This window comes from Sarcophilus harrisii, chromosome 4, assembly GCF_902635505.1.
Source record: "Sarcophilus harrisii chromosome 4, mSarHar1.11, whole genome shotgun sequence".
Taxonomy (NCBI): domain Eukaryota; kingdom Metazoa; phylum Chordata; class Mammalia; order Dasyuromorphia; family Dasyuridae; genus Sarcophilus; species Sarcophilus harrisii.
The window spans coordinates 94,415,313-94,523,398 of record NC_045429.1 but is presented as its reverse complement, the minus strand read 5'-3'; the positions used below and the strand labels follow the sequence as shown (position 1 = coordinate 94,523,398).

The window sequence follows — 108,086 nt, the reverse complement described above, 5'->3', positions numbered from 1 at the left end:
AATTCCCTACAAATATGTTTCTATACCATAATCTTAAAATTATTCGCTTGCTTACACACTTATTTTTACTTTCAAAGAGATTTCATTTTAGGGGTATAGTTAATAGTCAGATCAATAAGGTGAAATGTCCAGCCCTGGCTCTGCCGTTAGCTAGGTCTGTGTGATTTGGGACAATTATTTTAATCTTTCTCTGTCTTAGTTTCTTCATCTGTAAAGTAGAGAAGACAGACCAGATGATCTCTATAGTCTCTTCCAGCTCTCAATTTATGATTCTAATATCCTTCAAAAAGCCTTTCAGAGAAAGACTTGATGAGTTCCAGAGAATGGGAGCCTTCTTTTAATACAGTCCTAATCTAACCATAGTAACTTGCATATTACTCACAGCTGAATCCCAGAACTATCCTGAAGTTGATTCTCCAAGGGGCACATAGAGCAAAAATCCACTTAGAGAACAGTATGCAGGAAGAAGTCATGGTCTGGAACTTCTACCCAGAATATGCCTTGCTTCTGGTGTTCTTTCTCACAATGACACCTTGAATTATGAATGAATCATAAAAATAGTAACTATGTGAAAGAGAATGACTCTTTAGCAGACAAGTGTGGGTGAACAAGCCTGTAATCCCTACTACCGGGGAGGCTGAGGCTGGTAACTCATTTGAGCTCTAGAGTTCAGAGCTGCATTGGAATAAAGCTAATTTGGTGTCTGAACTGAGGCTAGTACCAATATGGTGAGCCTCCCATATATTTGGGAGTAGGGAGTCACTAGATTGCCTGTGGAAGGATGAATAGGACCACAGGAGAAAGAGATCAGGTTAAAATTTTCATGCTGTGAATCAACATGAATTAGGCTGTGAATAGGAAGATAAGGAGGCAAGAAACAAAATGAAGAATATTGAAAGGAAAAAATGAATACAAGAAAATAAAGAAAGGAAGGAAGAACAACTTAAAGGGTTGGCCCTGTCACTATTCCTATTTTACCATTTAAGACATTGAAGCATTTAGAGTTAAATGACTTGCCCACAGTCACATAGTGAGTAAATGTCTGAGGCAACTTTATCTTTTCTGCAGAGCTCTAAATAATGAGATACCTGGTGGCCTCTTGTGTCACTTATTCACAATGCTCACTCAAAAAGAAACAAACGGCTACAGTGACTGTATTCTTTGTTTCTTCATTTGCATGAAATTAATTTATCGGGACCAAATGAATAGAACATCTGGAGTTTCTGCTGTGACCCTAAAAATGATCCTGTCTACTCTTCTATAGGCATGTTGTTCAATTATGTTTGACTCTGATCCCATCTGGAAGTTTCTTGACAAAGATATTAGAGCAGTTTGCTATTTTCTTCTCCAGCTCATTTTACAGATGAGGAAATTGAGGCAAACATGATGAAGTGAATTGCCCAGGAATACAGAGCTAGAAAGTATCTGAAGCCACATTTGAACTCGGGTCTTCCTGACTGCATGACCGGTGCTCTATCCACTGTGGTCCCCATCTACCCAATCCCTTTATAGGTAGAACTCTTAATAGATTTAGAAGTGGCTGGAATCTTAGAGGTTATTTAGTGCAAGCTTCTTATTTTACAGATGAGACTTTAAATGACTTGCTCAATGTCATACAGAATGGGAATGATAGGATTTGAATCCAGGTTCTTACACTAAATTCAGTGCCCATTGGGCTTCCACTCAACATTGGTCAGCAGTGAGATAGAGGCAGGCCGAGGGAGGTTTTTCCCATTGGACTCCAATCCTGGATCTGTAGTCAGGAAATTGCCAGTTCAAATCTCCCTTCAAACTCTAGCTCCATGACCTCATATGAGTGCCCCCAAAACTCTCCCTCAGCTGTAAAATTGGGACAATAATAGTGCCATTCAGATGGCTGTGATCCACAAGACATGGTCTGCCCTGCAGAATGTTATAGGCCAGTTGTGGAAACAAAATATAAACACATAAAAGATAATTTCCAATGACAAGGCAGGATATGCTTAGTGTCACAGGAGGAGTATACAAAATAAATACTTGAGACAGTCTGGTCAGAGTAGGTACCTTCCTTGAGAGGAAAGAAGAAAAGCTTGTCATGTAGAAATTTGGGGAGTTACTGATGAATCCATTGGTATAATAATTGAGCAGCAGAGGAATTCTACTAATTCCTGTTTAAGCCTTAGCTAGTTTACTTGTGACTGTTACAATCAGAGCTGCTGGGGGGCTACTCTACCCACTCCAAATCAGTGCATTTGCCAAGGCACAAATGGTTCCATTTGTCCTCCTTGGCATAGGAGAGTGTAAACCCCAGTGTTCAGGAGCTGCTCAAGTAAGTTTGCCATTCTGGCAGAACTGGCCAGTTCTTGGGTTGTGGCATCCCATATCAGTACAAAAGGGATGTGGTCTGCTGTCACTGGCTGGCACATGCCATCGCAGTATCCTTTGTTTGAACATTAATAAATTATAACAGAGCATGAGCTGAGCTTCTATTGTTTAGAACCCAATGACGTGTTATATTGCCATTAGGCAGGAGAGACCATTGGGGGTGGCTACAATCCTCTCAGTTGTCAAAAACAGAGACCACACTTATGTCTTCTTGTATTCCTTATAGGATCTAGAATAGTGTCCTAAATATAGTAGTTGTTCAGCAAGTGTTTATTGAAAGAATGAATAAATAATTCATATTTAATAATTCTAAATTCATAAATCATTTTTCCCCCTCTCAACAGACCCATAAAGTAAATATTGCAATGGATAGAGTGATAGAAATAGAGCTAGGAAACCAGTGTCAGACACTTATTAACAGTGTGACTTTGGGCAAGTAATACATGAGGATTATCCATTGAGTATAATTACAGTACCATTAGATTATAAAATCCTTGAAGAAAGGGGTTTCCTTTTGTCTCTTTTTGTATCCCCAGACCTTAGCACAGTGCCCAACGCATGTGGAGTCATAACCCACAGTTTAAGAAGCTTTGTTATAGATGAAGAAACTGAGGTTCAGGGGAGTTAAATGATTTAGCTAGAGTGATGTAGCTTTATAGCTAGGATCTGAATATTAAATCTCTCCTGCCAGTTAATCTTTTTTGTCTTAATATAGGAAGGAAGGAAGAAAGAAAAGAAAGGAAGAAGAGTAAACTCTCATAACAAGTATGCATAGAAAGATGGGAGGCAGGAGATAAAGAGGAAAAAAGAGAAAGAAAAGAGAGGGAAGGAGAAAGGAAGAATAGAAAAGTAAATCCTCATAACAAATAAGCATAGGAAGAAGGAAGGTAGGAAATAAAGACAACAAAAGAAAAAGAAAAGAGAGGGAGGCAGGAAGGGAAGGGGGAAGGAAAGAAGGAAGGAAGGAGAAAAGAATAAACAACAAATATGCACAGAAAGAAGGAAAGAAGTGAGATAAAAGAGAAAGAAAAAAGTTGGAGGGAGAGAGGAAGGAAGGAAGGATAGAAGAATAAATCCTTATAATAAATATGCATGGAAAGAAGGAAGTAGGAGATAAAGAGAAAGAAAAAAGAGGAAGGGAGGGAGAAGGAAGGAAGAAAGGAAGGAAGAAAAGAAAGAAAGAAAAGAGTAAACTCTCAACAAATATGCATAGAAAGAAGGAAGGGAGATAGAGAAAAAGAAAAGAGAGGGAGGGAGGGAAGAAGGTAGGAAGGAAAGAGGGAAGGAAAGGGGAAAAGAATGGAAAGAGGGAAGGAAGAAAGAAAGGAAGGAAGGAGAGAAAGGGCAGAAGGAAAGAAGGAAAGGAGGGGAGGAAGGAAGGGAAGAAAAGAATGATTAGAGAAGTTTCCTCAGAGGAGGTAATATCTTACATCTTACAAAAGATGTAGAGGCAGAACGAACATTCTAGGTGAAAGGAACAATATGAAGGAACAATATGAACAAAAGATGAGCAGTTACCTCAAGGATTCCTCACAAAGACCGAGTTAGATATTTTCAGTCATGCTCAGGGATCCCAGGTGATGAGGAATCTTTAGGGAGGCTGAAGACATTGGGCAGCATGCTGGACCCTAGAGTCCTGAGAAACTTGATGCTGGAGGCAGGTTGCCCTCTGCTGGCTGCTCATTCATCCCTACGGGATCCTAACTTGATATTTTACAACTGGCCACCCTCCTACTTAACCCTACCATTGCCTAATCCTGCAGACTCCTTGCTGCTGGGAACTAGCTAGCGAACTCTGGGGTCTCACAGGCTCATAGAGTTTTAAAACTAGGAAGGTCTTCAGCGATCATCTTGCCTCATTTCCTTTCATTTTTACAGATGAAGAAACTGAGACTGAGAAGAGTGTAAGTGACTTGCCTAAAGTCCCAAGGTAGTAAGTGGGATTTGAGCCCAGTTTGTCTCCACTGGGCTTTTTCATCCAATACGCCTTCGGTTTATTCTGAAACATCTGGGGAGCCAATACTAGGAGGAGGAGACAGGATCTGTGGAAATGGGAGGCAGAAGGAGGGGCTGAGCAAGAGTGAATTGGATCTTGACCCCAGACAGAGATGCAGGCTGGAGGATTATTTCCGGAAGGGCTGGAGTAACTGGTTTTGTGGCACATTCTGGCATTTTGGATGGAGCAGGACAGGGAGGGGATGTGTGAAGGGGCAAGAAGGGGCAAGAGGGAAGGGGGTAATGACGCAGTTTCAATGGGGAAGCAGCAGCAATGCCTCTGGCCAACAGCAGGTGGTGCTAGGGAGTCACTAAGAAGCCTGTTCTTGTCTATAATCCTTTACTACTATTCAGTCAATATTTATTGATTAAGTGCCTGCTATGTGGTGGGCACTTTGTTAAGCACAGGACCACTGAGTTTAGCAAGGTGCTTTACAATTCACATAATATTTCACATGTGCCATCTTTCTGCCTGGGGCAGCCACTGCATTCCATTATACAAATAAAAACACGGTTTCCAGAAAATAGAACTGAATAGTCCAAGATTAGGCCAGAGCCAAACCTAGATTTTTGGTTTGGGAATAGGACTGGTTCCAACATGGAAAAAACTACATGAATAAAATAGTTTTTTTTTTTTTTTAATTCCTGTATCTCAAGGAAATGAGGGGTATCTCACACCAGAGGCAGAAATTTAGTGAGAGAGCTAAAGATTTGAAAAGAGTAAAAGTCAGGGTAGCTAGTGGTGCAGTGGATCCACCAGCTCTAAAGTCAGGAGGACCCGAGTTCAAATCTGATCTCAGATATGTAACACTTTCTAGTTGTGTGATCCTGGGCAAATCACTTAACCCCAATTGCCTCAGGAAAAAAAAAAGGTAAAAGCCGGTATCAGTACAATGATGGCTGGTGGAGGTCATCTCTACAACTGAGCACTGGCCTTGGAATCATTTGACAGAGGTCTGGGCAGGAACTTACTCATAATATAGAGAATTAGACCATATTCCTTCCAAGGTTAAGTCCTGTGTTCCTAAGATCTTTGCTCATTCAATGATCGCTTTCAGCAAAGCCATAACAAGCATTTTCCCTCTTGAACAAGAATTAGGAAAGGTGCCCTCACTTTGGGATATCAGCTCAAGGTGGAGGGGGAAAAGGATACACATCTGTGGGAGTCCCCTCATAGATACAATCCCATTTAGCAAGCATTTATCACATGCTAGTATGGATAGTGGATGGGATGGTGTGATAGTGATTTTGTATTTGAACACTGCTGGATGATAAAGATACAGCACCAAAGTGAAGAATAGTTCCTGCCTTCAAGGAACTCACCAGGTGTATGTATTGGGGTGGGAAGGGGAGCAGTGCGCAACATGGAAGGAGATAAGTAAGTGTAAGATAATTATAGGAAAAACAGAGCACTAATAACTGGGAGATCAAGACATGCTTGCTGGAGGAAGTGACCTGTACTGAATTTTAAAGGAATCTAAGGATGCTAAGAGCTGAAGGAAGGGAAGAGGGAATGAATTCCAGGCATGAGGCACAGTCTATGTAAAGGAAGATTGAATATGAAGGAGGAAGATTGAATACTAAGCATGAAAAACAGCAAATAGGTTAGTTTAGTTAGACTGTGGAGTGTGTAAAGAATAGTAATATGAAACAAATCTGGAAAGATAAGCTGGAGTTCTAACATAAAGAGTTTTAAATACCAAATTGCTGAATTTATATTCTATCCTAAAGGGAATAGGGAGCTAATGAAGATTCTTGAACTGGGGAATGACATAGTATATGGATAAATACAAGGTAATTGGAAAAGAAGGGAGGCTTCATGAAGGGCCTGAAATCTGAGGTGAAAAGTAAGATTTCTAAGAGGCAGAGGTGAAATATATGTATATTCCAATTTGGGAGAAAATTTTATGCAGAAACATAGAGAGAGGCATAGAATATAGGCTCCAGTGCTTTACACAAGCTGAAGAGATTTTATTTTGTCCTGGAGGTAATAGGATATCGGAAGATTTGCAAGCAGGGAAATAACATGGTTGGATATGCTTTAGGAAAATAATTCTGGAAACATGAGAATAGATTGGACAGAGAAGAATCTGGAAACCCAAAATCTTGAAAGGAGGCTGTGGCAATAACCTGGGAAAGAGATAATAGGAGTCTGAAGTAGGGTGGTGGCCCTGTGAGTGGAGAAGAGACAGATAGGAGGTTTGTTGCAGAGGTAGAATCAACCTTGGCGACTGATTGGCTATTGAGGTATGGGGTGAGGAAGAAGGCAGAATCAAGCATGATTCTGAACTCATAAACCTAGGTTACTAAGAGACAATGGTGTCCTCAAAGGAAATAGGGAAGTTTTGGAGAAAGATAGTTTTTGAGAAAACATAACACGTTGAATTTGAGATAGCAATGCACCTCCAATTGCAAAGATCTAACAAGCCATTGGAAATGTGGGACTGGGCTCAAGACAAAGTATTAGAACTTGAAATACCAATCTTCAAAGAGATAATAATGGAATTCATATGAGCTAATGAGATCATGGGGAGAGAGTGTGAGAGAAGTAAGACCCAGGACAGAACTTACAGTTATGGGTGGGACACCGATTAAATGATCCAGTCAAGGAGTCAGACAGGTAAGAGAACCAGGAGAAAGCAGTATCGTGAAATCCGAGGGAGGAGAGAGTTTTCAAGCAGAGGGAGTGGCTAATAATGCCAAGAAAGGGAGAGAGGTCCAGAAAGGTGAGTTCTGAAGAAAGGCTATTGGATTTAGCAGTTGAGACATTCTTGGTAACCTTGGAAAGAGAGGAGTGAGTGGGTGGAGAGGAAGTCGAGGTAAATAGAATCACCAGCTTTTTTCTAGGAGGTTGGTTGTTAAGAGGAGGGTAGCTATAGTAAGATAGCTTCCTACTTAAACTAATTATTCTTGCTAACTAGGTGCTAGTTATGCCAAGGGAGGTCAGTATGATCACTTTGGAGTTAGGATGAGAGTGAGTAGGTCTGGGTAGGGAGGAGTGACAGGCTCTCAGTTAGGCATTCACCTCTTCCCTCTACCATCATTATCCCTGTCCCCAATGCATTCAAAACCCCCAAACCCATCCTTCCCTCTTAAGACAGATGGTGGGTCTTGGATCTGGTCTTGAATAGGGGGTGAGAAAGAACTGGGTCCTTCCTTTGAGGACAGAAGGCAGTAGGATTGGCTATCTGAAAAACAGATGCATACGTCGTCTTACCTCTGTGTGTGTGTGTGTGTGTGTGTGTGTGCGTGTGTTTTAAAATGGGAAGGGGTAGCAGAAGGGTATACAACATCATGGACTAATTCAGTCCCTCCCTCAACCAAATCCATAGGCAGAGGTTCCTCTGCCCAGCTATAGAAACTCTGGATCCTGGAGAGTAAAGAGGTTATATCTCACAGCAGTTCTGCCTCTCTAACCACTCCCTGAACCCACAGGATGCCTCTTGTTTAGCCTGGAGTATCTCTCCTACTGGAAGTCTTTTAATCTTACTGTCTTTATTCAGTCTAAGGACACTTTGGACCAAATTACAGGATTTAAAGATCATAAATCTAGAGCTAAAGGAACCTCAGAGGACGTCATTTTTATGGATGTATAAACACCAGATCAGGAACAGCTAGGTGGCTCAGTGGCTAAGGTGGTATATCTAAAGTCAGGAAAACAAGTTCAAATCTGATCCAAAATACTAGCTGTGTAATATTGAGCAAGTCAACCAACCTCTGTTTGCCTAAATTTGCTGGAGAAGAAAATGGCAAACCACTCCAGCATCTTTGCCTGGAAAACCTCATGGACAGTAAGGCCCATGGAGTCACAAAGAGTTGGACACAACTGTATAATTGAACAATAAACACATTATCAGGGAATTTAGTGTCTGAGTCAATGAAATCCCACAGGAAGTAGCATCAGAGGCCTGACTGGAACTCAATTTTTCTGAATTCTGAGTCTGAGCTTTCCCTGTCCCATGTGGCTTCTCAAGGTGACAGTAGTTGAAGCCTCATTCTCAAGCCTATCACTTGGTAAATAGATCACTGAGATTAGCATCATTCAGCCTCAGATTTGCTTATTAGCTATGTGATCTTGGGCAATTCACTTAATATCTTTTTTGCCTCTGTTTCCCCAACTGTAAAATGGAAATAATAATAGCATTGACCTCAAAGGCTGGCATGAAAATAAAATGAGATAATATTTGTAGAGTACTCAGTTCAGTGTCTGGCACAGAGAAGGCATTATATAAATGTTATTGTTATTGTTATTGGAGGGCAACCCCTATATTATGATTTACCTCTCTCCAGCTATACCCAGGTGCCTCAGCTTGTTTCCAGATGAATTTTGAAAATTATTCCCAACTCTATTCTGTTCTCCAGATGCCTGGTGCAAAGCCCTACCTGCCCCACTCTGGTTACAGATCTACCATTTATTTGGAAACTTCTTCCGTAAGAGCTCCTGTTTTTGAGACTCCCTAATCCTTAGAGGGACTGAGTTGAAATTCTAAACCAGAACAAGAGTAAAGGAGTTAACTAAAGGAGTAGAATAGACCTTAACTATGAGCTATGGAATATATTTCAGACAATACTAAACAGGAAAAAGAGAAATGTGTTAGTATCAAGGTAGATATTTTGGGAACCCAGAAAGCCTCCAGGATGGATGAAGGAAATTACCGGTGGATGAATGCAGGATTACCTGAAATACAGCCAGGAAATGCTTTCTTCGAAGGGAAAGATAGAGAGGGAAGACTCAGAAGCAGTTATAAGGAAGAGATGAAAATGCTGGCAGAATATTAGCACTGGGGTCATCTGAATCTCTTCTTGGCTTAAAAGTCAAAAGTTCCTCCTAGTACCCAAATCAGGCTGGATACAGGAAAAAGAAAAAGTGACTGGATGCCCTGAAAGCTGTGCCAGACTGGACAAGGAGAATAGGTTTATGCTCTTCCATTATACTAATTTTCTTGCTATTTCAACATCTTTTGTTTTTTCTTTAATTTCCCAATTAAGTTCCTTTGAAAAAGTTCAAACCTTACCTTATTCAAATTAAGGAAAAAGGGGATTTGTTCACATCTAAGCCAAGACAGTGATGGGGAGGGACCCAGCATGGTGGTACTGGTATTCCCTGGACCTAGACTGAGCAAGATAGATAAGATCTCAGAGTAGGACTTCAGGCCAGTGCCTCATGGAAGAAAAGACCCTGAGGACCTTAGCATCCCTTTTCATAGTAGTCTGAAATTGGAAACTAAAATGACTGGCTGTCAAATGGCGAATGGCTGAATAAAATTGGGTATATGAATGTAATGGTATATAATTGAGCCATATGAAATGACAAAATGGACAGTTTCAGAAGAAACTGGGAGAATCTTTATGAAGTGATGCAGAGCCATGCAAGCAAAACCAGAACAATTTACACAATGCAACAACATTACAAACAAATAACAATAACTTTGAAAGACTTTAGAAATCTGAAGTTCAATGATAGCCCCACCATCCCAGAAGACTGATGAAACACACCACCCACCACTTATTAGAAAGGTATTAGAAAAGTGATGGACTTAAAATGCAGAATGAGACTTGCATTTTTGGACATAGCAAATATGAAAATTTGTTTCGCTGGACCATGCATATTTGCTACAAAGGTTTACTCTTTCTTCCTCTCTTCCTCCCTCCCTCCCTTCCTCTCTACCTCCTTTCCCTCCCTTCCTTCCTTTCCTTTCTTCCTTCCTCTTCTTCCTTCCTTCCTTTCTCTCCCGTGGATACAGAATTTTAGTAATTATATGTATATGTATAGCACAGAGACTTTTTTTTTGGTAGTATTGGAATGTTTATTATATTGGCATAGCCTAGCCTTGACCATGTTATTTAAGTTATTTTTTATTTCTTAAAGGAACATTTTGTAATTGATCTATATAAGTCTCTTTTGTGCTCTGCTAGGTTGATCCCCAGATACTTTATTTTATTAAAGCTTTTTATTTTCAAAACATATGCAAAGATAATTTTTCAACATTGACCCTTACAAAACCTATGTTCCAAATTTTCCCTTCCTTCCCCTCACTTCCTCCCCTAGATGGCAAGTAATCCAACATATGTTGAACATGTTAAAATATATGTTAAATCTGATATATGTATACATAGTTATACAATAATATTGCTGCATAAGAAAAATCAGCTCAAAAGGGGAAAAATCAGAAAGAAAACAAAAGTCAAGCAAACAAAAACAAAGAGTGAAAATGCTATGTGCACAGATACTTAAAAATTTTTTTTCATTTTAGTTCCAAATTCTTATTCCCCCTCCTACTTTTTAGCTCATTGAGAAGGCAAGAAAAATAAAACCCATTACAAATATGTATATTCATGCAAAACAAATTTCTGTATTAATTATGATCCAAAAAGAAAGAAGAAAGAAAAAAGAAAAAAAGGGGAGAAAGAAAACTGTTTCAATTTGTACTTTAAGTTTATCAGCTCTCTGTCTAGAGGTGGATAGCATGTTTCATCATGAGTCTTTTAGAATTATGGTGGATAATTGTGTTGCTGAGTGTAACTAATTGTGTTGATCAGTTACTAAGTCTTCCACTATCTTTACAACATTTCTGTTGCAGTGTAGATGTGGATTGCTCTTTTGGTTCTGCTTATTTTACTTTGTATCAGTTCATATAAGTCTCCCCAGGTTTTTCTGAAACCATTCCTTTCATAATTTCTCATAGTACAATCTATTACATTCGTATATCTTAACTTGTTCAATCATTCCCCAACTGATTGTCTTTCCCTCAGTTTTCAATGCTTTGTTGCCCCAGAAAGAGCTGCTATAATTATACTTTTCCTTTTTTAAAAACATGATTCAACTGAGGATGGTGCAGTGGAGAGAAAAAGGAGACATTTTTGTAAAAATAAATGAATGAGTGAAGATTTTTAAAGGAAAATTCAAGTTAGGGAATGAGACTCATACAGTTATGATTTCTACTCTCTTCTCTTCTCCCTACCCCCATATTTCCTTATACACCCTCTCACATAGGATACCACCTCCTTTCCTCCTCTGCCTGTTCAAACAGCTGGACATAGTTGTGATGACTGGTAATCAGAGCCAATACTTTTTTTTTTTCTTTTCCTCCACTTTTTTTGTTCTCAAATGTATTCTCCTTGTATCCAATTAAGGGGAGAAAAAGAGAGTCAAAGAATCTGTCCCAAGTCACCCAATAAAGCTGAAGGGGACTAAAAGAACCCCAAGATGGAGCTGTGGAGAGAATCATAGGGTCACAAATGTAAAGGTGAAATGGAATTTTCAGATCATTGAACTTAACCTCTTTCTTCTCATTTTACAGAGAAGGTATTTAAGACCCAGAATTTTGACCAGTGTCAAAAAGCTAGTATCTGAGGAAGGATTCAAAGCCAGGTTTTTTGGATCCCCAACCCAATGCTCTATCTACTGTGCTACATTGCCTTTTGAAAAAGTAAATGGGACTAAAGAGAGTTAATTCTTAGGTACTTAAGTGTAGAGATGAGTTCCTTCTCTGATTAATCCTAAATGTAAAGCAGTATCACACAAAGGTCTTAGAGGATCAATGTTGGTAAGTAAACAGTGTCCCATCGCTCAAAAGTATAGAATGGTAGGAAAGGTTCAGATTCTCAACAAAATCCCTTTTCTCAGTTGAGTACTTGCCTCTCAATTGGACTCCCTCAACTAAGAAAACCACTTAGGACAGTGAATTAATCTTTGTTCAGAGAAAGCCATGAAGAGCTGATGCCCAAGGATTCATGGAAAAAGAGTCCTTAGAGATCAGGAATGGATCTGCACAGGCATTTAGGTAGTTTTCTCATAGCCGGATTATTTCCATTTCCCCCCGTGCATATTATAGAAAGGCATAGAGGACAAATAGCTCTTTATTCTGGTAAACCAACCGATGGTAAACCAACTGGTGCTGAGATTTCTGGACCTTGCCATGAATGGGTCAGTATCCAATGTTTCCAGTGCTCCAGGATGAAGAGATGACATTTCTGCAAATGTAGGAAGGTAATCTATGGGCATAAATGCTGGAATATTGGGATTATTAAAATTTTCATCTATTTCTCTTACCATACTAGGTTAAGAAATTCACATTTTATTTTATTCCAGTTCCCAGCACATACACTCATCAGGTTTAGGCATGCCCTCTGAGTTGTTAGGATCCTTAGAGGTCATTGAATTTAAATTTTATAAAAGTCCTTAAACTTTTTTGTATCATACATCTTTTGGCCAGCCAATGAAAACAATGGATTCTTTCTCAAAATGATGTTTTTTAAATGCATAAATAGAAAGTAAATATAAGTATAAAATGAATAAAATACAAAGGGTTACAAAGGAAACCAATTATGTGGAAATTCTGGTGAGCAAAAATATTCTTTTTTGGTTATTTTTTATTAAAGCTTTTTATTTTTAAAACATATGCAAAATACATAATTTTCACCATTAACCCTTGCAAAATCTTGTGTTCTAATTTTTCTTCCCCTTTCCCCCATGTCCTCCCCCAGATGGCAAGTAATCTAATATATATTACACATGGTAAAAAAAAATACATAAATCCAATATATGCACACATATTTATAGAATTATTTTGCTGCACAAGAAAAATCAACTCAAAAAGGGAAAATGAGAAAGAAAATAAAAGAGTAAAATATTCTTTTTAAAATTGTCAATCTTCTGATTAAGAACCCCTGATTTGGATCCATTGGGCAGCATGAGACACTTAGAAGAAGAGGCCTCTATTTGGAGTCAGAAGAACTGGGCTTGGATCCCAGTTTATTTAACCTCTCTGAAGTTCACTTTCCTCATCTGTAAAGTGAAGAATCTGGATTAGTTGAACTCTAAGAAGCCTTTCAGCTCTAGGTCCTAAATTATTCCCAAATTACAGAAAGGTGAAGGTCCATTCTTGTCTATCCTTCTGGGGTCCTTGACCCCTTGCTAAGGGACACAGGGAAGTTGGGGTCATTTCAGGGCACCCTGGTATAGCTACCTTTCCCCCTGAATCCTTGGTACCCAGGTGCCAGTGTAGCATGAGAAACCCCACAAGCCCTAACCAGACCCACAAAGCAGGCCCCAGCTCCTTCAAGTCCAGGCCCAGCATGTCATAAAGGAGTGGGGGGAGCCTCGCTTTTCTTGTGCTAGACGAAAGGGATCTCTGGTGACTCAGGAAAGTTATTGGTTTGGAAAGTGATTAAAGAGCATCTAGTGGGAGGGGATTTCCACTGAGAGAGCCAGGCCCCAGAGCAAGTCTGGGCGGGTTAGGGCTCAGTCAAGAGAGTCTGTTGCAATCACATCTATAAAACCCAGATCTTTAGAGAGCCCCAAACTTTGATTCCCTTTTCTTTTTTCTTTGCAGAGATCCTAGGAAATCCCAAAGCCACCCCTACCTCCAACAAAGACGGAAGCATCAAAGTGGAGCTGAAAGTGGGCAGGGCAAGAGGAGTTTTAGGTCCAACTCCTCAAATGACTTTTGGCTCATCCCATCTCTCAACCTACTAGACTTGTGATTGAACTAGAGCCTGGAGCAACACTGAGCAGGAAGAGACCTTTAGGCATTCTAGGGTAATTGAAGAAGTCCCTGGCCTTTTAGGATGTGAGGGAGTGGGTTGGGAAGGTCCGTTTCCCATCTCATTTGGGTAAGGAGGAGTCAGTAACCTGGCTTGTCTGACTCAAAGTCCATGAGACACACCAGGAGGTGGGAATAGGGGTATCATTGAAATACAGATTAGTTGGTGGTAGTTTGCCAAGAGACTCCTGTGGGAATGGGAGTCACCAGGTTTAAATGCAATTAACTCACATTTATAGTGCGTTAAGGGTTACAAAACACTTTCCTCACAAGACCCTATGAGGTAGATAGTGCAAATTATATTATCCCCATTTTCCAGATGAGGAAGCAGACTTGAAGAAATGACTTGCTCACAGTCATACAGCTAATAAATGCTAGGATATCCTTTATTTTTTTTTACATATGAGTTTATTACACATGAATTTAATATTTTCTCTTACATGCTATAAATGCCCTTCCAGGGTGACATCATTTGGGACTAGGACCATTCTAGAGAGTTACAAAAACTATAGCTCCTCCCAAGGTTTTCAGTCATAGTTTGGGTGACTACTTTCTAAGGATTTTGTAGAAAAGGTACCTATCCAGGTAGGGAGTGAGATTTCTTTTAGATTTGAGATTCAGTGCTTCTCACTGGTATTTAAAGATGAAGTCCTTCCTAGTGGTGAGCCTATTAAGGAAAGAAGACATTTTTCTATGCTGGTTGCCACTTCCTTCATCTGAACCATTTCCCCCTCTTCTCCCATGCTCTAAACACTGATTGGGGGCTTAGCTGTCCCAGGAAGTCAAGACTCCCCCAGAAGGAAGGGCAAGATCTACACTGTTGTTATTCCTCTCTTGGGGAGGGAACAGTACCTGAACCCCTTAAAATTTTACCTACCTCTCTGGTTTCCCTAGGAGTATATCTCTATACTTGCTGAAAGGACTATCTTCCCCTGACTTTCCCTTCTGACCCCTAAGAAATTAGAGGGAATGTTGGAGCTAATTCTTTTTTATAATCCCTCTAACCAAGCTATAGTTGTTTCAGCTCCACCAGATTCTGGGGCCATTTTGTAGGAGAGTGGGATTGTAAACTAGGGCATTTCTCTTCTAGAGCAAAGGGCAAAACCCAGATCTTAGTCCATACCGGTGGGTCAGATCAACTTTCTACTATGGGTGGGCACCATCAAGTAGGCCAGTTCTGGACAGAGGCCAAGGGACATTCTGTCCACTGTCAAGTCAACAAGTCAAGTAAACAAGTGTTTGCTGAGCATCTGTTCTGTGCCTGGTACTGTGCCAGACAACATTCCCTAAGAAGGTCAACCAGAGCATCCCTGTTCCAGAAGGTAGCCAGAATCTGATTTAGAAGGTAAGAAAGAGCATTAACTAAAAAGATTCACTATTCTCCAGAGTTCATTTACCTTTGGGTCCTCAAATGACCCAAATGAACCCTCCTGGGACTAGAGTTCCCACTGCCCATGCCACAAAGAGATCTAAGGTGAGCCATTCTTCCCTATCAGAGGACTGTGAAACCAGAGACAAGAATTCCTGGGTTTCAAAGACCCTGTGTCTACTTCTGATCTCCTAAGTCACTAGTGCCTTTCTCCTGAAATGATTTTATATTTATTTAAATGAGTATATGTTATATCCGCTAATGGGTGTATGTCCCCTAATGGAATGCAACTTTCTTGAAGGCAGGGATTATTTCATTTTTATCTTGGTAGCACCATAACCTAGTACAATACCTGGCACATACACCATAGTCCCTTAATAAATGCTTGTTGAATGAAATATGTAGTGATGGCACTCTGGGATGGCACTGTAGTGATGGGCACTTTGGGATGGCAAAGACACTCCCCTCTTTGCCATCCCAGTTCCTCAACCTGTTCCCTTTTCTTTCTCAGCCCCTGATCATCCTTCTTTTGACTCTTACTACCCCAGGCCAATATGAACTTTCAATAGTTGAAAAAGAAAGGTAGAATTCTGTCACTCAAGTGGGTAAAAGATGTAGGTGTAGGATCATGAAAATTCACACATATATGATGCTAGAAGGTTGAAGCTGAAGGAGAGCTTAGATTCAGGAGAATGAAAATCTCTTGAGGGCAGGAGCTATTTGATTTTTTTCTTGTATCTTTTGCACCTAAGTGCCTAGTACATAGTAGCACCCTAATACCTGATTTTGTTTGTTCTTATTAGAGTTCATCTCTTCCAGTTCCCCGCTCACCTGCCTCTTTATAGATGAGGAAACTGAGACCCAGAGATTGACACTGACTTTTTCCAAGGTCATAGTTATTGACCAAACTGGGTTGGCACCCACGTCTCCTGATGCATGCTAGTGCCACTTCCTCCTAGTAAGTAAGCGTAGTGACTGAACCAACCTATTTGAAGTAGGAAAGTGGTAGGTATCTTGGCATTCTGAAGATCTCAGTCTGTCCTGGAGGGCATCATACCCTCTGCCAAGTAGGGAGGAGGAAGTATCTGAATTGGATGGACAACCAGATTGAGGAAGGATGCCCTAGATCTTCTGGTCTCTTTCTGCTCTGGCGTTGCCTGCAGGAGAATGGCTCCCCTATCACCAGCAGCCACCAGTTCAGACTAGTTGTTCTTCTAGGGAAGAAATTGTACAATTTCTAAGTGAGGAACTTCACAGGGCAAGTTCAAACATTTAGAGCTGGAAAGAGCCTTAGAGATCATCTTGTCCAATTCTTCCTTTTGCAGATGAGAAAACTGGGATCCAGAGAACTTAAGAGATTTATCCAAGATTGTACAAATAGCAACTGGCAGAGCTAAGATTTGAACCTAAGCCCTTTGGCTCTAACTTCACTCTTTCCATTATTCTATCTCTTCCTCTCCCTCCCACCCAAAGCTACTAAGAGAAGGGAAGAGACTTCAAAAGTTTTGCACAGAGAAAAGATGGTCTCTCACCTCTTTCCCTTTAACCAAGGACCAGCTCAGACAAGAAAAGTACTATGGGTGACACCGTTAGGTTCTGGGGCACAGAGGCCAGAATCATGAGGTGCTCACACTAAGAATCCTTATTACCAACATTATTATATATTATTAATCGTGTAATAATCTATTATTAACATGTGTTGAACAGTGCTAACAGGCCCTTAAGAAACCAATGCCTGGGAGAGGTGAAATTATGTGGAATCAGTAAGGAGGTGGTGACCATGAGTAGACCCTAGGAGATCAAGTTCTCATTCTCAGGCCCCACTCCCAAGATTGACTTCCTTCCTTACATGGAAGGGAGAGGCTTCTGCTACATCCTTGTGCTACATCTTATACTCTAGATCCAGGAGGTAATCCATATCTCTCTTACAATCCTTTCCTAGGAGGGCACCTCATCACCCCACCCTCTCCAAGTCTAGGCCAGCAGGGTGGAGACTGTCAGCTCCCAAGGTCTGAGCTAAGAGATCCTGGGACTAGATTTTAACTCAGAACTGAAAGTGACTGCATAATGTATCCCTCTGGGCAACACAACTACCTCTCTGCTTCCTCTCTCACCCAGCCAGGAAAGAAAGAAGGGCAAAGTGACTTATCTCCTTATCTCCATCCCCTCTCCCAGGCCTGACTGCTTCTCCTGATCCCTAAGCAGGGGGGTCACAGCTGCTTCAGACCCTTGTTTGTGCTTTATTTCTCCTTACCTCCCCCCAACCCCCCAGTCCAAAAGCTTAGCCTGACCCTTGGTTCAAATGAACTCTATTCAGTCTGGCATGGGAAAATCTGAGGAGAATTGGGGAAAGGAGGAAAAAAGGATTCAGCCTAAACCCCACATATGAGCTCTGAAAATGTGAGACTCACTCTGACCTTTCCTCTTGTGCTGGAGCTAAGGGGAACTGGCCAAACTGGCAGAGGGTGAATGAGGAAGGGCTTCTTTGGATGAGGGTGCGTGTGCATTTTCCATACCGGGAAGCATTCTGAGGCTAGTTAGATCTTGCCAGGCCCCTCCAACCCTGCACTCCAAACCGTACCCCTCTCCCCAGTCTTGGAACTCTCCTCCTGACAGCCCCCCCCCCCAATAGCACAGGTCAAGGCTATTAGCCACAGGGTCCGGCCGAGTGGGGGGAGAGGGCGGGAAATGGAGGTGGGGGGTGTTGCCTAAGGAGCTGCAGAAGAGATCGAATAAGACTTGGGCTTTTGGGACAAGCGGTTTCCCCTCTCACTCCTTTCTCCTTCTTCCCACCCCTCCCTTCCCTTACTCTCCCATCCCCCTCCTGCCCCCGCGTCAGTTCCCCGGGCCTGCCAGTTTGTGAATGAGTCCCAGCTGCCGCCCCGCCCCCCCGGCCGTGTCTGGGCCCAGGCCTGGCCCGCGGAGAGGCGGGGCCGAGCCGGCCAGGAATGCACAGCAGGGCAGAGAGGAGGAGAGCCGAGGAACAAGTAAGGGCACATCCCGGGAGCTGCTGCTCAGCGCCCAGACAGAGCCCACGGGGAGGAAGCGGAGACAGGCAGGCCGGGCCGAGCGCGCAGCGGGGCTGCAGAACTCGGGCCCTCGAGCTTCTGGGTGCCGGGGGCCGCAAGATCGGTGCCCGGGGACTGTCACGCGGGGCGAAAAAGGCAGGCGGGGCTGTCGTCCTAAAGGGTGTGAATCGAAGGCTGTAACGTGAGAGCGCGGAGAGATCGGGGACAGATCCGACATAGCGGGCACAGGTCACAGCCGGGCGGGGGGATAGAGCGAGGGGGGGGCTCCGGGGCAGTCAGCGCCGGGGCACGTGTCCTGGTGTACCCGCCGCCTGTTAGACCAGTTTCTGGCTGCGCTCGGCAAGGAGCCGCGGGGGTGTCGGGGAGCCCTTCCCAAGGGGCATGATCAAAGTCTGAGGACCGTGGGGTATCAGGACTCGGAGCCCCGATGACGGCGGCCGCAGCGAAAGTCTTGAAGGAGGGGGTGCTGGAGAAACGCAGCGGGGGGCTGCTGCAGCTCTGGAAACGGAAGCGGTGCGTGCTGACCGAGCGAGGGCTGCAGCTCTTCGAGGTCAAAGGCACCGGCGGGCGGCCCAAAGAGCTCAGCTTCGATCGCATCAAGGCGGTGGAGTGCGTGGAGAGCACCGAGAGGCACATCTACTTCACCCTGGTGACCGAGGACGGCGGGGAGATCGACTTCCGCTGCCCCCTCGAAGACCCGGGCTGGAACGCACAGATCACCCTGGGGCTGGTCAAGTTCAAGAACCAGCAGGCCATCCAGACCGTGCGAGCCCGGCAGAGTCTTGGGCCGGGGACCCTGGTGTCTTAGGCCCAGCTCCCCTCATGATGCTCCGCCTGGATCCCGCAGTCCTTTCAGTCCAGGGAACCATATCAGGTTAGTGACCTGGCTTTGTGGGGGTGGAAAGCCCAATTAGCCCCTCTCCCCTGAAGTGAGGGAAGCTGGCAGAGGACATAGAAATCCTGGCCAGACCAGGGTCCCCGCTCCCACAATAAAGTGGGGAGGGGGACGATGAATCCGATGACAGGGAACCCAGTAATACACGCCTGAACTCCCTCCTTGTTGGCAACCAGCCAAAGGGCAGGGGGCCAAGTCGAGAGAGGGACCGCTATTTTTTGACTGAGGGCACAGGCTAAAAAGGATAAAGGAACCCAGATTGACCTGGAAAATAATCTCCCACCTGCTCCAGACATTGAGGCCTCATTGGCCCATGTGGAAGAAAAATGAGATTTCTTTCCAGTCAGGGTAACCATCTTTAGTCAGAGAAGAGGATTTAAGAATCCCTTGGGCTGGTATAGTTGGTGTGTGTATCCAGCCCATCACGTTAATGCGGGACAGGAGTTCCTACTTCTCCAATTTTTATCAGGTACCCTGCCTGATCTTTCCCCCAGACTATTGTAAGCAGCCACAACCTTGAAAATAAAAGGAAAAGCAGGTAGGATAGTCAGATCAAGGTCCTCACCAATTTGTCAATCCTAAATTAGGGATCTAGGCTAGCTGGAGATTTGATGAGGGATCGGCTGAAACTCCCATGTCTTGTGATCTTATTCATATGTACATTCATAGAATGTCAGACAGAACTAGAATCAAGGAATTAGAAATTAAAGTCATCAACTCCTAGAATATTAGAGCTGAAAAGGTGGGGCATAGGGGGTGCAGTCATTTAGTCCAACTCCTTTATTTTACAGATGCAGAAACTTGGGCCCAGAAAGGGATTTTCTTTGTATCACATTGCTAGCTAGTGGATTTTCCCCTCCTCCAGATTTAGCGATATTTAGGATACAGTGAGGGTTTTCTTCTCTTTTATACATTGTGGTCTAAGCGTTTGATCTCCTAGGGGAGGAAGGGATAGGAAAAGAAGAGATGCAGTGTGAGGGGACAGGATATCAAAATCCAGAAACTCTAGCTTCCAGATCAGGTTTCTTGTTCCTCCAGCTATCTTCAGTAAGAAAGGAAGAGATTGGGGGAATGGGGTTCAGAAACAAAACTTAGATGCTGTAAGATTAAATCCTTTATCTTAAAAATCCAGACCAGCACAGAGTAAGAAATTTTCCTCTCAGGTGCTGTCTACTCCAGAGAGAAGGCATTTGGATGCCTTTCATCTTACCAGGGATTGGTCAGTGGTTAAAGGAGATAGTTTTTCCACTCTTTTCACTGACAAGGGAGAGATCCTCAGGATCAAAGTGACCAAAGGGAACCAAACTAATGCTCTTCAAATAGATAGAGGAGTTTTAGAGGGGCAGGATGGTGTATATTAAGAACATGATGGTTTCAAAGAGTGGTGATAATCATCTTGTAAGCATGTATTGTTTTCTCCTCAGGGTCCCCAGACTCAGCACAGGAAATTTAGTAGGGTTCTGAGAGATACATGGGTCCCCTAAAAGATGGGAAAAGACAAGGTTTGTTTTGGTAGATCTGAGATCGGACAGAGGGTGAGGAAACCGATTCTACAAATCGTCCTAATCAGAGTAAATAAGGACAGTAAGTAGTGGGCCCAGAGTCTAGAGGAGCAGAGGCTGGACATGATAGGGCAGCAGAAGGGCACACCATAGTCCACAAGACAACACCATGATTCATTCTTCATGACATTTCATATTCCCAGGGAAGCAATGATCTGTTGAAGGAGGAGGGGACAGAGGGAGCAAGCTTAGGGGAAACTAACCCTGGATGTTAGGAATAAGACCCAGGAGACTTGAATCCCAGCCCAATGCCCTCTGCCCCAGATACCATACATCTTGGGGGTGGGGTGGGGAAGGAGAGAGGTGAAAGACTTCAGAGTAGAGGAGGAGGAGGCAGCAGCGTGGTATGGTAGAAAGACTTCTGGAGTAGGAGTAAGAAGACATGATTCCAATCCTGATTCTGTCATAAAGACATAGAGGGAATTTGAGCAAAACCTTTCCCTTCTTTGGAGCTCAGTTAATTTGTCTGTGAAATGAAGGAGTTGGACTACATAATCTTTAAGATCTCTTTCAGCTCTAATGAGTCCATAACATTAATTCCCTTCAGTCTCTCTTCAGGGAGACCTCTATGCTTTCCCACACCCCAAAATATTCTATTTAAATCTCAGTTCCTCCTCCTCTCTTTAATAAAGAGAGGGTTAGAGGTCAAGTCAGCTTTGAGAGCCTGAAAAAGTTTGTTCCAAATTAACTCCTCTATGGTTGTCTTAGTTAATATTAAGGATGTCCCTAGTCCCTCAGAAGCAATTTCTTAGCCTTGCTAGGTACTCCTTCTGCCCCCACAAGTCTTTCTGCATTCAGCTGGCCATGGCCCTCTGCTTACTGGTGATGGCCATGGGTTGTTGCTTAACCCTAACTATTGTTCTCCCTCTTCAGCTTCCCAGCCCTTTCAGAAACCGGGGAGCCTGAACTGTCCCTGCTGGTCAGGATGAATGAAGTGGACTCATGTGAATGGGCAGGAGCAGAAGGAAATAGTGTCCATGGGGCTTTGCTTCTCCTGGGGAGGAGAGTGGAATGGCAGGAAGGACTGAGAATGAAGATACTGACCCTGGAGGCCCCAGAAATGTCACTGCCTTTCATATAGACCCATATGACTGAATTGTCTGAGAGCCTTTCACCACTCTCAGAAGAACCTCTATTCCTCACGTGCAATCCCATTCTTGAAAATCAAGAGACTGCCATCAGTCAGTCTGGGCTCCAGCACTCATCCAGTGAAGAAGAGGATGTTCCCTCAACCATGGGCTGGGTACTTCTAGGACTATGTGAAAGAGGCAGGTGGGGCCAGCCTTAGCCTAGTGTGCTGTGAAGAGGAGCCATGGTGACTGTCTCTGAACTCCTGCTTTGGGGGAGCAACCCCAAGGGAATGGAACAGATGGGGCTTAGTTCCCAGTCTTTGGGACTTGTTGCTGCTTAGGTCCTCTTGGGGGACCCTCTGTCTAGGCCCCTTCTCTGTACCCCCATGACCTCATACCTGTTCCCTCCCCGGCTGTGGTGTTAGGGTTCAGGGGTCTTGCCATTACCATTTCATGCCAGTCACAGAATGAAGATGTCCCTGATGAAGGGTAGTGACAACACTATTGACTTGAGTGATTTCTTTGCTCGCCAAACCTATAGTAGAGGATAGGGCTTCTTTCTCCTGGCCCTTCGCTCAGAGATTCTTGTGGTTTTCAAGTTTGGTAAGGAGGTGGGAGATAGTTTCCATTTAGACCATTCTAAACCTCATTCTCTCCCTGCCTTCCGGTGACTACTACAAGATATCACTGATCCTTTAAAAAAAAAAAAAAATGCCCCTCCTACAGAAACTCCACTTGGTGGGTTGGAATCCTAGGAATCTGCTCCGCTTCCTGGATGGAGGATATCTGACCTCCCTTTCCCCTTTATACTCTGCCTTGGAGACCCATTTAAGGGTGGATTGAAAACTAGAGAACAGACACAGGATGGGAGCTATTTATTCTTCCTTCTGTCTCTCTATCCACTCTATGATGTTTGTACCAAGGTTAAAGAAAGATGCCCTGGGCCATGCAGGATTTATATGCCAAATACAGATGCCTATGTATTGGGTACCAATTCCCTTCCACACCTTTTCACTATCCCCACATTCCCCACTTCACTTTTCTTCAAGCAAAACACAATTTTGTCAACACAGGTCTCATCCAGAGTGTCCTAGGTAGAGTAGCAAGATTGGGTACCATAGGACTCCTTGCTCCTGGCACAAATCCTAAAGTAACTAGGACCCATCCCATTAGCTTTTCAGGCAATTAAGGTCCTCTTCAACTTGTCAATCAATCAACACACATTTACTAAGTGAGATTATGCTAAGCCTTTGGGATACAAGTACAAAAATGAGAAGATCTTTGAACTCAAAGAAATGATATTAGATGTTCACTGACTTCCTAAGGTTTCTTATTGTGCCCCACACCCAGCTTGTGCTCCCATTCTTTCCTACCTTGATGTAGCTACCATCTTTTTCATCAAAACTGAACTACCTTCTGTCCCATTCATCATTACCCAATGAGTTCTCTTCTTTCCAAGGTAATAGCTAATTTGACTTCAAAAAAATCCACATTAATGGATACATGTAGCAGAGGGCTGTCCTCCCTCTTTTATTCCTAGGTAGGACTCATCATTTAGTGGGAACTTTTTTTTTTTTTAACAGAAAATCCTTGCTCCTTTAAGGTCTAGCCCAAAGTAATGAAACTCGGGATTTCAGACCAACACTTTGTGGAGTCTTATTATATCACAGCAGATTGGGAATTTCTCCCTCACTTCCAGGTGAAGGCCTGCACTTAGAGGAGGTATGGAGAGGGAGAGCAGTCATAACCTTTACCAAATTGGTATAGTGCTCAGAAAAGGCTTGAAAAAAAATCAGGGCCTCCAAGGATGGCCGGGGAAAGAAGAACATAGTAGACCAATGTGTCTGGATTTGACTTCTACTCCTCCCTCAATAACTAAGGTTTGGACCCCATTCCTTCCTTTATTTGGTCTGGTTGTCTGGTTTTCCCATCAACAAGGGATGCCCTGCCATCCATACCCTCTGAGCACTACGCCATTCTCCCACTCATGGGGTAAGAGTCTCTTTTTCCTAGAGCACTCTGAGAAAGAATGCAGCTTATCAAAGGTCACATAGCCACAGAGCAGGGTCTAGAGCACTGTTACTTTCCCAGCCATGGAATGTCTTTGGGACCATTTGATCCTGATTTGAGAAAGAGCTTTCTTCCAGTGTTAGGAATGTTTTAATGGCTCCCAAATGTTGCTATATTCCTAAGGAAAAACAAAAAAATCCTTCAAACTTTAGGATTCTTCAAATTAGCCAGAAAATGGGTTGGGAGCTCTGTGTGGGGTAGTAGGGTGGGGAAGGGGTGGGGGGATGACAGAAACTCGGCCTTGGTTATGCCACGGGATATACATGAGATGGAAAAACTTTCTCATTTGGCTCTCAGAACACTGTACTGCTGAGAAGGAGGAGCTGCAGTCTCTCTGTGGCCAGGCAAATGAGTCATCTTTGAGTAAACTGGGACAGAATAAGTCCCTGGTGAGCAAGTAAGAACCCTGTGGAGTGTGCAGGCTAAAGAGCTGAGAGCCTGGGGGTGGGGAAATTGGGTGTGGAGGGCATTGAGACAGAGGAGTGATGGCTCACATTTGGATTGGGGAAGAAGGCGGGGTATTTAGGAAGGTAAAGTTTACTTCCTATTCACTTAAAAAAAAAATCGAGTTCCTACCAGAATTGAGATCTGTGTTATGGTGTGGGTATCCAAGTTTGGTAAAGGAAAGTCCCGGTTTCCAGTCAACTAGGAGAGATAAGACAAGAATATAAATAATTGTGAAACTGGCATTTGTACAGTGCTTTAAGGTTTGCAAAGCTCTTTACAGATATTACCTCATTTGATCCTCACAAAAGGTGGTGGTATTATTATCTGTACTTTAAAGCTGAAGAATCTAGAATAAACAGAAGTTAAGTGAATTGCCCATAGCCAATAAATGTCTGAGGTTGGATTTGAACTCCTATCTTCTTGACTCCAGGTCCAGTGTTCTACTCACTGTACCACCCAGTTGCCACCATATTGGGGCACACAATATACTGTTTTTGTACCAGACTTGCGATTTTGCCTTTGAAGGGAACTCCTAGAGAAGAATATGCTCTACAATGAAGATCAACATCTGCTCTGCAGATTCTAATAGTCTGAGTTGTCTGATGTATTCAGAGGTAAATGGCCCAGGGTTACACAAGCAGAAGACAGAACCCAGGTTTTCTTGGCTCTGAGACTAGCTCTGCATCCATCAAGTCACATTACTTCTCATAAGGTATATTCATTGTCTTTACTTGTATACATGTTGTAGTCTCCTAGCAGAATGAAAGCTTCTTAAAGTTGGGGACCCATTCTTGGTCTTTAGGTAGAATTTCAGCAGTAGAGCTGATGATAATTGGCATTTGGGTTGTATTTTAAAGTTTGAGAAGTATTTTATAGCCATTATCTCATTAGGGATTCAGATTCAGAATAGCTCAAATTAGTGAGCTATTAGAGTCAGAGCTGAATTGCTTATTTTACAGATGAGGAAACTGAGAAATTTAGATTTGAACCTAAATGCTCCTGACTCCAAATTCTACAGGGAGTATATATTGGATTGAATGAACTATATGTTCAAAGGCAAGGAGATTAAGAAAATACTGTTGGTATAATCAAGTAGATGAGGTAATGTCCCATTTGAGTAGAATTTAGGATATGTGTGGGGAGATAGTAGAAATATAGTAGGATAGCCAGATGCAGGTTGGAGTTAGATTTTGTAGGTTGAGGACTTTGGACTGTGATAGACAATGAGAAACTACTAAAAGTGTTTAATCAGGAGAAGACATGATTTGTCTTTGAAATGTGCTTTAGAATGTGATATGCTTTAGGATTAGGTTGGGATGTAGAAGAACTGAGAATCAGTTTCCTTGTTATAATAATCCAAGCTGTAGTACACAGAAATTGAATTTGGTTGGGGATGTTAGGAATGAAAAGAAGCAGATGCTAGAGAGACTGCTGAAGTGAAAACTAAATGAATATTTAGGATGAGGAAGAGCCAAAGTTGATCTCAAGATTTTGAATCTTGTATGATTGGGAAGATAGTGGTGCTATTGAGAAAAATATTGAAATCAAAGAGAGGATCTAGAGTGATGTGGAAATCGATGAGTTTGTTGAGGCTTACAATCTGATTCAACAATCATCCACTAGATAGAACTTATATGCCAAATATTGAGCTAGGTTCTGAGAATACAAGGCTACAGAAAAAAAAAATCACTGTCCTCAAAGATCTTACATTCTTCTGATGGAGACCAGGAGTCCATATTTCAATTTTCAGCACTGAATCCTGGTAGATCTGACAGGCAGTTAGAAGTCTAGGTTTGCAGATCCAGAAAAAAAGAGTTCAGGGCTGAAGCTACAAATTTGGAAATCATCTACACAGAGACATAGAGGTAGATGAAAATGCAAGGAGAAAAGGGAAAAGGGTCAAGGACAAAAATTTGGAGACCATCTATAATGACCTGAAGGTAAAAAGGACTCCAGGAACCATTTAGTATGTACTCCCCTATATTTTATAGATAAGGAAATTGAAGCTATGGGAGTTAAATGACTTGTATATCTGATCTTGAGGTTAATGCAGATAGTAAATATAAGAGACTGGATTTGAACCCAGGACCTTCTGAGGGAGAGCAAAGAGGCAGAAGAATCAGATGATGAGTGAGACTAAAACCAGGGGAGGAATTTCAAGAAAGAAGGTGTGGTCAATAATATCTGATCCAAAGGTAGCACAGAAGCCAAGGAACTTGAGCACTGTTGAAAGGGCTCCAGGATTGATGATTGGGAGTTCCTAGCTGACCTCTGAGGGTGAAGTTACAGTGGAGTGATGGGAGAAGAAGTTAGTCTGCAAAGGGTTGAAGAGTAAGTGGTTGTTCTTGTTGTTGAAAAGTTCCAAGATGAAATCACTATGTCAGGATCAAGATTCAACTGGGGCTGATCAGATCAATATGAGCTCGGAAGGTTCTGCCTCAGATTAGGCACAAATAGTCCATATGAACATTGGAGTGGAGATGTCTCTAAATCTGCATATCTCCTGTTTCTTTTGAGTTATTACAAATTTGAGTAAGTGTTAGGGAGGAAATGGAAGTATAGATATACTATTCTTTCAAAAAAAAGTTTGGTGGTGAAGGGACACAGAGAGAAAGTAGAATAATTTAAGAAGGTAGAGTTGAGGAAAGACATTTAGGTTAAGGGAGACTTGAAAAGTCGATAGGTACCTGGCTCCTTTTCTCCACTCCTGCCACAGCCAACTCAATTGCAGTCCTCCTTACCTCTCTCATCTGAGCTATGACAACAGCCTCTTGATTGGTTGGGAACAGCAGCCAAAGCACATGCCTCCGGCACAGGTCTGACCATGCACCCTGTTGCTCACTAAACTCCAATTCTCCCTGATACCTTTAGAATGTATTTGGTTTATAAAGCCCTCTCTGCATCCTACTTTTCCAGGCTCAATATGCATTACTTCTTTTATATACTCTATGGTCCTGCCAAACTGGCCTTCTTGTAGTTCCTTACATATAGCATCCTCTCTCTGTGGCTTCTTTGTCCCCTCTGCTTGGAATACATTCACTCATCCCCTCTCTTAGAGTTCTTGGCTTCCTTGAAAATAAACTCAGGTACCACCTCCTGGGGTACTCAAGATCTTTTTTGATTCCCCAATTCTTGCTAATGCCTTCCCCTCCAAATTACCTTGTATTTAAATTATATATATATATATATATATATATATATATTGTATTAATAGGTATTGTTTCTCAGATAGAATATAAACTCTTGAAGGCCAAAGATTGTTTCCTTTTTATTTGCAACAACACATTTGCACGTGGTAGGTCCTGAATAAATAAATTATTGATTGAATGATTAAAGAAGCTAGTAAAAGGTTAAACACTGAACATATGAAGAGATGTTTGGGATAGCTGCTGGAGAGAAAGGATGGGATGGGATTCAGGGAAAAAAAAGTAGATAAACCTTGGCAAGGAAGAGATATTTCTTCCTCAGATGCCAGATTAATGGATGAAAGGGAAAGTGAAAATATACACAGATTTTTGTGATAGAAAAGAAGAAACTGAGGGAGATTGAATGAGATGATCTCAAACTTGGTAAAGTGTTCTATTAAAAGTGAAGTTGTATGTCTTTCTGTTTGTGTGTGGGTAATTAATGAAATTGAAGACTTGAGAAGAGTGTAAATATTTTGCAACACTGATTACAAGGAGTCAATAAAGGGATGGCTAAGAAGCAATGGAGTCCCCCATTAAGACTGGAACATGGGGATCTTTGGGTATCTTCAACACTATTTTTACTTTCTCCAACAATGTTTGCCAGCTAGGATGTAGGCATGCAAAAAGTGGGTAGTAGGGGTTACAAAGAGTTGAGGATTTTTATATTAGCTCGACCTATCCATGAGCACTTAATATTTTTCCAGTTGATTAGATCTGTTTTTATTTGGGTGGAAAGTGTTTTGCAATTGTGTTCATATAGTTTCTGACTTTGCCTTGGCAGGGAGACTCCCAAATATTTTATATTATAAATTGAGAATTTTTAAAGTAAGAATGGTACAAAGTTAAGGGACAAAGGCATAGGAGATAAAATACTGGGTTTAGGGTTAAGAGGTCCTAGTTTCAAATCTCATTATGCCTGGTACACAGTAAGAATTTAATAAATGTGTGTCTACTGACAAGCAATCTAACCTCTCTCATCCTTATTTTTCTTATCTGTACAATGAAGGGGGAAGATTAAGATGGGATCTAAGGTCCCTTTCAATTCCAGATCTATGATACTGTCTGTGGTCTTGTGACCATGAAGTTCTGTCTGGATAGGGAAAAAAAAACTGTGTGGAGTCGATGGCCTAGAAAAATGGAGGGAGCTCATAGGAAGGATAAAGAGAAGTTTACATAGGAATGACAGAAGATATTAGTAATGGAAGGAAATTTCAGAGTTCATGTTCTTTGAGTTGGAGTCATTTTAAGTGAGGTTGGTAGAATGGCTGAAGAGGAATGCCAATGAAAGTAATTGGAATTGAGAAGAAAGAAAGAAATGGCTAGGGTAATCAGTATAGATGTTAAGTTTCAAAATTGATATCTGAGGATGAGGTAAAGAGAAAAACCGAACCAGTTACAACAGTTAACCAAGTGACAAAAGCCAAAGAGAAAGGGGCAGTGACCAGGAGAGTGCATTGAGGAAAGGGGGAGTGTCCAGGAGGTTTGGAATATCCTAAGCATGAAGAGAAAATGGTATTATCTGATGGTGTAAATGTCAGAGGAGAAGTGGTTGCTGAATGATGATGGAAGCAGCAATAAGGAACAAGTGTGGCAATCCCTCCATCCTGCCCTTGTGAGTCAGGAAAAGGAGACAGAGAAGAAGCTACTTCCACTTGGGGAGGATTTCAAAGGATATTATATCATCAAGGAACTGCCAGGTTTCCTTTGATTCCAGGAAGGAGAAGGGAATATCCAAGAAAGCACAAGAGGATGAAAGGCAATTTATTTACAATAGAATGAGGTCCCATGGAAAGGGTTAAAAGTGGGATGGATAGAGATATCAGGAAATTGGAGAGGAGTGCTAAGCTGAATAGGAATGAAGGTATGGGGAAAAACGTAGAGGAAAAGGGTATGAATCTAGAAAGACACAATATGGCATAATGGTTAGAGAATTAGGCTTGGATTTCAGAATTCAAGGATGGTTAGAGGACTGGGCTCAATTCCTGTTTCTGTCATATACTACCTGTATGAATGTGAGCAAGTCATTTTATTACTTGAGTCCTTAGTTCTCTCCTAAAATAGGATTAAAAATGCCTGTCTCAAAGGGTTGTTGTGGGGCTCAAATGAGGCATGTGAAGCATTTGATAAACACTGAAATGCTACATGTGTATATGTCAGTTATTATTATTACTTCTTGATAACAGTGTTAGTGAACCGTTCACCCTCCCCCAATCTGGAATTCCTTTTGTGTGTTTTTAAATATACTATATTTGTAATTCAGGTTGAAGGCTTGATAAAAGTGGAGACATTTTAAAATTGGGGCTATAAGGAATCAATAAAAGGCTCTGGAAGGCAGCAAAAGCCCAATTGAGACTGCAACTGTAGTGGGCACCTTTAGCTCTGCCTTTTCTTTCTTTAACATTGTTTTACTGGTTCCTCCTGATAAACTTCCCAAGGAAATAACCATTCAGATCAATGATTGTATAATTTTTATCTTTATACTCTTATTCATATTTTTATCTTCATATTCATATTTTTTCTGACATATAGTCAGAACTTATTCATTTATTTATTTATCTACTTATTTATTAATTTATTGATAAACAATAGGCAGAATTTTGTTCATGGAGGAATTTGCAAAATCAGTCCTTTTGGAAGTAATGATTATCTTTGGTGGCCAATATGGAGGCAGCATTCTGTTCTGTAAAGTGACAGATGTCAGTCAGATATAATGTGCCTCAACTGTAGTGAAGAGGAGAGAATGTATACCTCATTGCAAGGTTCAAGGACATTAAAGTTGTTGTTAATGCCTCTGCTGAGTTAATCAATCTTTGCACTAAACGGTAGTGTAGAATGAAGAGAAGTTTAAGTCAAGTGTCTACTATGGGCTAAGTACTGAAGACACAGAGGAAAGCAAAATTATGGTCTCTACTATCAGTTTGTTGGTGGAAAAAAAATTATATATATATATATATATATAAACAGGGTGAATTTGGAGTAATGTCAGAGGAAAGACACTAAGATTAAAAAGAACTGGGAAAGACTTAGAATGTGGCACTTTATCTGGGACTTGTAAGTCATATTTCTTACCTTCAAAGAGTCTAGCTGTGGAGGCAAGACCAACCCACATGGAACAGAGGACAATGAAATGCTGAGTTGTATGATGCTGGCACAAGGTACTAAAATGAGGTTAAGGGAAGGTCTGAGATCAGGGAGATCGATGTGAGTCATGAGGAAGGTGGGACTTGAGTTGGCTTTGAAGGGTGGGTAGATCTGGATAAACAGAGAGAAGAAGAAAGAAAAGGCCTTGGGGGAGTGTGGAGGAGAGTGTAAATAACAGTGTTAAAAATATGGAGGTGTGAGAGACCTCTGAAGGATACAGTATTGGGCTTTCTGCCACATCCCTTTCTAGGAGCTCCAGCTTCTCCTCTTAGGACTTCCACTGAACTATATTCGGTCCTATGACCTTTACTTCTCAACATTTTCTCAACTTTGCTAATCGCTGGATCCCACTGATTCTACATTACCACTATTTGTGTCTCTGCCACTTATCTGGGTGACCATGGAGAAGTTATTTACCTTCTCAATACTTCAGTTTCCTTATCTTTAGGATGATCTCATACGTCTTCGCTCCTAAAGTTCACCAGGTTTAATTCAGTCTTCATGATCTTTAGTAACAACTGTGGCTAGCATTTATGTACTACTTTAAGATTTGCGAAGTACTATGGGTATATTATCTTTAGGCTAGGGTCTCTGGCTCTTTCAGGATCCCAGAACAGCTTCTTCCTACTTAGAACACACCAAACGTGTTTTGGGATTTTCCCACTTGGGCCCTCTGCATGTTGCTCACTCATCTATTCTACCAAATTAATTTCTCTCTAAGCCAATTAAGAAATCGCCTTTTGATTGATGGGTAGGCCATGCTCTAGTTAAGTTGCTGGATAATCACTTAGTTGAGTGTATGTTCCCCTCTCCCTCTAGGCAAAGAAAATGTTCAGGTGGCTCTAGCACACTCCTAGAATTGATGTTCTCTCTGTTTCTCACTTCCTTTTACTGTACCTTTGTACTGTCTGTCTCCTATGATGGAATGTCACATCTCTTCAAGCATGACTTTTTCTGATCTCTCCAATTGCTGTTCTTCCTCCTTAATTACCCAGTATTCATACAGCTTATATTTACTCTTTATAATCTTATATATGTACATTTTATCTTCCCCAATAGAATGTAAGTAATCTCCTTGACTATAGGGATTGTTAGATTTTTTTTTTTTTTTTTTGCTTTTATATCCTTTTATCTCAAATGAGATATCTGTAAATCATTTAGCATAGTTCCTGGCACATAGTGGTTGCTTAATAGATTTTTGTTCACTTCCCTCTCCCCACCAATGCCTAACAGAGTATTTGTGACATAGTGGATCCACTTGTGGATCAACAGTGTTCATATTTTGAGTACTAACAGTTAAGTTCAAATTTATAAACATCTGAAAACCTATGAAATTCTTATTACCATCTGCTGCCTTTTCTACCCCTTGGCTGCTATCAAAGCAGATGTATTAGGAGGGTGACACCAAGAAAAATTTTATCTTTCTTTGTTTCCTGGGCTACCATGAAATAAGCAATCATATACTTTAAGGAACTGACAAGAGAAATGCAGTTTGCTTCTAATTATCTGTGTCAATGGAAGGCTAGCACAATCCAAGCAAACCAAAAATAACAGGTAGTTTTAAAAAAACATTGCCATCTGGGTTTGAAATGAATAGCATGATTGTGGTGATACCAGCTTATTTTTATTAGCTATCAGATTATTCAGGGTATTGGCAGAAAGATCACATTTTCAGAATCACAGGATTTTAGAGCTGAAAGGACCCAACTATTCTTTAAGAGTTGGAAGGGAAGTGACCATTCAGGCTAACCAATATATAATAAAGAAATCCCTACTATAACATTTAACAAATGGTTCCAGAAGTAATCTAGGTGATGAATGAAAGTCAACTAGTATGCAAAATATGTCTTATACTTCTATATGTTCCCAAAAGATGCATGAGAGACCCATATTGATTACTTATTAGAAGACTGATTGATTCACCATTGACAAAATATATTATCAATGATCCAAAGAAGGGCAAGGTGAGAGGCAACTGAGGGGAAAAAACAGTAATGGGGATATAAAAAAGAGGAAAAAAAATTGAGGAAAGGAGGAAAAAGAGGAGGAAGAAAAAAGGAGAGGAAAAGTTGACCAAAGGAATATCAGGAAATAATCTACGAAGAAAGTTCTCAGGAAGAAAAGACTTGATTCTACCTTGAGAACTCCCTCTTGTGTTTATTTCATTTTTTATTTCCTTGGACATCTCTGTCTTTGCTAACTCCAGTGAGTGAGTGGCTCATAGAGCTATTTAGATGGAGTAGTAGTTAGAACTCTGGGTCTAGAATATGAAAGAACCGAATTCAAATATTACTTCAGACACATAGCTGTGTGACCCTGGGCAATTCATTGAACCTCTGGCTCCATCAGTTTCCTCACCAATAAAATGGACACTATAATAGCATCTACCTCCAAGGATTGTTGTGAGGATCAAATGAGATAATATTTGTAAAAGTACTTAGCACAAAGCCTGACATATAATAGGCACTTAACAAATCCTTAATTTCTTCCTTCATAGAATTGAAAGGAACTTCAGAGATGATTTACTTCAACCCTCTTCTGGAAACATGAATGCCCTTTATAAATTCCAAAAGGACTGTCCAATTCTCTTTGAAGCTTCCAATAAAAGGAAATCCACCACTTCCTACAGCAGTCCATTTAACCTTTTGGATAGTAATAGTGGTTAATAATTAGCCATAATGTGCTTTCTATTGTAATCTGTTTCCTATAAATATTCCTCAGACCTCTGATCTGGGCCCTTTTCCATCATTATGCACAAACCCTGGGAGATCTCGTCAGCTATCATGAGTACACACACACACACACACACACACACAAACAAACACACAGAGTTGACTTCCATATCTAGACTTAGTTTCTCTCTTGAGCTCCAGACATGTAGTGCTAATGACCTGCTGTAGAGCTATGGTATAAGTATCTCAAAGTCTTCATTTCCAGAATGGAGTTCATCTTCTCTCCTGAACCTTCCTTTTCTCCATACTTTTCTATTTCTCTTGAGAGGATCTCAGTTCTTTCACTCACCCATTTTTGAAACATTAGCATCATTCTTGACTCTTCCCTTCCTTTCACCCTCATATTCAACCTGTTCAAATCTGTTGATTTTTCATTCAGATTTTTATCTTTTCCATTTCTCCATTTTCTTGTTCACATGGCCAACTGTAGTTGAGATACCTTTGGACTATCCTATTAGTCTCTCATTGGCCTTTGGGCTTCCATTTTCTGTAGAGCAGTGATTTTTTTTCCCTCAAAAAATATGGGCTCTTACATAGAATTAGGAAGAACTGGGTTCGAATCCCATATCTTCTACTTAATTATCTATGTTACTGTGAACAACCTCATGTCCCTGAGTTTCAGTATGAAAAAAGGGGAGATAACAATACTTGTATGTAGTAAAACTACCTATTGATACTTCATAAAGCTAATACATTTTAGGGCTGGAAGTGACCTTAACTTCAACCCTCTCACTTTACAGATGAGAAAATGGAGTCATAGAGTAGTAAAGTGATGTACCCAGGGTCACACAGATATTGTTAAAGGAGAGACTTGAAGTTAGGTCTTCCTGACTCCACAACATCTTATCTATGACACTATCACTGCCTTTCACTTTTGAGATTTCAATTAATTGAGAAGCTTTTATTAAATTTCCTTTCCTCTATATAATCTCCAACTGCTATGTGATCATAAGTAAGTCAGTCAGTCAGACAATTAGTATTTATTAAGTGCCTGCAATGTACCACATTGTAATAAGTGTTAGGGACACAAAAAAAGGTGAAAAGTCATTTCTCTGAGCTTCAGTTTCTTATCTGAAAAATAGGGATAATAATATGTGTAGCATGTACTTATGGCATAGTTATGAGGTCTCATTTGATAAATCTCTCAAATTAGATCATACATTTGAAATGCTTTTCAACCTTTAAAACACTATATAAGTGGTAGTTATTATCATTTGCTGTAACATGGGAATGATAATGTACCAACTTATCTAATATGGCAATTGTGAGGAAAATATAAAGTTTGTAGCATTTCAAAAATATGAACAATTACTAATATTCTTAACAATAATTAGAACAATGCAGTCTAAGGTTGCATTGGCTTCCTTTCTGCCATGCCATAATATTGACTCCTACTGAGTTTTCAGTACAATATAATCATTTTCTACACGATCAGTCAATAAACATTTATTAAATACCTATTTTGTAACCTGTGCTAAGTGTTGAAGATACAAAAATAGGAAAAAAATTAGTTCTGCCCTTAAGTAGTTTATAATCTAACAAAGGAGCTTACCTTTCTATTATTATTATGTACATCTAATGGACAATAATAGTAATAATAGCTAACATGTATAAGGCATTTATATGTGCCAGGCTGTGTGTTAAATGCTTTACAATTATTGTCTCATTTATCTTCACAACAAATCTGAGAAATAGAGGCTACTATTATCCAGTTTTTTAGATGAGGAAACTGAGGCAGACAGATTAAGTGACTTATCTAAAGTTACACAGCTAGTATCTGAAGCTAGATTTGAACTCAGATCTTGCCATTGTTCCATCTACCCATACAATTACAAGAATAATAACCAACCACACCTTCCCAATCCTATAGTTATACAGTTAAAGTTTTGAATTCAAGTGTTTTCAAATTATTGGATTTCCTCTCCCTTCACCCTCCTATTGTTCTACCCTGTTTGGGATCTTTTGGTATCCTGCTTCTATCATCCTTAGCTTTAATTTCTCTCTGTTTTGTGTAATCCACAATTGTTAAACATGTCATCTACTTTTACTACTGAAAAGAAAAATTTTGACTGTCCATGGCTAATGATAGATTCCTGGGGCACTTCATTGGAGACCTCCCTCTAGCTCAGTATTATTGCCTGGCAAAGAGTAAATACTTAATAAATGCTTGCTGATTGATTTTGATCTCTTAATCTCTTCTTGTTGGGCCTAATCATTCATTTAGTTCTGAATGCACCTAATTATGCTGCCTAAGTCATATCTGCCCCTCCCATAAGGACAACATAAGAAGCTTTGTCAAATGCCTTGCCAAAATCCAGGATCACTGTATCTATGACATTATCCTGATTTAGCATAATTCTTTGCACACAATAATTGCTTGATAATTTTTTTTCATCATCCGCCCTCATAGAATAGGTCTTTTCATCCTATTAGAAAAGGAAATGAGATTAGGTTGACATGACCTGGTCTTGATGCACCTATTATGGCTCTGAGAGATCACCCTTAGGAATCATTATTTCCATTTCAAAGTACTCACAAACACTTCCTATAATAACACATTTTAGAAAATTTCTGGGAATAGATATCAAGTTCACCAATCTGTAGCTTGAAGAATTTAGTATTTTATCTTTTTTTTTTTTTTAATTGAAATTACATTAGTCCAGGTACAACAGAGCAGCATCTCTCCCCTTCTCTGGAATTTTTCAAAAATCACACTGTACTCACAGAGATACTTCTCCTTGTCCAGCGGGGTTCAATAGACCCGACTTCCAGTGGGTAGATCTTCCCAAGTCAAGATTTCTGGGGATTGTTTATTAACCTGACCAATATCAACACAATGGGGAGAAGAATATAGGAGCAGAGAGGATGCTGTTCCTTCTTTCTTCCCCAAAAAAATAAAATGCAAATTAGTCCTTCAGCTGGGAAAAAAAGTGTTGTGGCTCCTGAAATATTCTTACAATAGCTACATTTCTTCCCTCTCTTCACTTTCTCCTTCACAAGCTTTGGTCCTACTGATGTCTTCCTCTCTCTCTTTCACCTCAGGTTCTTATAACAGATTCCTTTGTCCATAGCTAAAGATAATTCCACATTCTGGCTGCCCCCATGCCTGGAATGCTCTCCCTCCTATCTCCACCTCCAGGCTTCCCCAGCTTCCTTCAAGTCCCAGCTAAAAAATCCCCCCTTCTACAGGAAGCTTTTCCTCTATCCCCTTTAATTCTAATGCCTTCCCTCTGTTGCTTATTTCCAATCCATTCATTATCCAATTTGTGCACAGTTGACTTGTCTTTCTCATTAGATTGCGAGCTTCTTGAGAGTAGTTTTATCATTTTTATATACCCAGAGTTTAGCAAATGCCTGATACATAGTAAGCTCTTAAATGTTTATTTTTAAAAATTCAAAGCACATCAGAGCTGGAAAAGATCCTAGAAATCATAAGGCTATAGATGAAGATCTTAGAGAGTACCTAGTATAACCCTAGAGACATGGTTTCCTCAGGGTCACACAGAGAACAAGTTGCAGAACCATGATCTGAACTCGGGTTCCCTGGGATTACCATCTAGTCTAATCCTATCCCTTTTCTCTTTTTACAAATGAAGAAATTAAGGCTTTAGAGAGATGAAATTCAAGTTCACACAGCTAATTCAAGGCAGAAGCTGAAGTAGTTGAGAACACAGTATTTTTTTTTCTACTATACTGTATATTCTAATTCTTACCCTGGCCTTGTTCTCACTTCCTGGCAAAAACCAAGCCAAGGTTAACTCAGGATTGTGGTCACCATTATAAGATTAAATTGTACTGTAATTAATCCCATTAATATCAATAGGTCATAATTCTCTAGCATTCTCTTATAAGGAGTTTAAGATAATTTATATATATATATATATATATATATATGGTATATGTATATATATACCTTATATGATATAACTTATCTCATCCATTTTCCCTTATAATGGAGAGAACAAAGACAATTTTCCTCTTCAGAAGCACAAGGCCCAGAGAGCTTGAGTGACTTGCAAATAGTCACATAATCTGTCATAGAGTGAGTCAGGAAGAAAGCTCCAAATTTCCCTATAGTCCAATTCTTTAACCCTGGCTGACTTTTAGTTACAAACAATGTGATCCCAGATGCTACTTGAGATAGCTCAAGTTATTTAAACCAATGTGAAACAATCCTAAAGGGCTACTGGGAGCTGCTAATTGTTACAGACCATATTTAGAAGTAGTTTTTAGATTTCAATTACTTATGCCAAGGGAACCTATTCTCCACTTAACCACAGTGCCCTTTCTCAAACCCTCACTACTAAACTCCCATACACCTGCATTTCTCACAGTCTGGGTGGTCCCCCCCGCCCCCCAACTTAATCCAGCTTGATTTATTCTGTTTCTTCAGCTTCTCCTTCACTCCTTGACTCCTCCTTTTTGGACATTACATAAAACTTAAAATTTTAAACAGTTTTTTCTTTAAAAATTTTGAGTTCCAAATTCTTTCCCTCTCTCCAATTCCTCCCCCACCCACTGAGAAAGCAAACAATTTGATATCAGTTATACAATTGGAATCATGTAAAATATATTTTCATATTGGCCATATTTCCAGAAAAAAAAAGGAAGGAAAAGAAAGTGAGAAAACCATATTTCAATTTGCATTCAGCATTTAGAAGTTCTCTTTCTGGAGAAAGCATTATTTCAACATGAGTCCTTTGAAATTGCCTTAGATCATTGTATTGGTTAGCATGTCTAAGTCTTTCACATTTGATCATCTTTACAACATAAATTGTTGTAAAGATGTTGTAAAATTGTTGAGCCATAATTGAACAAGAATCTCTTCCTAGTATATCCAACTTGGATTGGTCCTTTTTGCATAGTTTGACTTATTAAGAAGTTTTCCCATTTATCCACACCTCTACAATTTCTAGTCATTGTTTTTGGTCATTTATAGTTCTTCCCTCTAAGGTCAGTCAGAACAAACCACATCTCTCTTTCTCATTACATCTTTTTCAAATTTAGAAGCAGTTATGTCAACAGCTCCTTCCCCATCTTTCTAAATCTTTTCTTCAGGCCAAATTTCCATTTCCTTTGGTGGATCTTCCTATGGAAAAGACTACTTGCCAGTATTTTAGTTTGGGAATTTCAGGGTCAAAGAGGTAAGATCTGACTACTCCCAGACAAGGGACTGAACTGATATTCGGACTCACTCTATAGTTATAACAACAACAACAAAATGTCTTAAATCTTTCTGGCTAATGCTTCTTTTGTTTATTTTTCAGTTACTTATACGTTCTTTTTTTTTTTTAAACAAGTTTTCATATGAGTCATGTTGGGAGAAAAAGATCAGAACAAAAGGGTGAACCCATGGGAAAAAAATTGGAAGGGAAAAAAAAAAGATGAAAATAGTGTGCTTCAATCTGCTTTCAGTCTCCATAGTTCTTTCTCTGGATGTGAAAAACATTTTTCATCCAAAGTTTGTTGGAATTTCCTTGGATCACTGAATTGCTGAGAAGATTTAAATCTTCACACAGTTTTGCTGTTGCTGTGTATATTTTCCTGGTTCTGCTCACTTTACTCAACTTCAGTTCATATACATCTTTCCAGGCTTTTCTGAAATCAGCATGTTCATCATTTTTCATAGAACAATATTCCATTACTTTCATATACCACACCATTTTCAGCCATTCCCCAAATGATGGGCATCCATTCACTTTCCAGTTCTTTACCACCACAAACAGAGCTGCTACAAACATTTTTGCACGGGTCTTTTTTCCTCTTTTATGATTTTATTTATTTTTTTTTTGGCACTACAGAATCAAAGGGTATGCATAGTTTTATACCCTTTGGGCATAGTGGCTAACCCTTCTTTAACTACACATCTGGAAACTGCTGGGCCACTTAGGGACTGAAGATCTAGAGGACCCAGCTCCCCAGTGTCATTTTCTCCCAATTCATCTAAAGGAATATAAGCTCCTTTCCAAAAGCCAAGGTGTCAGGTTAAGTGTCAGCCTTGGTCACCGGAAGAAGAGGAGGAGGGGGAGGATGAATTATTTTTAAATTATGATGCATGGCTGTGTGCTGTCGAGCCAAGGAGGAAAGATGTGGGAGGACCCTGTCTCTCTCCTCTTAGTCTCCCAATCACCTGCTGAAGTGTGTAGAGTCAGGAGATCTGTCTGGACCTTGACAAGCTGCTAGCAAAACGTTCCGCCCCCATCCTCCTCCACCCTTGATTGGAATCTATACCAGATTGGTTGCTAGTCACAAGATTCGGTATGCAGTTTCTTTTCTCAATCCCTGGAATCAGGAGCAATACTGGAGAACTCAAAATAGGGCAAGGAGAAGGGGAGGTGGGGAGTAAGACAGGGAGTACTCATTTGTACTAATGCTTTCAGGCACTGAGAACAGTCAACTGGGTTTAAGTCAATGGTTCTGCAACAGAGCAAAGTTAATTGGCTTCCATGTCAGTCTCATTATGAAGATAGTTTAACAAATCAAACGTGAATTAACCCATGAATTTAGTCTCATTAACAGGATGAGTCAACCAACTGCAGAAATATCTTCCCTGCTAGATAGATACATTTCTGATTGGAGAATTGTTTTCAAGTAGCAATTATTAGTACCCATGTGGAACAGCTGAACACGAATGGTACCCTCTGACATATTTATTTAGGTGTGGTTCTCATTTTTATTGAGCAGTTAGGTAGCACAGTGAATACAGCACTGGGCCCCAAATCAGGAAGACTCATCTTTCTGAATTTAAATTTGGCCTGACAATTAATAGCTGGACGACACTGGGCAAGTCACTTCACTCCTGTTGCCTCAGTTTTTTCATCTATAAAATAAGCTGGAGAAGGAAATCAAAAACTACTACATTATCTTTGTCAAAAAAGTCTGAAATGACTAAATAAATTTCTTATTTCCACCCCACTCGATTCTAACTAGATTTTGCTCTTTTTGAGATCAGACATTATCATTTTTCCTTTGAATTCATCACATCCTAGCCCAGTGACCTATGGTACAGGAGAAAGGAACTGAATTTGAAGTAATGAGATCTGCACATAGTAGGAACTTAATAAATATTTGCAAAATGAATAATTGGATGAATGATACTATGGTAGAGTAGAAGGCATTAATTCACACTTAGGAGATCAGAACATAAATCTGACATTTATTGGTGGTGTGATCTTGAGCAAACTACTTAACATCTCTTTGCCCCACTTCCCTCATCTGTAAAGTGGGGATAAAAACACTTGCACTACATGCTTCATATAATTATAAATCTGGAACCAGAAGGGATCTTGGAGATCATTTAGTTCTGCCTCCTTATTTTATAGATTAGGAAACTGAGGGCTGAAATCATTAAGTGACATGCCCAGGGTCACAAAGCTAGTAAACTTCAGAAATGGAATTTGAACTCTAGTCCCTTGATCACATTGCTAATCAACATTCTAATATATTGTACTATCTCTTCCCCAAAGGATTATTGAGAGGAAGGGCTTTGTAAACCTTAAAATCTTTGTAAATCTATAATTGTTACCACTGGCCAGTTCTTCTGAACTGAAGACCTATGTGAATATGCATGTGTGTATAATAAACTGCTGGGGACTAGGAGAGAGAGAAAAGGAAGGAAATAGACATTTATTTCATAATAAATGAAATTTATTTACTATGAACCAGCCACTTTACAAAGCACTTTGTAAATATTATCTCATTTGATCCTTTTAATAATCCTGGGAAGTAGGTACTATTATGCTCCTCCAAGCTGAGGAAACTGAGGCAGATAGAGGTTAAGTGTAAATGTCTGAGGCTGTATTTGACATGAAGTTTTCCTGACTGCAGTCTCCAGGCCTATATTCTCTCCCCTGAATCATCTAGCTGAAGGATCTGCTATTGCTTTTCTTTTTAGTCTACAAAGCATGTAATTTTCTACCAAGAACTATAGGAATCATGTCTTTTTCTTTGTGATCTTTTCTACCATCTGATTAATTGATTAATCCTCTAAGAAATAAGGGAGTCATTGCATGCTATTAGTTCTCTGAATACAACTCTGACATTCTATAATCCCCATAGCTCTTCATTCCACCTTAAAACTCTGCCTTGGGAAGAAAAGTGAAGATAATTTCAGTGATTGGTTGGCATGAGACCTAAGTTCTAGTCAAGACTCAGCCACTTGACCCACTGTGTCACCTTGTCAAGTTGCTCGAACTTTCTGGGCATTTGTAAAACAAAAAGATTGGATTAGATAATCTCAAAGGCACTTTTCAGGTCTGAAGTTCTGTGATTTTGTGACCTTGAATGTGCTTGTTCTAAATCAACATGTTCTGAACTGTGGGAAGAGAGAGAAGAGAAAAAGGAATATAAAGAAGTGATCAGGAGTGCTCAAACCAGCCAATAATTATTTATTTACATGAATAATTATTTGTTAATAATTATTAACCAATCAATATTTATAAAATGTTACTATGTGTCAACCACCATCCTAAGCACTAGGGATACAAATACAAAGTTAGTCCCTTTCCTTCAAAGAACTTAAACTTTAATGTGGAGACATGTAGAGAAATAAGCACATAAGAAGCTATACAGAATAGGATTCCATAGAGTTTGAGAAGACTTATATGAACCAAAACAAAGTGAAGAAAGCAGAACAGAATATTAGGTACAATGATTTCCACAATAAAATGGGAAAACAAACCAAGTAAAACGAACCTGAACGCTCTTTAATTATGTCAGAGCTTCTTCCAGAAATGACCTAAGAAAATTGACTATTATTGCAGAGTGGAGATATTTTAGATATAGAATATTGCATATACTGCTAGACACAGTTAGGATGAATGTTTTTGCTGAACTGTTTCCCCATCCCCAAGGGAGCAAAGGAAGGTTCATCGGGCAAAAAGAAAGAAGAGTTATATCTGATTAAGAATATGTTGTAAAAACAAAAGGCAGCAATAAAAAAAAAAAATACAGCAAATCAGATATTTGCTATAACTGAATCCAACAATACTGCAGGTGTCACGGAGTGGCTAATTGTTCCCTTGTTATAGAACCTTTCACACTTCAAAGATCCAGGATTTCCTTCATGTGGGCACCCCCATACCAGAGCAGACTGCAAAAGGAAGGAGTTTGGAAGTCAGGATCCCCAAGAAGGTCAGACTTCACAAAAGACTTCATTGTGTGATGTTTGCATAAACCAGTTTCTAAGTTGGATGTTCACATCGAGAGGTTCAAAGGAAGCTTGGCTGTTGAGCTCTCAGCTCAGCTCTGTTTGGGTGTATTGAGATGGAAGACCGTGGAGTCAGATGACTTAATATCAAATCCTCACTGTGATATTTCCGAGCTGTAACAATAAGATTTGTATTACCTACCTCAGAGAAGTGTACTTTGTAAACTTCAAAATGCTTTATAAACATTAGTCATTGTTATTATATTAACTTTGGGCAAGTCACGTAATTAAGCCAGAATAATACTAGGTGACCTCTATAGGGTCCCTTTCAGCTCAAGATTTATGATCCTAGGACTTTGCACACTCCTGACCTTGCCTGATTTAGGGGGATATTCTGAGAATAAAGTGGTTTTAAACAATCAAAATTGTTAGAGAGGGAGAAGAGGGGACTTCCTAATAGGGCCTGAAAGAATCCCAAGATTGTCCTCTGTTCTTCAGGAGCAAACTCAATTCCATTTCTTCAGAAGGAAAAACTGAGGCATAGAGGAGAAGGTGGACATGATGGTCAGGGATAAAACCCAGGAGTTTGCATGGCCAAGCCTTCCTGCTTTTTGGGAGCCTGAGAAGGAGGCAGGGGCATCTGACCAGGTTGGGCTCTTCTCCCACCCAGGTTTCCTGGATCCTGCTCAGCCCCCTCCCTGGCTCCTAATTCCCAGCTCCCCCTCCCCACCCTAGGCGCCTGTGTGGGAGGCCCTGGCTGAAGGACAGGGGAATCTGGCTTTGGCAAGAAGGATAAACTTCCCCCGACCCCGGCAGGAGCCTCTCTCTCCCACACAGGGCTCAGCGGCCCCATTGGGTTGCAGGATAACTGTAAATCCACCGCCCACGGAGACAGCTGGGTCCAGGGTGCCTCTGGCAGATTTAACCCTTTCCAGGGCTGCTGACCTGCTTCCGGGCCGGGTCTTCTGGATCTGGGTCTGTTATCTTCAGCACACGTAGAACAACTGTGAGCTAGAAAGGGCCGGGGCCATTCAGTGGGCCAACGGGGTGCTTCTGCCCCAATGCACAATGTTTCCCAAACAGTCTAGAATCCTTGGAAGGAAGCTTGAGTATTGTCTATTGTGGAGCTGCTGGGAAGATGGCCAGGCTCTAGTTAACCCTTTGTGAGTTTGTGGGGAGGATCTTTCTACAGCAAAAAGGTCATTAAGGTCATAAGCCTCCTCCCTCATAACCAGCATCCAAAAGCCCTTTACTCAACACTACACAGGGATGGCTGCTAGCCTGGGAGTATGTCCACAGCGCCAGTGGATAACTAGCTATTTGAGATGTACCGAAAAACTCAGTTACTCTAAGGTATCGTTCCTTCTGGCTTGTCATGAGAGTAACCTTCTCTGAAATTACCATCATGGAAATGACTAAGGGATTAGGTAAAGGAAGTAGAGACAGAGACATTATCTCCAGAAGGCCCCTCTTAAAATTATAGCTTGGCTTTCTCATTTGTTTATTTTATTTATTTAGTGCATTAATGAGTGGAATGCTTTTATACTCTGAGGAAGCATGATTCCATCTGCTACTGTGGGAGGGACAATAAGCTTGGAGTCAAGAGACCTGGTTTTGATTCCTTGTCCTGACAGATGTTAAGTTGTATAACTTACCTCTTGAGACATCAATTCGTCATCTGTAAAATAGACGTAATACTTGCGTCACCTAGTTATTGAAGAGGGGAATTTTAAACCACAATAGAAGTTTGTATTATTATTACTTAATAGATTGCAAACTTCTTGAGGACAAGCAGTCTGATTTTGTTTTTTAACTCCATGTTCCCAGTTCTAATTGGACTGTGTATACTAAGGGCTTAATCACCGTTTGTTGAAGTCAATTGTAATCTTTACCAAGGCAGACTATAATTTAGGAGATAGTTTTCTGGTGGTGTTTCTTTTGGGAAAAAAAACAAAAACATCCCTGGATAGTCGTTGTCTGGGACTGAGCCTTCATGGAATTAACTGTGATTAAGCCATGGACTGACCATCTATCACAGGCTCTTGATAGAAACTTTTCCAACTTGATTAGGCTGGCCAAAATTTGTGCACCATTATCCAAGCTGGGAGAACCCAGAATCAATACTATAGCAGGTTGAGGGATCAAAGGAAGATGGTGAAGGGAGGGATAATTGGAGCAACTGAACTTTCATATGATACTTTGGAAAGTCAGTGTAGAGAGTGACCAAACTGGCATTCTCTGATGTGACCCTCGCCACAACCCTATAAAGCAGGCTGAGCAGGGACTAGTGTCCATGTTTTATAAATGAAGGAATTGAGGTTCGTCATTTGGCCAAGGTTATGCAGCTGATCTTTGATTAGATTTCTTCCCTTAAATAGAGAACAGATGAGTTTGGTGGGGATGAGGTCCAGGGCAAGGACATTCCAGTGAGGAGATGATGACCTAGGCAAGTCCAAGGGTTGGGGAATGGGAAATAGCATAAGGGGTGCAGTTAAGGAGGTAGAACGAAGGCATAGCATTGGGGAATAATGTGTGTGTATCTTTGTGTGTATATGTGTATATGGGAAGTGCCTCAAAGGCCCTGTTTTCTAGGCAATTATCATTCAAAATAATCTCTTAATCAGCAAGCATTTAAAATTTCTTTATTTTTATTCTGAACTTAATAAATGGCAAAATAAAATGGATATTTGCATATACTTAATACAATACAAAGAAGAGGATTGTACATGAAACTGTAGATCTCTTTTAAATAAAGCTTACTTTTCTTTTTTAGTATATAACAAATTCAACCTATATCTTTTGAAGTTGTCTTGTTTATGTTTTTCTTTTCTCTCCATTTTTTTAACCTTCTTTTCCTCCCTCCATTATTCAGTTTTTCTTTCTCTTCTTCCTGTCTTCTTTCCTCCTTTTCTTTCTTTCTCCCTTTTTCCTTCCTTCGTCCTTCCTTTCTTCTTTTTTTGTTTCTTTCTCTTTCTTTTTTCTCTTTCTCTCTCTTTGTTTCTTCCTCTAACCTTTCCTATCACACTGACAAAGCAAAACCTTATGGCAACATCAGTAAGAATTTAAATGACTGCCATGCACACAACACACTACTATTTTCTGGGGCAAAAGACAAAAGTGGAACAATTCATGTTTTCAAACTTACATTGTATCAAGAGAGACATGTACATATATATGCATATACAAAGAAGATCTAAGATAAGTGTTATATATTTTGGGGGAAGGAAAAATGAACACTTTCAGGGGTCAGGAGAAAATTTACGGAGAAGGTGGTGATTGAACTGAGTCTTGAAAGAAACTTGAATTTTTAAGAGGTAAAGGTGAGGCAGAAAGACATGTCAGGTTGGGATTCTATTCCTGGTAATAGACAGTCTCTTTTTCAAGGACCAATATCATTAATTATGAATATGGTAAAACATCTCAGAGATTACATCCCTGGTAGTATAGCCTTCAAGAATCCAAGGGTTCCCAACTGGCTCAAGCATTGAGACATCTTCTACCATCATCAAAGGCCTGAAATTCACCATTCCATCTTCCAATGTACCAGCAAGAGTACTAGACTGGGAGTCACTAAGCTTGGGTTTAAATCCCAGCTCTTCTATTGTTTACTTTCAGTTTCTTCTCATTTCCCAGAGCCTCACTTTTCTAATTTGCAAAATGGGTATGATAACACTTTCCCTCCACAATAACTGGTCATCAGAATCTAATGATAGAGTGTGGATGAAAACTTTTAAAAAATAGCCAAGGACTACAAAAATATAGCAATTATAATTGTCTTTCTTTAAATATAAATACCTAATAGGAGAAGTGACTTATTCATTCACTAATTCATTCTTTATGAAAAGGCTTCTCAAATCCCTTTCCTTCCTAGAACCAGGTGTCTTGGCTGTCAGTTTTCTCATACCCTGGGAAATCACTTTGAAGGAATGATATCAATAAACCTGAGTATGGACAGGGGAGGGTGACCAGGATTGTGAGGGACCTGGAGACCATACCATAAACAGAACTTTTGAAATAAATTGAATTCAATTCAGTTCAACAAATACTTATTAAGCTTTTAAGATGTGCAAGATACCATTCTAGGAAAAACAAATAATAATAATGTTTAGCACTTATAAAGCACTATAATTTTGCAAGGTACTTTACAAATATTATATCTCATTTAATCTTTTCAACATCCCGGGAAGTAGGTGCTATTATTATGTCCATTTTATAGGTGGGGAAACTGAGGAACAGAAAGGGTAAGTGACTTGCTCAGGTTCATACATTTAGTGTATGAAGCTTTTTTGAATTCAGGTCTTTCTGACTCAAAGTCTAGCTCTCTATCTATGGTACCACCTACTTGCCTTAAAAGGAAAACACACACACACACAAAAACCCAAAAACTATTCCTCTCTGCAAAATCTTTAATTCTACTAGGGGATGTAACCTGCACACAAGGCAAATACAAGGTAATATGAGAACCTTATAGTTGGAGAGAAGAACAGGAAAACTCAGAGAAGAGGCAAAGAGGCAAAACCAGGGATAGGAGGAACTTGGGGTGTTTAGGAATGATTTGGAATAAGATGTCTTGGTTGTTGTCCCTAAATATTTGAAAGACTGTTCTCATGGACGAGGGATTGTTTTGTCCTGTTGGGACACAGAGGGAAGAACTAGGCAAAATAGATGGAAATTAAGGAGAATCAGATTTAGCTTTGATGTAAGCAATTTTTTTCAACATATACAGATGTCCAAAATAGGAAAAAAAAAAAAAAAAAGGAATAAATTGCCTCAGCAAATAATGAGATCCCCATCACTGGAATAAGGCTGGGTGACCACGTGTCAAGGATGTAGATAAAATTCATGAATAGAGCTTGAACTAGATGAGATCTCTTCCAACTCTGAGATTCTATTATTCCCCGATGGGGTCACTCTACCACCTCCAGTGATTACTCATTCCAATTTGCCCTTCCTCAGATCAGAAAGTTCTCTTTGATGTCCACTATCTGGCTATCCTGCTGCAACAAAAAGCCAATTTCCTTTCCCCAAATTTTCATAAATCTGAGGCTAGAAGGAAGGGATTGGGATAATGGTTTTATCATTTGATATCCACAGGAATGAGTAAAGTGTCCAAGGCCTGCCTGGTATGAGAATTAACAGGCAAGACAAAATTCTTGTTTCCTGGAACTGATGGAAGAGATGAAAGATTCAAAGAGTCTTAGTGGTTTGCAGAGAATGGAAAAAAGTTCCTGGCAAAGAATTAGGCCAAGAAGATCTGAGAAAAAAGAACAATGCCCAGAGGTACAAACACCTGGTTACTCATTTGAGGTACCTGTCCTGGACACAAGAAAATTGGCTTACAGGACTCAAGACAAGGCACAAGATAATGACAGCACATCCAATTAGAGTCTTAGTTTTGCCAGGTAGCACAAGTTCCCTTTGCTTGGGTCCAGATGTCTTTGGCTGGAATATCAGAGAAAATACTGTGTCCCCTTTTTCCTTTTTGGGATTGTTTCTTTCTTTGCAAATTAGATGATTTCTAGGTCTAACATTCTATGATTCTGTTGGAAAAAAGACACCTCGGAATTTCAGTTGCTCTAGATTAGAAGAGGGAAGTCATCTGGGCTTCCATTATTTGTCTCTCTATACTTGCATGAAGTAAACACTGGCTTCTTCCATTCTGGGTACCTAATCTTTCCTCAGTAGGACCCAGGCAGGGGATAATCTTTCCTACCCACTGAGTAGATAGTAACACAGGCTTCCCTTTTCTCCCAATCAATCCCCAGAGGGAAAACAGCTCCACAGAGACAGACTTCTCCAAGACCACGTCATCTCCCTCTGCTAGACAATGGGCCCTTGTAAACAGCTCTGAGTTCAGATCCTGCCCCACCCTAACTGCTGGAGGTGATCGGAAGTTCAGATTCTGGGAAGCCGGGGCTCAGGGATGCTGTGCCCAGGAGCTGCAGGCACTGTGCTGTACTCCAAATCTTTTGGGGGTTTCTGTGGAACTGAGGCAAAGCTTTGCCGCTTCCAGAGGCCAGAGATAGAGGATGTGTGGGCGAAGGAAATTCAGGGAGACCAATAGGACCAGTGATGTTGAATAGCCTAGCGCAGAAGAGCTTATTAACAGGATCATAGGATTTAAAGCTGGAAAGAATCTTAAGAATAATTGAGCCTAACTTCCTCATTTCATGAATGTAGAAACTGGTGGAGTATGAGGGACAGTGGACAAAAATGTTCTCTCTGGAATTGGAGGACTCGGGGCTTTGGCTGACTTTAGACAAGTCGTTTAACCATTCTGAGGCCAAAATGTCCTTTTCGGTAAAATGAGCAAGTTGAAAATAAGAAGGAAAACAATACCAGAATCCTGATTTTTATGTATGCCTAATCCTGACTTCACACTTTGCTGCCCTGGGCAGAGAAATGGTCGACCAGAAGTATGGAATAAAACAGACATCAAGCTTTTGTGTTGATTTGGTTTTCTTAATAACATTTCTGTTCTTTGGTGGTGGCAGGGGAGGCGGGGAATCCCTGGGAAATGACTGTGATTTTTTTTAAAGTATCAATAAAATATGAAAAGAAAATGAAAAGATTAAATTACATGATTAGATTACTTCCAACTTTAAATGATCCAATGAGATCCATAAAGCTAATGGTAATGATCCTAGAAGAACCCAGGTCTTTTGATTCTTAGTATAGAACTCTTTCCCCTACTGCCTCTACTAGTCACATTCTACCACCTCTGGCCCAGTGTGGAGAGCTGGGAGAATGGCAGTGGATGCCAAAGACTGGTGGCTCACGGAAGGTTGGATGCACATAGAGGATGTGATTTTTGTCCTTTCTCCACAGTGGGAGACTCCTCTCGGATCCTAATGGTTGAATAGCTGGCTTCATAGCTATGGGACTAAGGTGGCCCTCTTAGCTCTTGACCAAGCTCTCTTTCTCCCGAAGCTTTCTAGAGCCCAGAACTAAGAAGAATGCCCAGGGCAGGGAGCTGGGTCAGGGAGGCAGAAGGTCCCAGCTGGACAGACCAAACCCAGCCATCTTTTCCCTGAAATTCCACACACCCTGGGCGTTTGGCAGGAGCCAGGGAATGTGCATCATCTGAACAATTTGTCTTTCATGGGATGTTTGCATCAATTGCCTTATTGTTTCTTTCCTTTGAGACTGATGTGGTTGCTGCTCTGTGGGCTTGCTGAGGCATTGGTGTGTGTGTGTGTGTGTGTGTGTGTGTGTGTGTGTGTGAGAGAGAGAGAGAGAGAGACAGACAGACAGACAGACAGAGACAGAAGGGGGAGGGAGTGAGGGAGTGAGGAAGAGAGAAGAGAGAGGAGAGAGACAGAGGGAGGAAAGGAAGAAGGAAGGAGGGGGGAGGGAGAAAGAGAGAGAGACAGAGACAGAGAGAAGGGAGAGGGAGTGAGAAAGAGAGAAGAGGGAGGAGAGAGAGAGAGGGAGGAAGGGAAGAAGGAGGGAGAGAGAGAGAGAAAGAGAGAGAGAGAGAGAGAGAAGCAGAAAGAGAAGGAGGAGGGAGAGAGAGTGAAAAGAAAAAAGAAGAGAAAGAGAAAGGAAGAGTGAGGGAGAAGAAAGAAGAGATACAGAATCAAAGAAAGGGCAGGGGAAGGGGAGAGAAGGAATGTATATATACATATGTAAGATCAAGAAGGAAAGAAAAGGGAGGGTGGTACTGCCCTCTGGTGGACAACTTTGCCCCTCCACACCCATACTATTTCACAGACTTATCTAGAAGGAACCCAGAGAGTTCTAGTCTAAGTCTCTTTGTTTTTCAGATAACAAAACAAAAAACTGAGATTTCCAGAAATTAACTTGTCTAAGTACATATAGATAGTAAGGTAGAACATCATAACCTGAACCTATATCTTTTGACTCCAAATTGATTCCCATTTTTTTGGTAACAATTTTGCTAAGGCATCAAAGCAAGCAGAGGAAAGAATGAGTAGAGAAAGCTCCTTTGATATCCAGTGCTAAAAATCTGGCCATAATTCCCTAATGTTGTTTCCAAGGCCATAAAGAACGGGAGAGGGATTTTGATATTTTAAAGTAACATTTCTAGCAACTGTTGACCCTTCATGTCTATAATAGGTTACTTCAATTCTCAGCCTTAACCCCCTGAGCCTGGCATCTGGGATACTTGGGTTTCTATTCTTTTAGACAGCTTCCTATGGATTAAAAAACTTTTGCAGGGAGCATTCAGTACTAAAACAACGTAAAGAAAATATAAGATTCTTTCTCTGTAGTTCTGTCTCTCTGTGTCTATCTCTATCTTTTTCTGACTCTCTGTCACTCTGTTTTTGTGTCTCTTTCTCTCTCTGTCTCTTCGTCTCTATCTCTCTGTCTCTGTTGCTCTGTGTATGTCTCTTTCTCTTTGTCTCTCTGTCTCTGCCTCTGTCTCTGTCTCTGTCTCTTTGTTTTTTTGTGTGTGTGTCTCTTTCTCTTTGTCTCATTTTATCTCTCCTTTTCTCTGTCTCCACCTCTTTTGATACTTTATAAATGAGGAACCTGAGTCCCAGAAAAGTTAAGCCTCACACAGGTTGAAAAGATCAGAGGCAGGATTTGAGTCACATCTTTGGATTCCAGAGCCAAGGTTCCTTCTGCTGACATTGGAGGCCTTCTTGAGATATTTAACAGTATGTGGAAATTAATGTAATACTCATGTGGTCTCTCTGTTGTCCTCCTGCTCACTACATTTCTGTGCTGTTTGAATGGGTGATCGTGGGTAATTAATTCAATCATCCATGCTGTAACTCATGAAGTTCGTAACCCATAATCCACCTACAAAATGGAACTAACACTAAGTGTACTATCTCATTAATGGGCAGCTATATGGCATGGTGGATAAAGTGCTAGGCTTGGAGTCAGGAGACCTGTGGCCTCAGACACATACTAGCCATGTGATCCTGGGCAAGTCACGTAACCCTGTTTGCCTCACTTTTCTCATCTATAAAATGAATTAGAGAAGGAAACAGCAGGCCACTTTAGAGTCAGAACCGCCCCCCCCCCCAAAAAAAAGAATTAAAACTGGAAAAAATAACTGAACAATACCTACTTCATATGATTATTGCAAAGAAAATGCTTTGTAAACTTTACATTATAAAATATGAATTATTCTGTACAATTCTTGAACAAATTATTAGATATCTACTGTGTTCCACATACTATGCTAAACCCTAGGCTTACAATGACAAGAATAAAATATCCCTTGTCCTCAAGGGGCTTACATTCTACTAAAATTACTAAAAGAGCAGCTAGCTGGCACAGTGTGTTCAGCACAGGTTCCAGCATCAGGAAGAGCTGACCTTAATTCTAGGCTAGGTACTTTCCTACTCCTAACTGTGCAAATGAACTTTTAACTACAGATACAAGAGGGTATTATAATTTTACTTTGAAATAAAAATCACGTGACCCTGTATAAGTCATTTGCCTTTGTTAGTCTCAGTTGTCTTTTTCTGTTGTTTCTGTCCGTTTCTGTTGTGAGGATAAAATGAAATGAAATTTCTAAGTTGTTTTTCAAACCTTAAAATATTATATAAGGGGTAGCTAGGTGGTACAGTAGATAGAGAACTAGCCCTGAAGTCAGAAGGATCTAAGTTCAAATCTGGTCTCAGATACTTAACGCTTCCTACCTGTGTGACTGTGGTCAAATCGCTTAACCTCAATTGCCTCAGCAAAAACAAACAAATAAACAAACAAACAAATAAAAACAAAACAAAACACTATATAAATGCTAGTTATTATTATATATATTATATGTGCATAGTTGAATTATAATGTGTATTATTATTATTATTATATATGTGATAATATCTAAATCATTCCATATTATTATATATAATTGCATTATAATATGTATTATTGTTATTACTATATATGTGATAATGTCCAGACCATTCCAACCCACAGCATCTTCAGACCACCTAAAATTTCTTCAGTGCTCATCATCTTACAAGTACCTTGAGCACTGGGATTGTTATGGTATTTATCTTTACATCTCTCTGGGGTCTAGAACAGCAGTAGATATTCACATACTTACATACTCCAGTGAATGATTAATCCCCTTATCATGGGCATTTCTTCCAAAGATTTTGATTACAGCCCATCCATGGGCTTATCTCTCTGATGTGACTCTCCTTTAGGTCTCTATGATAAATCCACCAGAGGGGATTCACTAGCTGTGCAGGAAGTTTATGTCAAATTCTCTTGACCTGGAGAGGGTATCAGCAGGGCACATGGTGTGTCTTTCTGTGTTTCTGAGTTCTTGCCACTTCTTTTTTGATCATATGACTCTGATGACATCATTTAGACTGCTTGATAACTGCCAAAGAAATTTTCCTAAAGCCAAAATCCTCCATGTCCCCTCCCTTTTATACCCACACCTTCCCTTTCAATAAACTCTAGTGGTTCTCTATTGCCTGGAGGATCAAACCGAAAATATTCTCTTTGGAGTTCAAAGCATTTGAAACCTGTCCCTTCCTATCTTTCTAGTCATTTTCCAACCTTACTCTCCTTCATACATTCTGTGATCTAGTGACAGATCCTTGCTGTTCCTGGCACAAGACACTCCATTTATCTGATTGAGCATTTTCACTGCCTATCCCCCAAATCTGGAACTCTCTTTCCTCATCTCCACCTCCTGGCTTTGAGTCTCAACTAAAATTCTAGTTTCTTCAAGAAGCCTTTACTAGTTCTTAATCTTTTATTTTTTAATTTAAAGTAAGCTTTTATTGATGTCTTTTGTTGTAATTTAAAAATACTTCAAAGGATCAAGCTATGTTAGAATGCATATGGTGACATTTTTTTTCAAAGTACAAATGATAGTATCTCCTTGTAATTATTTGCATTTAAGACTTCATTTGAATAGTTAGGAGAAAGAAAATATTTATTATCAAATATATTTCCTTGTCAATTGATGTGCCTACTCCTTGTAGTATTAAAAGAACTTCAAAGTTTCCCAAAGTTAATTGAGCCTACTCCTTCAGCTTAATTCTGAGCTCTATTTACTGAGGCTTTTAATAATCTGTTATTTAATTAAATTTGGTGCTAAATGCTAGATTTGCTGGTCGTACCTGTTTGCCTTGTTCAGGTTCAAATTCTAGTCTATGAGCCTTGCTGATGCTGTGGAAATGGAGCCCAGCTATATATCCTCAAGCCACTAGGGGCCATGACAGACTCTTGGGAATCAAGGAATCAGTTAGACTGATCATGGGTGGAGCCGTCACCTCTTCAGCAGAATGTGCTATAAATAACCAGCAGAAAGCTTTTTTTTTTCTCTTCCATACTGGTCATTATTTTTAGTATTCCAAATCACCCTCCCCTTCCTCACTCCCCTACCCCATTATATGCTCTATCTTTCAAGTGGAAGAACTCTGTGCTCCAGGAATATTTGGGTTATCTCTGACAACTCTTTTTTCAGAGAATTGTCTGATAGCTTATCTTGTGTGCTCAGTAGGTCTGAGTGCTTTGTGTTTTCCTGGGGTTTGAGATTGGGATTTCATTCCCAATCAGGAATATCTAATAATGCTTTGAGGGGTGTGTATGTAAAATTCCTTATTGGATCCTATAAGGAAGTTGAAATGGGGATGCAAAAAAGTCAGCCACTATACTATAAACATGGGTAGAAGCTTATACTGACAATTTCACTCTGTAGCCAAATCTTACCATTACTACCTTCCTATCTCTTAAATGTCTTCTCTCCAATCACAGACCTTTATCATCTCTCATTATAACAATCTTTTCAGCCTTCTATTTAGTCTCCTATTCTCCTTCTCTTCTCCCTAATTCATCCTCCACTCAGCTGCCAAAGTGATTTTCCTAAAGCGCAAGTCTGCTCATGTCTCCTCTCCCCTGCTCCTACCTACTCAATAAACTCCCTCATATTTCCAGGATCAAATATAAAATATTTGATATTGTTTAAAGTTTGGTATAAATTATTGGTATTTAAAATTCTTCATGAATTGACCTCTTGTGTTCTTTCTCTTGTATGTTCCATGGTCTTATACACAACACACTGTCTATGCCATTGTACTGACTGTCCACCATATTTAGAATGTTCTTTTCTCACCCCCACATTTTAGAATCCCTGGCTTCTTTTAAGATTGAGCTCTAATCTCACCTTTTTAGGAAGCATGCCCCAGGCTCCTGAGCTATTCCTAATGCCTTCCTTTCTGAGCTTATTTTATTTTATCTTTCCATTTACTCTGTATATTTCTTATATGTGCCTCATTATTTACAATGTTCTTTCCCGAGACTCACATGTGCAAAAATGTTTGTGGCAGCCCTTTTGGTAGTGGCAAGAAACTGAAAACTGAGTGGATGCCCATCAGTTGAGGAATGGCTGAATAAGTTATAGTATATAAATGTTATGGAATATAATTGTTCTATAAGAAACAATCAGCAGGATGATTTCTGAGAGGCCTGGAGAGACTTACATGAACTGATGCTAAATGAAATAAGCAGAACTAGGAGATCATTATACACGGCAACAAGATTACGTGATGATCAATTATGATGGATGTGATTCTTTCTAACAATGAGATGATTGAGACCAGTTCCAATGATCTTGTGATGAAGAGAGCCATCTATACCCAGAGAGAGAACTGTGGGAACTAAGTGTGGATCACAACATAGCATTTTTGTTCTTTTTGTTGTTTGCTTGCATTTTGTTTTCTTTCTCATTTTTTTCTTTTTGATCTGATTTTTCTTGTGCAGCAAGATAATTATACAAATATGCATACACATATTGAATTTGACATATTTTAACATGTTTAACATGTTATTGATTTTGTTTAACATATATTGATCTTGGGCAAATCATAGAACCTCTCTGGGACTCAGCTTCCTCATTTGTAAAATGGCATTTGTGTCATATCTAAGATCCTTTCCAGGAGTAAACCTATATCCCTATGATCTTACAATTCTTTGGTATTCAAAGACTTTCATAATCTTCCTCCTGTTTTCCCATCCTTCCACTTTCCAATTATCCTCCTCCCATTCCTATATACTCTGCAGTGATGCTGAGATGCTTAGACTCTGGCCTCCTGCTTATTCCTCAAATAAGATTCCATTTCCTGATGCCAAGCATTTCCCCTGGCTGTCCTTAATGCTTGGGATGCTTTCCCTCCTCATCTCTGCCTCCTGCTTCCTTCAAGTCTCAGCTTAAATTCAACCTTCTATAGGAAACTTTTTCAGATTCCTCTTAATTCTAATGTCTCTCTCCCTTATTGATTATTTCCAATTTATCTTACTTGTGGCTTTTTTTTTTTTTTAAATATAGTTGTTTGTGTGTTGCTTTCCCCATTAAACTGGGAGCTCCTCTAGGTCAAAGCTTCTTAAATTGTGGTCTGAAACCCCACATGGGTTCCTGTAATAGAATGTGTGGATCATAAAAAACTTGGCAACAGTAAAAGGTATCAAATATTCCACCAAGATTTAATTCTTTTTTTTAATTGTTAAGGCATTTTATTTTCAATCATTTGCATAGAAAATTTTCAACATTCACCTTTGCAAAACCTTGCGTTCTAAATTTTTTCTCTTCCTTCCCCCATCTTCTCCCCCACATGGCAAGTAATTCAATATATATTAATGAGCAATTCTTCTATATATATTTCCACAATTATAATGCTGCACAAGAAATATCAGTTCAAAAAGGGGAAAAAATAAGCAAGAAAACAAAATGTAAGCAAACAACAAAAAAGGTGAAAATACTATGTTGTGGTCCACACTCAGTTCCCCCAGTCCTCTCTCTGGGTATAAATGACTCTCTTCATCATAAGATCATTGGAATTGGCCTGAATCATCTCATTGTTGAGAAGAACATGTCCACAAGAATTAATTCTTTATGTAAAAATAAACAAGTACTTCCATTTCACTATTATATTAATTTGCTTTCGTTTAAAATAATATTATATTTAATTTATATTATTAAATTATATGTATACCAAAGAATTATTTTAAAGTAAATTTGTTTATGATTTATTATCAACACAGATTTGATTTGCATACCTATTTTATATACATTGCATAAAAATTTCTCAGGTGAAAAGGGATCATGAGTAGAAAAAATTTAACAAGTCTTGATCTAGATTAGGGATGATTTTCTGTCTTCCTTTGTAACATCCCCTTCTAACATCAGTGCTTTAGCAAAATGCTTAATAGATCTTTATTGACCCACTGAGTGAACATATATCTATTGGGGAAGGAAGCATAATTCACTTTACAGATAAAGAGACTGATGATCAAAGAAATGGTTTTCTTAGAGCCACACAAAGAACTAGTGGCTCAGTCTAGACTCTGTGGTATAGTTCAAAGAACCCTAAAATTGGAATGTGAAGTTCTGGGTCCAAATCTTGTCTCTGTCCTTATCAGTGCATCTTTGGGCATGTTAGTTCAGCTTGCTAAGACTCCATTTGTAACAAAAAGGGTTGGTCTGCATGGTCTTTAAGGCCCTTGCTGATTCTAAATCTCTGATTCTATGAAGACTCATCATTTCTGGGCCTTTAGGCAAGTCACTCTGGGTCTCAGAATGTAAACTAATCTATAAATTAGGGATCTGAACGGGTTGGTCTTTAATCTTTCTTCTAGCTCTAAATATATGATCTCCTGCTCACAGGTCACAGAAAGTTCTCAGAATTACAATTGATTTCAGTATATGGTAATATCATTGATGATTCCCTAGATATTTTGCCCTCAAGTCCAGTGTTCTTTTCTCTGACTAATCATTTCATTAAAAAAGTGGAAAAATCAGTAGATTTTAAAGATGGAAGTGACTGTAGAGAATCACCTGGTCCATTATAATTTATTAATAAATGAAGAAACTGAGGACAGAGGTACTGAATGACCTACTTTCCAGGATCCAGTACGACTCGTAATATTCTAAGTAGAAGGAACTGTACTATCGTTAGGATGGTATGGTATGGATTTGCTGCTAATTAGCATAAAGAATCTGAAAAATCCCCTAAAACTCCTTTTTCTGAAAATTGGAAAGTGATTACCTTTAAATTTGACTTATTCCTTGCTCTGCATTGCCCTCTAGTGGCAGCTCAAACTTCACCCCCCCCCCCCCCCCCCCCCCCCCCCCCCCATTCCACCACCCTAGTTCCTTTTTTAATCCTTTTAGGGAACCCTGTTGGATATCATCTTCATGTAGCCTCTCAACACATATAAAAGATGTGGCTAGACAATAGTTCTTTAGAATTGGGGGTTTTAGCTCAGTATGAGTCAGCAGTGTGTGCTACAAGCTCCTAAAGTTAATTTATCTTAGGCTGCTTTAGTAAAGGTACTAAGGCTGCTTTAGTAAAGGTACTAGTGTGCATAACAAAGAGATGTGATAGTCCTGCTTCACTCTGCCTTAATCAGATTACATCTGGAGAACTGTGTCCAAGTCTGAGGTTGAGATCAGAGGAATCAAACTTATGGGAGCTCCTGAGTGCATCAGAAATTAGATAAAAATTTAATTGGGAAATATTTAATGAAACAAATATAAATACAATTATTATTTAGTCATTTCTGACTCTTTGTGATCCCATTTGAGATTTTCTTGGCAAAGATACTAGCAAGGATTCTATTTCCTTCTCCAGCCCATTTTATAATAGGGTTGTTACTTGTCCAGGGTCACGCAGCTAGGAAGTGTCTGAGAATGGATTTAAACTCAGGCAGAAGATTCTTCCTGACTTGAGTTCTGGCACTCTATCGACTGTGCTACTTAATTGCCAATATACATAATGTTAAAGTTGTGGTTTTCTAAGTTAATGTGAGATCCATAGGGATCCATTTCTACTGGAGTTTGATGCACTTAACTAGACCAGATCCAGAGGAGGTCTACCAGGATGGGAGAGCATTTGAAAACCATGTTACGTGAAAACTCATGAAAGGAAATTAGGATTTTTAAATTTTAAAATAAGAAAATATGTTGCATGCCTCAGAACTAGGGACCAAGAAATAGACATTAGAGGGAACTAGATCGACTTAATGTTAGGAAAAATTCAGAACTTTTCAAAAGTGCAATGGACTGCTGTGGGAATTATTATGTGCTTTGTGATTAACTAGGTGATAACTTACTAGGGATCTTTTTCTGTTTTTAGATTTGATTGAACTTTGAGATCTCTTCAAACTCTGAATTTCTGTGATTTTATGTGTAAAAAAGGGTGCCCCAAAGAGGTTTTTTTCAAAAGCTAAAAGTCTACAGAGGCAGAAATGTTTCAGCAAAAAGCTTTAGAATCAAAAGAGACATTCCCAGAGCCTTGACTAGGTCAATTCCCAAAGGAGGATGGGAGGTGAAACTGACTGAATTGAAACTATATTGAGGTTGAACAGTTTGTTAGTTATCAATTTCCTTGACCATGTGTGTTCTTTTATGTGTGTCTCCCTGTTATTGTGCTTTAAGCCAGTACTCACAATACTATGAGTGTATTTGTGAGAAAGAACACCCTTGTCTTTGGAGGAAATGCTTTGTAACTATGATTCTTGGTAAGTCATTTGAGTAAATAACTTTTTTTGCTTAAAAATCCCCCCCAACAAATTAATTGGGGCAGCTGGGTGTTTGGTGGATAGAGTGCCAAGCTTGGAGCCAGGAAGATGAGAGTTCAAATCTGCTATCAGCCACTTATTAGCTGTGTGACCCTGGGCAAGTCATTTAATTCTCTCTTTTTTTAAAATTTTATTTTATTTAATAGCCTTTTATTTACAGGTTATATGTATGGGTAACTTTACAGCATTAACAATTGCCAAACCTCTTGTTCCAATTTTTTCCCCTCCTCCCCCCCCCCCCACCCCCTGCCCCAGATGGCAGGATGACCAGTAGATGTTAAATATATTTAAATATAAATTAGATACACAATAAGTATACATGACCAAACTGTTATTTTGCTGTACAAAAAGAATCAGACTCTGAAATATTGTACAATTAGCTTGTGAAGGAAATCAAAAATGCAGGTGGGCATAAATATGGGGATTGGGAATTCAATGTAATGGTTTTTAGTCATCTCCCAGAGTTCTTTCTCTGGGAGTAGCTGGTTCAGTTCATTACTGCTCCATTGGAAATGATTTGGTTGATCTCATTGCTGAGGATGGCCAGGTCCATCAGAACTGGTCATCATATGGTTTGTTGTTGAAGTATATAATGATCTCCTGGTCCTGCTCATTTCACTCAGCATCAGTTCGTGTAAGTCTCTCCAGGCCTTTCTGAAATCATCCTGTTGGTCATTTTACAGAACAATAATATTCCATAATATTCATATACCACAATTTATTCAGCCATTCTCCAATTGATGGGCATCCACTCAGTTTTCAGTTTCTAGCTACTACAAACAGGGCTGCCACAAACATTCGTGCACATACAGGTCCCTTTCCCTTCTTTATGATCTCTTTGGGATATCAGCCCAGTAGTAACACTGCTGGATCAAAGGGTATGCACAGTTTGATAACTTTTTGAGCATAGCTCCAAACTACTCTCCAGAATGGTTGGATTTGTTCACAACTCCACCAACAATGCATCAATGTCCCAGTTTTCCCGCATCCCCTCCAACAATCATCATTATTTTTTCCTGTCATCTTAGGCAATCTGACAGGTGTGTAGTGGTATCTTAGAGTTGTCTTAATTTGCATTTCTCTGATTAATAAGGTCATTGAATTCTCTTGCCTCAATTTCCTCATCTGTAAAGTGAGCTGGAGAAGAACATTCCAAAGTTTTTGCCAAGAAAACTCCAAATGGAATCACAAAGAATTGAACATGTCTGAAAGGACTGAAAAGCAAGAACAATAAAACTAATTGAATCTACCAGCCAATATTTAAGCAGAATAATAGCAGGAGAAACTCATGAACTTGGGAAGATAGCCACCCCAAAACTTTTTAAAATGGTAGCCATTATTTCCTGGGATATTCAACTTGCCAGCCCCAGTGGACCAGCATCTGACTTCAGGTATTGTCACTGACTATTCCTCATGCCTGGAAAACATTCTCCTCATTACGTACTCCTGGCTGCCCTGGTTTTCTTAAGTCTCACCTTCTGCAAATAGCCTTTCATGATTCCCCTTAATGTTAGAGCCTCCAATTTTCCTCTTTAGAACCTGGCATATAACAGGTGCTTATTAAATGCCCCCTGACTGATTATGGTATCAGAACTTATCAAAATTCATAATAATCATAAAAATGTGGGATGGTGGCCAAGCTTGAGGTTGACTATGTGAATGACTGATCCTTTAGGACTCTGGGTAAATTTCCTTTCCTCTCATTCTAGAGTTCTCTCCTGGTTCCACCCACCCAGCTGATAAGGTATCAAAAGGGGCTTCCTGTCTGCCAGCCTTCCTTATCCTGCTCTGATTTTCCCTTGAACTGCATTTCTTTTTCATAGTTGGATAAGCAAGACCAGTTTCTGGTTCAAAGCAAGGACCAGGACAAGTATGATATGCCCCAAAGAATCACAAACTGTTGAAGTTGAAAAGGAGTCTAGAGATCATCCAGGCCTATATGCCTAACCAATCATTTAGCAGAAAAGAAAATGGAAATCAGGAAAATACATAGCAGTGAATTGCCCAAGATCTTGAACTTTATCAAGTCAATAAATATTTTGTAAGTGCCCACTGTGAATCAGGTACAATGCTAAGATCGGGGAATATACAAAAAAAATTCCTTAAAGGGGCAGCTAGATGGCACAGTAGATAGAGTACCAGCCATGAACTCAGGAAGACCTGGGTTCAAATCTAGCCTCAGACACTTAATACTTACTATCTGTGTGACCTTGTGTAAGTCACTTAACTCCAATTGCCTCAGCAAAAAAAAAAAAAAAAGAAAAAAAAATCCTTGACTTCAAGAAGCTTATAGAATAAATAAGATTATTTCTTAGAAGGCCTTTCAAAGTTGTTTTTTTCTTTAATATTGTTATTATGTACATTGTTTTGTCTACTCATTCCACTCTTCATCAACCTATTTTATTGTTCATTTGTTTCAATTGTATCTCCCTCTTCATGACCTCATTTGGGATTTTCTTGGCAAAAATACTGGAACAGTTTGCCATTTCCTTCTCCAGATCAATTTATAACTAAGGCAAGCAGGGTTAAGTGACTTTCCCAGAGTCACACAGCTAGTGTTTGAGATTTTGAACTCAGATCTTCCTGACTCCAGGCCCTATGCTCTATCCGCTGCAATACCTAACTGCCTTGGTTATAAATATAACAAAATATCTCCAGGACTCTTCCATGAGAAGGTACAAGTGGAACCCTTATTTGTTCCAGGAAAATGCCCTGGTTTCCTCAGGAATGGGAGGGAAGGGGAAAGGAAAAAGTAAAAGAAGCAAGAAGAAATCAAACATCTTAGTCAGGGGACAAGGAGAAGATAGAGAATGAGGACTCAGCAGAGGGAAGGGAGCTATCGGGAAGAGAAGATAGATTCCAGCTGGGACTTCAGGCCAAAAGAATGTTAGGGTACATGGGAAGGTGGAGGAAGAAAGAGTCACATGATCAGATACTGAGTTTGAAAGGACCACAGAGGCCATCTAGGGTAATTCTCATTTTACAGATAAGGAAGCAGAAGCCCAGACCTATAAAGTGATTTCCTCAATGTCACATGAATAAATGGCAGAAATGGGATTTTTACCTAATCCACTCACTCCAAAGCCAATAATCTTTCTAGTGTACCAAATAGAATCTCTATTCTGGAGAAAGAAGTAGAATAATGGCAGCCTCTCTCTTGTGAACCTTTTCAGAATCATGCCTTTCTGAGGAGAACATCCAGCCAGGTGGGGGAAAGTTTGTCCTATTATAACTATGAGGAATAGATTTAATCATCTGAGAAAAGGAGTTGAGAAGTGAAAAAGAGTTAGGATAAAGGAGAGAGAGAGTTTCAAGGGGATAGGCTCACTTATGATACAGATAGGAGAGGATGAAATTATTTTAAAAATTTATTTATTTTTGATTAAAGCTTCTGATTTTCAAAATATATGCATAGATAATTTTCAACAGTCACCATTGCAAAACCTTGTGTTCCAAACATTTTTCCCTCCTTTCCTTTCCATCCCTTCCCCTAGATGGCAAGTAATTTGATATATTTTAAATAGTACAATTCTTTTTTTACATATAAAAATCAGATTAAAAAGAGAAAAATGAGAAAGAAAACAAAATGTAAGCAAGCAACAAAAAGGGTGAAATTGTTATGTTGTAAAGCACACTCAGTAACCACAGTCTTCTCTCTGAGTGAAGATGACTCTCTTTATCACAAGACCTTTGGAACTAGCCTGAATCACCTCATTGTTGAAAAGAGCCACATCCATCAGAATTGATCATTGTATAATCTTGCTGTTGCTTTGTACAATGATCTCCTGTTTCTACTCACTTCACTTAGCATCAGTTCATGTAAGTGAGAGGAAAAAATTCTGAGTGGGCTGGATTATCCACTTAGGGCAATATATTTTAGAAAGGTAGCCACAATGCAGAGAACAAACCTCATCCCTGCAACTTATTACCTATGACTTTGGACAAATCATCTAGTTGCTTAGGGCTTCCCTTTCCTCATCTGCAATAATAATAACAACTGCATTTATGTGGTAGTGCTTTTAAAGTTTACAAAGAGATGTACAAATATTATCTCATTTGATCCTCACAACAACTTTGGGAGGTAAGTGCTATTATTATTATCCCCATGTTATAGTTGAGGGAATATGAGAGCAAATTACATAATTGTAGCACAACCAGGTGGCACAGTGGAAAGAGTATCTGGTCTGTGGTCAAGAGATTCATTTTCCTGAGTTTGTCTGGTAAGTTTAGTCACTTGCTAGCTGTATGATCCTGGGCAAGTCACTTAATCCTGTTTGTCTCAGTTACCTCATCTGTAAAATGAGCTAGAGAAGGTAATAGATAATCGTTCCAGTATCTTTGTCAAGAAAATCCCAAAATCATCATCATGAAGAGATGGATATGTTTGAAAACAATTGAATATAAAATGAAGAAATTAAGATAGATAGACAGGGCCACATGACTACTAAGAATTTGGATTTGAATTCAAGTCTTCCTGATGTTAGAGTTAGCACTTTAAACCTCTATCCACTAGGCCACCTTTGCTGACTCTCAAATGAAAGCTTGGAATAAATGGACGTTAAGGTCCCTTTTAGCTCAAAACTGTGATCTTCTAATTTTCCAGCTTGAAATTCTTAATACTTTAACCTTAATACCTCCCCCACCCCATCCAGGACAGAGCTTATTCCCACAGTGCCAGTCTCTGTTGTAGATCATCAGAAAATCTCTTCCATCCTCAAAACAACTTCGGAGTGGGCAGTTGACTAAACCTAACGCGAGGATGGGATAAGAAGAGGGAAATCTTTTCCAGACTTCCTATGAAGTATTTTTTTTGCCTCATGACTCTGGGGTAGGTTATAGGTGAAAAAGAATAAATATAAAAGCAAGAAAAGAAAAAGAAATGGCGTGAGGAGATGACCCCATTTGGAAGGCGGGGGAGCTCAATGGGTTGGGAGAAGGAGTAGGGAGGATCCTATGAGCTCATGAATAGGGTTAGGAAAAGGGGCTAGACAAAGCCTTGCAGGGGAAAGCAGGACTGCTTTGGCTCTCAGCCTTCCACCAGGCAAAGGGCCCCAACACCCTTTGTCTGAGTTGGCATTGTGCACTCTGCTAATATTTCATGGTCCCCAGATTGGGCAGGGGCTGGGGGTGGAGTGAGACGCAGTCATATTTCAGGGGTGACCTCTGAGGGGCTATGTTTAAAAACCAACAAAAGCTCAGCTGTTGTTTCTATGTCTGTCTCCAGTAGCTTTTGTTGGAAGGGAGGAAGTGGGGGAGGGAGTAACATCACCTATTTCAAGGTCAATGAGGAGATGAGGGAAACAATGGTAACTTTCTCCTAGGATAGAAAGATTGCTCATGGTTCCATATTAACCCCAGGAGCTTCATAAAACAGATTGCTTCTCACCTAGCCTTTAGTAGTATTGGCAAAGGATACAGATACATCTCCCTGGGGTCTTAGACTTCTCCACAGCCAGAGAAAAAATTGATCAGGCAATTAATCAGTAAGTATTTATTTAATACTTGCTATGCACTTGGCACTGTGCTGGGCTCTACAAGTACAAAGGATGAAACAATCACTGTTCATAAGGAATTTATGTAAAAATAATCTACAAATAATAATAGCTTGCATTTCTGTAGTACTTTGCAAATATCATCTGGTTGGATCTCACAACAATGCTGTGAAATAGGAATTATTATCCTCAATAAATAGAAGAGGAAACTGCTCAGGGTCATATAGTTAAGTTAGTATCTGATAATGAATTTGAACTTAGCTCTTCCTAACTACAATACGACTGCTTAGTTATCCTATGGGAGAGATAAGTATATATAAAAATATAGAATATATAAATATGAAGTCAATATAACTACATACAAAGTAGTAAAATATGAAATTATCTGGGAAATATGTACAATTAAAACTTCTAATGATGTGAATTTGAATATATATGACCACTTTATGGGATTTATTATTTGTCCTAATCAGTACCAATCTGTCTCTTTGGAGTATTTCTATATTTATTTCCTCATTCTTTCCATCTCTCTTCTCCTGCATTTAATCCTAGCTAACACTTAATAAATTGAAGGGAACTTAGTCTGAGTATATCATATCAGAAATGCTCTTTCCTACACATGAGAATTCTTATAAAATATTTGTGATCAATTAGCTAACATGACAGAAAAGGAAAATGAGGCAATGTGGGAAAATGGGGACATTAATGCACAGTTGCTATAGTTGTGAAATGGTCCAATCCTTCTGGCTATAAAACTGTGCATATTCTTTGACCCACCAATCCCACCACTTGGGAGTCTATATTCCAAAGAAATTAAAGAGAAAGGAAAAGGATCTATATGTACAAAAATATTAACAAGAGCTCTTTTGTGGTGGCAAAGAATTGGAAATTGAGGAAATACCCGTCAACTGGGTAATGACTGAACAAGTTGTGTTATATGACTGTGTTAGATTACTACTATGCTATAAGAAATGAGCAGGATAGTTTCAGAAAAAAACTGAGAAGATTTCTATGAACAAATGCAAAGTGAAATGAGCAGAGCCAGGAAATCATTGGACATAGTAACAGCAACATTGCTATGAAGACTTAGCTACTCTGATCTAGGCAACAATCCAAGACAATTCCAAAGGATCCATGATGAGCAATTCTACCTACTTCCAGAGAAAGAGATTAGATGAACTTTGAGTAGAGTGAAGCATGGATTTTTAACTTCCTTTTTATTTCTTGCTCTTTATAGTTTTTTTCACCAAGGCTAATATGGAAATATGTTTGATATTTCATATCTATAATTGGCACTATACTTCTTGCCTTCTCAATACATAGGCTAAGGGCAAAATGGATAGGAGGGATAGAATTTAGAGCTAGAGTTTTTAAATGAATGTTAAAAATAAATAAAAGTTTGTGATCTCATCCTATGAAGAGCTTGTTCTCATCCTCCCTACCTGTTCTATCCTTCGATCCCTTGCATGTCTTTGAAACTAGATCTTCATGAGTTTCCTTGACCACAACCCCCATTCATTCTCTTTTGGTCACAATGAATTCATCTCTCTGAATTTAGTCAGCTTGGTGCTTGTAGGACACACACAGCACACCCCAGACAGGGAACAAATTCCCTTCCCAGCTTGATCAGACCTGCCAGAGCTTGAGCTTCATTGATAGAGGTTTCACGAACTCAGACTCACCCTTATGTCATGATGAGGCATCAAAAAACACTTGAGAAAAAGCCAGATAATAACAATTCAGATTTATATCTGCTTTACAGTTGATCAACACTTTTTTCACAACTACCTCAAGAGGTGGTGAAAACGTTATGAGCACTATTTTTACAGATAAAAACACCAAGGTTTCAAAAAAAGGATACGGTTTGCTCAAGATCATGATATGATAGAATTTTGAACTGGAAAAGATCTCAGCTGGAACTTAGACCAACCCATACCTGAAAGGAATTCTTACTTAAAGCATATAAAGCAGCCGTGCATTCATTCTCTGCTTGAAGACCTCCATAAAGAGGAACCTACAACCTTCTGACTTGGTCATCTCTGTCTCTGTCTCCTCTTCCTCCTACCACCTCTTCATCTTTCTTCTCCTTCTCTTTTTTCTTTTTCATTTAATGGTTTTTCACAAAGTTCTATTTTGAATTTATTCCATTACAACTTCTATCCCATGCTCCCATAGAGCAATGTTCTATCCCATTGCTTCTTTGGGACCAAACAGAACAAGTTTAAATCCTTTTTCATGAGAAAGTCCTCCAAATATCTGAACAGAACTATCATTTCCTTTCCTATCCCTAAGTTTTCTCTTCTTCAAGCTAGGCACGCCCAGTGCCCTCAATTTATCTCCATGTGACATAGAGACAAGGTCACCCACCCTCCCCTGGATACACTCTCTAGCTTATTCGTTTTCCTAAAATGTAGAATTCAAAAGAACTGAATGATAATCTAGACCAGGATTGTTCCCATTTGTGTCTTCAAAATTTTATTTTTGGTCATCTCTCAACAGTTGACTCTGTAAAATTGTAATCCATGGATTATTATAAAAGCTAACAAATATAGCACGTTAACATTTGCAAAGTTCTTTCAACTCCTAGTTCTCTCTGATAGATCGGATCCTCAGAAAGCAGCTGCTACGTCTTCCATCAGAGTCCTGGGGATAGTCCTGAGGTATTGGGAGTGTTTCAACTATTACTTTGCTTCTTAAATTTTTGAATGTGGTAAAGCCATTGATCGATTAATTGAAGTATTGGGAAAGAGTGATTGGAAATGTCCTAGGAGGGTAGAGAGATAGATTTGAAAGTGGTATGTTTTGCCAGAGTGAGATTTCTGGCCAGGGTTCAAAGCTGAAAAAGAACAATATTGATTCATTTTAAAATTTCCTAAGCCAGAGAGAATACGTTCATGGGGGGGTCTTTGGACAAATGAATCAGCAACAATTACATTAAACTGACTTGGCTGACATTGAAAGGAAAAATACTCCTGCAGAAGGTAGGAGGTAGAGAGAAAAACTAAAGAGTCACACCCTCAGGGGAAGAGAAGCTTAGCTCACAAAGGTGGGGAGAGGGAGTTGGGTGGAGGGAACCAGTGAGTAAGACTGATTGACAGCCCAACTCAGCCTCCAGCCACCACCACTATAATACATATTTTAAATCATGGTCCAGAAATCCGAATCCCTTTCTGAGACATCATCTTCTTAGCCAAATGTTTATTGACCCAATAATTTTCTTTTTGGTATCCCTGTGTCCAGTGGGTGGCAATGAGGAAAATAGAACCGGGGCCCTTGCAATCTTCAGTTTTTTGCCCAAAGTTTTGCAACCGTTGGCAATACATTTTAAGTTCCTTCTGGCTGTATCATTTGAGTCCACATGATTCATTAGAAGTGTGTTAGCAGTCATCTTCATCTGTTTTAACTAGTCTTCGGAGGTGCTCTAGTGCTTCTTGGATATGTACTTTAGGAATACAGTTGTAGATGTAAAGCTGAAAGAAGGAACCCATGTCTTCTAACTGCATGTCTCTTGATTTTTCCACATGTAGTAAGGAACATGTTAGGTACCATGAAAAATCAGAAACTCATTTCAATCAATGATCAACACTAAGAAGGGATCTCAGAGAACATCTTGAAGAAACTCCTGCTTTTGCAGAAAAAGAAAACAAGGTCACTGCCTTACATTTATCTGATTGGATAAAATGATAGGAAAAGATAATGATAAATGTTGGAGGGGATGTGGGAAAACTGTGACACTGATGCATTGTTGGTGGAGTTGTGAACTGATCCAATCATTCTGGAGAGCAATTTGGAACTATGCTCAAAGGGCTACAAAACTGTGCATACCCTTTGATCCAGCAGTGCCATTATTGGTCAGTTATCCCAAAGAGATCATAAAAAAGGGAAGAGGAGTCATTTGAACAAAAACATTTATAGCAGCAATTTTTGTGGTGACAAAGAATCAAAAAATGAGTAGAAACCCTTCAATTGGGAAATGGCTGAATAATTTATGATACATGAAAGTAATGGAATATTATTGTTCTACAAAATAAAGAACAGGATGATTGTAGAAAAGCCTAGAAATCTTACATGAACTGATGATGAGTGAAGTAAGCAAAATCAGGAAAATATCATACACAGCAACAAGATTATGTGATTATCAACAATGATAGACTTTGTTCTTCTCAACAATTCAGTGATCCAAGGCAATCTCAATAAATTGTATGGAAAACCCTATTTACATCAAGAGAGAGAGAATGATGGAGACTGAATGTGGGTCAGTGCCCACTATTTTCATATTTCTTCTTTCTCATGGTTTTTTCCCCTTTTGTTCTCATTTGGAATATGTAAAAATGAATGTACATATATAATATATATATAAATATATAAAAAAGAAAAAGAAATCAAGGAGTAGGAAGGCTAAGCAGCTTGTTTGCACAAATGGCAAGCATCAGAAATAGATTGTGACCTCACATCCCTTGATTCCAGAGCTAGTCTTCTTTCCTTTACATCCTATTGCTTGACATGGATGCTGCTAAGCACCAGGAGACAGAGAAATATATTTAAGCCTCATCTCAGTGTCTGTTAGGTGGAGAGGTAGCAAGACATTGTGAATAAAGATCCAATTTTGGACTCAGGAAGTCTAAGACTCAAGTCCCTCATCTGACTCAAACTTTTGTGTGTGTGACTTTGGACAAGTCACTTAATGTTCCTGTTTCCCAGAAAACCCCATAAAATGATAAATTATTGAATAGTTGCCTCTAGGCAAGGGTAGATGGAGAGCTCTCATGAGGGACTGGGTGGGGGAGGGTATTACCAAAATTAATAGAACTGGATAAATAATTGTACAAGGAGTTTTACTATGGGTTGGTTATTCAAAGGCAGAAACAAACCCTATAAGAAAGAGTAACAGCTTCTAACCCCACCCCCCAGGAACTTACATTTTACTTGGGGATAGAACATGTAAATAGAAAAGCAAATACAATATAATTTGAGGAAGGAAGAAGCAGTTCTAACAATAAAGAGGATGAGGGAAGTCTTCCTGTAAGACATGGCACCTCAGGCTAAGCCCTGAAGGAAGCTGGTACATGCCTTATAATCTGGTCATTGGAAAAGAACATTCATAAATGTGAAAAATAGCTGACATTATATAAGGCAGAGTAAATTAAACCCAAATGAAGCTAGAATTTACATTTTGAAAGGACTTTAGAAGCCAGATAGCATACTGAAGCTAGAAAAAAAATGCTAGCTTTAGAGTCACAGGACTTGAGTTCAAATCCCAGCTCTGATAACTCCTACCTTTGTGACTGGACAAATAATATGATTCTTTCAGGCTATATATTTTTTTTCATTTGTAAAATGGGGGGTAGATTGGACTAGAAGATCTCTAAGGTTTAATAGCTAATAATAATTGGTAGCATTTGTATTTTAAGGTTTGAAGAAATATTTTCTAAATATTACTTCATTTGATCCTCCCAACAACCTTGGAAAGTCGGTGCTATTATTATTCTCATTTTACAGATGAGGAAATTGAGGTGGATAGGGATGAAGTGACTTGTGTAGAGTCACATAGCTATTTAGTGTCTGGTGTCAGATTTGAACTCATCTCTTCTTGACTCCATACCCAGTGCTCTACCCACTAGAATTTCCAGCTTTAGATCTCTGGTCTAAAAATTATTTAACTTTTCTGAGCCTCCTCATTAGACAAATGGAGATGAGAAAACCTGTAGTACTTACCTTCCAGGGATGTAGTGAGGGTCAAGTGAGATAATGCACTTAAGGTAAATTTTAAAATGCTATAGGAACATAGTCCAGACTCATTCTATAGATGAGAAAACTGAGGCCCTAAAAGTTGTGAGTCATTAAAGTTTGCAAACATGATTTGAACTCAGGTCTTTAGATCCCAAATGCAGTACTCTTCTCACTCTGCCATGTATGGAATGCTATAGGAGCTCAAGGGAAGGCTGGGAAGGCTCCATAGAGGAGGGTCATAAGCTGGACTTAGAACAATTAATATAATAATAATAAAGAGAAGAGTGGGGAGGAGACATCTAAGGAGGAGAAAGAGAACAGGAAACGACCCCAAATTTGGCCATCAGAAGGATTCATAGAATTAGAGATTTCAAGTTGCTAAGGATCTTACATCAGAGGTCATCTACTCCAACTCCCTCTTTTTACAAACAGGGAAACTAAGAGATGACCTTTCAGAGAAACTGAGGCTCAGGTCGGTGAAGTGACATTGTTGGAGGCAGTAAGAAAGTCATGTAGAGGAATAGTGGGGAATAAAGCTGGAAAGGTCCAAAGGTGGTGATAAACGGTATTTGGGGCAGAGGGTGGGTCCAGTGCATAATTGAGAGAGCCAGCCAGGAGCCCTTCTTATTGAAATAGATCTCCTGTGACCTACTATCCCAATTCCCACCAGTGAAGGTCTGCACACAGCAGTTATATTTGTGAGAACTTTGGTTTCAAGGGTGGGGTCCATTTCCTGACTCGCTCCTCTCCCCATCCACACCCCAGCCCACACACTCCCAAGTCCCACAGGGTCGGCCCCAAACATCACCTACTTATTATCTGGGTTTGTTGAAAGGCCCATACAGCAGGGAACATGCTAAGACATGGTCTCTAGACCCTTGGCTCACCATCTGAGAGGAACAAGTTGCCAACACAGCAGGGTAGCAACAGGAGGAGGAAGCCGCAGGAGGTCCTGGCCCACCCCCTACCCCCTCAGTCAGAAGGCTTCACTTTAGTAAGTGAGTGGGGGAAGCAGATGCACCTGGGAGATGAAGGCTTTTAAGGAGGGTCAGGCCAGGCTGAGCCCTCTGGCCTAATGTCGTAGGAGGAGCTGCCTTGGGACAGGCTCGGGGAGAAGGGGAAACCAAGGGAGAGGTTAAGTTACAGGTTTGGGCAGGGCCAGCAAGAGCGAGAAAGGAAGGAAAGAAATCTGAAGCTTAAGATGGGAAAGGGTGGAGGTTAAAGGCAAGAGCAAGGAAAGCTCAAACTTGATTTTAAAGGCAGAGGAGGCAGCTCCTCAGACAGGAGGAGGAGACAAATGGCAATATTGCCTGTCAGGTGTCACCTGGCTTCCTTGAGCATCCACTGTGAATCATGTAATACCTTGTTCTGCTTCCATTGGACCTTGGAGGACGCTCATCTCCACTCCCACCCCCAAGGGGACTGCGGTACTTTGTTAGCTATTTGCTTACCTGGAATCAGACTCCCACATGGGTCCTGACAAGGCAAATGACCCCAAGCCCTAATCCTTAGCCCCACCCCTGGGTCACTGTAGAAAAAAAGCATTCCAGAAGGATATTTCAGAAGAAATCCTATCAAGTACCCCACACCCTGATGCCCCAGAACCATCCCCGGGGGAGCTGAAATCAGGGCATCTTGTAGAAGCCATTGGGGTGGAGCAGGGGGGTGGGTCCATTTGGCAGTGACTCAGCTCTGCCAGCTGCTTTTAGAAAAGACCCAAGGCCCCTGTGGATATAGTTAGGAAATGAGATTCTTATGATCAGGAGGATGATTTTAAAGAGCCCTGGAGAGAACTGATGCTAAGTTAAATGAGCAGAACCAGCAGATCATTGTACACGGCAACATCAATATTATACGACGATCAATTCCGATGAATGTGACTCTTTCCAGCAATGAGATGAATGATGCCGGTTCCACTGATCTTGTGATGAAGAGAGCCATCTACACCCAGAGAGAGGACAGTGGGAATGAGTGTGGACCACAACATAGCATTCTCACTCTTTTTGTTGTTGTTCGCTTGCATTTTGTTTTCTTACTCATTTACTTTCCTTTTTGATCTGATTTTTCTTGTGCAACAAGAGAATTGTATAAATATATTTACACATATTGTATTTAACATATATTTTAACATGTATAACATATTGGTTTGCTTGCCATCTAGGGGAGGAGTGGGGGAAGGAAGGGGAAATCTGAAACACAAGGTTTTGCAAGGGTCAATGTTAAAAAATTATCTGTGCATATGTTTTGAAAATAAGATTTAAAAAAAGAAATTGCCAGCACAGGGGGAAAAAAGAGGAAATGAGTCTCTTGTCCCTTCTGCCCTCCCCAAGTTAAGCAGATTGGGCTCTTTCTTCCACTTTTCACTCCTGACTTCTTCTGTTTTGTGGTCCCCTTGGAACAGTGTGGCATATAAGAGGTTCACCAGATTTGAGTTCATAAAATCAGGGTTCAAATTATGCTAATAATTGTCCATGTTTGAGCCTTAGTCTGAAAAATGAAGCAATTGGAATTAGATGTTTTCTAAGGACGCATCTAACCCCAAATCCTAAGATCTTGTGATTTATTTTTCCCTTCTCAAGATTACCGTAGATGTTGGGAGCCAATTGACATAAAGGAAAAGGCATTAAGCTTAGTGTCAAAAACAGGCAAACAAACAAAACAAAAATAAAAACAAAACCTGGTTCAAAACCCAACTCTGTCACTCACTAGCAAGTCATATGGTACTTTTTTATTGCTCAGCTTCTTGGCTGTGAAATGGGTGTAATAATACTTGCACTACTCAACTCATAATGTTATTGTAGGAAAAATGCTTTGTGAACTAGCTCAGAATCCAACACACTTCCATATGGTAGGTCTTCCTTAAATGTTTGTGGAACTAAAATGGATTGAAGCTACTATAGGAGTGTGTGATGGGAAGGGAAGGGTTAATGCTCAATGTGTTCTTCTCTATGCTTCTAAAATTAGTTGGATGTTTTGCCTCCTGGAATGATGAGGCATGTTACCTTCCCCTGTCCCCCACCTCCACCATGAATAACCAAGTTAATGCCTCTGGCAATGAAGAACATGATAGGGGCCAGTTTTTTGTTTTTTTTTTAATCGTCTAAAACCAAAACTTTTTTTTAAAGTTTTGAATTGCAAATTCTTTCCTTCCTACTCTCTTTCCCTTCTCCCCTCCCTGAGATGATAAATAATCAGATACAGGTTATAAAGCACAAATTTGTAAAACGTTTCCATATTAGTCCCGAGATGCAAGAATATTCAAATAAAAGGAAAAAATGAAAGAAACCGAAATGAAAATAGAAAATAGCATTCTTCAGTCTATAGTCAATCATTATCAAATTTTCTCTGGAAACAGATAATATGTTTCACTTAGTCTTTTGGGATTGTCTTACATCATTGTATTGCTGAGAATAACTAAGTCATTCACAATTCTTCATTGAACAATTTTGCTGTTACTGTGTATAACAGTCTCTTGGTTCTCTTTACTTCACTATGTATTAGCCCACTATGTATTAGTCTTTCCAGGTTTTGCTTATTATTTTTACAGCACAATAATATTCCATTATAATCATACAATTCACAGCTTATTTAACCATTCCTCAATCAATGGGGATCTCCAATTCTCAGCTACCACAAAAAGAATTTTTCTTTCTTTTTTTTTTTTTTTTTTTTTTTCCTGAGGCAATTGGGGTTAAGTGACTTGTTAAGTCACACAGCTAGGAAGTGTTAAGTGTCTGAATTCAAATTTGAACTCAGGTCTTCCTGTCTTCAGGGCTGATGCTCTTTCCACTGCACCAACTAGCTGCCCCCACAAAAAGAATTTCTATGAAAATTTTTGTACAAATAGATTCTTTTCCCCCTCTTCTGGGATGTCTTTGGATATAGGCATAGCAGTAGTATTACTGGATCAAAAAGTATACAAAGTTTTATAGCCCTTTGGGTAGTTCCAAATTATTCTCAACTGTATCAGTTCACAACTCCACAAAGAGTGCATTAATATTCTAGTTTTCCTACTTCCCATCCAACACCCCGAATTTTACTTTTTTGTCATTTGGCTAAACCATTTTAGCCAACCTGATAGGTGTGAGATGGTACCTCAGAATTGTTTTAATTTGCTTTTCTCTGATCAATAGTTTTTTGGAGCATTTTTCCATATGACTATAGAGAGTTTTTGATTTCTTTATCTGAAAACTGCTTGTCCATATCCCTTAACCAATTTCATTTGGGAAATGATTTGTGTTTTAATAGATTGGACTCAGTTCTCTATATATTTGAGAAATAAGGCCTTTATTAGAGATACTCGTAAAAATCCCCCCCCCCCCCGTTTTCTGTTTTTATGATCATTTTGATTAGATTGATTTTGCTGTGGAAGATTTTTTAAATTTTATATAATCAAAATGATCTATTTTGCATTTTATAATGTTCTCTATACATTTTTTGGTCCTAAATTGTTTCCTTATCCATTAATCTGATGGATACATTATTCTAGATGCTAGCAATTTCTAATGCAGAGCCCCATCTTTCTTTAGCTGCTGTAGCAGCTCTTAAGATCCCCACAAAGTAGTTGGAGGGGTCAGAGAGAACTCTCTCTGGATGTTATGTCCTGCTTAGGAATATAGTTTTATCTCCTCCGCCAGCCACTTACGGGTCAAAAAACAAAGTCAGATTTTACTTTCTCATCAATCAATGAATATAGCACTTCCTCAAATACTATGAGCCCTTGATGAATATCAAATGGAAGGTAGATGGCCATTGTCATTTTTCAGAGCATCTTAAAATTTCAGTTTAATCAAGCAAGCCCTCATTGAACACCTACTGTGTGCTAAAGAATATGCTAAATGCTGAGAAAACAGAAATGACATTGAATCAGTTCCTGTCCTCAAAGAGATTACATTCTATTGGGGCTATAACACAAGTACACAGGTTAGTATAATCAGTAGCTTAAATCGTCCCTCCATTTTACTTCATTGTGTGGAAAAGGTAACTGTTTTTTGAGGTCTATCCTAGAAGACTAAAAGCATAGATAAGCTCCTTGTCAAGTTAGAAAGGCATCAGTTATGATGGGGTTATGAAATATATATTAATTGTCCAAGTTTGGGAATGGCTTAGTTTCATCAGATTTTTGTTGAAGAGAATTGGGAAGTAGCATAGCCACTTGGGAAAGCGACCTGTTAACAGTAGAGGAAGTATCCATTGGTGAAGTAAGAGACCTTTTGACGGCTTTAAATAGTCATTTATAGGGTTTGGCTTAGAGATCATCTCCATATCATCTTTTCATTAATTGAGGCTTGTAAATTTAGCTTAATATAAATAATCCGGACTATAAACGCCTTTTGGTGTAGTGTTTAGGATCTAAGGACAATATTTGTCTTGGTATATTTTTAAAATAAAAATATAAGGATGTAAAAATGTAAAAAAAAAAAAATGTAAGGAATGGAACAACAACCTTGATATCAAAAAGATTAGAGTTCAATACCCATCTCTGATGCATTCTATCTCTGTGCCCTTGTGCAAACTACTTAACTTTTCCCCAATTATATAAGACTATGAATTATAGACAAATTGCTAATCTGTATCCGTGAAAAAAGTTTTTACACTGGGAGTTCCAATGAACTCTCCTATTCAGACAAAAAAATAAATAAAGACATTCTTTTAAAATGAAAGAAAAAAAAAAACAAACAAAACCCAAACTCCACAGGTTTTATTGATTTCTTTTGTTTCTACATCAGTCCTAGAATGACATTTCTTTTGTGACAAAGAAAATTCATTAAGCAAAAACATCTGAGATTGACCACATCTGAAAATGTTTACAACATTCTGACCTAGGAAGTCCCCACTTCTCTGCTTTAAAGGAAGAGTGTGAGCCTCCTTAATTGTTCCTCAACATCAAGTAGTTTTTCAATCATTGTGAGTCCTATATGTAATAGAACTTTGGAGCATATATAGTATATATTTAGATATACATACATATGATTTTATGTGTTTGTATATATGTATTGTGTACATATGCATACATATGCATTTGATGAACAAATGATAATTTTCACTTATTAATCCTTTTTGGGCAGGAGAAATCAGGACAATCTAATGGAGAATTGGAAAAGCCTCAGAATGTCAAAGAGTTAACAATGATATTGATGTTACTGGGCAAATGATTTTTTCTTTCTTTGTTCCTTTTCTGTTCCCTCTCCTCCTTCTCCCTCCCCCCAAGTCCCTACGCCTGTTCTGAGCCCCTAACTCCAGTTCAGAAAGTCAGCAGGGGAGGAAACCTGATCCTAGAACAACTGATGAAGCTTGCAGAGCCTTTCCTCTGCTTGCTGGTACAGCCCCCCAGGTGGGGGTTGGGTAGCAATGGGGCTGGGGAATGTTGGGGAAGTTGACCACAGCCTGGAGTTGTCACCTGCTAAATTTGGATTCTCTGTGCTCTGAAAACAATCCCTGAGGAGGCACAGGCTGACAGCTGTCAGCAAGCCAGATGCTTGGGGCCCTGTGTCTCCGGGATCCTGGCCTTATAAAGGTTTAACTGCATCTGTTTAAAGACTTCCCTCCTCCCATCCTTCTAGCCTCATGAAAGCTATGGGGAGGGGACAAAGGTGTTGGCTGAAACAAGGGAAACTGCAAGTTGGGAATCCTTCAGACCCCAAATCCCCTTTTCTTCTGCTCTTCTCTTTTTACCTACTACCTACGACCTTTTCACTTCTCCCTTTTTCACTGTTTCCTTCCCTTGATTCTTCTATATCCATTATCATCCTGTGCCAGCTCCGGAAAATGGCTGAAAGGAAAAATTCCATATTGGATCTGGAGACAGAAGGCCTCAGTTGGACTCTGGATCAGCGAATTCCTATTGGTGTGACCTTGGGCAAAAATTTCTTCTTTCTGTATCTCAGTTTCCTTATTTATAAAACAAAAGGGGTGGATTAGATAGCCTTTAACGTTCTTTGCAAATGTAACAATCCAGCTCTATAATCTCTTTGTATGTGGGGATATATGTACAACATATATGTTATATATGCATATAGTCACAAATGCATCCATAGACATAGATATACATATAATAGACACACATACATCTGTGTCTTTCTGTGTCTTCTTGCTGTTTCTGTCTCTTTCTCTCTCTCTCTTTCTGTGTCTCTGTTTCTCTCTCTGTAGTGTTGTAGAATGCAGGGGTCCAATATATACCTATATTGTATTTAACTTATACTTTAACATATTTAACATGCATTGGTCAATCTGCCATCTGAGGGAAGAGGTGGGGGGAAGTAAGGGAAAAGTTGGAACAAAAGGTTTGGCAATTGTCAATGATGTAAAATCATCCATGCAAATAACTTGTAAATAAAAAGCTATAATAAAAAAAATAAAAATACAAAAAAAAAAAAAAAAAGAAGAAGAATACAGGAGTCCAGAACTTGAAAAGGCCAATATGTCTAGTTCCATGATTCCAGGGAAGGTTAAATCTTAGTCATGCCACTGGGCACTTCAAGTTAACAAATAGTTATTAAACAACTTTTGCAACCTGGCCCCAAAGTACTTTCCTAGCCTTATACCTCATTACACTATGGTCTAGCCAAACTGACAATTCTCAGCCCCTCTTCATGCTCAACCTCTATTTCTCACCTTTGTGTATCTTTGCACAGGCTGCCTTCCATGCCTAGAATACAATCAATTAATTATGAAGTTCTCTCTCCTCATCAGTGAATCTTATACTCCCTCTCTTCCTTCAGATATTGCCTTCTATGGGACTCTTTAATTGATCTCCCATTGCCGCTCTCCTAGTGACCTCTCTTCCAAAATTACCTTGTTTGGGTTTATTACGTGAGATGTATATATTTCTATAACCAAACCAATGACAGAACAAGGGCTTTGAGAATTAGATCACTGTTGGTTAGCCCCTTTCACATTCACTTACGTGTGTCTCACCCAATAGAATGTATTTTCCTTGAAGGCAGAAGTTGTTTTATTTTTAAATTTGTGTCCATAGTGCCTAATAAAATATTTGAAAGTTAGAAGGAGATAATTTAAGTGCATATTGTGCTAGAGTTTGGATAAACTACAAAATATAGATACTTGTCATATACAGATTGATCATTCTTAAAGTAATCCCAGTATTAGTTGTTGTTCAGTTATTTTTTGGTCATGTCTGACACTTCATGGCCCCTTTTGGGGCTTTCTTGGCAAAGATACTGTGGTTTGCTATGTCCTTCTCCAGTTCATTTTAAAGGTGAAGAAACTGAGCTGTGCTGAGTCACACAGCTAGTATGTGTCTGAAGCTACATTTGAACTTAGTCCTTCCTGACTCTCGGCCTAGAGCTCTATCCATTGTCCACTTAGTTTCCCAAATAAGTGTATTATGGAGGTACAAAATAAAATGCTATGGGGAAAGGTTGTTAAAGACAAGAGGGATAGACTTTCTGAAAGAAGTAGCCAATATAGCTTTAAAAGATGAGCGAGAATTCCAAGAGCAGAAGAAAGGCATTCTGACATAGGAACCCATGTAAGCAAAAGTATGGAGGTAGGAAAGGCTGGGTCTGGGTCTGCAGGGACACTAACTAATCTATTTTGGCCAGAAAGTAGAATGTGATGTGGAAAAAGGGAAGAGAAGGTTGGGAATTGAGGGGGGGCACCCACTTGTGCAGGGCCTTCAATGCCAGGCTGCAGAATTTAAACTCTGTTTAGGCAGAAGAAATATAAGCCAGTAGTGATATGAAGAATGTTTGAATCTAGAGAAAGCAGGGGCTTGATTAGAAAACGAAGACTATTGTGGTTGTTTAAGTGAGTGACAAGAAGGGCCTGTACATGAGAATAGAAAGGAGAGGATGGTGCTGATGTAGAAATAAAAAAGTTTAGGAACACATGATGGCAGAGTGGAAGAGCTGGATTTCAGCCTTGTTTCTGACACTTAATGATTCTATGATCTTGGGGAAATGACTTAACCTCTCTGAACTCAGTTTCTTTAATGGTAAAATGAGGGAATATCTTACATTGTTGTAAAGATCAGATGAGCTAATGAATATAAAGTGTTTTGCAAATCTTAAAAGAATCCTGAACTAGGGACTAGGAAACTAGGATAGTCAAATATGGGACAGCTAGATAGAGTGCCAGGCCTGGAGTTAGGAAGACCTGAGTTCAAAACCGGCATCAGACACATACTAGCTGTGTGACCCTGGAAAATTTACTTCACCCTGTTTGCCTCCATTTTCTTATCTGTAAAATGGGATGGAGAGGGAAATGGCAAACCACTTCAGTATCTTTGCCAAGAAAACCCCAACTAGGGGTCGCAAAGAATTGGACATGACTGAAAAATAGCTAAACAAAGACAATGATATTACAGTCAACTATAACACCAAGATTTTTTAACATGGAAATTAGGTGAAAAATAGTAAAATCAGAGAAAGAGTGAGATTTAGAGAGAAAGTTCTCAGTTTTTTGAGATTTGAGAGGATATTTTATGGAATATTCAGATAGAAATACAGAACTTAAGTTCAGATTTTGTAAATCTCTCTGAGCTTCAGTTTTATTGTCTGTAAAATGGAGATAATACCTGCACTTACTTATTGTTGTAGTTCATCTCAAATTACTTTGAGCAGATTTAGTCTCAGTGGTCCTCAAAATGTAGTCCAAAGAATTGTTGGGGTCTCTGAAACCCTTTCAGAGGGTCTACAAATTCAAAAATTATTTTTTATTTCTAATATAATAAATAGCTATAAATATAACCCATGTGAACAAAAACTCTTTGAACAGATCCTCGTTAGTTTTTTTTTTGTTTTTTTTTAGCAACATGAAGATACTGAGAACAAAAGTTTGAGAACCACTGGTCTATATACTTGTTGTTTCCCCCCCACACCCTGTAAGCTTACTGAGAACTTTCCCTCTAAATCTCCCTCCTTCTCTAATCTATTTCCTTCTCTCTGTATCCTTAAGACTTAAGACCATGCCTAAAACATATTACATGCTTGATGTTTACTTACTGAATTGAATTAAATTGAGATATAGATGTGAGTTATCTACATGAATATGATTGTTGAATCTATGGGAATAAATGAAATTGAAGGGAAAATGGAAGGAAACAAGAAGGTAGCTTAGACCAAAATCCTAGAGAGCAAAAGAAATCAGTAAGAGAATGAAGAGGCAGTTAGACAGAGAGGGAACAGTTAGTGATATAGGAGGAGAACCCAAGGAATTCAATACATCTGAAAAAGGGAAAGAATATTCAGAAGAAAGGGATGATTGATAATCCATCAAAATGTATGACTGAACCTTGTCCATGGTGCTGATCGAAATCTCTATTTTGTGGGGGGAAAGGAGAAAAATGGAAGTTGCAGCCCAGAATTTCCTGTGTAGATCTGAGTCAGGATCAAAGTGGGGAAGTGAGAAAAATCCTGAAGAACAAGTGCAGAGCTAAAAGGATCAAACAAGGAGTATGTTTCTGAAGCAAGGGCAAGATTAAGACTTAAGATCATAACAAGGTTCAAGACAGGACCAGCATGAAGCTAGGTTCAAGGACGCTGAAATAAATTTCCTGTGTTCAATTGGTCTCTAGGAGTCTATTTTATGCTTAGACATGTCTGGCCAGTTGCACATCCTCTAGTTTCTTCTGATATTCCTTCAATTGCTGCCTTCATTATACTTGACAGTGGTAGACAGTTCCTGAAAGTATGAAGCACATAAGAGGCAGTATGGGGTAATGGATAGAGAGTTGGCCTTAGAGTTAAGAACACATGGATTCATGTCTCATCCTGTAACACATACTAGCTATGTGAAGCTTAGCAACTAACTTAGCCTCTTGTCACTACCCCCTGCCCATCCTGGAAGTGTAATTTTCAATTTAGCCCAACAAAGAATTGGAAATTTAGGGGATGCCTGTCAATTAGGGAATGGTTGAACAACTTATGGTCTGTGATTGTAATGGTATACTATTGTGCTATAAGAAATGATGAAAGGAATAGATTCAGAAAATCTTGAAAAGATTTATATGAATTGATATAGAGTGAAGTGTGTAGAACCAAGAGAACATTGTATATAATAACAGTAAGATTGTAATAACGATCAACTGTGATTCATTATAATTCTAATTCATTCTAATGATTGTCCTTCTAATCAAAACAATGACCCATCCCAATCCCAAAGGACTCTTTTTGAAAAATATAATCTACCTCCAGAGCTAAAAATAATGAACGTTAATAGATTAAAACAAAATTTGGGCCACTTTGTCTTACTTTTTTTTTTTTTTTTGCAATATGACTAATATGGAAGTATGTTTTAGCTTGACTTCATATATAAAATGGGTATCATTTTCTTGCTTTCTCAATGACTTGGTTGAGGTGGAGGAAGGGAGTGAATCTATAATTTAAAATACAAAATTAATATTAAAAAAATGAAACTAAGTAAGCTGATCATGAATAAATAGAAAAACAAACAAACAAAATGAAGTGACAAACAGAAGCTATTTGTTCTGGCTCAACCTAGAGTTTAGATTAGATTTAGGACTAGGATTAAATAGGGTGCCAGACTTGATGTCAAATGTCACCTTAGATATATGTTAACTGTGTAATACTGGGAAAGTCATTTAATGTCTCTGGGCCTCTGTTCCTTACCTGTAAAATTAAAGGGAGAGGGGAAACCCTGAAGTCTTTTCAAACTGTAAATCTATGATCCCTTGACCTTAGAATGATTTCATAGATTCACATAATTGGGCCTTGTTTCTGACTAGATGGTACTGAAGGGATTCAAGCAGACACATAACCATAGATTTAGGGCTAGAGGGAATCTTGAGAGCTAGCTAAGTGCTACTCCCTCATTTTACAGATAAGGAAATTAAGTCCCAATCACATTAAGTGACTTGCCTTGAAGGTCACATAACTGGTAAGTAGCAGTCAATAAAAGGACCTCTAGACTATCTATGCATTTTATTGTTTTTTGAATTTTTAAACTTAACTTTTAACTTTCATTTTCCTGATATCATAAGTTTATAGAAAGCACCTCAAAAATCACTTAGTCCAAATCTCTCATTTAACAGATGAGGATACTGAAGCCCAGAGAAATGTGGTCATTTGGCCAAAGTCACATAGATAGTAAATAAGCAGCTTAGAAGGGATTCCTATAATATTCCATAATTCCAGTTCTACTGCCTTTCTGATATAATTATTCCCATGAGTGTCTCATTCTCCTTGTTGTTGTAGTTTAGTCATTTAGTTGTGTCCAATTTGTGCCTTCACATGGAGTTTTCTTGGCAAAGATACTGAAGTGGTTTCCATTTCTTTCTCCAGTAGATTAAGGCAAGTAGAAATTAAATTACTTGCCAAGGTCTCAAAGCTAGTGAGTGTCTGAGGATGAATTTGAATTCGGGTCTTCCTGACTCCAAGCCCACTGCTTTATCCACTGAGCCACCTAGCTGTCTCTTAGTTCTGGTACAGAGCCCAAGATATTGTAAGCTCTCAAATATTTGTGGTTGAATCAACAGTATGGCCCATGAGGTCAACTGACCTTTGTGTATAACCTTAGACATGGAAAGGATCCAAGGAAGGATCATAGGCTAGAAGGAACTTTGAAAGCAAGCTAATCCTTTTCTCATCTTACAGATAAAGAAATTAAGTCCCAATAAGGTTAAGTGACTATCTACTGAGCCACCCTAGCTGCTTCATTCCCCTTAGTAGATTGCAAACTCCTTGAGGGCAGGGACTATGTCATTTTGTATTTTTTTTTTCCCATCAATATATTCTCAGTACCTGGCAAAGGATTTTGCAAGTAGCAATTGCTTAACAAAGTGTTTGTTCTGTTGAATTCATTTGTTTTGAATTGAAAAGAAAGGAGCAAGAAGTCAGCTATGAAGAATCCTGTTGACACAGCAGATATGAATACCCAGCTTCAGAAATGTGTAGTCCCTGCCCTGGAGCCAGAAAAGAAAGGTGGCTGTAGCACAGAGCAGGATATGTGCAGAAAGGGGTGACAGCTTTATGGGGGTGAGGTAGTTGCAAGAAGAGAAGACTGCAGAAAGATAGCCTCTGGATACATGCCAGCCTACTGCTGCTGTCCCCAGGAAAGAAGTAAAACTATGGGACCCCGGTGAGGTGGGAGGTAAACAGGGACAGCTCACCCACCCCAACATACTGTTTCTAAGATTAGTGTGCTTCAAGAAAAGAGGAGCATTAGCTAGGAATGCAAAGCAGAATGAACATTATTGTTCATTGATAGAACTTAGGACTGAAAGAGACTTTGGACATCATCTAAATCCCTTTCTTTTCTTGGACTGAGGTTCAGGAAAGGAAGTTCAGTGGTCAAGATCACACAGCTGAGTCCTGATAAATTCAAATAATGAATCTCATAAAGTGGTTCCATATATTGAATCCACCCTATTGGAAATTATAATTATGCAAAATAGGGTCTTTTGTTCCAATCCAATGGAATTGATGCAGTGCAAATTCTGGGAACTACAACCCAGAATTCATCGGTTGCACTAAGTGGGACCCAACTGTATCACAACTAGAAACCAAAGCCATGACGGTTAATACCACAACCACTGCTTATTACACAATAGACTCAGGAGTGATAGGGAAAGCTGAGGACTTCTGATTCCACATCTCTTATTTCAGTCACAGACCTTGTAAGTCACTCTCAATATGTCCTAAACTGCCCAAATTATCTTCTATTTTTTGTCTATCTCCTGTGGGTATTTATCTGTGAACATTTATCTTTCAGAAATATATGAATGCCTTAGGGCATGACTGTCTCATTTTTGTATTTATACTGAGTGCCTAATACATATATTAGATATTTAATAAATGCTTATTAATTTTTAGATAATAAATGCTTGTTAATTGTCACCTTTGAAGAGAAAATTAGAGAGCTAGGAAAAGAATTGTCTTCCATTGGTTCACAAAACCACCAATCAGCATTTCTACTACAAAGAAAAATTATTTAAATAAATAATGAACCAATAAATTAAAAACACCAGAATTCTAATTAAGCCCCTGTAGACTTTTTAGGCCTCATTTCTACCTATGGGGAAGATACATCCATTGGAGAAGCCTGAGCTATCCTTAAAATCCCTTATCTACCTGACTCCCTTGCATAGGAGAAAAGCTTCTCAAGGGCAGGCATTATTTAATTTTTATCTTTGTATCTCCAGTGTTTCACACAATATCTGGCACATGGCCACAATAAGTGATTGCTAATAAATTAATGAAGTCTCTTTTTTGATATGAGCTAGATTTCCTTTTATCTCTCTCTCCCTCTGGTTATTGTTGTTAGTCCTTTGTCTTTTTTTGTCTTTTTTAAATAGATTTTTTTTATTAAAGCTTTTTATTTACAAAACATATGCACAGGTAATTTTTCAACATTGACTCTTGCAAAGCTTTCTGTTCCACATTATTCCCTTCTTCCCCCCAACCACTTCCCCTAGATGGCAGGTAGTCCAAATATATGTTAAATATGTTAAAATATATGTTAAATACAATATATATATATATATATACATACATACATATTTATACAGTTATCTTGCTGCACAAGAAAAATTGGATCAAGAAAGAAAAAAATGTAAGTTCTTAAATATTTGTGATTGAATTTGTGGTTGAGTATGGCTCATGAGGTCAACTGAAAGAAAACAAAAAGAAAAACAAAGTACAAGCAAACAACAATAGAAAGAGTGAAAATGCTCTGCTGTGGTTTTCACTTAGCTCCCACAGTCTTCTCTGTGGTTGTAGATGACTTTCTTCATCACTGAATAATTAGAATTGGTTTGAATTATCACATTGTTGAAGAGAGCCACATCCATCAGAATTGATCATCATATAGTCTTGTTGCCATGTATAATGATCGCCTGGTTCTGCTCATTTCACTTAGCATCAGTTCATGTAAGTCTTTCCAGACTTCTCTGAAATCATCCTGCTGGTCTTTTCTTACAGAACAATAATGTTCCATAACATTCATATACCATAATTTATTCAGCTATTCTCCAATTGATAAGGATCTATTCAGTTTCCAGTTTCTTGCCACCACAAAAAGGGCTGCCACAAACATTTTTTGCACATGTGGGTCCCTTTCTCTCCTTTAATATCTCTTTGGGATATAAGCCCAGTAGTAACACTGCTGAAACAAAGGGTATGCACAGTTTGATAATTTTTTGAGCATAGTTCCAAATTGCTCTCCATAATGGTTGAATCCCTTCACAACTCCATCAACAATGTATCAGTGTCCCAGTTTTCCCACATCCCCTTCAACATTTGTCATTATCTTTTCCTGTCATCTTAGCCAATCTGAGAGGTGTGTAGTGGTTAGATCTTCTCTACTCAATCTTGCCAGTCCTCATTCCTCAAGCCAGCCTTTTTTTTCTTGGAAATCCCTCCTACCTTGATACTGTCCAACTTTTCCCCCACAACTCTTTCAGTAAATCTTCCTGGATTGAATTAAGGAAATTTGTACTACCAGAAAAACCTGGGGGTTTTTAGAATAAAGAAGAAAACATCAAGAAAGCTATAAAATCATGCAAACCCTTTACCTAACAATATCATTACTAGACATGTATCCCAAAAGAGATTAAAAAATAAAAAGGAAAGGAAAAGAACCTATTTGTGCAAAAATATTTATACTAGCTTTTTTCTTGGGGCAAAGAATTGGAAACTGAGGGGGATGGCTGAATAAATTGTGGTATGTGATTAGAATGGAATACAATTGTGCTATAAGAAATGATGAACAGGAAGCTTTTGGGAAAACTTGGAACATTTCTATGAGCTCATACAAAACAAAATATGCTGTGTACAAAGTAACAACAAATACTATAAGATGATCAGATGAGAACGACTTTTCTATTCTCAGTTATACAATGATTTGAGACAATTCTGAAGACAATTCTCTCCATACCAAGAGAAAGAACTGATTATGTCTGAATACATATTGAAGATATTTTTGAGAGTTTTTTTGGGGGGAAGGGTTTTGTTTTCTTTTAAAACATGAATTTTATGGAAATGTTTTACATGATTTCACATGTGCCTTCTTGGTGAAGGGATTAGGAATGGAAATGGAGGAAAGGAGAGAATTTGGAACTCAAAATTTTCAAAACAAATGTTAAAAATTGTTTTGCGTGTAACTGGAGAAAATATTAAATTAAAAAAGAATGGAGAAGAAATTCACAGATAGGAGGAGAGCAATCAGTCTTGTCTCCAAAGACTTTAAGCTCTTGAAAATCAGGGGGTAGGCTCCTGAACATCATGAACCTTGACACACCTTGAATGGGCTGTGCTGATGGATGATAGATTTCTTATCTCTGTCTCTTAGGTCAATGGCATTAAATCCAAATTAGTGGGTCATTAATTCTAAGGAATTCTATTGGTTTCATACTTGGTTTTAACATGCAACATTATGTTTTATTGTATTTATATTATAAAATATTTCCCAATTACATTTTAATCTCATTCAGGCTGCATTCTATTGTGTTGTGAATCTGCTATCATGTATCTGGCACCTGTCTTAGAATATATACCTGCTATATTTTATGAGGAAGGGGTGGGGACAGTGAAAGGCAAAAAAAAAATTCTTAAGAGGATATTGGATGATAAAGGTTCCCTCCCTTAGCTCTTCTATGAAGAGTCAGTCCCCCTGTCCGTTACCAATGTTCCCTCTTCCCCCATCCTGGGGATTCCAGCCCCATGCCCAGGCTGAGCCCAGCAACTTAACTATAATAACCTTGGGGATTAACATAGCAAGCATTGTCTTTCCCTGACTATAGTGCTGGTATTATGTGTTCAAAAACTGTCTCCTAAAAATATCCAAAGAACAGGTGCAGTCCACGAGGTTCAGGCATGTTAAAAGTCCCATCTGTGGTGTAGCTAGAAACAAAGATGTGAAAGGAAGACCCTTGCATATGGTTTGTTCTGAATTCAGTGAACTGGGTTCCTGGAAACCCACCTTTCTAAGGTTTCATAGCATCTCTAGATCTTCAGATGGATCAGTCAAGGAAAGCAGGATTTGCCCATTTTACACTCACTTGTATCAGTCATACTCATCTCCTATTGCCAGTGGACATAACAAGCTCTTAAATGTTTGTTGACTGAGTATGGCTCACCATCCTCAACTCTATTCCTCTTTGCTGCTTCAGCCATTAGCCCCCCAAAACTCAAGCATCTCCCCTATCCCAGATACACCTGGGGCTTTCTCATAAACACCAGAGTTAGGGAAAGTTACCAAGGAGATTCAGGGATGACCATATATCTTGGAGAATTTCAGTCCAATTTCTTTTGGGCCCTCTGCCTGACTTCATTTAGTTCCTGATCTCATGGGCTTTGGGAGCTTATTTTCGCGTCTGCTCTTAAGGACAAAGAGCTAGGAATAAACCCATAGCTTAGCAGCAACATGCCGCTTCCCCCTGAAAACCCATCGCCTGCCTCACGGTTCATGCACACATACACTCATAGGCACCCAACAGCCCCCACATCTCCATTTTTTAAATGCCTTCTACTCTCATCTCACTGTCCACTTGTACAGATCCTGTCCAGCTCTCATTTCTCCCTTCGTCTCCCTTTTCTGCCCAAGGATGGTTTTGCATTAGTTTATGGATTGTGTCCACAAATATTTGTGTGTGTGTATACGTGTGTGTGTGTGATTGTAATGGTGTGTTCTGAAGTTGTGTGTGCTTGGGCAGCATGAGGAGTATTTGCTCAGATCCTGGATGCATCTATAGTGTGTGCCTATAGTGTAGGGGGTGGGGAGAGGGTGGGGGTGCATAGGAGGGTAGTAGAGCGTGTTCTATTTTTACTGGCCAGTTGCTGTGGACCGTAGATTTCATAGTCTCCACCAGCCTTCAGCCCCTTGCAGTCTGCAGTCCTCCAGCAGCCCTAGACCATCCCAACTCTTCTAAGACTGTAATAGGTAAGTGTATAAAGCCTGGCTCCTGATTTTGGAAAATGAATCCGAAACTAGCTGAGGTTTGAGTCTAGGTAAAACAAGAACAAGGGGTGAAGAGTGGGACTAGGGTGTAGGAAGGAAAAAGGGATATTTTGTGCCCATCCATTTAAGGTTTGGCAGTCTAGTCTACTACCTGAAAAAACTCTTAGATGAATTTCTTCAAATTTCTTCAAAGCAATTGTCAGAGGAGAAAGTTGCATCTTTAAGCAAAGTGGCAGAGTCTTTCTTTTCAGGCTGGACTATCTGAAAATCCTAGGAAGATATGTGTTTCCACACTTGAAAAATCTTTCAAAGCATGACTTGATTGCAAAGGAGCAAAAATGGAGAAAGCAGATAGGGAAATTTGTGGAGAATGGAATTTGAGAGCATTGGGAATAGGGATATGAAGAAGAACTGAGAAATCCCAAAGATATCACTAGGGAATTTTTCTTATTTCTTTTTCTATGTCCTGGAAGGAAGATAAGGACACATCTTTATCATCTGTACAAAAAGGAGCTGATAGGATAAGCTAGGGGATAAATACCACTCTGAGTGAGTGTCCAAAATGGTAGAGAACTCACTCCTCTGCTTCCCACCAAATTCACCACTGTGGGCATTAAGGGATGGAGAGCAGTGTCTAAAGGGGAGGGCAAGGCTGGATGGAGAATAGTGAGAGCATCCTTCAATGCTGCTCAGAGTTGGGGTGCATTAGGTCAGTCAATGCATCCAATGCAATACAAGTGTGAGCTTCTCTGCAGGTCGGTGGAGATGTCTGGAGTCTTTAAGAACAATGGATGCTTTTTTTTTTTTTTTTTTTAGTGGAATGACAAATGGAGCTGGAATATGTCATCCAGGCAATTCCCTCTAAAGAGGGAAAAAAGATAAGAGTTTCTTATTGACAGCTATAGAAGAGAAGAGGTGACACAGAACCCAGAGTGATAAGCACTGGAATACTGTACTAATTGACTCTCCTATCAGAGAGGAGAGGATGCCTTAGCTAGGGACATAGTGTCTGGGGTCAGTATGTCTGGGGTGTGTGTGAATGTGTGAAGAGGTAGAATGATGGGAGAGAGGACAGAAGTAGAAATAAAATTAAGATAGGATTTAACATCCCTGTTTATTAAGATTCATCAGAAGAATAGTTTCTTGCACATACACACACACACACGCAGAACACACACAAGTACACCCCCCCCCCCCACAAATCCCTCTGCCTAATTTTTAACCCAATGTTAAATTTTGAAAAATCTTTCTTCAATCCCCTGGTTTTTGTGAAGTGAAAACGCTGACTTGAGAATGTTTTTGCAGCTCTTGCTTCAATCAGATCAGCATTCCTGAAGGACTTCTCACTCATCTAAGGTTGGGAATATGGGATCCTAGACCCTGTAAAGTCTTGATGCTCCAGCACCATATATATATTAACCTGCTTTATCTCAAGGACCAACCCTGTCTTATATTCAAGAGACAGTACCATATAGTCAAGTCAAGCTCAAAGCTGTTGGCAGATGAAAGGCTCTTTCTGCAGAGCTTGGGGTATCTGGGTCCAGATTTTCTTTTTACAGAGTTATCAATGACTTCTTTGAGGGAAGGGGTCCCAAAAACTCAATAGTAGTGAAGAGATATGCCCAGGATGGGTAAAATAGAGTTAAATTTGGTTCATATTGGTTACAGGAGATGTGAGTACCAACCAAGAAAGTCTATAGACATGGCAACACTGGGGATCATTTGGTGAAGTCTGGGTTTACAGACTTTAGTATATGCCTACTGAAGAATTGGCTTTTCCCAGGGAAGTAAATATAAAATCTGTCCATCTGAGAACTGACTTCAGGAGACTAAGATTATGAGAAGAGGATAAATGTTGATAAACTAATCCAGGGAGTGGAGCTTATGGGATCCCATTAGCTCCTATTTCTCTCTGTACTTGCCCAGAATCGTGGGATGAGCGGGAATAGCAGATTAAGTAGCCGGCCATAAAAGGTCTAATTTCAGCCAAGCATTTCAGGAATTTATAAGTGTCTTCTGGGTCCTGGGGCAGCTCTGCTTCTCTCTCTCTGAGTAACAGGAAGGCAACTGGGATTGTGGGGTCAAAACTTCAGCCTTCCATCAGGGACAGTAGCAGGGGCAAAGGTGAGGGTTTAAAGGTCTTCCTAAGAGAGATAGTGAGGTCAGGCAGAGTAAAGATTAACTAAAAACTCTTCCTCTTGGGGGATCAGAGGCAATTATTTTACGGAGGACAGAAGTGGGACAGGAAAGAGATGTAGGGGGAGAGGATGGAGGGAATAAGAAAGGGAAGAAATCTAGAATTAATTTTTAAAAGGCATATTCCTTTCTTTAAAAATGGTTTCCTGGATCAAGTCCTAATTCTTAATCTTGAATTTCAAGGATTTTCCTTCAAGGAATCGCAAAGATTCTCTGGTACCACATGGAGGCACATATGATCATAGGATGCTAGAGATGGAGGTCTCAGAGATCAACTAACTCCTCATTTTGCAGATGGAGAAACAGGCTCTTATTCCAGAACATTATTAATTATCTGATAGTTAATTAGTTAATTAATTAAAGTCTTGCTTCAAATCCAGTCCCTCTGATTCCAAGCCAAGGGCTCTTTCCCTTATTCAATAGCTCATTTATCAAAGCATATCTCAGCTTTCCCATTCTAACTAGGTACCATCATCTCCCCACTCCATCACATCCTATACATACATTGTCTTCACTCACCTTCACAGAATCCTGCATTTTTAGAACTGGAAGAGACCTGAGAGATCTCTTAGACCATACGCATCTCCTTACTTTATAGATGAGAAAGTTAAGGCTCTGAAGAGTGAAGCCCAAGGTCAAAAAGATGGCGCTCAAACTATTCTTCTGAACCTAAGTTCATTGCTCTTTATATTGTACACTTCTTCCCTTGCAATCTCCCACTAAATGCATCCCTTCAAGCCTCAGATAACACAGGAAAAGTGTCACTACTCTCCATGCCCATATATAGCCTCCATCACCCAGAACTTACTTTTACCATAATTTTCCCTATATCCCCCTCTCTGTTACCCCTAGACCCAAGGTTTCATTGAGATAATCTGAGAAACCTGGGCTAATGTATCAAGGAGTGGAGCTTTCTGGCAACATTGCACTTATTTCTGTTATTGGACTTATTAGTGAATCCAGGAGTGAAAATTTCAGAAAAAGTAGGAGAGGATCAAGAATTCCTCCTATTATACTGTTTTCCAATGGCTCACGCCACCAGAAATATAGTTGTCCTTCCTTTTTGCTAATCCCAGATAAAACCCTCCTCCTCCAGGAAGTCCTTCCCTAGGAGCACTATTTCATTCAGATCACTGAATTTATCTGAAGACCTGCTTTCCTTTCAACTCGTTCTCATCATCTGTGTCCTAATTCCTCTATCCTTAGTGTTTCCCTCTTGTCCTTGAGCTGAAGAGGCTAACTCTGCTTAAGTGCCCTGCTAAGCTTCTGGACTAGAGTGTGAATTGGGGGTCAGTGAACGGGATGGACAGTGGAATATCACTGACATTGAAACTAAAGGTCCTTGGTTCAAATTCTACCTCTGATACTAACCATGTGAACTTGGTCAAGTTATTTCTTCTTTAGGCCTCAGTTTCCTTATCTGTAAAAGAAGGGAATTGGACTAGCTGATCTCTGAGGTCCTCACAATCTACCAAGCTTCAGATCTATGGTTCTCCCTTGCTAATCACCTTATATCTGTGTTGGTTATAGGTGCTGCTTTCCTTGCCACCATGCCTGAACCGTAAGTTTTACAGATCTCTGTTCTTTCCTTCCCAGAGAAAGTATTTATGTGCATCTGTGTGTGTGCACGCATGTGGGAGAATGGTTGAGGGGGTGGATGGGTGTGGGTATGTGGGTGAGGGGTTGGAGTCTTGGACACATGGTACAGCCCAGGCTATCTGTTATTTAAAACAAGTTGCTTTCTTGGAAAGGGCTCTAAGTCCTTTATGAAAATCAAATTCTTTCATCTGAGACTTGCTTTAAATTCCTCAATGCAGCTGCTGTTAGAAACCAACTTCCATCAATAATGAGCCCTTGAGTTTGCATAGTACTTTTGTCTTTTTCAGAGCACAAGTCAAATCAACAAATACTTATAATACGCCTACTATGTGCCATGGACTATGCTAAGCATAGATACAAAAAAAGTATCCTTAACAGTAGCAAAAACAAACAAACAAACAAACAAACAAAAAACCCCAAATAGCCCTGATCTCATTTTCCACAATTGGTCTCCATGTGGCCACAGCTGATACTTATAACTCTATGTGTTGGGAAGATTAGCTATTACTGTCCCCATTTAAGAAATGAAGAATTGATTGAGGAATTCAGTCGACTGATCTAAAGCTACATAAATGGCAAGAAGAAAAGAAGGCAGTTAACTGATAAATAATTATTAAGTTCCTGCTATATTCCAGTCACTGGGGATACAAAGAAAGAAAAAAGATAGACCTTCCTTTAAAGAGTTTACAATCTAATCGAGGAGACAAGATGAAAACTACATATAAATAAGCTATATGCAAGATAAATAGGAAATAATCAAAAGAGGGGAAACACTAGAATTAGAAGATGACTTCCTGTAGAAGGAAGGATTTAATCTGAGTCTTGAAGAAAGCACTGAAGAGATGGAGGCAGAACATTCTATTCCCAGGGAAAGGAGTCAGGAAATGGAGTGATTGGTGTCACTGAATCAAAGAATAGGGTGAGAGTTCCCCAGAGAAGGGTTGCAAAATACTGGAAAAGTGAGGAGTGTGTGGAGGGGCAGGTAATAAAAGGCTTTGAAGACCAAAAAGAGGATTATATATTTTATCTTCGCAATAGGGAACCAGTTGAATTTAAGTGGAAGGCTTGAAGTGGTGGATGGACAATGATATGGTCAGACTTACAACATTAGGTAAAGACTAGAGTCACCTTTACTTCCAGGTTAATGTTTTTCCCATTATCTTGCCAGTTCATCACTGTAAGAACTTTAAACCAAGTCAGATTCTTTAGTTGGAATTACCTGGTCTATTTTGGGGGTCCTTTTTTGTATTAATTAAATAAACTGAACGGATTCCAACGCTCATACATTTTACTTTTCACTGAGTGACATGGCATCATTAAGTAATTATGTCATATTTTAAGGCTTATAGAGTCCATTTTTTTTGCAATGATCTTAGGATATAGGAAGTATAAGTAGAATGAACTAATGCTAAGTAAAGTGAGTAGAACCAAGAGAACAGTGTATATAGCAACAACAAAATTATGTGATGATGAACTCTGATAGATGTGGCTCTTTTCAACAATGAAGTGATTCAGGAGAATTCCAATGGACTTGGATCAAAGAGAATCATTTGCATCCAGAGAGAGGACTGTGGGAACTGATTGTGAATCACAATATAATATTTTCACCTTTTTGTTGTTATTTTCTTGCTTTTTTTCCTTTTTCATTTATCCCCTTTTTGATCTGATTTTTCTTATGCAGTATTATAAATGTGGAAATATGTATAGAAGAATTGCACATATTTAGCCTATATTGGATTACTTGCTGTCTAGGGGAGAGAATGGGAGGGACGGAGAAAAATTTGCGTCACAAGGTTTTGCAAGGGTGAATGTTGAAAACTATCTTTGCATGTATTTTGAAAATAAAAAGCTATTTTTAAAAAAAGTACAAATAGATCCATTTCATATATGAGAACACAGGCTTCAGAAAAGTCCAAGATCATGCAGTTGCTAAGTGTCAGAACCAGGATGTGAACCTAGGTATTCATAAATCAGTCTTTCTGCCACCGCAGCATGCTAGAATCTAAGCCATAAGCACAATGTCTTGTACACAGTTGATATTCAATAAATGTTTATTGAATTTCCAGGAGTAAAGAAGGACCTTATAGATAAACCATATCTTCTGGCCCGTATTTGAACAATGTCTTCCAAAATATGCTCAATAAGTGATCATTCAACATTTGCTTGGAGACCTCCAATAGAAAGGGGAAAGAAGGGACCTCTGAGATGTCCTGCTTCATTTGGAGAGAGCTGTGACCCAAGTGCCACTAAGCCCAAATCTGCATATTTGTAATTTCTATGCACTGTTCCTAGTTCTGGTCTCTGAGGCTGAATAGGACAAACTTATCCCCTCCTTCATTTGACAATCCTTCAGAATACTTGGAGGCAGCTATCATGTTCCTCCTTTTTTCTTAGCTTAGGCGAAATAGACTTAATCCTTCATACAAAATAAACTAATCTGGTTGTTCTCTTCTAGATTCTCTAACTTTTTAAATATTCTGCCTAAAATGTAACTGTCAGAAATGACTTGATGAGGATCTTATATTAAGGCTGAGAAAAATCTCCTACCAAGTATGAGGCATTTTACACTGAGAAGCCCAAGAACTGAGAGTGATGATTTATAGAAGTATCACTTTTTATTCTGTTTTAATTTGCTTCCTTTCCTGCCCCTCCCTTGCTCCCTTCCTCTCACCTCCCAGTGCCCCCACCACTGCCAGATTTCTTTTGTGTCAGCTATTATTTTCAGGTGTTTTTTCCCCCCCAGTAAGTCTGCATGTTCTTATTATAATATGTATTTTTTACTTCCTATTGACTCTTTGTTCTGATTTTTTTTTCTCTCCTTGCCTTTCCTGGTATGGATGCTTGAAGGGAGGTAAGTTTTTTGGGTTACCTAAGTTGAATCTTCAACCTGATAAAGTGGGCTGGACATTTGAGGAAGGAAGTAGAGCTAAGGAAAAGGCTGTCCCTGTTTCTTATTGTCTCCTTACTTGCAATTCTACAACTTTTTTTGCTTCTCTGAGACTTGTCCTCTTCAAGTCTGGCTGACGAAATCAGCCAACACCATCCACTTCCTTTTGTTTATAGAGATCAGTAATACAAACCATTATAGTATGCAGAAAAAGGAGGAGGTAGATGTGGTTTTTGACTTCTAAGGTTCCCAGGGTGATGTGGGAAAAGTAGTTCTTACCCCTAGAGAGCTCTAAGTCTGATGAAGGAAACACAGTCCATGTCCCTAAAGATCTCTCAGATGGGTGGGAGAACAACAGTCTGACTTGAAGGCGAGCTTCATCTGATAAGGGACACTCAGTCCTTGTCCTCAGAAAGCCCTAAGTTTGCACAGGTGGGCTAGAACCAGGAGAGCAGGTAAGTGTGGCTGACAGGGTAACCCCCAGATTTGATCCCTGGAGGGGGAAGATTCCAAAGACAGAACCTATGAGGATTAGTGACATTTTGTGTGATGTCTATCATTGAAGGTCAAAACTTCCTACCTTCTCCCTCTGCATTTTCTTGCAATTGAACAAATGCTCTTTGGAACTAATCAGACCCAGGAAGGATCTATATGTTCCTGCAAAGGTGAATCAGAGCAAAAGAACACTGGAAAGGATCCTGGGTCCTTCTACTCCAGTCCAGAGAAGATCAATGATGGTTAAGACAAGGAATCCTGGGAGAGGGCTTTAAGCAGGCTGGGAAACCCTGATCCTGGTGGTTCCGTTTAACCTGGATAGGTTAGCAGTGTGAAGCTGTTGAGCTCTTGGCCACTGTGGTTTCACCACAGCTTAAGATTTGGGGGAAATTCTGAGTCTTTCACAGCCCTGAGGCTCAAGGCTATATCAGAGAGGCCTCAGAGCTTAGCAAGTTTGGAAGAATTACAGTATTTGTATTAATGGAATGGAGCATTAGCATATCATTTAAAACAATCTAAGGAGGCCTCAAGAAATATTGAAGAAGCTATAGATTTATATCATAGTTTGCTGGATCTCACATTAAAAAAACAAAAAAAAAAACAAAACCTTACTTTCCCAGAGACCACATTGATAAATGATGAAGGGAAGTGGTCCGTAAATGTCATAGGGAATGGAGATATCCTATATAAGAAAATGCCTTGGGACAGCAAAGAATTAGTATTGCTAGATAGAATCCAGGGTTATTCCCTGGGGTACTTTGGAAAATTACCTGGTAACTACCAATAGCCCTTCTCTCTTGGGTTCTTTTGGGGTTCTGGCCATTCTTCAGACCCAGGGAATCCCATCTCTTCTTCCCCTAACTTATCTTAACAGAACAAAAATGTATTGGAATAAAGCTTTACTGAAAAGCTCAGGGAAGAAATATGCAGAGAAAATAAAGGGTACCCAGCTTAAGCAAATCTTTTTGAAGTAATAGAATGGCAAATTTGAAGAAATGGCTCTCACTCTAGCTTCCCCTTGCTTTTTCCAAGTGTTCACATGTGGTATCCCAATCTGAAATTAAACAATCTTGGAGAATTCACAGGGGATAATTTAGCTGGAACTAATTTTTTTTTAAAAATATAAAAAAAGTCACTTATCTGGCAAACTCACCTATTTGGAGTATAAAAGAAAACCAGGAAGTGAGCAAAAATGGGCCTCTGAGCTGCCAAAATAGATCATAACATCTAAAAGTGGAAGAAATCATCTAGAGCCTTTTGCAGATGAGGAAACTGAGTCCCCAGAATAGAAGAGTTACTTACCCAGAATCAAATTATAAGTAGCAAAGCCTGAATTCAAACTCATTTCTACTGACATAGAATTTATACATTCCTTTTTTCTCTTTATGTCACCACCTCATACATTAAAGCATATTTATTTTGCTCAGAGGAGAGCCCCTCACTCAGAATGTATTTACTTTTATTTTAGATACAATTCTAACATATTTCTTTATCTGGTTTCCGGCTCTACAGTAGATTAGAAGTTTCAATTAGAGTAACAGAGCAGGAGGAATGCTGATTATAGCAAGACGTGACAGCAGACAGACTCACACGGAGGAAGGAGACAGGAAAATTATAAAAAAGCAGGAAACAAAACTCAAAAGCCACAGAAGCCTGGGACTGTTTAATATAGGGTCCCACCCACCTCAATGGCCCCCAAGGGTATCTAGTCTTAAGATAACCATTGATATTTCTAAAGATAGGAAAATGAAAATTGTGTTTAAAAGTTCAGTTTAAGAAACTTGAAGAGTAGATCTTAAATTTTAGAAAGAGATTAATAGCAAATGATTAAAATTAAATTAAATTGATATCATTTAAAGGACAATTTTCAGTTGCATAGGAAAAATGATTTGTATTGCCATTCACCTGATTTCTAAAATGTACTTAACAAATGACATGTGACTATATTTATCATTATAACTTATAATAACTGTATGTGTATTCAATATTTTATTTTGTCTTTTCAACAGCCTTGTGAAATAGATGAGAAAAAGATTATTATTTTCATTTTACAAATGAGGAAACTAAAGCTTGGTCAGATGAGCAGAACTGATTAGTGGAGGATCACCCACTAAATTGACAATACAGTCTGGGCCAGAACACAGTCTCTTGGTTTTTAAGTTCATCAGGCATAATCTCTTCCTGAATTTAGGGTTCTCAAATCAAATCAAAAGAAGACCTTTTTAAGGGAAGATTCTAGATATCAAAATGCAAATTCCCCTCCAACTCCCAACCTATTTCAGAATTACAGACCTGCAATGTTTATCTTATCTGCTTCTCCCATGTTTTTCTTTTTTTCTCTTAGAGAAAATCCAAGATCACTGCTTCCCGCAAACTCATGCTCAAGGTGAGTCTGAACTTGAAGCTTTCCTGGGAATTCTAAATGGGAAGAGGTAAAGATGGAATCCAGTCCTTGAGGATGAATAGAGAGCATGTATCTTACCTGGCACCATTACTCTCAGCTAGGAGAGACACGATTCCTTCTTGTCCCTATATCTTGCAATTGTACAGTTTTGCTGCCAGTCTGAGATATTCCTTTCCAAGCCCAGATGCCTCAACAGCCAATCCATCAATTAGTCCAACAGCTAACAGCCTTGACTGATATCCTCATGTGTATAGTACTGTGATAGAATCCAGAGGAGGGAGAGATAAAATTTTTACCCTTAAGGAATTCCCAATCTGATGGGGAAGAAATAGTATCTACCTTTGGTGAGCTTTCAGCCTGATGGAAGAAACATAGTTTCTGTTCTTAAGCATCTTCTAAGATGGGGGATGGGGAGTAGTTCCTGTCTTCAAGGAGCTTCCCATCTTATAGGGGAAACAGAGTCCTTTCTCATAAGTGTTCTATTTTGATTGCGAGGGAAGTAGTCTCTCTCCCTAAAGATCCCTTAGTTTAAAAGGAACAGAATATAGTCTTCTTCCTTCAGGAAGGTCTCTCCCTGATAGGGGAGACTCAGTCCCTCTCCTGAGGGAGTGCTATAAGCCCAGGAGGGCCATGACCAGTAGAGAAGATGAATGAGTCTGGATAAAGTCCCCTCCATCCTACCAGAGGATGCAAAGGATGAATAGTAGATGGGGTCACTCCGAACCTAGCTTCTTTATCTCCTAATGCATCAATTCACAAAGGATGGGCAAACAATTTATCCTAGGTGCCTGAGAAGTATTTTAATTATTCCCTGGGATGGAGGAGGTGCTACTGGTGGTGAGAAGCAGGATGTACATCACTCTAGAGCTCTGTGAGTCTGGAAGAGGCAGAGTTTAGAGTAATAAAGGTTTGCAGGAAAATGACTTGGGCACATGGGTCATCCCCGTTTGTGGCCTGTTCACTCAGTCTATGTGTGCATAAGTACCTTGGAAGAACCCCTCACATACATATCCCCTGCAATTAATTGTACCCATTCTTTCTCGTATATGGAAATGCAGAAAGCCCAGATGATGTGCTCAGATATACCAACACAGTACCAGCTGCCTAGTGCAACATGTTAGGTGCCCTTCCCAGTCAGATGCCAGGAGGTCTTAGTTATTAACTAAGACCGGTCAGAATTGGGGGAGGAGACCAAGGGGAGAATGAGAAAGGTTAAAAGACTCCAAGATTTGTACTTCTCTTGACATTCCTGTGCCTGTTTAGAGCCTGATGCTGGCCAAAGCCAAGGAGTGCTGGGAACAAGAGCATGAGGAGAGGGAAGCTGAGAAGGCCAGATACCTGGCGGAAAGGATTCCTACACTCCAAACCCGAGGCCTGTCACTCAGTGCCCTGCAGGTGAGTGAGCTTCAGGAAGAGGACAATATAAATTTGTTCATGATAAGCATTTATTAAATGTTTACTGTGTGCAGAACTCTGTGCTAGCCATCAGGAAAGAGGCAAAGTTTAGGTAAGACTTTACCATAAGGGAGCTTACACTGATGAGCTGAGAAAACCCCAATCTGTACAATTGAACTATATAATATGACATGATTAGCCATTGGAGGGGGACACAAACAAAACCTAAAAGGCCTAAAAGTAACAGGATGGTGAGATTTTACTGCAGGTGAGAATCAGGGTTTGGACAAGAATTTAATAGGCGAAAAATTCATTGTGACGGCATTCCAGGTATAGGAATGAAGGCAAGAGAGAGTAGTATACTGTATTATGTGGTTCATGGGCAGAGAATTGTTTGGAGGGTGAATGGAAGAAGGGGAAATGATTTATTGTTTAGAAGATGATCCATTTGAAATGTATCTTACAGGGTAAGGTAGTAAGTAGGTACTAGCAAAGTCCCTTCTGTCCCTTAAAAATCTTCCCAACCTAGCCTGCTTCAAATTCCACTGATAAAAATTCATCCCTTTTTCTTAAGATTTGGGGCCTTATTAAGATCTAAATGCCCCTGGGAAGGAGCAGACTTTAAGTCTCATTAGCCATGATTACATTACTATGAATAAGTTTGTTTATTTTTTTCTGAAAAACATAATTTGATGGGGGAAAAAAGGAGAAGGGAAGGCAAAAAAATGATAAGATAAAAGGACTCCATCTGAGTTTTGCCTCATAGAGCCAGTTGCCTAATTTCATTATTTCTCTCAATGTCTGGTTTCTTTCAGGACTTGTGCAGAGAGCTACATGCTAAGGTAGAGGTTGTGGATGAGGAAAGGTATGACATTGAAGCCAAATGCAACCATAACACCAGGGAGGTAAGGATTTCCATAGACTGAGTACTGAGCTGAGAGCATGGAAGAAAGCTGTAATAGGATGAATGAGTAATAATGAAGTGCAGAACTTTAAGGTTTAAAAAATGCTTTCCTTGCAAAAATCCTGGGAGGTAGGTTTGTTTTACATTGTTTTATATTCATTTTATGCATTAGGATATAGAAGTTCAGAGAGATGATTCATGGTCTACACATTCAGGGCACTTAAAGCTAAGACTTGATCCTGGTCCTCCCTCCAAATCTGGTGTCCTTTTCACTACAACAAATTATAAAGAGCCAAGTGCCTCAATTACCTACTATCCCATTCAGAAATGAGGAATCTCTGTGCTTGCCTTTTGAATAGTAGGAAACATTTGAGAAATTAGCCTTGGGGAAAGAAGACTTGGTTTTGAAGTACAGTTCTATCACTTAGTTTTGTGTTCATGGACAAATCTCTTGTTTTATGTCCATGGACAAATCTAGCTCTGGCATTTCTTAGTGTGCAAACTGAAACAGGAAAGAAGAGCTACATCTGAAAAGAACTAGGGAAACCAAGTTTATAAACTTTCCACCTTAGAAAGAGCATGATAATGTGAGTCCAAGGTTCTCTGCTCCTTATTATTTATATCAGTGTGCTCAAATCACTTTTCCTGAAGGAGCATCAGGACTAGTGAGATAGGTGCTACAGGTATTATCATCTCCATTTTATTAGAAAGGAAGAGAATCTCAGAGAGGTTGTCATTTGCCTGTGGTCACATAGATAAAGAAGCTGTGACATGTTGCCCGTCAAATATACAAAGTGAGGAGATTAGGTTAGATGATCACCAAGGTCATTTTCAACTCTGAATCCATGATGTACCTGACCATATCCTAAGTTAGTCTTCATAATGGTACTTGTCTCCCTGTGGATGTTACAGCATTACTACACAGGAGGGCAGAGATGAGATATCCCACTGAAGGGCTACTCTCTTCAGGTTTACAACTCATCTGTTGGGTTGAAGTGGATAAATGGGTGGATTCTGCAAAATATTTTATCTCTTTGTCCTAGGATGACTTGCTCAAGGATTAATGAAGTTCATAGATTTCTATGAATCAGAATTAGAATGGGGTCAGAAGTCATAAGTTCAACTACCACATGAACTGAAACCTCCTTTAACACATTTAAGAAGTCATCATTTGCTAGGAGAGCTGGGGTGGAGGTTCCTTTTAACTCTGCTCTTAAATCTCTGGCATCCCCTTTGGGGTCTGAATAGTTCTTCTGAGGGTTTACCCCTGTCAATGAGCTTCTCTCTTCATCCTTCTGCCAGATCAAGGACTTGAAGCTGAAAGTGCTTGATCTTCGGGGAAAGTTTAAACGTCCACCTCTGCGAAGGGTCCGTGTCTCTGCCGATGCCATGCTCAGAGCACTGTTGGGCTCAAAGCACAAGGTGTCCATGGACCTGCGGGCCAACCTCAAGTCTGTGAAGAAGGAGGACACAGAGAAGGTAGGGCCTCTTCTCTCCACAAACCCATATTTTCAATCACTTACAGTTACTTCTCTTTGTAGATCTCCTGTTGGACAGATAATGGACTGTCCAATTGGCTCAGACTAGAGTGTGATCATTTATTTATGTTTTTATAAAGGAGAAGGTATAGATTTATGCTAGGTGTTTGGGATGTAGGTGATCGCCACACTACCATCCTGTGTTATTTATTGGTTGGAATTGAAAGGTTTTTTTTCCCTTTGAGGAATTTCTAACTCAATGGTGAAGCCATAATCCATGCCCAGAGAAAATTAAAATAGGATGTTATTTTAGGAAATATAGAAGTAAGTACTAATGAATGATTTGGACCTAGAAGACAGATAGTAGACTGAGAAAGATAAGAGTAAGACCTTTACTCTATCACTGGGACACTTTCATCTGAAATAAAGTATCCTAGGGACTGAAATAAGGACAGATGGTGTAGTTGACTATCTCACAACAACCACTAAGAACCTCTTTCCCCAACATATGATGTTTCCTTCTTCCCATAGGGTCTAAATATTATCTTTACATTTGAACCTTCCTTCAATTTCAATATTTTCTTCACTTTCCCTTGTAATCATAATCTTCTTAGACTTAGAGATAGAGAGAAGGAAAACAAGAGGGGGAACTTTGCATTTTTGAAGGAGTTAATTTTTTTTTCCTCTGCCTGCTTTCCATTACGGTGAACAAACCTAAGCTGACTTCCTGACTGTCATTTCTCTTGCAACTCTGAATTATGTCTCTGCCTCACAGGAGCGACCAGTGGAAGTGGGAGACTGGAGGAAGAACGTGGAGGCCATGTCTGGCATGGAGGGCCGGAAGAAGATGTTTGATGCAGCCAAGTCTCCAACCTCCCAGTGAAAGGTACTAAAGTATCCTGACAGCTTGAGCGCCACCTTTACTCCAGTTCTTTGCCACTTTCCTCTTTATCCTTCATCTCCTTTGTCTTGTGTGGGAGGTTTGTGATTTAGATGAGAATCATAACCAATGTTAGGATCAGGCTAGACTGGTCATGCTGAGGGCAACTTGGAAGACATCTGGCATGAAAGAAAAAATATTGGATTTGGAAGCAGAATTCATGAGATTGAATGTTGGCTTCTAAGCTGTATGCCATTGGACAAGCCACATTATTTCAATAGTCTATGTTGACTTATCTGTAAACTGAGGCTCTTGAGCTATCTAGTTTCTTAAGTTCCTCCAGTTCTAACAATGTCCACTATATACTGTAATGAAGGAGAAGTGGGTGGAATCTGAGAGAGGAGTCTGGTTAGCCCAGGGCACTCCTTGCTCCCAAGAGAAGAACATAATGGCATGGGTTCCTGGAGACCAGAAATTCTGGTGATGTCACCCAACACTCTGAATATTTCACCTAATAGTAAGAAAATATGAATCTAGAGTTGGCTGTAACCAAAAAGATGCACACAGATAATGATATTGGGGGAGAGAGTGAAGATGGAAGGGAAATAGCAAGAATATGGATAAAGTGTGATGCCAAAAAATGGGGACTGGGTTTATTCACAGAATGCGAGGACATCGTTTTGCATTGTCCCAATTTTCTCACATGGGGATAGCCAACTAGATAGCAGAGTGAAAAGTCCTGGAATCAGGAAGATCTGAGTTCAAACCCTGTCTCAGACATTACCTCTACGATCCTGGACAAGTAACTTTACCTTGTTTGCTTTAATCTGCTGTAGAAGGCAATGGCAAATCACTCTAGTATCTTTGCCAAGAAATCCCACGGATAGTTTTGATATGGGTTTGCGAGAGTCAGACATGGCTGAACATCAATAATCTGCTGTTAGAGGAAGAGTCAGGATATGAAGAATCTAAAGCAGCAAATCCAAGGCGATAGCCTCTTGTGACTTTGGTTCTCTTAGATAAATGTTCATTTGTCCACGGACTCATCTTTGCCACCAACACCATTCCCAGAAATTAGAATGAGAACTAAAAGATGTAGTCATTGCTCTCCATTGATTTAGAGTTCAAGATAAGTCACATTTGCAAAAAGCCACTAAATGAATGTGGTGTAAAATACTTACCAAAAACTTACCAACTCTCCATAAATACCATGAATGAGGACAGGATTAAAAATAATATTGAAACACAATCTTTGAGGCATAAGAGACTTAGGAAGTCAATCGGTCCAACCTAAATTGAGACAATGAATTCCCAATTATCCAGTGCCTTAAGATTTTAGCTGATGGAAAGCCCACTGCCTCCTGAAGCATTACCTTTTTGGACTAGCAAACTTTAAAATATTATATGAATGTCTATTGTTATTATTATAATTATCAACATAAGCATTTTTAGGTATGTAACAGTAAATGTAGGGAAAGAAAACTTTCTAACAATTAGTATCATAGATTTAGAGTGAAATGGGCTTTATCTAGTCTAATCTTATTTTTTCAGATAAAGAAACTGAGGCATAAAGGTAGATAAATGACTTGCCCAAAGTCACACAGAGAATTAGCAACAGATCTGGGATCTTAAACCTAGACCCCTGACTCCAAATCCAGCATTCTTTTCGATTACATCTGCCTTCTCCACTTCCCTCCCCCCAATCCCAGGAGTCTTTGGACGTACTGAGTTCTTTGTCATGAGAGGTCTTCATCTGCTGGCTGAATGATGATTTGTGGGATGAAGTGATCTCTGTGTTCCCTTCCAATGCTTAGATTTTATGATTCTATGGAAATTAGTTTGTTCTTCCCAAGTATACACCAACTGCCTGAGAAAACCAATCTGTAAATAAAAGTGTGCTACGTATAATTCACAAACAACCGGGACTGACTATGTTCTATTTCTTTTTCTTTACAGGTTGCTTTCACAGGCTTTGTAGGATCTCCTTGTCACCTATAACATTTCATCTCATCCTCTGCTCTGTTCACCTTCCACATCCTTTCCAACCCATCCAATTCCCCATGGTTTATGCTCGGATCTGTAACCTGAATCGGTGATGGGGGACTTCAGCCTTATCACAGTCCTAACACTCTCAATTCTTCAACATAGTCAGATCTTATCACAGCCCTGCTCCAGAACTGGGAACTCAATAAATACCAAAGGGAGGAAAATGGAAATATCCCAGGAATAAGGAAACAAAAACCATTAGTCCAGACCATACTCAACTAAGTGGATCTCCTTAGCTCATTTTTAGGCACTGAGGCACCCTGAGTTATTTTCCCCTCACTCTTTTCTGTTCTCAGGCCCGAGAGCACTCACCTTGCCACTAAAAGTTGATCTGGATCCTCCAGCCCTCTTCCACAATCTTCCCCTTTCCCTTCTTTTATGTATATGAGGTGTAGTCTGAGTGAGTTGTGTGCTTGTCCATTAAATGTTGAAATTTCCTGGTCATTTTGAGGACTCTAATGATTTATATGGGAAGGGGTAGAAGGGAAGACATTTGGTGGGGTTGTGGGGGTAAGGCTATTTCTCCCCATCTTCCTCCCAGGAGTGAAGGAGCTTATAATTTATGACCTAGAGGAAAATCTTCACTTTTCTGAGACGAAATTAAAACAGTAATAGCTTCTGAGATCATCTCTCAGTATCACTGCCACGATCATATTATATTTTCTAGGAATTAAAACTGAAAAATTCATTGATTTTGCTGAGGGCTTTTCAGTTAAGATGGAGTTATGGTACAGTGACTTGGGAACTGGGATGGGAGAAGGCTTTTTGACATTTCTAACTCCCCAGCAACTTACACTGTCAGTTTCCCCAGATAAGCTTTCCCATAGAATTTGCAAGGCTAGATAAGAAACAGATTTGAGTTAAGAGTCATGGGTTCTAGTCTCACCTCTGCTTCGAGGTAGCCATGCAACTTCAGGAAGCTTCGGTTTCCTTATCTGTGTAAGGAGAATAGTAATACCATAAATGCCATATCTGGAGTACAGGGTTCAGTTCTGTATGCCACATTTTGGGGAGAACATTGTTAAACAGAGGATGATAGTCATGGTGGTGGGGGGCCACATTTGAAGGGTTGGCTTTCTTGTAGATCATTCACAAGATTAGATTTGTTCCACCTGGCCCAAGACCACAGAATTAGAAACAATGGGTGGCACACTGGCAGAGGCAATTTTGGTGAAATGTGACTGAAAATCACAAAGCATTTAAAATTATCCAGAAGTGGAAAGGGAGAGATCTTCACAGGAAGGACCTCTTGTTAAGGGTGTTGTTGAGGGGATGATGGTTCAGGCATGGACTGGATTAGGTGACCTCATAGGTCTTTTGAACCCAGTATTTCTGTGATTATCTACCCTCACCCATTTCCCCATTTTATAAACAAGAAAGTTGAGAGTCAGAGAGATTGATTGACTGACTTGTATGTTTACAAATCACTTGACCCACTATAATCTTATGTGGTAGGATGACTATTATCAACTTTATTTTGTGGATAAGGACTAAGAATGGTGTGGTGAATTGCCTAAGGTTGCAAACAATTAAATATCCAAGGGGACTTTGGCATTCCCTTGGATATTAGGAGTCTGGGCTCCTGACTTGAAGATCAGTCTTCTCTGTACTACTGCACCATACTTAACCCCCTTGTGACATCACATAGAATATCCCCTTACATTATCAAACTATTAATGGTATTCTGATCCTAAAAGCTGTGCTCAGTGACTAAATGTACCAGTAGTATGATGAGAAATGATATTCCAGAACTGCTGGTATGCAGTGCTCCCTCTTCTTCCCCATTTTTAGTTTAATACTCATCCCATAAACAGACCTATAACTCCTTTCCCCCAAGCCTGATCATCCTGACAATCTATCAAAGGCTTTCTATCCCCATTTGCCTCATCTTTATCTTCTTCTTCAGGAATGGGAAAATCCAACTCAGACTCTGAGCTCTCTCTGGTGGTTCTGGCTATTCAATTGAAACTTCAGTTTCTCTGAGGGCAGTCCTACTTTGAGCTCATATTTGGAGGATAAACATTAGGTGAAAGACCACTGAACTTTCCTTGCTGTCCTTTATTCTGATTTTTATCCCCTATTTCTGTCTTGTGGGAAAAGGATTAGATATGTTTTGCTTGATCCAAGACCACAAAACTAGAGACAATGGGCAGAATCAGTGGGTGGCAGTTGCAGAGACATTGACTAAGTGTTAGGAAAAATTGCTTAGAATTTAGAACTGTCCACAAGTGGAAAGGGGGTAGTGATTTCCCCTTTATAACCCAGCCCAGGCTCCATTTCTTCCCTTCCCCTGCCTGGAGACAACCTTCTACCACATCCCTCATCTGAGGGTAACTGCATTTGACTACTTCCCACCTAATCCGAATCAAACCACAGATTGACTTGGACTTAACTGTTTATATAGGTATACATCTCTTTATGGAATCAGTTTGTTACAGAAACATTAGTAAAGTAAATTTTTGTAAATTGAATTTTCCCCATTGAATTCTTTTCTAAATTGTAATGGGTAGCAGTTGCAGAGAGGCAGATTTAATCTCTATTTGTGGAAAAATCTTTGAACAAATTGAGTTGTCCCAAAGTTTAATGAGCTACCTCAGTAGGCTGTGGGTCCTTTATCAATAGATATCTTTAAGCAGTGACTGCATGCTCACGTATCATTGTACATATTGAAAGGAATTCTTGTTCGGGTATAAATTTATTAGATTGCCTCTGAAGTCCTTGTTAACTCTTCCATTCTATAAATTTAAGTATCTGGGACTACTCTTTATTCAAAAGGAGACGTTGCAGTTCTCATTATTGTCACCAGGTGGCTCCTTCCATAATTACAATACAAGCTGTATTTCCCACTCTGAATAGTGGACTTTTTTTTCCTTTTTCTTTTTTAAATTCCCTTTTCTCAATCTTAGCTAGTGCTCTCATCTGTATCCCTTCTTTGACCCTTATTCTTTCCCCTTCACATTCTATTCCCTCTTTTAACCTTCTAAGACCTCACTATTTTCATTAGCTTCTTATTTTCAAAAGACCTGAGAGGCTTGGAGGTTCCACCTATGGGCAAAGACCCTCCCACCATCCTGCTGCCATCCAACTATAGATCCTCTTCTCCCTGTAATCTGGCTAGATAGTTAGTTGAGTCCTCTTTCCCATGTCAGGAAGAGAATTGGCAAGGAGAGGAGAAAGCAGAGGAGCCTACCTCCCAGGACAAAAAATGGGACATCTGATTAGAGGGACCAAAGTCCCCAGATGAAGTCCAGGCAGGATGTGACAACTCTTGACACCGGCCCCAGTTGGAACTGGCTATTCTCTGATCTGTGACTGCTTTCTAAAGCTTGTTGGCCACCCCCAGGTTCCACAGACAGTGGTAGCAAATGAGAGACCAAACTCCCTAAATTGGGCTGACTTCTTATTCCCTCTGAAAATGAAAATGTACTGGCCCCAGCTCTACCCTCTACTTTCCTTAGAGCATTTTCAGTTATTAAAGGCAGGAGAGAATGAAGGTACAAAGGGCAGGGCCCAGGCTCCTCAGGGCAGAACCTACCATCCAAGACAGAGAAGCCTGTGAACTCCTGTAAAAGCTTTTGGCCAAAGAGGGCCAGGGTCCCCCAGAGAGGCAGTGGGGTATTCACCCCCAGA

General features: G+C 39.6%; 2 protein-coding genes across 3 annotated transcripts; both read left to right on the top strand.

Annotated features, from left to right (window-relative positions):
- The first annotated feature begins 18,149 nt into the window (after nucleotides 1–18,149).
- PHLDA3 (pleckstrin homology like domain family A member 3) lies at nucleotides 18,150–91,922 on the top strand. 2 transcript variants are annotated; one of them, XM_031937127.1, is made up of 2 exons: nucleotides 18,150–19,176; nucleotides 91,899–91,922. In XM_031937127.1, exon 1 carries the CDS (start codon nucleotides 18,730–18,732, stop codon nucleotides 19,108–19,110), a length of 381 nt encoding a protein of 126 aa, XP_031792987.1. In that variant the 5' UTR covers nucleotides 18,150–18,729; the 3' UTR covers nucleotides 19,111–19,176; nucleotides 91,899–91,922. The 2 variants fall into 2 exon arrangements, with proteins under 2 accessions (XP_031792987.1, XP_003767612.2); XM_003767564.4 differs by lacking the exon at nucleotides 91,899–91,922 and adding an exon at nucleotides 21,633–22,330 and having other exon boundaries at nucleotides 18,156–19,176.
- Nucleotides 91,923–97,383: 5,461 nt separating this feature from the next.
- TNNI1 (troponin I1, slow skeletal type) lies at nucleotides 97,384–106,081 on the top strand. The gene is made up of 6 exons (XM_023501878.2): nucleotides 97,384–97,735; nucleotides 99,017–99,148; nucleotides 99,964–100,053; nucleotides 101,355–101,531; nucleotides 102,306–102,416; nucleotides 104,367–106,081. The coding sequence occupies exons 1-5, from the start codon at nucleotides 97,727–97,729 to the stop codon at nucleotides 102,411–102,413; spliced, it is 516 nt and encodes a 171-aa protein (XP_023357646.2). The 5' UTR covers nucleotides 97,384–97,726; the 3' UTR covers nucleotides 102,414–102,416; nucleotides 104,367–106,081.
- The last annotated feature ends 2,005 nt before the right edge of the window (nucleotides 106,082–108,086 follow it).

Bases quoted from the DNA above. Each gene is read 5' to 3' on its own strand.
- TNNI1 (XM_023501878.2), top strand. The intron at 100,054-101,354 runs GTAAGGATTTCC...TCCTTCTGCCAG, and splicing joins GCAACCATAACACCAGGGAG to ATCAAGGACTTGAAGCTGAA. The intron at 101,532-102,305 runs GTAGGGCCTCTT...TCTGCCTCACAG, and splicing joins AGAAGGAGGACACAGAGAAG to GAGCGACCAGTGGAAGTGGG.
- PHLDA3 (XM_031937127.1), top strand. From the start codon at position 18,730: ATGACGGCGGCCGCAGCGAAAGTCTTGAAGGAGGGGGTGCTGGAGAAA.